Here is a 144,179-nt window from a genome sequence, read left to right on the forward strand (position 1 = left end):
CGAAACGTCACATCCATTCCCTCCAGATATGTTGCTTGGCCCGCTGAGCAAAATACAGATGAATTTTCATACCAGTTTTTATGGGCAATTAGGATGTGCTCCATTAGCTTGAAACTCTTAACTTTATTTTAATCCCGTTCTATATCTCACTATAATACTGGAACAAGCTCCTCGAGAAAGCACATGTTCTGCACTTTCAAGTGGATCAATTCAGACTTTGGCATTTGATGAACAGGAAACATCGGCACCCAACAATTCACCAGAAAATTAAAACTATGGAGTAAAGGTTACTCCATCAGACAATTCGAGTCCCCAAACCAACTGCTTCGGCAGCAGCTAAACTGTATCGTACGACAATTAAAGTATTTAAGCCTTTGAAACTTTCATCAAAATTACTGTTTAAAAGTACGATTATAAGACCAGAATACAAGTGAAACATGCAACGTAATAAATACAATCGATGCAGTGGGATGTAATATCAGAGTTCATTTTGGACATTAACTGTCTATTTCCTGACAAATCGCCACCACTTTGCCACCTCCCATTAGATTTCTACCTTGGGTTTGGAGAACAGTGTTAGTTTTTCCAGACATGCTCAGAGTATGAAAGTTATGAGCAAGCAGACAATTCTGCTGACACCTAGCAGTTCCTAACACGCCTCTTCTTTCACAAACGTTCAAAATATCACTGTTTTTTCCAAGGGCCAATAAGCCTAACATGTAACACAGTCACTTTTTTAATAATTGGTCACTCTCCCAGTCGCCGATATTGTGCCCTTAAAGCGACAGCTTCTAGCTGCCGGTAATTGGGATTTTTTTTGCTGCCAAATAAATAAAACACAAGTAAAAGATACCATCGTTGGACGTGTTAGCATACTGCACAGGCAATTTTTCTAAACCTTTTATAAATGTTTGATATATTGTCGGAATCATCGGCTGCCCGACCTCTGTTTGGTATGCAAACGCATTTAGGAGCCACATTCTTATGCCACAGTAGCCCTTATAATGAAGGCGATCATACAATGCTGGTGGGTCGGGAGTTAGCATACGACAAGCGTCGAATTTCCAAGAGAGGAATGGTGTTTGAATCGGGGGATTAACTGCGTGTCACGGATAGCAGGTCATATACCTACTATCCAGATCCATGCCATTGCAACAGTTTCACATTAAGTAGTCAATCTGAAAGAGCAACTGCAGTGCAGTACACACTACAGCCACTGTGCATTAAATCTCATGAAATAGACAATGGCAGAGTGTCAGATTTTAATAAAGGCAATTTTTATACATTTTGGTTTCACCATGCAGAAATTACAGCAGTGTTTATACATAGTCCCCCCCCCATTTCAGGGCACCATAATGTTTGGGACACAGCAATGTAATGCAAATGAAAGTAGTCATGTTTAGCATATCCTTTGCATGCAATGACTGCTTGAAGTCTGCGATTCATGGGCATCACCAGTTGCTGGGTGTCTTCTCTGGTGATGCTCTGCCAGGCCTGTATTGTAGCCAACTTTAGCTTATGCTTGTTTTGGGGGCTAGTCCCCTTCAGATTTCTCTTCAGTATATCAAAGGCATGCTCAATTGGGGGTTCAGTATTGATGTGGATAGAGAACTGGCTGGCAAACAGGAAGCAAAGAGTAGGAGTAAACGGGTCCTTATCACAATGGCAGGCAGTGACTAGTGGGGTACCGCAAGGCTCAGTGCTGGGACCCCTGCATTTACAATATATATTAATGATCTGGATGAGGGAATTTGCCTCAGCTGGGGGGCAGTGTACTCCACTTAAGGCTTTGGGAGTTTTTGTAATAGAGGAGGAAAAAAAGTCACATGTATGCTGTAAAGTGCATATGTGAGGTCAGATTTTAAAAACAGGAAAGCAGACTATTATCTAAATGGCCGATTGGGAAAGGGGGGAGATGCAGCGAGACCTGGGTGTCATGGTACACCAGTCATTGAAGGTAGGCATGCAGGTGCAGCAGGCAGTAAAGATAGCGAATGGTATGTTAGCTTTCATTGCAAAAGGATTTGAGTATAGGAACAGGGAGGTTATACTGCAGTTGTACAGGGTCTTGGTGAGACCACACCTGGAGTATTGCGTACAGTTTTGGTCCAAATCTGAGGAAGGACATTATTGCCATAGAGGGAGTGCAGAGACGGTTCACCAGACTGATTCCTGGGATGTCAGGATGTCTTATGAAGAAAGACTGGATAGACTTGGTTTATACTCTCTAGAATTTAGGAGATTGAGGGGATCTTATAGAAACTTACAAAATTCTTAAGGGGCTGGACAGGCTAGATGCAGGAAGATTGTTCCCGATGTTAGGGAGTCCAGGACCAGGTCCTGCTTAAGGATAGGGGGAAATCCTTTAAAACCGAGATGAGAAGAACTTTTTTTCACACAGAGAGTGGGAATCTCTACTCTCCACAGAGGGTAGTTGAGGCCAGTTCATTGGCTATATTTAAGAGGGAGTTAGATGTGGCCCTTGTGGCTAAGGGGATCAGGGGGTATGGAGAGAAGGCAGGTACGGGATACTGAGTTGGATGATCAGCCATGATCATATTGAATGGTCAAAGGGCCGAATGGCCTACTCCTGCACCTAATTTCTATGTTTCTATGTTTCAATTGTGTTCAGATTGGGTGATTGACTTGGCCACTCAATAATTTACAATTTTTTAGCTTTGAAAAACTCCTTTGTTGCTTTAGCAGTATGTTTGGGATCATTGTCTTGCTGTAGAATGAACCGCCGGCAAATGAGTTGAGGCATTCGTTTGAGCTTGAGCAGATTGGATGTGTCTATACACTTCAGAATTCATTATGCTACTACCAACAGCAGTTGTACCATCAATGAAGTTAGTGAGCCTGTTCCTTCAGCAGCCATACATGCCCAGGCCATAACACCCCACCACCATGTTTCAGAGATGAGGTGGTATGCTTTGGATCTTGGGCAATTCCTTCTCTCATCCATACTTTGATCTTGCCATCACTCTGTTATAAGTTAATCTTTGTCTCATCTGTCCACAAGATCTTTTTCCAGAACTGTGATTTTTGATTTGATTTGATTTCATTTATTGTCATTGTCTTCAATGAAGAGACAACAAAATTATATTTCCCTTACAGTCATACAAAAAAAATAAAATCAAAAAAACACAAAACACAGCAGTCCACAACACAAACATCCCCACAGCAGCACCAAAGTTCCCCCCTTGTGAGGGAACGAACCAAAATCCAGTCAACCACCTCGCCGATGTTCCCCAATGTTCACCCGTGGTTGGGGCCTCCTTAGCACCCCGTAGTCGCCGCTACGGGCGACGCGATGTTCAGGCCCTCTCGCCGGGAACCTCTCGTCAGCCACCTTCCACCGAAGTCCTCGACTCCTGATGTCCACAGGCCCCACTGGGCGGAGATTCGCGCTGGCAACCCCCGCCAAAGGGTCCCAGGACTCTGCGATATTAAAGACATCACCGCCCACGCTGCAAGCGCCGCACCCACAGCTGCGCGATGTTGGAGCAGCGGCCCAGCACTCCGGAGCTCCAAGCGGCGATCCCAGGAAGGCCTCGCCTGCTCCGCGATGTTGCCAGCGCCTCGCGGCCGCTGCTGGACCTCTGGTCCGGTCCCGACAAGAAAGGCAGTGCCAATCCAGTTCGAAGGCAAGCGGGGGGGGGGGGGGGGGGGGGGGGTGAGGACGTGACTCGGATAATAATAATATATTTTATTGTCATTGCACATAACTGCAGATGCTGGTATATACAAGGTAGACAAGAGACAATGTCAAGAAGGTTTACTGTCAGCGTGTCGACAGCATCTATGTAGCAAAGGAAATAGGCAACGTTTCGGGCCGAAACCCTTCTTCAGACCTTCGTATACCTTTGCATACTATATAGTGTACCTTCGATTTTCCAGCATCTGCAGTTCCTTCTTAAACATTAAAATTTAGATACCCAGAGAAACATGATTTATACAAAAGAACAGTAAAACAGTAAAATTGTCTAAATTGCAAATATATCAGTGCCGGGTCGAGGTGCGATGTGACCATCTGAGGGAGACAGTTCTTTGGGGTGGGGGCACTCAGCAGGGTCAGTTCTGAGCAGCTATAGGTCTGGGGATGAAGCTGTTCTTGAATTGAATTGAATCCTTTATTTGTCATTCAGACCTTTCGGTGTGAACGAAATGTTGTTGCCTGCAGCCATACATGTAATAATAACAACATACAATAAACACAAATTAACATCCACCACAGTGAGTTCACCAAGCACCTCCTCACTGTGATGGAGGCAAAAGTCTTAGAGTTACTGTCTCTTCCCTCCTCTTCTCCCTCTGTGCTGAGGCGATACCCCACCGGGCGATGGCAATTCAGTCCCGCGGTTCAAGCTCCGCGGCCCGGGGGTGGTCGAAGCTGCCGCCCTCCAGTCCAGCGGACGCAGCTGTTGCCACGGGAGCTCCAGAAAACAGGCACCAGCCTGTGACCTGCGAGCTCCCGACGATGTCGTCCACTGGCCCGCAACCGAGCCCCGGATTCAGGTCGCCACCGCCAGAACGCCGCCTCAGCCACCGGAGCACCGTCTCCGCCCCGCACCAGGCCGCCCACACAAGAGCGTCTCAGCCCCGCACCGCGCCGCCCACACGGGAGCGCATTCCAGCCGAGAGCCGGGCCGCCCACACGGGAGCGCCTTCCAGCCGGGACCCAGGCCACCCACACGGGAGCGCCTTCCAGCCGGTAGCCGGGCCGCCCACACAGGAGTGTCTCAGCCCCGCGCCGTCCGCCCTCACCGGAGCGCCGAGTCGTGCCGCTGCCCGAACGTTGCCGCAGCTCGAAGACGGCCAGCCTCGCGTTGGTAAGTCCTGGCTGGCTCTACCTCCGGAGCCTCGAGGTCGGTCGCAGGTTGGAGGCCGCCAGCTCCGCCATTAGGCCTCAGCTCAGGCGGGGGAAGAGAAGGGGGATACGACAAAAAAGTTGCATTCCCCCGAAGGGAGAGACAGAAAGCCCTGTTTCAGCCCCCCCCCCACACACACATAACACTACCTAATAACCAAAAGTTTAACTGAACTAGACAAAAAAAAAAACACAAAAAAAGTAAAAACAGACAGACTGCAGGCGAGCCGCAGCCGTTTCACAGCGCCACCACTTCCAGAGTCTGAGTCTGGTGGTGCAGGCGTAGAAGGCCTTGAAACGTCTGCCAGAAGGTAGGAGTTTGAACAGACTATTACAAGGGTGTGAGGAGTCTTTATGGATGCTGACGGCCTTCCTGCAGCACCGTGTATAGTAGATACTCTCTAAGGCTGGCAGCTGTGTCCCAATTATCTTCTGCGCTCTGTGGACGACGTGCTGAAGAGCTCTTCTCTCCGCCTCCGTGTAGCTGAGATACCACACAGAGATGCTATATGTTAGTATGATCTCTGTGGTGCAGTGGTAGAAGGTTGTCAGCAGCTGTTGGGGCAGACCAGTCTTTTTCAATGTTCTCAGGAAGAACAGTCGTTGCTGTGCCTTCTTGACCAGCACAGCGGTGAGGTCCTCTGAAATGTGTGTGCCCAGAAACCTAAAGCTGGCCACTCTCTCCACTGTCCCTGTTGATAGAGATTGGAGCGTATTCCCCATTATGTGTCCTCCTGAAGTTAATAATCAGCCCCTCGGTCTTGGAGGTGTTTAGGGACAAGTTGTTATGTGAGCACCATTCCGCCAGGTTCTGCACCTCCGCCAGGAAGCGTGAGAAGGACGGTTTCCCCCTTACCCTACCCGCTTCCCCCCCATATAAAATACAGAAAAAAACCTAAAAAAAACTATAAAAACATTCTAAACATAACAAAATTAAAAAAAGACAGCCAGACCGTGGGCGGAGGCAGCTAGCAACAGCGCCACCGGATGTCCAAGTGGTTGCTCCTTTAAGTACTTCTTGGAAAATTGTAACCCAGCCATCCTATTTTTGCGACTAATCAGTGGTTTACATCTTGCAGTGTATTTCTGTTCATGAAGTCTTCTGCGGACAGTGGTCATTGACAAATCCACACGTGACTCCTGAAGCGTGTTTCTGATCTGTGTGACAGGTGTTTGGGGATTTTTCTTTATTATACAGAGAATTCTTCTTTCATCAGCTGTGGAGGTCTTCCTTGGCCTTCAAATCCCTTTGCAATTAGTAAGCTGACTAGTGCTCTCTTTCTTATTAATGATGTTCCAAGCAGTTGATTTTGGTAAGCCTAAGGTTTGGCAGATGTCTCTAACATTTTTATTCTTGTTTCTCAGTCCCCTAATGGCTTCTTTGACTTTCATTGGCACAACTTTGGTCCTCATGTTGATAAACAGCAATAACAGTTTCCAAAGGCGATGGAAAGACTGGAGGAAAGACTCGGTGCTGCGAGCTCTCTTATACCTACATTAAGGAGGCATTTAAACACATCTGAACAATTACAAACACCTGTTAAGCCATGTGTCCCAAACTTTATGGTGCCCTGAAATTTGTGACTATGTACAAACAGCTGTAATTTCTACATGGTGAAAGCAAAATGTGTAAAAATACCCTTTAATAAAATCTGACATTGTGCACTTTAACCACATGTGATTTTTTTTTATTACAAATCTCAAATTGTGGTACAGAGGCAAATAAATAAATAATGGGTCTTTATCCCAAACATTATGGAGGGCACTGTACATCATAGAAGCGGGCCCTTTCACCAAACTCGTCTATGCTGACCAAGATGCCCATTTAAGGTCCCATTTGCTCTAAACCTTTCCTATTAATGTACCTGTCCAAAAGTGTTTTAAGTCTTGTTATTGTACCTGCCTCAACCACTTTCCCTGGCAGTTCGTTCAATATACGTATTATGTTCTGAGTGAAAAGGTTACCCCTCAGGTAAATCTTTCCCCTCTTACCATTCTTGATTTCCCAGCCATGGGAAAAAGACTGTGTCCCTATCTATTCTCCTCATGGTTTTATGTCTCAGAGGGTTAGCATTTTAGTGGGGCAGGAGTTCTGTATCTTGAGGTCATGTTAGGCAGTTGAAGAAAGTGGGTTCATTTAACCAAATCGTCTGGGAAAATCACAGCTTAGTTGTAGAGGACCAAGCTGGGCCTCACACATGCATTTCCCTGTACTGCAAAGTTCATTCGCACTGCTCAACTATACATGAATGTGGAACCTATGTTCATGAGTGCTTCCACCTTACCCCCACCCACCTCCCAGGGGGACAACCAAGAACTGGTAAATGCTCTGACAAGTTAGGGTCCAGGATGTCTCAAGCAAGGAACCATGATCGCTCATCAGGATCGTACTCTTCCCAGTCCACCGGTACTGGAGGCGACTCCACAAATGGAGCCGATCAGTATATGGCTTGACCACTGTAATGCTTCAGTGAAGGTAGCTGAGGCACAGTGCAGGGATGGGGAACAGAAACACTGGAGTCGAGTGTTGAATGGAAGTGGCAACTGATGTTGAATTCACCCGTGACTCATTCCGCTTGAAAGCTTCAATCAAAGACTGCAGAATGTCATGAAGAACTTGTTTATGCCTCCCAATCATGGATTCTAGATAGGTCAGAGCAGAATAGAAGTAGTTAATCTTTACTGAGTCCATGTTATGCTCAGCCTTGCTGTAACAATATCAAGGGAGGAGTAGACCCATGTGCAGAGAAGACACAGGGCACTGTTGACTTGTCCCGATAAAAGGCTCAACATTGAAGATGTCAACAAAGGGGAAAGACTGAGTGGCAAACATTGCACTTAAATGCTCAATAGGTAACACAAATCATTGGCACACAGGAATTCATCCAGGCTTGATGTGAAATTCCATCCAGCATATAGGGATGGGGCCACTTTCGGAGCGTTTACAACCTTGTAAAAGTGGTTCTGATTTCTGCCACTGTGATGTTTTGAAAAGAGCCAGTGGGGACCTGGGTTGGTGTGGGGTGCACCTTGATGGAGCTTTGTTTGCTTATTGACGGATGATGAAAGGGTAATAGGCAATGACGAAAGATGTTATTAGAGTACACATAGAAAATAGCAAGACTAAACGAGAACTTACCAGTTTGAAGTTTGTTCTTTATTTTATGAGTTACGATGAGGGATTACGTGAAGAAGGCCGTTCAGCCGCATGTGCGTCAATCTTCAAAGCAGCGGTGTGAAATCACAGATAATAATAGTGGCTGAAGTATGATAGCAAGATGAAAGAAGACTAGAACTACCAGATGACCTTAATGAGGGCTGGGAGCGGAGGGCACGTAATCCCTCAATGTAACTCCTCATAAAATAAAGATCAAACTTCAAACGGGTAAGTTCTCGTTTAATCTTACTATTTTACTTCGGAGTCACGTGAGTGACTACGTGAAGATTTCAAAGCTCTGTGATTTCATGCCGTGAGAAATCAAGTCTACACAACCACAACTGCCTCATTGACAAATGAGGGAAAACATTCATAATGCATACAGTCATGACATAGATTTAAACATGCTGATACTGATAAATAAGCAATAACAATAATCACATCGCTCATACAGATGGAACACATAACAGAACATAAAATAAATTGAGAAATACCCCTGGTCTAGCAACGGGTTAGTATAACATGTTTGAACATTTTTTGTTCGTTTGACTACGCTACAGCCGTTAGGATGTGGTCCAGCGGAACGTAATTAACCTTTGCTGCTGCTGTTATAGCAGCCCTGGTGGAGTGAGATCCGGATCAGTATCTACTCCTGCATAACTAAACTCAGTTTTAACACCTGGCAAGATCTGAGCAGATAAGTTCTTATAACGTCTTTTGTAACTAACAATCGTAGTTAGCTCAGAGTCTCAAATGCTCTTGGTGACCTTGACGTATTGTTGTAAATGTGTGTCCCCACATAACGAAAGGTCCCTGTGTATGTCTTGAACTATCTTGAGACCTGACACCCCTACTGCTCTGCTTAAATTAATTATAGCATATATTCTCAGATATACCATCCTCTCCTGTCACAATAATGTAATGAGTGACATGTTGCGCTAACCAGCGCCAGGAGGATAACCACCTAATGAGGTCCGATCAAAGCTAAGAATGTAGCTAAGAACCCCTTAGTGAAATAGTGTTAACACAATGTCAATCTCCCATACTGCATTGTACTTGTCCTAGGAACCTTGTGTAACAGATATCCTTTACTAACTCGATATCCGAGGTGAACCCAACAACTTGGACCTTGTTAGCTGCAGAAAGTCTGATGGAAAGCACCTTGGCACTGTTAATGATCCTATAACTCAATATTGTCAAAGACCATTTAAATGATCTGCAATAGCTCAGGATCTGTACAATTTTAAATGTAACATGAGCATTAAACAAACGCTTCCCATCTGAAACAGCAAAGTACCGCTTTTTTGGCACCATTCCAGCACTGTGAATACATACAAAAATAGGCGTGACAACCCAAGCCGTAAGCAGTCTATTGAGAAGCTGTAGAACATATATTAATTTTATCATGCAACAGCTGATCTCTCAAGCCACAGGCTGAACCAGCAAGTTACGTTTAAAATAGCCATATAATGTTGCATTATTATTATTCCCGACAAATCAGGGATCAAACTGCATAGGCCAAATCCACAGCTGGAACCTAAAGCGACTCTTGATGACTATTTCAAGACCCGACTCATAAAGCAAATTAGAGGAAGACATAAAAGACCATTCCTCATGCATGTAGCGAGAATGTATCTTTCGCCACTGTTATGCCACACATTTTTGCAACCTTTAATTAGCATGAAAACAATATCTATATCCGGTGTTGCATTAAATCAGAATTTCATAAATACTGCGTGGTCCAACACCCATTCTGTGTTGTCATTGATCTGTACTTAATGATACTCCAGTGGCAAATTAGATTATGTACCTTTTACAGGATCTTTTCCCTGATTGCACCCTTGTGCTTATCATATGCCAAATCTTAGTGCATCAACACGAAGTTGAGCATGCACCTATACATATTCACTCAATCACTCTTTAACCCATAAATGCACTTAGGGTCTATAGATAGTTGATACCAATACTGAAGAGTTAATAACTCATTGCAAATCTCCTGCACCTCCAACTAGAGATGACATTCGCATGTTCCCACCTTAAGCCATAGCATCTTTTTTGCAATATAATGACATATTTATTGATCAACTACTGGAGCAATGCTGAATAATGTTTCTCCATCATAGTGGCTTTATTAGCTTCAGCTGGCAATAGCAAGTTGTATTATTAATGACCTTCATGACCCTTAATGTTTGTCATTAAGCATGCTGTCAGTTTTCCCACTTGCACAGCTGCATCACATCTATTAGATTCAATTTTAATTGTCATTGTCAGTGTATAGTACAGAGATCTATTACATTGCCAGTTAGTCTAATGAATAGAAACTCCTCTATAACCACAAGGCTGTTCCAGGTTTCTATTGATTCCAATCTGTTGCCCAGGCAGAGTCACAGGCCAACTATCCATTTGATAACAACCTAATTTACTGGATAGGAGAGAACAATTCCTCAATTAGCTTGAGACCCAGAGCACCTAGAAGCCACTGACCACCCGTCAGCGACCATCTTCCACAACACCCGACAACCCAGCTATCCGCTCTTGGCAGCAAGAACCGGGGTTTCCCCACAGCCCATAGCTGCTTCCCTCGTCGGGCCTCGCGAATCCTCCGGCAGAAAGCCTCTGGAACAAGAGGTTCCTGCAGGGAAAAAAAACAGGTAAGAAACAAGCTTACCTTGAGTTTAAAACTTACCGCATTGGAGGAGCTCCTGCTCCCCAACGGTCACCTGCACCAATGCGTCTGACGTAATGACGCACGAGCGGCTGAACGGCCTTCTTCACGTAGTCACTCACGTGATTCCGAAGTAAAATTACTGCATCTTGCAGGTGAATTTACAAAGGTGATGCAACCAGGAGAGGTGAAGCGGCAGACTGGGGTTAGAACCTGTGATGATGCAAATTCCTGTGATGATGCAGAGACAGGAGAGAAACCTGTGACAGTGGCATGAAGTGATAGAGAGACTATGAAGGAGGTTGGACTGTATAGAATACTCTCGCTGAAGGTAAAGAGAAATAGTACACCTTCACCATTATGTCATTCAAAACCTGTTAGTACCATTTCAAAGGTGTAAGGGGGCTTGAAGATGGATAAGAGATTAAACACAATGAGCGAGGCTAGAAAGCAGAGCTGGGTGGCAATGTGAACTGTGAGGAGGATTCTGTGAGAATGCAAGGTGACTTGGACAGGTTGGGGGAGTGGGCAGATGCATGGCAGATGAAGTTTAATGTGGATAAATGTGAGGTTATCCACTTTGGTAGCAAAAACAGGAAGGCAGATTACTTGTTTGCTAAATGGCGTCAAGTTGGGAAAAGGGGAAGTACAACGGGATCTGGGGGTCCTTGTACATCAGTCAGTGAAAGTAAGCATGCAGGTACAGCAGGCAGTGAAGAAAGCGAATGGCATGTTGGACTTTATAGATTAGATTAGATATAATTTATTGCCACACAACCAGGGTCGGTGGAAATTTGGGTTGTCAGCAGCAGTATAATAATAAAGAACACATAACCACAATTAAACTGTAACACAAACATCCACCACAGCATTCGTCACTGTGGTGGAAGGCACAAAATTTGGCCAGCCCTCCTCCATTCCCCTCCCCCCCAGGACCAGAGTCCCCAGAGTCCCCCCAGGATCCCCCCCACACCGGCCCCCCCCCCCCCCCCCCCCCCCCCCCCCCCCCCCCCCCCCCCCCCCCCCCCCCCCACCCCCCCCCCCCCCCCCCCCCCCCCCCCCCCCCCACCCCCCCCCCCCCCCCCCCCCCCCACACCCCCAACCCCCCCCCCCGCCCTCTCCCCCCCCCCCCCCCCGTGGACAGGACCAGAGTCCAGAGTCAGTCCAGGATCGGCTCTTCCTCACCAGAGACCGCGGCTTTAAGTTGGTGTAGGCCGCAGGCCGGCGGTTGAGATTTAAAGTCTCCACCGCAGCCAGAAGCACCGTAGACTGCAGGGCCGGCGGTCGAAGCTCCCCTGATGGTGAGTCCAGGCTGGCCCCGCGGTAGAAGTTGGCCGCGGGCCGGCAGTGCTGGCTTCTTCTTAATGTTTGTCGGTAAGCATGCTGTCAGTTGGCCGCAGTTTTCCCACTTGCACAGCTGCATCACATCTATTACATTGCCAGTTCGTCTAATGGGTACAGCCGGGATCACGAGGGATCCCGGGCTGTAGACGCTGCGCCAGCTGGAACTCTGCAGACCGCGGCTTCAGGCTGCGACTTCAGGCTGCCAGCAGCCACGGGCCAGCGAAACGGAGCGCTCCCCTCCAGCAAGCCCCAGCGAGGGCTCACCCGCTCCACGCCGAGAGTCCACGCTGCGCCCGCCGCTGAAGCCCCCGGGCGTGTCTCCGGGAAAGGCCGCGCCGATCCTTGATGTTAGGCCACGGGGGAGGCGACCTGAAAAAACTCGCCTCTCCATGGAGGAGGCGACCGTAGCGGTTTCCCCCTTACCCCCACACACCACCCCCCACACAAAACACACGAAGGAACATTAAATACAAACTGTAAAACATACTAAAAAATAAAAAAAGTTGAAAAAACTGACGTGCTGCTGACATGGCTGCTGCCAGAGCAGCGCCCCCTACGTTAACAAGAGGAATCGAATATAGGAGCAAAGAGTTTCTTCTGCAGCTGTACAGAGCACTAGTGAGACCACACCTGGAGTATTGTGTGCAGTTTTGGTCCCCTAATTTGTGGAAGGACATTCTTGCTATTGAGGGAGTGCAGCGTAGCTTTACAAGGTTAATTCCCGGGATGGCGGGACTGTTGAATGGAGAGAATGGAGCAGCTGGGCTTGTACACTCTGGAGTTTAGAAGGATGAGAGGCAATCTCATTGAAACCGATAAGGTTGTTAAGGGCTTGGACACGCTAGAGGCAGGAAACATGTTCCTGATGTTGGGGGAGTCCAGAACCAGGTGCCACAGTTTAAGAATAAGGAGTAAGCCATTTAGAACAGAGACGAGGAAACACTTTTTCTCACAGAGAGTGGTAAGTCTGTGGAATTCTCTGCTCAGAGGGCAAAGGAGGCAGGTTCTCTGGATGCTTTCAAGAGAGCAGCTAGATAGGGCTCTAAAAAATAGCGGAGTCAGGGGATATGGGGAGAAGGCAGGAACAGGGTACTGATTGGGGATGATACATTGAATAGTGGCTCAAGCCAAATGGCCTACTCCTGCACCTATTGTCTATTGTCAGAGGCTGCATTACAATATGTTCATGGATTTTCAGGGAGACAAATTGCAATAAAGTTGTGCTTATGGCAGAATATCTTCCTTTAAAGCTGAGAATTATATTCTGCACTCTTTATCTTTCCCTTTGCTCTATCTATTGTACTTGAGATTGGCTTCATTGTATGTATATTATGTAATTTGATTGGATAGCATGCAAACCAGTGCTCACTGTACCCTATTACACGTGACAATATAACTAAACCTAAACCTTTTATTTTCAACAGGGAAGCAATACGTCCTCATATCCAATTTAATGAAATCAAATAATTGGGTTCAATGTAAATGGACTTCATGAAAGATGTTGACAAAGATGAATTATATTGGAAATATGTTTTCTGCTACAATTCGTGGAGCAGAATGTTATTAATTATGATTATTTCTGTAACTTATGGAGATATGGGGTGAGGAAAAACATGCAATCGTATTGCAACCCTAAGTTAAGGATGTTCATTTACCTTTGTACAGGTAAACATGTCAGCTGTCCAAACTGTCCACCAAAGGTAAATCCAGGCCAGGGAAATGCTGTGGGCTCATGAAGAGTATAAAAAATTATGTAGAAACAAGGAACTGCAAAGAAAGACTCGAGGAAAGACCAAAATACTGGAGTAACTAAGCGGGTCACGTAGCATCGCTGGAAATATGGATAAGTTGCATTGGACTCTTGCAATCGGTCTGTAGAAGGGTCTCGAACCAAAACGTCATCTATTCGTGTTTTCCAGGGATGCTGCCTTACCTGCTGAATTACTCCAGCATTATGTGTCTTCACAAGAAATGATAAGTTGGTCTGTGAGTTGAGGGGTGAGGAGGAAATGAATCCCTGATGCTGATTCTGTTGCTATCCACACAGGCTACACAACCTACTTCGATTCCAGCAAAATTAGTAATTCTCAGAAGATTAGAACATGTGATTCAATACATTTAGCAGGTCTGACCAAAGATTAATTTCTGGGTGGTGGTGTAATTGTGGATGTGATTTTTTCAACTACCATTAGATGGCACATAAGCACCACCATTTCTGGCTGAATGCGGCTAGTTGATAGCGTGTAAGTGAAATACGCCGCCCTGGCAGTACCTACAAGCAACCCGAAGTTACAGCCGCTTGAGAAATGGAAATTCACCCTGATAGAATTCATAAATCACTATTCGCAAGTTTGATATATGGAATAAAATACTCTCATGAAATTTATGTAGAAAAAGTATACACTTTTATTTCAGTTTGCAGTTCTTGTTGCATACATAGATGTCACAGCATTATCTTATGGAAAATCATGAAACAAAATGTTTTCTAGGAATGCATTCAAGGAATGCAACCTCCCCACCCCCACCAATATGCAGAGGATGCCTGCATATCCATTTCATGTATTATCATGTCATTCAATTTGTATGAAAGATAAAACACAATTGAACATCGGGCAGTTCATGGAACATTAAGACTTGTGTTCCAGATTTCTTCTCGATGTAACATAGAACAGGACAGCAGAGGAATAGGCTCTTTGGGCAATAATGTCTATTCCAAACATGATTCAAGTAAAACTCAACTCCTTGGTCACCATTTGATCCATATGTCTCCATACCCTGCATATCACCCGCCTTCCTAAAACCCTCTTTTATACCACTATTGTATCTGCCTCCATCACTATCTCTGGCAGTGCGATCCATGCACCCACCATTCTCTATTTAAAAAACATGCCCCGCACATCTCCTTTAAACTTTGCCTCTATCACCTTCAAGCTATGGCCTCCAGTCTTTGACATTTCCGCCCGGGGAAGAAGATTCCAACTGTCTACCCTATCTATGCCTCTCATAATTTTGGATACTTCTATCAGATCTCCCACTAACCTCTGATGTTGCTGAGAAACCAATCCAAGTTTATTCAAACTCTCCTAATGGATAATACCCTCTAATCCAGGCAGCATGCTGGTAAACACAAAACGAGATCCAGACAGGCATTGTGGCCAGTTTCACAATTTATTTTGCATTAGAGATTCACCCTAGCCAAAGGCTATTCCCAAAGTGTTTGTGAAACTGTTTTTGGAATAGTAGAATTGAGACTCGACTAAGTAGCGTTTATTTACCTATTCGGTAGCAATGTTACAAAATTTTGAGATTTTAAAAATCAAGTCTTTAATTTATCCCATCAGATAAAGCATAAGTTCTTGTTGCATACATAGATGTCACAGCATTATCTTATGGAAAATCATGAAACAAAATGTTTTCTAGGAATGCATTCAAGGAATGCGACCTCCCCACCCCCACCAATATGCAGAGGATGCCTGCATATCCATTCCATGTATTATCATGTCATTCAATTTGTATGAAAGATAAAACACAATTGAAACATCGGGCAGTTCATGGAACATTAAGACTTGTGTTCCAGATTTCTTCTCGATGTAACATAGAACAGGACAGCAGAGGAATAGGCTCTTTGGGCAATAATGTCTATTCCAAACATGATTCAAGTAAAACTCAACTCCTTGGTCACCATTTGATCCATATGTCTCCATACCCTGCATATCACCCGCCTTCCTAAAACCCTCTTTTATACCACTATTGTATCTGCCTCCATCACTATCTCTGGCAGTGCGATCCATGCACCCACCATTCTCTATTTAAAAAACATGCCCCGCACATCTCCTTTAAACTTTGCCTCTATCACCTTCAAGCTATGGCCTCCAGTCTTTGACATTTCCGCCCGGGGAAGAAGATTCCAACTGTCTACCCTATCTATGCCTCTCATAATTTTGGATACTTCTATCAGATCTCCCACTAACCTCTGATGTTGCTGAGAAACCAATCCAAGTTTATTCAAACTCTCCTAATGGATAATACCCTCTAATCCAGGCAGCATGCTGGTAAACACAAAACGAGATCCAGACAGGCATTGTGGCCAGTTTCACAATTTATTTTGCATTAGAGATTCACCCTAGCCAAAGGCTATTCCCAAAGTGTTTGTGAAACTGTTTTTGGAATAGTAGAATTGAGACTCGACTAAGTAGCGTTTATTTACCTATTCGGTAGCAATGTTACAAAATTTTGAGATTTTAAAAATCAAGTCTTTAATTTATCCCATCAGATAAAGCATAAAAAGAAGTTTAATTTTATTTCATATCTTCAGTATAAAAAAAAGTTATGGCCATTTTCATACTCGGAAATTGGCATCTTGTTCCCTATTGCTTTCTCATTGACAACGCAAAAGCTGTGATCGAGAACATTTAAAGGCCTATAACTTTCTCAAAAATTTAAGAGAACTGAAAGAAATTTTCAGTTATTATTGATTGAAGCATTCTGAAATAAATATGAAACAATCTTACTTGGATGACTTGAAATTAACGCATATAATTAGTTAGTTACCTAATTGTAGCTAATTACAAAATTCAATTACTAGATCTAAACATCTATCCATTTCTTAAGAATAGATTAATATTTTTATATAGCCTAAGTGTCCAAATAACATTCACACAAGAATTCAGAATATAACATAATTTTTAAATCTCATTGTCATGGGTTTATAGGCCAAATGGAAGGAATTTAATGTTTAATACCTGTAGATTAATGACCATTTAAATCAGTTTACGAGTGGGGTTTCCTGGAACGGGACCATTTAGAACGTTCAGGTTGCGGTGTTTTTAGTCCCCCATATCTGCAGCAAATACATTGCCGGTTCGTTCGGGGACTAAATCACCGTTTCGCAACTTAAAATGTGAATTAAATACATCTTAAGCAACACTTTTATACATTAAAATAAACTACTTTCTTTTAACTGGTCCTCCATAAAATTCGTCCCCATTGTCGGCATTGAAGGGTTCAGAAGCTGATTTCAAAATCATTCCAGCGATTAACTTGTTGGGTGAATTTTTTTTTAAAACACACAGAACGGCCGTAGGAATGATTCTTTAGCAATATCTTGCACTTCAACAAATATAATCCAGGACCAGGTCGGAAAAAAAAAAAACCCGTTTTAACCCCCCCCCCCCCCTCAAACGCGCCAAAATCGCGCACACGGCCAGTGGCAGAATTGCAGCACCGCTGAAGGTAAGTTTTGTAACATACCTATATTCGGTTTTCCTTCTTCCCAACCCCGCAGACCAGCTGCCTCTCAACCTCACTACCTTTGCCTAACCAATCTCCATATCTCGTGATCTCTCCTCACATTTCAGTAGTACATCTGCTGAACATTTGTTAGGAATTGTAGGTAGGTAAGACCAGACCTATACACAAACGTCTAGATGCCATCTCATCAGAGCCTTCGATGATTGCAGTGAAACATCTTTATTCTTGTACTCACTCAAATCCTCATATAATAAAAACCAGTATACCCTTTGCTTTCCTAATTGCCATATCTGCACATTAGTTTTCAGTGATTTTGTGCAGACATCCTGGTCCCACTCAAACCAAAACCTTTTAGTAATCCTCCATTTTTCTATTTTTTTTAAAGAGAATTACAGCATTTTATATTCCATCTGCCATGTCTTTGCCCATTCACTTATACCAACTGAAACAACTCTATAAACTCCTCATAATCACAATGACTAGTTAGCTTTGTAGAACCAACAAACTTGGATATATTACACAATTCCCTCAATGAATCATTTAGCTTGTGAGCAGCTGGGATCCCAACCCTGCTAGTCTCTACCTCCAAAGTGAAAGAGGCCCATTTATTCTCTCCTTTAATTAATCCTCAACCCACTTCAGAATATAACATGTGCTCCAAATTTGTTTCATAACCTTTTATGTGCCAAGTCTTTTGAAGGTTCAAAGTTAAGAAATCCACTGGTCCTCGTAATTTATTATGCTTTTACAATCTCAAAAAAACCAATCAGATTTATCCAACATGATTTCCCTTTGATAAATCCATATTGATTCTATCCTAATCTGTTTTGTTTTACAGGTGACCTATTTCTATTTCTGTTTTTTCCTTTCTCCTGATGTCAGGCTAACTGGTCTACTGTTCCCTGTTTTTCTCTGCCTCCTTGCTGATGTAGTGAAGTTAAATTTCATATCTTTCAACCTCCTGGAATCATTCAAAAACCAATGGAATTTTGGATTGATTGATTAATTGGAGCTGTACATAAATCTATGAATTAAATAGTAGAGGTTGGCAGGAGGGGTTTGGTGAAGGGGATGTTAGAAATAAAAAGAGAATGGACAAGGTCCCAGCCTAATTCAAGTCGAGGTAGTCCCAAAGGAAAAGCTTGCTCTTTCCCTGGTATTGTCTCCAGTCCACATGAAGACATTTATTTTTTTCAAACTTATCACTGAATTATGTATTCAATGTTCTAATTTTCTTACCCAATGACATTTTTATGTTCTTTAGATATTAACAAACATCTTTTTAAATTGGGCATTTATGCTCATGCACCTTCCTTGGACTGTTAGTAACGTTGATCTCTAACTGGATAACAAAAACTGAATCTTCCTCTCCCAATCTAAAGTCCTATCCCCTGACACCCCCCACCCAATAAACAGTTGAAGAATCTCAACCCAAAATGTCAACTGTCCATTTTCCTTCACAAATGCTACCTGGGGGGGGGGGAAGCAGCATTTCCTCTATTTGCTTGAGATCTCAGCATCTGCAGCCTCTTGCGTCTCTGGTGAATGACCATTGCTCTCAATGGATACTGTCTGACTTGCTGAGAATTTCATGCACCTTTGTTTTTATTTCAGATTTCCAGTATTTGATTTTCAATCGAATGGGAGGGGGCTGCACTAATGTGACCTTTTTGATTTATTGGTTTTACCTCATGGAACTGGGCCCTTCGGCTCACCGAGTCTACACAGACGTTGATCAACCGTTCAGACTAGTTCTATGTTATCCCAGTTTCACATCCACTCTACACATAAGGGGCATTTACAAAGGACAATTAGTTGGGAGACCTGGAGGAAAACTACTAGATTACAAAGAAACCATGTAAGCCCCACACAGCACCCAAAGTCAGGATTGAACCAGGGACCAGAGCCATTTTATGATAGACACAAAAACCTCGAGTAACTCAGCAGGTCGGACACCATCTTTGGAGAAAAGGAATAGGTGATGGTTCAGGTTGAGACCCTTCTTCAGACTGAGATTCGGGGGAGAGGGAAACAAGAGATATAGCCTGTGATATAGAGAGAAATATTACAATTGAATGAAAGATATGCATAGAAGTAACAATGATAAAGGAAACGGTCCATTGTTTAGCTATGGGCTAGGTGATAATGAGTTAAAATGAAACTCACCAGGACGACAATGAAACTAGTACAATGACTAAGGTGGTGGAGGAACTAAGAGAGAGGGGTTGCAAGGGTCACATGAAGTTAGAGAAGTCAATGTTCATACCGCTGGGGTGTAAGCTGTCTAGGCAAAATATGAGGTGCTGTTCCTCCAATTTGCGCTGGTACTCACTCTATCAATGTTGGAGGCCCAGGTCAGTGTGGGAATAGGGAGGGGTGGTAAAGTGTTTAATAGATAGGACACAAAATGTAGGTATGTTACAAAACTTACCTTCAGTGGTGATGTAATTCTGCCTCTGGCCATGTGTGCGATTTTGGCGGGGGGCGGGGTTAAAACGGTATTTTTTCCCGACCTGGTCCTGAATTATATTTGTTGGAGTGCAAAATTTTGCTAAAGAATCGTTCCTACGGCCATTCTGTGTGGTTTTTTTTAAAATGCACCCGACAAGTTAATCGCTGGAATGATTTTAAAAGCAGCTTCTGGAGCCCTCAATGCCGACAACTGGGATGGATTTTATACAGGACCAGGTAAAAGAAAGTAGTTTATTTTTAATGTATAAAAGTGTTTCTTAAGATGTATTTAATTTATATTTTAAGTTGCGAAAAGGTGCTTTTTCCCCCTGAACAACCGGCAGTGTTTTTGCTGCAGATATGGGGGAATAAAATCACCGCATCTGAACGTTCTAAATGGTCCCGTTCCAGTAAAACCCACTCGCAAGCTGATTTAAATGGCTATTAATCTACAGGTATTAAACATTAAATTCCTTCCATTTGGCCTATAAACCCATGACAATGAGATTTAAAAATTATGTTATATTCTGAATTCTTGTGTGAATGTTATTTGGACACTTGGGCTAGATAAAAATATTAATCTATTCTTAAGAAATGGATAGATGTTTAGATCTAGTAATTGAATTTTGTAATTAGCTACAATTAGGTAACTAACTAATTATATGCTTTAATTTCAAGTCATCTAAGTAAGATTGTTTCATATTTGTTTCAGAATGCTTCAATCTATAATAACTGAAAAGTTATTTCAGTTCTCTTAAATTTTTGAGAAAGTTATCGGCCTTTAAATGATCTCGATCACAGCATTTGCGTTAAGTCAATGAAAAAGCAATAGGGAACAAGATGCCAATTTCCGAGTGAAAATGGCCATAACTTTTTTAATACTGAAGATATGAAAGTGAATTAGGTGTCAAATTAAACTTATTTTTATGCTTTATCTGATGGGATAAATTAAAGACTTGATTTTTAAAATCTCTAAATTTTGTAACATTGCTACAAAATGCTGGAGTAACTCAGTAGGGCAGGCAGCATCTCTGGAGAGAAGGACTGGGCGACGTTTCGGGTCGACACCCTTCTTCAGACCGGCTGGGGATAAGGGAAACGAGGGATACAGACGATGATGAAGAGAGATAAAGAACAAGTGTTTAGCAGTCGGGAGCAAAGATCCTATAGCTAAAGGATCTTTGGTCGGGAGATCACACAGGCCTGGGGCGGAGGTGTTCAGCGACGATGTACAAGACTCATTCGGTTCCCGACACTGCTATGAGCGTAGCGCCATGCGGCAAATCTGAACGGCGGCACATTAAACATACAAAATAAATCACTTGTTTGTAATCTCCAAGCGTTTTTGGAGATGACCCGTTTAAATTTAAATGATAAAAGGTCCAGTGGTGCGTAGACCCGAGTGGGCGGAGTCGGGACGTCAGCCAATGGCGCGGCTCGGTGTTGCCGGGTGCGGACGCACTTTGTGTTGCTATTGACGCGAAGATGGAGGGTGATGATGGCGAGGGAGGTGAGTGAATGAATGAGTGATGATGATGAGTGAACAACGACATGGAGTAGAGGATGGGCAGCGCAGCTCAGGACTAGACTAGACTGGGCTGGACTAGACTGGGCCGGGCCGGGTGCGGACGCACTTTGTGTTGCCGTTGACGTGAAGATGGAGGGTGATGGTGGCGAGGGAGGTGAGTGAATGAGTGAGTGAATGAGTGAACAACGACATGGAGTAGAGGATGGGCAGCGCAGCTCAGGACTAGACTGGGCCGGGTGCGGACGCACTTTGTGTTGCCGTTGACGTGAAGATGGAGGCTGTTCTTGGTGAGGAAGGTGAATGAGTGAGCAACATGGAGAATCGAAGGTACACAAAAAAGCTGGAGAAACTCAGCGGGTGCAGCAGCATCTATGGAGCGAAGGAAATAGGCAACGTTTCGGGCCGAAACCCTTCTTCAGACTTCAAACTTCTTCTTGAGTTTCTCCAGCTTTTTTTGTGTACCTTCGATTCTCCAGCATCTGCAGTTCCTTCTTAAACATGGAGAGGGCTGGGCTGGGGCTCCTGGCCGATACCCCTCTCTCTCCCCTGCTGCTTGTCCATGGCTCTCTGGAATAGCTTTCAATCACTGTTCCAGGTTATTTTCCACCCACTTAAAAAAAGAAAGAAATCTTATTGAAAAGCGTGAGTTCCGTGTTTGAAAGTATTTATGCAACCGATAGCCGGGCTGATGTCGCATCCTCTCTGTCCATTCTTGCTGTATCGATCCATTTGGCGAGATTCACATAAAGCCTCTTTTGATCTGGTGCCAGGCCCACAGATACAAAATAAACATTGTTATATATGAAAGAGCAAACTTGAACCATCTGCAATTTACCAAATTACGCTGAGAAACAAATACCATTAGTTTAGCTTAGTTACCCGAGCACTACAGTTATAAAACCTTCATATGCATTTATCACGTCGGCGATCAATTAAGTAGTGTAAATGAAAAGTAATATTTGAAAAATATTGTCATTGTACATAGCGTTTACGTTGATGGGCGAGATACATGAAAGTTTAAAAAACAAAACAAATGTTCACAAATCTCGTTTTGCGAACGTTGATAAAAATGGAAGCCCTTTGTTGACGAAATTCTCCTGTCTGACTGGCGGTTGCCCTGATGAATACAGTCTATTGCATCCTATATTTATAGAAAGCTAACCTGAGAGGCCCATGGTGACCTTTCAATTTATCTATTGATGTATGTTGACAGATATTGTCTTGCATATCTACAATACTTGCTGCGTTTTAGCTCTGTTAACTGTGACATTATCTGTCACTGAGAGTTTTAAATAACCCATTGCTACAAACCTTGATGCCAATTAATATCTATTTGCTGCAACTTATATGGTTCTCCAGTCCAGATTTTCCACTGTCGTCATTCAGTTACTTGTAGTTAACCCCAACTTGTTACCTAATTGTGAGTCTCATAAAGGATTGTTCCATCAAGAAATCAAATTAATTGATCTGAGGATATGATATTTAAAAAAGAACGGCAGATGCTTGAAAAATCGAAGGTAGACAAAATGCTGGAGTAACTCAGCAGATAAGGAACGAAGGAATAGGTGACGTTTCGGATAGAGATCCTTCTTCAGACTGATGTGGGTGGGGCAGGAAGAAAAAAGGAAGAGGCGGAGACCTTTTCCTTCATTCCATAGATGCTGTCTCGCCTGCTGAGTTTCTCCAGTGTTTACTTCAGGCTGTGATATGTAAGTAGAGCTCTAGGTGCACCCTACATTAGATTTATAAACGATTCTCTAATTAGTGGCAAACTATGATTATTACTCCATTACAATTAACATTGTCACATGAATACTAGTTTTATTCGTATTATCTTCTATTTGACACGGATCAATCAGCATTCAGTTCTATCAGATAAGCCCTACTATGCCAGCCCTGGTGAAATGCATGTTGCATTATTTAAAATTAGATTGCAGTAGTAAATACATCACAGCACTATAATAAACATAAATCATGGTCCTTGTGCTATACTATTCACTTTATTGACTCACAAGATAGAGGGAGTTAAAATCAAGGTCATTGTGTCTCTAAGCACATTGTTTTTCTTTTACCCAATTCATCTCCACCATTTCAGATTATATCATAGATTGCTTTTCTCTGCCCGATAAAGCACTTTCTTAATGAATCCTATTCTAATTTTTAGTCAAATAACAAACGCTACAACCACATTGTTGCAGTTGATTTAGAAACAAAAACAAACTGTACATATGTCCATGTTGTATTTAATGGACTGGATTATCCTGGACCTGTTCATGCTCATAATTAGCAGCATGTCACCACCACAATCACATTAACTTTATGCAGACCTGGAGGTCTAATTAAATTCAAACCAATGTGGCTGTCCCCCAAGCAGTGACTGGACCTGAGATTTTGCATTTGGTAGCCTGATACTTCTCAATAATCATGAAACTCTAAAGACAGTTCAAGTATTATAAAATGAAAAAAAATATATATTTAAATATTTTATATTAGTTAAACCAATGGCCCAAATCAAATCACTTACTTCATTTACTTTTTTCATGTTAGGCCAAGACCTTGTTCAACTCTGAGAGATCCCAAATCAAACTCCCTGCAAGCCCTTACTTCAGTTTACTGGTGCCTCGTTTTTAGTTGTTGTGGCCATGAGACAGCTTGTTCACACTCTGGAGAGAGATTAACAATAATTCCAAGCCAATGAAGTATGAAATGGAGTTTCCAGATGGTCCCTGTCCAAGCCCTATAAATCATTTCACCTAGATAATATCTGATTGTAAAGCTACTGTTAATTTTGGATTTATTACAAAAGCTATCGTTGGATTACCTTTTATCCGAAGCCTTGGGACCCAATCAGAATTTGAGGTCTCCATGGAAATTTTTTATGTTTTGTCCTTGCTCATTCGTTTTTTCTTTCTTGCAGAATAATGCAGTGTCCAGAGATAAATGTTTGTATGAAACAGTAGGAGAGTAGACTGTGTGCAGAACTTTGGAAGTGACACTAAAAAGCCGCTGTGTCCCCCACTGGGATATAGTCAAACCGGAGGAATCCGTCCCCGATGGGCCGCTAACAATAATGCCCAAGCCCGAGCTGCGCCACCACAATTGTACAAGTCATGAAGTTGGGGCTCTGGAGTTGCTGCTGGCTGTTCACTGAGATCTCCGTGGTCACTGTGCTGTCCCGTTGTCCAAGACTGCAGCTGAGACTGGGAACTGTACCGCCCTTGCCCTTCCCTCTATTCCTGCAAGGCACAGTTCCCGGATAGCAGGTGGCCGGAGACGTACCCGCTCCCCGATGGGCCCCTTATCATTCACCTCCTCTGTAGTTGGAGCGGAGCTGGGCTGGGCTGCTGTTGGCTGTGGGTCTCTGGGTTCTCCGTGCTTCGGTGGGCTGGTGGTCGACGTCCAATCCTACGTCTCCGGTGACTGCACTTTGCCATTTATTACAGTACAAAGCCCCCGCGCTGCAATGAGCGGGGAGCTGGAGAGGGGGGGAAGGGGTCACACAGATGGCCGGGAAGCAGAGGGGTGTAGGTGGGGGTGAAACTGAAGGGAGCGACAATCTCCTGCTGCCTGCACGCTGAGTTAAAAAGTTCCCACGCAAGACTCACGATACACTGTGTATCGTGAGTCTACCGTGGGAACTTTTTAACTCAGCGGGCAGGTAGCAGCATATTGTCAATTATTAACCCTCCCGCGCAATATACCTTCACCTTATCTTTTATGAATGGGGATTTAGTTCCCCTTTCTTCGAGGACCGACCGGAGGTTCCGCTGTCACCTCTGCGGGCCGCCCTCGGTGAACGTTTTCAAGGACCTTTCTTCAAGGACCGAAAAAATGTCCGCTATTCGGAGGTTTTCGTTATTTGGATCTTCGGATAAAAGGTTGTGCACCTGTATCTAATTATGCTGCCTCCTTTGTGCAGCTCTCATGCAGTGCAACACTCTTGCACATGCATGTTCAATTTATTCTGCCAAATATATTTCATATTTATTCTGATGCTCTTCGCAAATTAAAAGAGAGAGATAGTAATGTTAAAACCCCTGTCTCACGATGCGAGTCCACCAACGTGATCCCGAGTTTAAAACAAATCAAACTCATGGTAATCACGTAGAATGAACGTAGCGGAAATGTCGGAACTCGTAACGCTAACGGCAGGTACTCGGGGAAACTTGTTAACTCGTGAAAATCTTTCAACATGATGAAAGATTTCCACGAGTAAAATTTACTTTTGAAGTAAAAATTTTAAACTTTTAAACTCGTTGTAAGAACGTAGTAGCCCGTGAGTTTACCGTAATGACTCGTAAGTCTACCGTGGGAAATTAGTGGAACAGGCGGAGAGAAGGAATGGGTGACGGGATGATGTTTCCAAAATTCTGCTGTGTCTTTGTGTTACTTCAGCACTGTGTGTTCACTTTTTGTCAACCAGCATCTGCCCTTTCTTGTGTATGACATTATTTGTATCCGTGGCAGTTGATTGTCGCTCCCTTCAGTTTCCCAGAGGGTCGGGACTGGGGGGGGGGGGAGATGCTGCCTAGTGACGATCTTATTTATCCAACGAGTTACGCTCTCTTTAAGGATTAATTTCTAAATAACCCGCCAATTTCTCTTCATTCGCTGTTATATACGAGAACTGCTCCAGACGAATTGGATTTGATTTTTTTTCCTCCCGGAGGTAAAAGAAAAAACAAAAAGGGGTAGAGGTGTACGACCAACGAACGCGGCGATATTATCCAGAATTAGTAAAATAAAACAAAAATTGGAGTACTGAATAATGGCACAGATTTGAGAGGTGCAGGAAGGAACTGCATATGCTGGTTTAAACCAAAGATAGGCTCAAAAAGCTCGGGTAATTCAGCGGGACAGGCAGCATCTCTGGAGAAAAGGAATGGGCGAGATTTCGGGTCGAGACCCTTCTTCAGACTACAGCCTGCAGTCGCCTTGTCCATTTCTCCAGAGATGCTGTCTGACCCGCTGAGTTACTCCAGCTTTTCGTGTCTCGCTATGGATTTGAGAGAGTGAGATTCACTGCCAGACATTGTCAGTATATTAAATGTACAAGAGTCGTTTCACATGACCGTAGTCAAGGAAACAGCAGCGCACCAATAGTCCGATTATTGTAGCGGTATAGCAAAGACATCACTGCTGTCTGTTTTTGGTGTTTCAGATATTTGTTCATCTCTCTCCCCCCCCCCCCCCCCCCTCCCCCCCCCCCCCCCCCCCCCCCCCCTTTCACTCCCAACTCCAGTCCTGTCCCGTCCCGACCCCCCTGGGAAACTGAAAGGAGCGACAATCAACTGCCACGGATACAAATAATGTCATACACAAGAAAGGGCAGATGCTGGTTGACAAAAAGTGAACACACAGTGCTGGAGTAACACAAAGACGCAGCAGAATTTTGGAAACGTCATCCCGTCACTCATTCCTTCTCTCCAGAGATGCTGCCTGTCCCGCTGAGTTAAAGAGTGCCCACGGTAGACTCACGAGTCACTACGGTAAACTCACAGGCTACTACGTTCTTACAACAAGTTTAACAGGTTAAAAAATTTTAATTCAAGAGTAAATTTGACTTGTGGAAATCTTTCATCATGTTGAAAGATTTTCACAAGTTAACAAGTTTCCTGAGTACCTGCCGTTAGTCGCGTACGTACGAGTTCCGACTTTCCCGCTATGTTAATTCTACGTGATTACCACGAGTTTGATTTGTTTTAAACTTGGGATCACTCGTGGGTGGACTCGCACCGTGAGACAGGGCCATAAGATGGGGCTAATCTTTAGTTACTATTTTCAAATTCCATCCAGTAGACTTCCTGGTTCTTTTATTTCAGTAGCAACTAAGTATCCCTCTCCCTGGCAACCACCTGAAAGGGAGTCTGTCTCTTTACAATCTATAAGGTTTTTGTGATCTCAAATTTATGTTTCGCATTCATATAATTATTCAGCACCCAGCTCCCTGCCAACACTCTGCTTTAGCTTGTGTTGATGAAAGCTCCATCTATTTCTTTGTAACCATTTTCATTGGTTTATTCACGAAGGCATGAGAGGATGGGCCTGACACTAAACATTTGCAAGATCAAGATTCTATACTACAATGCAGAAATGAAAGTTTTTAATGGGACTCTGGAAAATCTAGACCATTTCTCATATCTCGAACCTTCTCTTGATGAAGGCAGACACCGGTGATGAAACTCACTGCCTTTCATGAGGGAGTTTTGATCGATTGAGAGAAACATGGTATTTAAAGATCAAGACGCATGACAGTAAACTCATAATGTGGTAGTAGCTGCGATTCCTCACTTCCTATATACTTCTAAGGTCCTGGGCTACCTACAGCAAGCACCCGTGACACGGCAAAAATGTAATTGCTGCCTCCACAAAATCATCAAACTTTACTGAAAGGATGTGAACTAATATTCCCATCACTGAAGCCTCAGTAACTTTGTCAGCTCCAGTGGGCAGGCCATGTGGTTCACATGCCTGAATCAGACTCCAGAAGTAGATACTCTATTCCGCACTCTGCCTTGGAAGGTGTATCAGATGATCAGAGAGAAAGGTTCAGAATTGTGCCAAAAGGTTCTTGAAATGTGGATGAGTGGCATTAATGGCATTTATTTGAGAGCTGGCATTGACTCAATGGGCTTAAAGACCTCTAATATTGAAACATTGCAAGGAAATAAGAAAAGCAGCACCTCAACATGAGAGTGGTAGCAATCACCTTGATTCTGAGAGACTGCCTTAAAAAATAGTTTGGCTAGTATCCCAATTTTAACAGCCCTGTCTTTTCACATGGTGCACTGACATTTTGGGGATACCCATTTCAGTTTAGCATCAGGCCCATAAAAAAAACAGCATAGCTAATTGTTAGTTATTTCCTTTGGTGCTCTGGTGAAAGCCCAGACTTGCATGCTGAAATCTTTGGAGCAGGAGTTGAACCTGGAACTAGCAAACTCGGTACTACTGAATAACACACAGCTGGCAAGAGCTACAAACATCTTCCTTTGTGCTCTAACTCATTTCAGGCCGTGGTGAGTTTTCCTTCTCATTTTTATTAACATCATACTAGGGGTTTTTAATGACGAGGGCAATCACATGCGTCAGCTGGTGTGAGATTGAAAGCCCAGCATTATTAGTGATATTTGATTGCAGCGCAAACAACATCAGCCATCACATTGCTGGTAGATTTAGTTAATTGGATTTGTTTTGTTCTCTAGTAATAGAGAAAAGTGTTGTAATCTGTTACTAAGGAAGTACACTTGGAAAATTAGAGTTGGTGGAGTCAACGTTGATTTATTGAAAGGAAATTATGTTTAACAAGCCTTCGTTTTGATTTGAGGTAGTAACCAACAGAACAAATGAGAGAAAAATCAGAGAATGCAGTGTATTTGAACTTTCAGCATGTTTTTGATAAGGTCCAACACACAAGAATATGAAACAAGTTCTGTTGAAATCTGTGGCCGTAGATTGAAGACATTTGGCTAAAGGACAGTAAACAGGATAGGAATCAATGTGTCATATTTGGACAGCCTAAGTGCTTGTGGTAGAGCTGTAACTGTTTGCAAACGCTACCAGTAATTTGGTAATTTGGATGACCTCTGTAGTCATGAAGACACTCGTGCTGGCCAAGCTGAAAAATATCACAAACTCCCTGCTGGATCCTCTGCAGTTTGCATATCGGGCCAATAGATCTGAGGATGATGCAGTCAACCTGGGCCTGCACTTCATCCTACAGTCCCTCGACCACCAGGGGACCTATGCGAATATCCTGTTTGTTGATTTTAGCTCTGCATTCAACACCATTGTGCCAGAGCTACTACACTCCAAACTTTCCGAGTTGACTGTGCCTGAACCCCTCTCAGTGGGTCACCAACTTCCTGACACGTAACAGCATGTGAGGCTGGGAAAGCACATCTTGGACCCGCAAGCGCTCAGCATAGGAGCACTGCAAGGCTGCGTACTCTCTCCTCTACACCAACGACTGCACCTCCACAGACACCTCTGTCAAGCTTCTCAAGTTTGCGGACGACACAACCCTGATTGGACTGATCCAGGATGGGGAGGAATCTGCCTACAGACAGGAAGTGTCGCAGCTGGCGTCCTGGTGCCGTAACAACAACCTAGAGCTCAATGCTCTTAAGACAATGGAATTGATTGTAAACTTTAGGGGAGCTCCCCCTCCCCTCACCCCACTCACCATCAACAACACCACAGTCACATCTGTGGAGTCTTTTAAGTTCCTGGGAACCATCATCTCCAAGGACATTAAGTGGGGGGCGACCATCGACTCCACAGTCAAAAAGGCACAACAGAGGATGTACTTCCTACGGCAGCTGAGGAAGCACAATCTGCCACAGGCAATGATGGTCCAATTCTACACGGCCATCGTAGAGTCTGTTCTCACCTTCTCCATCATGGTCTGGTTTGGCTCGGCCACCAAGCACGGCACCTGGAGGTTGCAGCGAATCGTCCGATCAGCAGAGAAGGTTATTGGCTGCAACCTTCCCTCCATTGATGAACTGTACGCTGCAAGGACCAGGAAGCGAGCGGGCAAGATCATCTCTGACCCCTCTCACCCTGGCCACAAACTCTTTGAATCACTTCCCTCTGGATGGCGACTCCGGATTGTCAAAGCTGCCACAGCCAGACATAAAAACAGCTTTTATCCACGAGTAGTTGCTCTACTCAACAACCAAAAATCTGTAGCCTCCCTTTGATCTGGTATTTTGTTGGTTCACATACTTGATCAATGGTGTTTTATCATTAATGTTTTATTATTATTATTAATGTTTAGTGTTTTCTGAGTCATTCGTAACTGTCACTGTATGTCATGTTGTTACTTGGGTGCGGAACACCAAGGCAAATTCCTTGTATGTGAATAATTGGCCAATAATCTTTCTTACTTAAAAAGGAGCACACAATATATCCAAGCTTGCTGGTGACTGGCTTTTGAAGAAGATACAGAGGCTTCAGGAGACTACAAAGCAGCAGGGTTAATGACAAAGGACATGGAAAACATAATGTTACAAATATTACGTCATCTCAAGAGTGGGTCAAGAGTGTTTAATTGTCATATGTGCGGACAACAGAACAATGTTACTTCTTGTAACTTAACAAACTTGTAAAAACAATAGTACACATAATATGCAGTATTAAAAGATAAATTAATAATCAATAAACTAACTAACACTAAGTATTTTTTAAATTGTAGTTTAATGCTGGGTTTTTTCTGCATCTGAAGGTGGATCAGCTGACATTAATTTGTCACCTTGCCGAATTTGTGGGAGAACTTTTTTGACAGCAACACGGGTAAGTCATAATATCTCCCATATTCTTTCCTAACCTCTTTATTTTTTTGTGAGACGATTCAACTATTTCAGGACTCAGAATGTGATGCAGAAATTATATATGTTTTGAGGAAATATTTGACATTTGTTTTAGTTTTAAGTAAAAATTTAAGATGGTTCACTTATCTGTTATTGGGTTGTGGGCCGTGCATCGAAAATGTATCTAGAATTTGACTTTCGTGACCCATCTCTGGGAATTACTTGAAATTTGGAACAGCTTTAGATAAAATATAATTGAAAGGAAGTCATAACTTTCTCCCCCCCCCCCTCTCTCCACCCCCCTCCCCCCCCCCCCCCCCCCCCCCCTCTCCCTCCAACTCTCTCTCTCTGTCTCTGCCCCTCTCTCTCTCTGTCTTTGCCCCTCTCTCTCTCTGTCTTTGCCCCTCTCTCTCTCAATTGTCTTTGCCCCCCTCTCTCATGTGTGAGTGGATAGGGCGGGGATGGAGTAAAAGATGCGAATGAATAATATTAATATAATATCGAGGGGGGTGGTTAGTGTGTGTGTGACGGATGTGGATTTGTGTGTTTATTTGTTTGTGTGTGATTGCATCTTCTGAAAAAAACGACACACTAACGGTAAAAATGTTCCATATTCTGGTAGAGATTTTTCCCATCGAGTCCAAAATCACCTTTTCTGAAAATTTCATGCTTTATTTCTCGAGTTATTAATCGAAATGTTCAAAAACCTGAAAAAACTTTTAATTGAAACGAGGTGGTCTCGCTGATGATGTCACAACGGGTCTGCTTCGCGCAGCCTGCGCGGTGTTCCACACGCTGCAAGTGTCGTCACTCGTTCACCTCGGCCAGCTGCCCTTCAGCACCCGCATAGCGCCGGCTCCGTCAGGCCGCCTGCTCGCTCGCTGCAACACCGGCCGGCTGACAACCCGACCGATCCTTCACAGCACTCACCGGCCAACCGACAGCTCGATCGATCCTTCACAGCACTCACTGGCCGGCCGACAGTCCGACCGATCCTTCACAGTATGCACCGGCGGGCTGACAGCACGACCGATCCTTCACAGCACTCACCGGCTGTCCCACAGCCCGACCGATCCTTCTCAGTACTAACTGGCGGGCCGGCAGCCCGACCGATCCTTCACAGTACTCACCGCCGGCTGACAGCCCGATTGACCCTAATCGTAATCCTGACCCTAGTTCTACATTTTTATTTATCATTTTTATTTAACAGTTCACTTCATAACTTTACAAAGATAAATCAATTGTAAAACAAAATTATCAGCAAGGTTAGCATTACCTTTATTCCTTTGAAACCTTGCTATTGTTTTGATGTAATTAGGAGGCAGCCATGATCCCAGTGCTCGCTGCCTAGCTACCATGAAACAAAGTGCTTAATTGGTCAATTGGCATCTGACGCAATGTTAAACGTGCATTGATTACACAATTACTACTTGATAAATTGGAGGTATTTCTCATATTTTAAAAATATGTGAGGTTTTCTTCTTGACAAGTTTCAGGTATGATTAATAACATTTTTACGCAATATGTTAAAAATTTGGGTAGTTACGTGATTTGGGTCACTAACAAACAAAACAGCACCTTGGCCCACAGCCTATATAAAGCATTTGGGTGAATTTTATGCAATCAATTGATGCTCAATTAGTATGAAATGAGTGGATTTTATTGTGTGTGTCTTTTCGAGCTAATTCAGGCCACTGTTTCTTTATTTAATGTGTAGGGTGTAAAAAAAGAGGAGACTTCGCTACTGATTTTTATGTAAAATACTTCAATCCCTTTTTAACTTGGCCATTCTGGTTTCCAGATACCGATACAGATCAACAACATTTGAATGCCCAGCCTAGAATGCTAAAATGGAGAGTCAGAGCAAGGGTGTGCTAGTGAAACAGCTTTATATTAATTAACTGTACAATTGCTGGTATATTGTGACACAGAATATTAAAAAGGTTGCACTTGATTTTTTTTTTTTCAAATCGGACCTCCCAAAAGGTTTTACTCAATGGGCTGTTATAAGTAATCTGGACATGAGATTGTGATTTTGCAAATATATACCATTTGGATATTTTGTAGTAACATCACCTCCTGATTCTGGATTAGAATCCTGCTCCTGTTCATGTGAGAAATTCTGCTGGTTGTCCCTCAAGAATTGTGTTTAAGTTACCTTTATCTAAACCCACCCTTTTATCAATTTTTATTGGGTCCAGTTTAGTACCGTACTCTCATTTTTGTAAAGCTAGAAGTCGATGCTGGCAAGTTAAATGTTCGCACTGATACAGGTTTGAAAATGGGGTTGAGCCATTTTATTCAGAAGGAGAACGTTAAGGGGCTGTCCCACTTGGGCGACCTAATCCGCGAGTTCTGGTGAGTTTACCCTAGACTCATACTCGCAGCATGGTCGACACAAGGTCCTTAGGAGGTCTTTGTAACTCTCCTTTATACTCGAGAGTAGTCCCCGTGTACTCGAGGCCTCAGCTAGGTCGCGGCATATTTTTCAACATGTTGAAAAATGCCTGCGAATAAAAAAAGGTTGCCATGGAAAAAATCTATACTTTTTTTACTTGTAGGTTCAGTCGTAGTAGGTCGGCATGTTAGTCGTAGGTAATCGAGGGTAGTCGTAGGTAATCGAAGTCAAAGGTAGTCGTAGATAGTCTTCATCATAGTCGAAGGGAGGTCGAAGGAGATTGAAGGAGGTCGTCTTCACTCTCCACTATTCGGTGTCCAATTTTCCCGAAGTTAGTCGTCGAAGCTAGTCTTCAAAATAGTCGAAGGAGGTCGTCTACATAGTCGAAGGAGGTCTTCAACATGACATTTTTTCAAACTCTCCTAAACTCTTCTAAACTCGCTAATTAGGTCGCCCAAGTGGGACAGCCCCTTGATTTAAAAAAACTTGCACTGGATGGCAAGACACTTGCATGATTTTACCATCATTTGTTATGAACACATATATCTACTATAGAAGTTTGTAAATAGCCTTTTTCAGATTGTGTAATTAATGAATTTGAATAGTTAAAATGTATTACTTTTTTGAAGTGAATTGAATCCAAACTAATTCTCAAATTCATTTCCAGTATTTAAAAGAAAGCAAAACTGAAAAATAAGATAATCTCATTTCACGGCACATCTTTCAAATTGTGAAAATTAGTATGTTGTTTGTTAGTCCTCATTTGTGTATTTCGAGAACTTAATGTTTCCATTCAGATTTACAATTTTGATAGGTAATTAATTCTCGTCTTGCTTGAAAATGGAAAGATATTTGACTTTTTTGTATTACATGAATTTAAGATCAACATTGCAGATATCCAGAAAGGAGCTGCCATTTTTAGATACACTTGTACACAACAGAAAAATCATGAGAATAAGTCAGTCAATAGGGAAATCTGATTGCAGTTAGAAATACGGACCATGGAAGCCAGCTAGGATTTCCCCCATTCCCAATATTTCCCGTTTTCCGATTTACCGCCAGGTAGAAATTTACTTGGACTTTGTTAATACTGTGAAGTTCAATGATCTGCGATGAGTTTTTATGAATAATACTTACAAGATTGTACTAATTGTTTTAAAATTTTGCTTGCAGTTAAAGCATGAACCCGTCTGTCAAAAAAATGCAAACAAGAAAAGGAAGATCTTTAACTCCAGTAGACAGAGAGCCGAAGGAACTGATATTCCCAACTTAAAGCCTCTAAAGCCCAGGGTAGGTAAACTTAAAGCTTACAAAACTTTATAAAGTGTTATTTATTTCTGCCAAAAAAGTAAATATGTTTTAAAACTCGAATTGAATTAACAATTTTGCATGCTCATGAAGTGAAACGTTCAGACTGGATTTAATTCATTTCACTTGCACTTTATGTGCAATGTGATGAATAAACCCGTATTGTATTGTATTGTATTTGCATAATATATAATGGGATGCATATTCATTAAATGTATAGTTGAATTGGGGGAATATAGAGGCAATATCTATAACATAGAAGGCTTAGTATACATGTTGTATCATGAACCAATGTTTAATATCATGAAGTGGATATTAACGGGATGAATTGAAGTGAGAGTTGGCAAGTGAGAGTTATATAAATGTTCTGTTTAAATTGGTCATTGTATCCACATTAAATCAAATGAGTCCAATATCCTGTGACTGGCTATGTTTTGCGTAAAATAAAAAGTTTACTTCCCTCGTTTATTTCTGGAGCTTGATGATCAGGATGTGATTTCTGTTCTGACCCTCACCACTGGCGCGCCACAGGATTCTGCACTCAGTACTCTGCTCTACTCCCTGTACACCCTTGACGTTGTGGCTAAATACAATGCCAACCCAGTCTTTAAATTTACTGATGATACCACTGTAGTCAGCCAGATCAACAACAATGATGAACCGGAGTACAGGAAAGAAATAGGGAACCCAATGTCATGCAATCAGAACATCAAGCTCATAAGGTAGACAAAAACGCTGGAGAAACTCAGCGGGTCTTCAGCATCCGTGGAGCGAAGTTATGGGTGACATTTCGGGTCGAGACCCTTCATCAGACTGATGGGGGGGGGGATGGGGGGGGGGGGAAAGACGAAAGGAAGAAGCGGAGACAGTGGGCTGTGGCAGAGCTGGGAAGGGGAGGGGAAAGAGGGAGAAAGCAAGGACTACCTGAAATTGGAGAAGTCAATGTTCATACCGCTGGGGTGTAAACTACCCAAGTGAAATATGAGGTGCTGTTCTTCCAATGTACGGTGGGACTCACTCTGGCCATGGAGGATGCCCAGGACAGAAAGGTCGGATTCAGATTGGGAGGTGGAGTTGAAGTGCTGAGCCACCGGGAGATCAGGTTGGTTATTGCGAACTGAGCGAAGGTGTTGGGCGAATCGATCGCCAAGCCTACGCTTGGTCTCACCGATGTAGAGCAGCTGACACCTAGAGCAGCGGATGCAATAGATGAGGTTGGAGGAGGTGCAGGTGAACCTCTGCCGCACCTGGAAAGACTGCTTAGGTTCTTGGATGGAGTCAAGGGGGTGGTGGGTGGGGGTGGGGGGGGGGGGGGGGGGTAAAGCGACAAGTGTAGCATTTCCTGCAGTTGCAAGGGACAGTACGGGGGAGGGTGTGGTTTGGGTGGGAAGTGAAGAATTGACCAGGGAGCTACGGAGTTATAGAGAGACCGGTCTCCGTGGAAAGCCGACCGTGGAAGAGATGGGAAGATGTGGCCAGTGGTGGGATCCCGTTGGAGGTGGCGAAAATATCGGAGGATTATCTGTTGTATGTGGTGGCTGGTAGGGTGGAAGATGAGGACAAGGGGAACTCTGCCATGTCACGAGTGGGGGAAGGTGAGGACAAGGGGGACTCGAAGGTGAAGATACAGGAGTTTGGCAGCCCTGAATTTAGGCCTAAAAAGCAACTTCTGCTATCCAACCCCTGAACCAAATGCCCCTTCCACGACCCCATCCCAGAGGTACAGCCATGTACCTCTACTGTTATCTCCACCTAATTCGATTGTTTCATGGCTGCACTTCAGCAGTGTTTTCATTACTGTGATTTTACTTCGGAGTCACGTGAGTGACTACGTGAAGAAGGGCCGTCCGTCTGCGTGCGCGTCATTACGTCTGAACGCAACGCGCGACGGACTGGCAGAGGCGCTGTGTCCTCCCAGTCCGTCAGGATGGGCAGGTAAGGGAAGTTGAATTACTTACCTGCGTTCTTTCGGGCTTGAAGCTTTTTGTAGTTTCAGGGCCCAGATGTCGAGGAGACGGTCCGCGGGGAAGTCGGCTGCCGAAGACCGCAGCATTCCCAGTAGCGGGCGACGGTGTTTCCCGACATAGCGCCGGCAGAACCTGTCCAAAAGGAGACTTGTTGCAGGAGGAGGAGCTCCATTGGTGGTCCTGCAGTACGGGAAAAACCACCCGCAAGTCAAACAAACCCGTTGACTCAGATGAGTCCGGGGGGAAAAAGGGATACCCTCCCTCAACCGAGAGCGTCTGAGGACGACTCTCCCACATGGAGCAACTTTTTGGAGAAGTTGCTCCAACAATGACCTGCTCTAAAGGAGGGAGCTGTGTCAGCCCAGGGCCTACAGCAGGCAGTACCGGGAGCTTCACACATGGGGCAGCCCAATGTCTTCCCCATTGGAGGGGGAAGTACATATGGAAGAGGTGGCCTGCTGCTGCGGCCCGACCTCCGGAGATTTGGAGACTGCAACTGCGGGTCTGGCGGACGGCGGCACCGGGAGCCCGAGGGTCCCTGGAGGGAGACCGCTTTTCAGGGCTCTCGCAACAGCGACTTCTCCCGCCCGAGTTGCGGGGTCGAAGAGCTCCTGGAGCGGGGCCTACAGCACCGCCCCGCGCGGCTTGGAATGGCCGCGGGACTCTGCGAGCGCACGCCGGGGGCTCTAACATCAAGACCCGGTGTGCGACCTTGCACCACCCGGCGTGGCTTTAATGGCCGCGGGACAATCGCCCTCGCCAGCCGGGGGCTTTGACTTTGACTCTGACATCGGGGGGGGGGGGGGGGGGAGAGTGCAGTGGAGAGATAAGTTTTTTTGGCCTTCCATCACAGCGATGTGATGGATGTTTATGTAAATTATGTTGTGTCTTGGGTCTATTTGTTTGTAATGTATGGCTGCAGAAACGGCATTTCGTTCGGACCTCAAGGGGTCCAAATGACAAATAAATTGAATCTTGAATCTTGAAGAAACCACTCTGAATCAGAGTGCAAAAGCAGGGGGGGGGGCCTTCCCAGGGACAAGCAGAAGAAAGGAAGTAAGTAACTTTTACTTATATAGCACTGTTTAAGTTAACTTGCATTGACACCAAAGTGCTTTACAAAAAATAAATAATAAGCACAAAAGAAAAGAAATACTTCTGCAATCATCCAGGTTCCACTGGGTGCTTCCCTGGATAGAGATCTAGCTAATGTCTCCTGCTCTGAGGAGAGGAGCATTCATGGTCAGTTTCAGTCTGACCCAAAGCAAGAATCTCATTTAGGCCCGCTGGAGGGGCCATGTCAGCGCAGGTATCCTCGGGGGCCTGCGGCAGCTGCCTACAAATCTCACTCTCAGTGCAGGGGAGTGTGAGTGATCAGTAGATAACTGATCTCGAATTAAAGTATGAACATACTGAAGCACATGCACATGGCCTCAAGAGACAGCAGTTGGCAGAATATCTGCATAAATACTGGCAAGGGAACAGCGCTATCAGGGTGACTGGAGAAACCAGCCGCCGAATCCTCTCTTCAGGTAAGACCAGAAGAAGGAAGCAAAAGCTGTCGGACCAATCAAGTTACCAACGACAAGCAAAACTTCATCAGTAGGCGGCAACACACCCCACACCTCCATAGGTGGTAAGCGGTTCACTGAAGCCGGTGGTAGCTTGAAAGCTGGGCACGGAAATATGATCAGAGTCGTCTTTCAAGGCAGACTCAGAATTATGGCCAGAATTGTCCTACAAGGCAGGCTCAGTATGATGAGATTTTCAGACCAAGACCCAAGCAGAGGTCAGGAGAAACATGGAATCCAGTCTCCCTACCAGTCCTACTCCCAATTAAGGAGAGAAAAGGAGCCCGCATCAGGGGCCTTTGGGCTTACCACAAGACCACCGGTAGCCATGGAGGTAGGTGGGTCTGGGTTTACTGAAACAAGGGATTGTGGACCAGTTACATGTTGGTAATTTTACCCTTGTGTTTTTGTTCAAAATGACAATAACATGAATTTCAGATCTGGTTTTAAAAAACAGATAACATGTGATTATTTTTTACTGCGCAACATACATAGGTTCCAAGCAGACTTGGAACTTGGACCGGAGTTGTCTTCAAGGCAGGACCAGTATTTTGGGCAGGATTGCCTTCCAGGACAGGTGACTGAGGATGTCACTTCATCCAGGTTTAACTCATTTGTGCAGTACAGACTTTCAGAAACAGCAATTTTTTGTTACTGTTTTATCGGAGCGTCCTATAAAATGGTCACATGGCATGCATCGACCTTAAAGATGCATACTATTCGGTGTCTATTCACTAAGAACAGGAGATATTTGAAGTTTAACTGAATGGCATGGTTCTGCCAAATGGGTTGACATCAGCTCCTAGACTATGGACTAAACTACGGAAACAAATTCTGGGACTACAAAGGTCTCCAATCCACATAGTAATGGCATATTTGGAGGACATTTTCATTTTTGGAGTCACCAAGAATTGTCAGAAGCATCAGTCAAAGCAAACCAAAACCCTGTTTGAAAGAATTGGTTACCTCATCCATCCAGTTAAATTAAAATTGACACCTACAAGGGTAATTGATTACCTAGAATTTACTATCAAAATCAGTAAATATGTTGGTGACTTTACCTAGGGGCAAACGACAATATTAATGAAGCCTGCTATGATCTGATAGTCAAATGCTAGCCATCTATCAGGCAAACAGCGAGTGTAATTGGCAAATAGTAGCTGCATTCCCAGCAGTACGTCACGGGCCTTTGCATTACCAGAATTTACAGCAAGAAAAGGAACGAACACTCAGATTCCATGAAGGCCAAATTGGCAAACTATGGATAACTATGGTGGGTAACGAATGGGAGACAGCTCAAGGGAAATTTTGCTCGAAAGCCATTGGGGGTTCTTCAGACCTATGCAAGCGGCTAAGGATGGGGAGCCACCAACACAGTCTAGAGCTGTGGGGGCAGATGGAATGAGCAGGAGTCTGTAATTCCCCACCACATGGAATCAATTACCCAGAATTGTTGGGGGCACAATATGGACTCGAGGTTCTCTGTAACGATATGCAACTGGTGCTTGTTCAAATTCAGATTGATAACACCACTGCGGTGTCATATATCCATTAACAAGGGCGGTGTAAAATCTGTATCTTACGACAGATTGTCGAACCTCATTTGGCACTGGTGTATCGAGAGGAATATTTGGGAAATCTACGAGGTAGATATAACATGGTGACAGATGCTGGATCACGAATGTTTAATAACAACACGGTGTGGCGACTACAACAGAATGGATGTTGAATCAGACAGTATTTAACGAAATAACTACACGATTTGGCATACCAGATGTTGATCCGTTTGCATCTAGACTAAACCATTAGTTACGCAGATATGTGTCTTGTGAGCTGGATCCAGGTGCAAGGCAGTGGATGCTTTCTCCCTCAATTGGGGAGGAATGTTTATGTATGCTTTCCCCCAATTTGTCTCACAAACTGATGCTTGACAAAAATCAAGCAAGACTAAGCCACAGGCATATTGGTAATGCCAGATTGGCCTACTCAAGCCTGGTCCCCAAAAATTTTGGGAATTATAGTCCAGCCAGAATTGGCTGTACCCAAGAGCAGGGACCTCCTAGTGAATCCAGTTACAGGGAGCAATCATCCACTACATGAACGTATTAACTTGTTGGTCTGCAGATTCTGAGGAGGCCATTTCAAGGCATAGGACTGTCCGAACAAATACAACACAATTCGGATAATGGAAGTCTTGGAGTTCCTATCAACTCTGTACTATAACTATAAACAAAGTTATAGTGCAATCTATAGTGCCAGAGGCGCACTCTCCTCCTATCTGATGCCGGAAGCAGGGCACGGTTCGATAGGAACGCACCCCTTTACAACACAATTAATGAAGGGAATTTACAATTTAAGACCTCCAAGGCCAAGGTACACGGACACATGGGATGTGAGCGTGGTACTAACCCTACTTTGACAGGGGGGACCGCCCGTAACTAACCCTGAAGGTGGTATGCTGACAAAGAGTCCAGACACTGCAAAAGCTACGGTTGGACTACATGACCACCAATATGAACAACATAACTTTCCTAATCAGTAACCTGATAAAAACAGCACGCCAGGGATGGAGATCCGGTTCTTGGCATATCCAGATGACCAATGGTTCTGTGTGTGGTAACATACGAACACCACTATCTGAGAGTTACGGAGAACCTCAGAGGCTCAGAACAATTGGTCCTCATCAGCCATAAAAAACCACACCAAAAGGTGTCAACTCAAACCATCTCCAGATGGTCAAAAGAGGTAATGACGGTAGCAGGAGTAAACATTTATATGGTTAAATCTCACTCCACCAGGGCTGCATCTACGTCGGCAGCAAGCGCTATGGACGTGCCCCTTGACAACATCCTAGTGGCTGCAGGATGGACGAATGAAATAACGGTCCACTGGTTTTATAACAAACCCATAACCGGACTGGGGAGGCTTGCACGTACCATTTTAAGTTCTGTTCCTTAGTTTCCCCCCAAGTTGGGAGAGGTAACTATTTTTTTTAAACTTTTCTTTCATTTAAAGCATCAGTGTCTTTACTTAACTACGTGATGTCTGAATGCTTTAATGATTACATGGTCAATCCATTCAGTGTATGACGCCTGGATTCGTAACCGGCGTAAAAACACAGAGCTTTGAAATCTTCACGTAGTCACTCGCGTGACTCCGAAGTTAAATAGTAAGATTAAACGAGAACTTGCCAGTTTGAAGTTTGATCTTGATTTTATGAGGAGTTACGATGAGCGATTACGTGCCCACCACTCCCACACTCGTACTATCAAGGTCATATGGAGGTTCTAGTTTCTTCACAATCTTACTATTCTCAGGTCGTCTTTTTATCTGTGATTTAACACCGCTGCTTTGAAGATTGACGCGCACGCAGACAGACGGCCCTTCTTCACGTAATCGCTCATCGTAACTCCTCATAAAATCAAGATCAAACTTCAAACTGGTAAGTTCTCATTTAATCTTACTATTATACCACAATCTTTGCACCATTCTGCTGTTTTGCATTTGTCTTTGTATTTATTTTTGTATTTCTCATTATTGTTATAAACTTTGTACTCGTATGCTCATAAGTAGAGCCAGGATGTTTAGGCGCTAAAAAACTCTGAAATAGGCAGGCAAAATGGCACAATAAAATTACAAAACAGGCATAAAAAGGCATGTATTTCCACTACCAAAATATAGTTACAAATTATAATATAAAAATATACTGCATTATATGACCAAAGTTGCCTGGTTAGAAATAATTACTAGCATTTTTTTCCAAATTATCTGGTGTTAAACTATGCCGTCTGTCAGTCAGAATATGCTTCAGTTGTGAAAAACGTCTTTCTACCTCAGCTGGTGCATACCCGAAACAAGCTACAGACTATATTCATGTCGATATCTTGTGCATTACAACTACCTTTGAGAACTTTAGCTATGTTTTGCATTTTTTCAAGATCTTTGTTAGCTAAAATCACTCTCTCACATTTTTCTGGTATGTCTTTACCTACATCGCCAGGAACTTTACGAATATCGTCAGTTACTTTGTTGAAAACCTGCAAGTTAGTCACTAATGTTTTGCCACGTTTCTCAAGGGAAGTGATAGCTTCTCCCCTCACTACCCAGCTCCTCTCCCTCTACCCCCCCCCTCCTCCCCCACACTCTCTCCTCGCCTCCCCCAGTTTCACCTCATTCTCCCTCAATCCCTCTCTCTCCTCACCTCCCCAGGATCTCAATGTAAACCATCACCAGCAGGGTGGCGATAAAGTTGTACTTGAGGCGTGGGCTGGGGGGGGGGGGGGGGGGGGGGGGGGGGGCGAGCATCCTGGAGCCGAGGAGGGCTTGAGGCAGGGGCTGTCGGTGGGGGTGGGGGGGGCAAGCGTGTGGGGGGGCGTGTGGGAGGGGGAGGGCTTGAGGCGGGGGCTGTCGGGGGGGGGGGGGGGGTGGAGCATCCTGGAGCCGGGGAAAGGGGAGGGAGAGGCCGAGGGTACCCAGCGCTCTCCCGGGCCTCTCCCCGCACCCAGACCTGTGGGGTGTCCTTTGTGATGCCTGTAAAGGCACGCTGAGGACCCATGAGGTGTCCTTTGTGACGTCTATCAAGTAAAGTCGGCAGGCGGGGGCAGGGCAAGTGGGGGCGCTGTTTTATTTTTTAAATATTAAACGTCACTAACTTGTAAAATATACCATCAATCTGAATGAAACTTGTTTCATTTACATCACAGGACAATGTTGAGTAAGGTGGATCAAAAATTGTAGCGCTATCGTGTACCGTTTTCGTGCAAATACAAACCGGGCAGACAAACGGACAAACAAACGAGATGAGAGTTCTAATAATATAGAGATAGTTAAAAGAAAATGTGATAAAAATAAAAAGATTAAGATATTTTTTGAAACATAAACCTAAGAGGATAAAAAATTAGAAATAGCAGTAGGCTCTTTGTGCCTACTTTATTATTCAGATTCAGTTTAGTTTATTGTCTTGTTCACTAGGGTGTACTGATATTCTTTTTTCACATAAAGCTGCATTTGGAGTATTGTGAGCAGTTTTGGGCCCATATCTGAGGAAGGATGTGCTGACGTTGGATAGGGTCCAGAGGAGGTTTATGAGAATGAACCTGGAGATGACAAATGGAAGAATAGTACTTTAACCTCGTGACATGACAGAATATAATGAGTTTTCAGAGGAAATTTTGCTGAATGCAAAATGATTTTAGCCATATGCTCAGTTCAACATTTCTAGCTTCTGGCCAAAGACACAGTCAATGTGTACACAGTTGAGAATTTTGGATTGAGTGAAAAGCCACTAACAGGAAGTCAGTAACAAGCTAGGAAAGGTATTAGTTACAGAAAAAACAGAGGAATTGGGGCAGTAAAAGCAAGTATTCACCTAACTGGAATGTATTGCTTGACGTGCAGCGGAAGCAATTTCATATTGAACTTAAAGGGAATTGGATAATGATTGGTGGGAAGATTAGTATACTTATGGAAATGTAAAGTAAAAGATTAATGGGGTAGTCTATTCAGTTAAAGTTGAGCTAATTTGTTTTCTTTTGTGCAGTATTCCACGATTTACACAATACACAACACAATTTATTTGTCACTTGAACCTCATAGAGGCTCAAATGAAATGTTTCTGCAGTCATGCACACATGGAAAAAAAAGAACCAAGACACAACACAATTTACACAGACATCCATCACAGCGCATCTCCTCCTCGCTGTGATGGAAGGCAAAAATACTTATCTCCCCCTGCACTCCCCATTCCCCTCCCGATGTCGAAGTCAAAGCCCCCGGTGGGCGATAGCAATTGTCCCGCACCCATTAAAGCCACGCCGGGCGATGCAAGGCCACGCTCCGGGTCTTGTTGTTGGAGCCCCCGCAAGTCCCGCAGCCGTTGAAGCCACGCCGGGCGATGATGTAAGGCCCCGCTTCAGGTCATCCTCGACCCCGCTACTCGGGCGGGAGAAGTCAAATACAAAATGATTTGTATTCATTGCTGTTTCTGCACTTTCGTTTTTGGATATATTGTGAACAATTACAATTGGAGGAATTGATTTTGGTTATTAAAATAACATTGTCTTACAATCTTTTATTGACTTGACAAATGAAAACCTTAGTGCTTTAAAGAAGATCATGAAAAGAAAGTGGATTATAAATGTCCGTCATGTTGCGAACAACAACAGAATTTAAAATTCCTTCTCAGATTGATTAGTTCATTGGAAATTGTGGTCACTGTGTTTATCCATATTGAAATTTGACTTTTCATTTTGACATGTTGATAATTATTTTCTACTGAAGTATGAACAGGAAATAGAATGATGTATGGATTGCATGCAATATATAACATCTCATTCATTTTGATATCCTTTAGCCTGAACCTCCCAAAAAGCCCTCAAACTGGAGACAGAAACATGAAAGCTTTATTGCTACCATCAGAACAGCCAAAAAGATTACACAAATAATTAATGAAGGGGGTACTCCTCCACCTCCACCTCCACCGTTATATGATCCAGGTATGGCATTTACAGGAAGTGTTATGAGTGTAAAGATGGCTTTATTATTTAAATCTTTATATCTTTATTTGATGACAGTGCTAACAGTTTTGTTTACTTGTTCTAATTTTAATGAGGTAGGGGGAGAGGTGGAGGGGGATAGAGGGGAGGGTGGGGGCAGAGAGGGGGGTAATGATGGGGTTGGGGTGGTGGAGGGGAGAAAGTAGGGGGGAGAGAGGGGAGGGGGCAGAACTGGAATGGGGAGAGGTGGAGGGGAGCCGGGCAAGTGAGTGGGCTGCGAAAAGCGGAGAGAGCCCAGAGAGAGAGTACAGGGCCTGACTCTCTGCATCTCTCGGGAAACCCGCAGGAGGGGGCGGCGGAGGGGCGTGACTTCACTCGCTGCGCAGGCGTAGAGGGGAAATTTCTTCAAAAGCAAGCCGGAAAGCTCGTGAGTGCTCGTGAGCGCTGGTGACTTCCGGGGCGCTACGGCCGGCCGCACTCTGGTGCTTGTCGGCACCTCTCGGGTTGGCTGTTGGAGTGCGAGTTTTTTTTTGGGGGGGGGGGGGGGGCGGTAGCTCGTGGAATAGAGTGGCCAGTAGGCTGCGCCTTGAAAAATCTGTGCAGCTATCCGCGAGGAGTTGAGGCATTGTGACGTCATCAGCCGGTTAGCTTCAGCTTAAGTTACCTTTAGCTTCAGATTGGTGAAGAATTTGAAGAAATAACTAAAGAAATAATTAACCAAATTTTCAGATGAGGGTGGTTTTGAAATCGTGAGGTAAATCTCTATTTGAATTTGTAAAAATATAACTGTTACCGCATAGTGTTTCAGAAAAGATGTAAAGACACACACACACACACACACACACACACACACACACACACACCCACCCACACACACACACACACACACACACACACACACACACAATTGATATTATATTAATATTATTCATTCATTCCTGTTACCCCCATGCCCCACCCTATCCACTCGCGCATAGCTCCCAACTCGCAGGCTCGGCTGAAGAGGTAGGGGAATAGAGAGAGAGGGGCACGGAGAGGGGCATGGGCATGGAGGCATAGAGAGGGACACAGGCAGGGGAACTTGCTGCCTTTTGGAGCTGGAGTTTCCGATTAGCGGCATCTTTTGAGTGGGTGGCCCTACTGCTGCGAGCGGGCGGACAGTCAAAAGCAGTGGAGGGCCGGCCGATTGTGGCTTCCGCGACGGGAAAGCCCACCCACCTGCGTGACAGACGATCGGGTGAGGGAGACGGAGAGGAGGTCGTACCCCGTGACAGCCAGGTGGGATCGGGACTACCAGCAAGGAAAAGGCATCATGATTCCCCGTGTCACTGCGATCGCACGTCTCCATAGACGGCCTCTCCCAGAGGGAGTAATGGCCGCCAGGGTCACCTTTCCATCGCGCTGCCCCGCGTGACGATAAGACAGCCGCCATGTTCTAGAACCCAAGCTGAAGCACGAGTGTACTTCGTGTTCAGCAGCAGGGCTGTGGGCAGGGCTGCAGACGGACGGGCGAGTGCTAGTCGACAGCACAGCGAGTCGGGAGGCGACAAAATGACTGAGTCGGGGGGGGAGGGGGGGGGTTAATGTAACTTGTCAGCTGCTTTAATCCAGAGCAGGGGGGGGGGGCGGTCTGGACCACGAGCAAAGGCATTGTGACTTCATCAGCTCGCTTCAGCAGTTAGATTTGAAAAATATGTCAGATTGGTGAACAATTTTAGTAAAAAAACTCAGGAAATAATGAATCAAATTTACAGATGAGGGGATTTTTGAAATCATGAGCTAAATCTCTACCGGAATATGTAAGCATTTCACCGTTACCGCGTTGGGTTTTCGAGGAGATGTGAATCGCACACAAAATGATACACAAACACCCACACACAGAGTTTTATATTATACTAGACCAAGGGGGACCCGTTGGACAGGAGGGCTGGTCCCACTACGCAACATTCCACCTCTCCACCAATTCCAATATTAGTGGCCAGTGGAGGGGCTTTCTGGAGTGCTGGTATGGGTTCTTGGGGTGACAGCTCAGTCCCTCAAGCCTGATCTGCTGGCAGCTCACTCACGGCTGATGGGCTAGCAATTGACTCGTGGCTATTCCTTGAAATTCCATTTCAAGCAGGGTGCAAGGCCACCAAATACAAGTGCAGTTTCTTACCACATTGAGCAGGGTGCAAGGCCACCAAATTCAAGTGCAGTTTCATACCACTTCAAGCACTTGATTGACAGGAGAGAGATTCTCAACATATTTTAAACACTAATAACACTTTTATTTTTCATTGATGGGAAGAATTCTCTGCACCTGCTGAGCAAAGGGGGACTGAGTAAGATGGCCAAAAATCACAGCCGTAAGTGGTAGTGTTTTATCTAAAATCAATATGCAGTGCAAACAGGAAGTAAGTGCATTTGCAGTAGTGCCTTTCAACTTCAAGCCAAAGCACCCAAGCCGCCATTTGCAGTAAGTAGTGCCGTTCAACTTCAAGCCAAAGCACCCAAGCCGCCATTTGCAGTAAGTACAGGTGCACAACCTTTTATTCGAAGATCCAAATAACAAAAAGCTCCGAATAGTGGACATTTTTTCAGTCCTTGAAGAAAGGTCCTTGAAGACGTTTACCGAGGGCGGCCCGCAGAGGTGACAGCGGAACCTCCGGTCGGTCCTCGAAGAAAGGGGAACTAAATCCCCATTCATAAAAGAGGTGAGGGTATATTGCATGGGAGGGTTAATAATTGACAATCTGCTGCTGCCTGCCCGCTGAGTTAAAAAGTTCCCACGGTAGACTCACGATACACAGTGTATCGTGAGTCTTGCGTGGGAACGTTTTAACTCGGCTGGCAGGCAGCAGCAGATTGTCGCTCCCTTCAGTTTCACCCCACCTACACCCCTCTGCTTCCCGGCCATGTGTGTGACCCCTCCCCTCCCCTCTCCAGTTCCCCTGCCCATTGCACCGGCGCAGGGACTTTGCACTGTCTTCACGTCGGCGATGCCAGCATACAATGCCAGTCACCGGAGACGTCAGGACCAACGGGACACCGACCCCCAGGCCCACTGCTTGCATGGAGATCCCAGAGACCCACAGCCAGCAGCAGCCCAGCCCCGTTCCAACTCCAGAGGAACACGCTTCCCGTAGGGACAGAAGCTGATGGTGTGCAAGGTACGTCTTGTTCTTGGGATTGCAGATGAGGGGGCGCAGCTCGGGCTGTGATATCTCCGGCCACCCCCCTGTACAGGAGCTGAGACTGGGAACTGTACCGCCCTTGCAGGTGAGCAGGAGAGTGGGGTTGTTTGCAGTTGCAGAGGGAGGGGGCAAGGGCGGTACAGTTCAGTCTCAGCTCCTGTCCAGGGGGGTGGCCGGAGACGTCAGGACCAACGGGACACCGACTGCAAGCACGGAGATCCCAGAGACTCACAGCCAGCAACAACTCTAGCCCAGCCCCGTTCCAACTCCAGAGGAACCCGGGTTACGGATGAGGGGGCGCAGCTCGGGCTGTGGGCGAACTGCCACTTGTCGCTGTAGCGGCCCATCGGGAAGTGGGTTCCTGTTCGTCCTGACGTCTCCGGCCACCCCCCTGGACAGGAACTGAGACTGGGAACTGTATCGCCCTTGCCCCCTCCCTCTACAACTGCAAACAACCCCACTCTCCTGCTCACCTGCAAGGGCGGTACAGTTCCCAGTCTCAGCTCCTGTACAGGGGGGTGGTCGAAGACGTCAGGACCACCAGAAGCCGCTCCCCGATGGGCCGCTACGGCGACAAGTGGCAGTTCGCCCACAGCCCGAACTGCGCCCCCCTCATCGGGACACCGACCCCCAGGCCCACTGCAAGCACGGAGATCCCAGATCAGCAACTCCAGCCCAGCCCCGCTCCAACTCCAGAGGAACAGCTCCCCGTAGGGGCAGAAGCTGATGGTGTGCAAGGTACGTCTTGTTCTTGGGGTGGCGCAGCTCTGGCTGTGGGCGAACTGCCACTTGTCGCCATAGCGGCCCATCGGGGAGCGGATTCCTCTGGAGTTGGAGGGACAGGGAGACACAGCGGCTTTTGAGAATGGTGGGCAATCACTTCCAAAGTTCTGCCCACACAGTCAGTACACCTCTCCTATACTTATCTCCCGCACTAAGATTATCTCGCAGAGAATGATCCCAGCCTAACCCTCCGTATTCTCTCCTATTCTGCAAGAAAAAACTACATTGAAGACTGAAACTCTCGATCGAGTAACTGCCGGGATCGAGGCGCAAATTCGCGACCTTGCGGATATGAGCCGAGCACTCTACCACTGAGCCAGCCGTTAAAATCTACGCTAAAAATCTTCCAATCCGAAAGCCGAAAAATTCTGAATTACGAAAAGTGTCTGGTCCCAAGGCTTTCGGATAAAAGGTTGTGCACCTGTAGTGCCTTTCAACTTCAAGCCACAGCACCCAAGCCGCCATTTGCGGTAAATAGTGCCTTTCAACTTCCGATGCACCCAAGCCAAGCCAAAGCACCCAAGCCGCCATTTGCAGTAAGTAGTGCCTTTCAACTTCAAGCCAAAGCACCCAAGCCACCATTTGCAGTAAGTAGTGTCTTTCAACCAAGCCAAAGCAACCAAGCCACCATTTGCAGGCAGTGCCTTTTTACTTCAAACAAACCATATTTTCATTTTCAAACCACATTAAGGGGACTCACAGTTGAGTAGACATGTGTTCAGTGTTATTCAGAGCTCAGAGATGTGACCCTTTGGCTTCATCCATCTTGTAGAGACTGAGTGAGGCACAAAATTCTTCCTCGTCTCCTTTCTAAAGGCACATCTTTTTATTCTGAGGTTGTGCCCTCTTTGTACTAGACTTTCTCATTTATAGAAGCATCCTCTCCACATCCACTCTATCCAGGCCTTTCACTATTCAGTAAGTTTCAATGAGGTCCTCCCTCATCCTTCTAAACTCACATGAGAACAGGCCCAATGCCATCAAACAATCATCATATGTCAACCCAGTCATGCCTGGGATAATTCTCATAAATATCTCGTAAATATTTAAGTGTGTAGATCTAGCAACTGAGTTTAAATAGAGTTGAAGGGAAGTTGAATAGGAAAATACAATGATTAAAAAAAATTAGGGTTTTGGAGAAGAAAGAGACTGCTGGAATAAATCAGATACCCAACATAAAAGCAAATATTAATTGTTCAGAGCTAGTGACTGATGGAAGCTTCAAGCCTAATCAGTGAAACAAAGACACGTTATATGATTAAAAGATCCTATTCCGCAGTGGTAATAAAATTTAACTTGAGTTATAGTTAAGAAATTTAACCTCAGAGAGTGGTAGCTGTGTGGAATGAGCTTCCAGTGGAAGTGATGGAGGCAGGTTCGATTTTATAATTTAAAAATAAATTGGATAGGTATATGGACGGGAAAGGAATGGAAGATTATGGTCTGAGTGCAGGTAGATGGGACTAGGGGAAAATAAGTGTTCGGCACGGACTTAAGGGCCGAGATGGCCTGTTTTCCGTGCTGTAATTGTTATATGATTATCTCTGGTTGGAGCCACCTGCAATTATAACTGAGTATAGCAGCTAACTATTGATTTTTTCATATTCAAAATGTCTATGCTAAAAAGTTAAGTATTGATATATGTATTGTATTTTAACTCCTTTAGATGACAATTGTCCCAAGTCCGTTCTGGGTGAGAGTAATATGAACATTGAACTTGGCCTTATTTTGTTTGTGCCATATTTGTACTCCATGCCAACTTCCATCCCCCACTTTATGATGCAGAGAAATGTACTTGAAAGCGCCACAATATTTGCATTTAGTAAGAGCCTGTCTTTAGACCACTGGCACCACATGTTGCATCCATTGCTCATTTTCAGCCTGTATTTTGGCACTTACCATTTTCATTCTAAAGGAACAAGATTTATTCTATCATGCATTTGGGAATTATTGATTTATAGTGATTTACATTTGATCTCAAATATCACTGGAAATTTCAAAGGGTTTTGAATAATTATCCCATATATATTAATTAATTATTTCCAGTAAACTAGAGGTAATGTATGCAAACGTGATCAAGTTTTTTAATGCAATACATTTTGTTGTAAAGTTGTAATACGATTTAATCAAAAATGGGAGTTTGATCCAGTGTAATGTGAAAATTAGAAGACGGGAATCAGAAACATTGTAATAATTAGTGTTTAACAGCAAACCTGATGTTTGTGGAAAAAGTATGTTGGAAATGTGTTTATGCGCTTCAGTCTTCATTATAGGTAAGCACGTTGTTTTATTTTTGCAAGAGCTCTGCTGAACAATTTGTTTCATAAGCATCACACAAATTATGTTTTATAAATCAGCTCCACATACTTTTCATTGAAATTGCATTAAATTGGGGTATTTCAAATGAATCACACATTATAATTTATGTCAGTTTCTATCCATTTCAATTTTATTCTAGTATCATGTGCATTTTTTTCATATTTTAAACAGTAAATAAAGTGCATGCATCAATGAAAATTTGCATTCTTTGTATCGGAGAAAAACTGGAAGCTCTCCTGCTTAGTTTGATAGAGAGTAACACATACTTAAGCAAGTTCATATTTAAAACTTCTATAAACCTTTAATGCATCCACCTTTTAATGCATTAAAAGATCCTGCATCTTCCTAATTATTCCCAGAAATTCCTGCCATTCCAGCTTCACCGTCATTCCTACTCGGGAATAAAGAGGGATCTTAAGAATGGTTCCACCCGAAACATCATCTGTTTCTTTTCTCCAGAGATGCTGCCTGACCCGCTGAGTTCCTCCATCACTTTGTGTCTGACTTTGGCATCTGTAGTTCCTTCCTACACTGTGTTGCTAGGGTCCCTTTCCAATTAACTTTAGCCTGTTCCTCCCTCAATCTCTAGTCACCTTTACTCAACAGTAATACCGACATATCCGATTTAATCAAGGATTGTTCTATTCTCTGAAAAAATCCATTAAAGTCAGAATTTTTCCAAAAGAGGAATATAAAATATTTACTTTAAATACAGTCATCAATGTAAAAACATGAATTATGTACATTTAAACATCTTTTAATGGCAAGCATAGGACAAAGTGAATCAACTTATTCATATTGCAAACAGTAAAATTTTAGTATATTTTCAGTAATCAAATGTTTACTGCATTATTCAAACAAATGCTAACATTTGAGTATAAATACAATATATCCGTTCAATATAGAATTTACACACAAGGTAAAATATATTATTTGTAATACTGTTCACGTATTCAACATAGCAAATCTCTAATCCACAATTCAAGTTAAATGTAATTAATTTAATTACATTTAACCAGACCTATGTAAAATAATCTGGATCATTTGAATGCTGTTAGGGGATGTGCACTAATGTGCTTTTATTAATAAAAAGCAATTTTGCAAATACATACAAAATGGGCCCAGAGATCATTTTTTACAACAAATCAGATTTGAACAAATGTGGTTCACATTAGTGTATCTTTGGCTGAATATCCATAAAAATCACATAAATGGCTAAAGTGGTGTTTAGATTATCGTGAAAAAGTATTGGTTCAAATTAATAACAAGTTATATGCAATACAGGCTGTCAATACTCCATGGCCACTTTAGTTATTACCTGTCATCATTTATATTATTTTACAAGTAGAGAATACAAAGTTAAATTCAATCCTATTCCAAAGGGAAAAAAAAAATCAATGGATACATTTCTGGAAGTAGCCCGCGGTAGAGAGCCTCAGTTATGGACATCACAGCCACCTAGAACATCCTCCCTGTGTCTGCTCTGTCTAGTCCTGTTAGCATTATATTAGTTTCCAAGAGATCCCATCTCATTCTTCTGTTACCCAACCTAATCTGTCATCAAACATCAATGCTGCCATTCCAGAAATCAGCGTACCAAATCTTTATTTGCACTTTTCCCCTGGCAAGAACAATTCTTCAGAAAAAAAGATCTGAACCATGCACAATATTTCATATGGGATCTTACCAAGATCGCATACAGCTACAGAAAGACATCCTTGCTGCACTGTTGTATAATTATTACTCCGTTTAGTTTTAGTTTAGAGATATAGCATGGAAACAGGCCCTTCGGCCCACTCTGTCCTTGCCGACCCTGGAACAGAGTGCATATTCTACCTGTCAGCTTGTCTCCTCGTTGAATCTTCCAGCCAAAGAATCCCACATTAATGCAGGTCAAAGTTTTACGATTCCACTTAAAAAGCTATGGTGGAGAGATGTTTTTTTTTGATATACATATTATATAGATTGCATACTTGGTTTTGCCAGGCAGGGAATTTATATTATATTTACAGAATGTAATAAAAAGGAACTACAGATACTTGGACCAAAGACAGTCACACACGGTGAAGTAATTCAGCAGGTCAGGCAGCATCACTTGAGAAAATGAATAGCTGACGTTTCAGGTCAGGACACTTTCAGACATTATTTTTATATATTATATATCTAGAATCAAATACACAGGACTAGATGTTAAAAGTCCTGTGTATTTGATTCTAGATCCTTTAACAATCTCAGGTTGTCTTACTCTACCAGTCAGTTAATGTAACATTTAATCACTGGAGGAATTTAGACAAAAGTGGCAGCCAATTTGTGAATGCTTAGCTTGCAGAAGCAGCAATAAGGCAATGAAAGAACTGTCCTAATTGTCCTTGGATAGAGGCAGAGAAGAGTAGATGGCCAACATTAAGGGCAGATGAAGCCTCAAATGAATGTCTCTCCAGAAAACCTGATACCTGGTGAACTGTGGTATCGCAACACCTAAATGTCACAGCAAAGAGATTATACAAATACATTTGATTCAAACCTTCAATGCCATCATGCGACATAAACCCAAAGTTAACAAAATCACCAGAACTGATGTTTTTGTCGCAAAAGTATTCCCTCAATTAATACAAGCATTGGGGTTATAATAGATTCATCATAGTTTTGTTAACTTATACATTTTTGTCCAACATAAATATAAATCTAAAAGTTTTTCTTTTATTCTTACGAATTGCTTTTGTGGTGCTTTTGTCTTGCTCCTGGTTGAAGTCTTTGATTTCCTGTCATTTGTTCTGTGACGCTGCCAAAATGTGAACAGAGTTGAGACAGGAGATTTAAAAAAATCTTATTTTGATTATTATTAATCTTAGTTCAAAACATACATTTATAAGCATATATCATGTTAATGCATTCTTAAATGTACTTATATTCAGAACAAATTGTATATTCCCAGTTCAAATTCAACTTGGCCTCCCTGCCACAGAGGGCACTGGATGGATTTAAGAGAGTTAGATCGAGCTCTAGGGGCTAGTGGAGTCGAGGGATATGGGGATAAGGCAGGCACGGGTTATTGATAGGGGACGATCAGCCACGATCACAATGAATGGCGGTGCTGGCTCGAAGGGCCGAATGGCCTCCTCCTGCACCTGTTTTCTATGTAACAGATAATTAAACAGAGATTACAACGTGCTTATAAATAACATTTATTCATCTTTTTTTCCGGGTGTGTTAAACTAATTTAGGGAATTAATGTATCTGTACAAGCAAGTGGTATGGTTTAAGACAATAATTATTTTCCAGACCAGTAAATAATACGCATTAATAAAATTAGTGAAAACAAAATTTAAACAAAGAAGTGATGCTACAAACTAAGACTGCCAAAGTTATTATTTTAGCTATATAACTTCTCCAAAACAGTAGGCAGCGCAATGGTGCAGCTAGGAGAGCCGCTCCAGTCTCATTGCATCAGAGACCCTAGTTCAATCCTAGCACATGTGCTGTCTGTATGGAGTTTCTTCCTGTGACCACATGAGTTGCCTCCAGGTGCACCATCTTCCTTCCACACCCCAAAGATGTGTGGGTTGTTAGTTAATTGTGTGGGAGAGTGGTAGAATCTGAGGAAAGTTGATGAAAATGTGAGGAGAATTAAAAAAAAAAAAAAATCCTATTTGTAGATATTGGTGGTTGGCCTGGATTCATTGGGCTGAATGACCTCTTTCTGTGCTGTAACTTATTAACTTATACATTTTGGTCCAACATAAATCTATCTATCTATATCTTCTATCTATCTTCTATATATCTATAAAATCTATATCTGTGCCTGATGACTGGCTGCCTTTCTGCCTTTTGATTCGTGCCCAATACTCGCAGATGTCCAATCGGAACGGCCGATGCTCGCAGATGTCCAATTGGAATGGCCGATGCTCGCAGATGTCCAATCGGAATGGATCCTTTTACTTTCTCCCTTTGATTCACTGCCACTCCATTTTGGTGGATATTTCGCTTTTCTTTCTAAGTATCCGCTCCTCGTTACATTTTGTCGCCTTTAAGTACACGTTTTTTAATCAAATCCTTCTCTCCCCCCCAATAACTCATTTTGGCACCTCCTGCTGGCCAGCGACCATAACGGCTGCTGGCGCCCGCATTTCAACCTCAAGAGACGCCATTTAATTCGGCCTTTCAAGAACGGCTTCAGTTCAAGGGCCACGTCTCCCATGGGGGCTGCGGGTAGGGGACGCGTTGGGGGAGCAGACCCAACGGGTCTGCCATTGGTCTAGTATAAATCTAAAAGTTTTTGTTTTATTCTTACGAATTGCTTTTGTGGTGCTTTTGTCTTGCTCCTGGTTGAAGTCTTTGATTTCCTGTTATTTGTTCTGTGACGCTGCCAAAATGTGAACAGAGATGAGACAGGAGATTAAAAAAAATCTTAAACACAGCACTTTAGACAAAGACCATTCAGAAATGTGTCAAAATAGGCTGCAAGGTCCGGAAAGGAATGAAACCCTGAAATGATTATTTTCTTCTGCACATTGGTCCTCTTCAAAAAGGAAGCAATGTTTTCCTATTGTCCGAGGATCCGGGTCATTCGACCAAGTCTCCATTGAAAGTTTAACTGAAAGGTCAGGATCTGATGGTATCTCCATATCTGGGCTATGCTCCTAGCATTTCCAATGCATATTCACAGGTCATGCGATGTGGATGTATGTTGCATGGCATTTAATACATAGGATAATAGGAAAGGGATTTGGAAGTAAATAGACCTGAACAGACAATTTTTTGAGCAATACCGCAAATGGCTTGATTTCTGCAATTATACTTGAACATAAGCAATGCTGAAAAGAATTCTGAAGTACAAGCTTAAACATAAAAACATGACACAGTTGTCATAACTTGATTATATGCCAAGGTGTGATAACAATTTTGCAATAATCAGCTGCCATAAGTACAATTTATGATGTAGAAACATGGTTTCAGTCAGCAACCCAGAAGAAAGTGAGTAGTGATCATGTGCATATTTTGATTGGTTCTATCCCTCGACATCGAGGCTCCAAATTAAGGGATCGAGCAATTCATTGCAGGGGTATAAATAGGCAAACACTTCTTCAAAAGTAGGGTTTTACAAGCCAACTTGTATGGTATGAAAAACTACACATGGGCTAGAGATGGCAGACTAAAGTGCTCTTATGAAACAAGCGTGTTGACCAGCAATTTCATGCTCTCCTCTTCAAATTATCCGAATTCTCCCTTTACTGCTTTGCAATTTGAACTTGGAGTGCGAGTGCAAAACTAATGATCAGCACAGAATGAACCAAAAGGAGGTTATACTTTTTAAGTAAGTAACACAATGTACTGATATGGAGATAAATCTTATACTGTAGTTATCATCATTATAATCAGATGTAATACATGGCTTCAATATCAAATAGACATAAGTAGTTTCAGTACTGAAGTACAAAACACAACATTATGTATTAATAGTGCAGAGAGCACTGGGCATTCATTGTCATGTAATTATAGGAGGGAATTAATTTATTCATCAAAACTATTAACAGGGCTCTGAATATTTAGATTAAAATTTTTAAGAATAGCTTTTCTTTGGAAAAATAAAAATAAATCAGATATCAGTCATGCTTGTAGTTTCAAGATTATGAAGATAATCCATCAAACCATTGAGAGCAAGGAATCCATAACATGTCTGCAAAACAGATGTTAAAATTAAGAAGAATCTTCCTCATAAAAGTAATAAGAATAAAGAGAAATAGTGAGATAAAAAGAAACTGGAATAAAGAAAAAACTGGAATAAAAAGAATCGTCATGCTTGCATTTCTCCAGAATAGTGTATATGATTTACAGTTTAAGTACCCCCAAATTGTTTGTATGCGAATAGTTGACCAATAAATTTCTTCATTCATTCATATGCACACCCAAGAACTTAAAGTTGTTGACTCTCCACCACTGACCCATCGATGAAGACAGGTTTGTGGATCCTCATGGCACTGTCTTCCTTTGTCCACATGGGTTTTGAGAACATAACTTCGTAGTTCATAAGTTCTAAGAGCAGAATTAGGCCATTCAGCCCATCAAGTCTACACCGCCATTCAATTATGGCTGATCTATCCTTCCCGTCCATCTCACCCCCATTCGTCCCATAACCCCCGACACCCTTACTAATCAATCAATCTAGATGACCAACTACACCATCAGGTCCAGACGCTTTGAGGGTTTGCCCTCCAGAAGGACCTACTGATGTTGACCTTGGCAACTGAGTTTACAATTCCATCAAGGACTACGTGGGCCCAGGAAGGCAAAGTGTTCTACCTGTCAAGGTGTGTGTAGAATGCACTGTGCTTGTTGGGGAGTAATACCTTGCCATCGTTTGAGCTGTCCCTTGGTATCACCTTGTAGGAAATGATGGCATGCAAGCCCTGCCACAGCTGCCGAAAGAATCCTCGATTCATTCTTTGGATGAGTCAAATTATCTACTCTTTTAATGTCTTTCTATTACTTAATTAATACTATCAGCAGTAGAAATACTTGCTGTTTCTCTTCAAATAATGTAATTACCCTTTAAAACAACTGAACATTCAAATGGAAGCTTGATCGAGAGAGATACGTTCTGCATTAGGTTGACATCCAAGGATATCTAGTTTCACAACCTTAGGAACATTAATCACAAGGATCTTTCAGAAAATTGGGTAAGGAGGGCATTAGATTATCTAGCAGCTATTTGTCAGGAGAACAAAGAGATCCTAAAGTTAGCGTGTTATGTAATCTGGTCCTCCACTGGGATTTGAGCTCTCAGATTTCCAATTCAGAAATCATAGTAATTGGTCATACAATTGGATATACTTTCTTAGAGACCTAGCTGGTAGATGTATTACAAAGAAGATTGGTTGCATTAAATGGTCACTAAAAAACAACCAAGAACAAACAAACTGCTGGAGTAACTCAGTCAGGCAGCACATGGAGAGGGGGTGTTTTGGGTCAGGACTTCAGACATTGGGGGGGGGGGGGGGGGGGGCAGGGCAGGGAAGGGAAGGAAAACAAAGCTGATAGAGAAACAAGACAAAGCCCAGCAGATAATAGGTGGATACGGGGGGGGGGGGGGGGTTGATAAGCAGATGGTTGGACATCTAATATCATACATACATATAAAATCATGGTATATCATTTATAAAAACATCATAATTTATATATTTTTTTAAAAACACAATACTTAAGTTAAAACTCCAGATTAAAAGATGATCAATGTCCTACAACGAGACAACGATACCAGTGTCTCCACAGCTGGGATTCGTAGCGTGTAGTGCTAACCCTTATGTTTGTCAAGGCCACAATAAGCACATTTTTAGAGTCATTTATCCTGCAAATGAATTTATACATGTCGTGTCTTAGGATAGCTTCTAAAGTACTGACTCCTACAGCCACAAACATATTACTGGCACTACACCATCTAGGTTGCCTTAGCAGTGTTCTCATGGCATTGTTATATGCCACCTTTAGTCTCTGCATACTTGTCTTTAAATAGTTCGACCACAGGTGCGCAGTGTAGAGTGGTGTGTAGTATGCTCTAAATAGCGACATCTTCACCACATCTGCACACGCACCAAATTTACGCAAGAGGATATTCACCTGTACATACAGCATGCATCATTGCCTATAAATATCCTCGTCATCTGTAATTTGTTCTGTAATAATATGCCCTAGATATTTTATCTTATTACATACACTAAGATTGTTGTCAGACAATTTAAAATCAGGATATTTTAGGCATTTATCCTCTTTGATTCTACAGACCATAACAGCACTCTTACTAGCATTATATTTAATGTCAAGTTCCACACCATACACAGAACATATAGTAAGGAGCTGCTGGAGACCAGCGGTAGATGGACTAAAGACCACAAGATCATCTGCATACATAATATGGTTCACTAAAATATTACCAATCACACACCCAGTGTTACAGGCTGTCAATTGTTTAGACAGATCATCAATATATAGATTAAAAAGGACTGGGCACAAAATTCCCCCTTGTCTAACACCATTGCTAACCCCAAATGGGGCTGAGACCCTATTGCCCCATTTTATTTGCATAGTCTGGTGGGCATACCAGTAGGCCAGAATTCTAACAATGTATTCAGGCACCCCTCTTTGACTCATTTTACCAAACAGCTTTCTGTGATTAACACGGTCAAAGGCTTTGGAAGCATCAATAAAGCACATAAGGATTGAAGAGTTTTTGCCTCTATATTTGTTTACAATCTCCTTTAGGGCATATATGCATAAGTCAGTGCCATGTTTAGCTTTAAAGCCAAACTGGTTATCTGTGGAGTTAACAAACTCATTTATTCTATCCAGCAGAACTCTTTCTAAAACTTTTGACAATATGCTGGCTAAAGCTATGGGCCTGTAATTATTTAGGCTGCCTACTTTACCAGCTTTGTCCTTAATGACCGGCATTAACAAGACAGCCAACATTGAGTTTGGTAACAAAGTGTGAGACAAAAGGATTATGAAGCAGGAGTAAAAGGAAAATAATGTTGGTGGAAATGAAGTTGTGAAATCAATGAGAGCCCAGATTTGGCACACAGTGTGGGGGTGGGAGAGGGAGAGAAAAAAGTGGCGGTTGTTACCAAAAACTGGAGAATTCAAAATTTAAATGATCGGATTGTAATCTGCCCAAACAGTTTGTGTGTGGGCCCCTCTCTGGCAATGGAGGGAGCCCAGGAAAGAAAGGTCTGTACAGGAATGTGATGAAGAGTTAAAATGGTTGCAAAATATCTATATTCAAATCTTAAATGTAGATATTTACAAAATATCTATATTAAAAAGTAACGTTTTATAATTTATAATGATGCTAGAGTACAAACAATAATATTTTCACACAACCAAATCTTACCAACATACCTTTTGATTTCTGCAACGACATTTTAATGCACTTTCAGTTTTCCTGGATAATGCCATTATTTCCTGAGCAAACTCAAAATTAACTTGCTTCGTAATATAAACGATAGAGCACGTCAAATGATGAACTGAATTAACTTCCTGGAATGAAAAACAATATTTTTAGAATACCGATTACTTATTCATACTATTTACATATGTTACATAACTGTTGAGTGCTGTAAAAATCAGTGTGTGTCAGGGATTATTATATAGCTGAGAGTACTGGGATTATAGGGTATTACAAATACAATGGTTCCTTGGTCCATTATGAACTCAATCTTCCAGAAATTGACTTGATTGTATCCCATTTCTGAAGTAAACTCAGGAGGTCTATTCTCAATTCCAATGAACTGCAGTAGGAATCCACAGAAATTGGATCCTGGCACTTGCCTTTCAAAAAAAATGTTACATTATCATGTTATTTATTTTGATTCTACAATGTTCACTTGGATAGATATTGATTCTGCAATATCTATCCAGAAAAGGTCCAGTGCCGAAACAGAGAGCCAAAAGTTAGTTATTCTTGGATCTCCCATTTCTCTCATAATTTAGAAAACTGGCCATTTGACTCTTTGAGCCTCCTTTGTCATTCATCAAAATCATGGCAGATCATCCAGCTCAGTTGCATTTTGCTACACTGTCCCCATTTCCTACAATTTTCTTATTAGCCAAAATTTTGAATTACCTCAATAACCACTCTTCCACAGCCCTTGAGGGTGGAGAATTCGATACGATAGAACTTTATTCATCCCCAGAGGGGTATTCCAAAGATACATCACCATTTGAGTGAAGAAATGTCAGTTCACCTCATTCCCAATTTCAGTTCATTTTAACCCCAAAGCATCAACTCCTTTTCTCTGGTTCAGAATTCAACAAGCATCAAAATCTTCTTCCCTGCATTTGGCATTTACTACAGGCATTGATAATACCCAAATAATCAATAAATATGCCACCCATTTTAAATCCAATGTGCAATATACTGAACTAACTGTGTTTTGTTTTAACTTAACTATGATCAACATGTCCTGAAAAATGTCCTTAATAAGGCGTTGGCAGTCTGCTTCTTTATACCCAAATGCTATTTTCTAGAAACCTTGTACCAAAAGTTTCAAGTCCAAATCCTAAGCAAGTTGTGTTTAATTAATGATGAGAACATGAGCATGTGCATGTAAATGAAAGCAGTCATGTTTAGCATTTTGTTGCATATCCTTTGCATGCAATGATTGTTTGAAGTCTGCGATTCATGGACATCACTAGTTGCTGGGTGTCTTCTCTGATGCTCTGCCAGGCGTGTATTGCAGCCATCTTTAGCTTATGCTTGTTTTGGGGGCTAGTCCTCTTCAGTTTTCTCTTCAGCATATAAAAAGCATGCTCAATTCGATTCAGATTGGGTGATTGACAGCCACTCAAGAATTGACCATTTTTTAGCTTTGAAAAAACATTGCTTTAGCAGTATGTTTAGGATCATTGCCTTGCTGCAGAATGAACCGCTGGCCAATGAGTTTTGAGGAATATTTTGAACTTGAGCAGATAGGATGTGTCTATATACTTCAGAATTCATTATGCTACTACCATCAGCAGTTGTATCATCAATGAAGATAAGTCAGCCAGTCCCTTCAGCAGCAATACATGCCCAGGCCATAACACCCCCACTACCATATTGCACAGATGAATTGGTATGCTTTGGATCTTGGGCAGTTCCTTCTCTCCTCCATACTTTGCTCTTGCCGTAACTGATATGTTAATCTTCGTCTCATCTGTCTACAAGACCTTTTTCCAGAACTGTGGTTGCACTTTTAAGTACTTCTTGGCAAACTGTAACCCGGCCATCCTATTTTTGCGGCTAACCAGTGGTTTGCATCTTGCAGTGTAGCCTCTGTATTTCTGTTCATGAAGTCTTCTGCGGACAGTGGTCATTGACAAATCCACACCTGACTCCCGAAGAGTGTTTCTGATCTGTCGGACTGGTGTTTGGGTATTTTTCTTTATTATAGAGAGAATTCTTCTGTCATCAGCTGTGGAGGTCTTCCTTGGCCTGCCAGTCCCTTTGCGATTAGTAAGCTCACCAGTGCTCTCTTTCTTCTTAATGATGTTCCAAACAGTTGATTTTGGTAAACCTAAAATTTTGCTGATGTCTCTAACAGTTTTATTCTTGTTTCTCAGTCTCATAATGGCTTCTTTGACTTTCATTGGCAAAACTTTGGTCCTCGTGTTGATAAGGAGCAATAAAGGTTTCCAAAGGTATTGGAAAGACTGGGGGTGCCGAGAGCTCTCTTTGCCTGCATTAAGGAGACAATTAAACACACCTGAGCAATTACAAACGCTTGTGAAGCCATGTGTCCCAAACATTGTGGTGCCCTGAAATGGGGGGACTATGTATAAACACAGTTGTAATTTCTACATGATGAAACCAAAATGTATAAAAATGGCCTTTATTAACCACATGTGATTTTTTTTGTCTATTACAAATCTCAAATTGTGGAGTACGGAGGAAAATAAATAAATGATGGGTCTTTGTCCTAAACATTGAGGGCACTGTATGCAAACATTTTAAAAACAGGGACTCAAATAATCAGATTCTCAATCATTGTTACAGTATTTCCAACCAGTATCTCATTACATTATTTTAATGGAGCACCTGCAATACAGGCTGGAAGAAGGAAGTGTGGAAACAGAGTATTTATTCCATGATGTAATATCCACAATATATGGACCCCAGTATTTACAAGGCAGTTGAAGGTGGTGAAGCACTGATGCCACCTGAAGAGTAATTCAGGATGGGGAATAAATGTTGGCCTTGCCAGCAAAGTCAAAACCCGAAAAATAAAATAGATGGGATGCAATATTCTGTGACTTCCTCAAAGGGTATCAGAAGACAATTAAATAGTAATATATTCTGTTTGTGTCATCACACCCAGTTGCAGAAGATTGAGGAGATTTGATACGTCGACAAATACATGATTGAACTTCTACAGGTGTATGGTAGACAACACACAACTGGTTGCATCACAACCTGAGCACCCTGGAATGAAGGAGACGACAGAGAGTGCAACATGAGAACTGCTGTAGATTTGGGAGGAACAACAGCAGCAGCACATTAGCAAGAGATACGACTGATTGGCTCTAGCCCAAGTGGGAAGAGAGAAGCGAGTCAGAGGGGTGAAAACAATTGAAAACTGAGGAATTTGCTTTGTAAATTGGTAAATCAGGCAATTTATCAGTCAATTTAAGCAGGGCAGCTCTTAGCGAGCGGCCTAGTGAGCGAAGTGCCCTGTGAGAAAAGTGTGAGTCTTTGGCTCGAGAGTCAAGTGCCCTGTGAGAAAAGTGTGAGTCTTTGGCTCGAGAGTCTTCAGCGAGGAGGCTGAGGAGAGGAGACCACGCAATACGCTTGAGAGGTAGAGACAAAAGAAGGAGATGTCAGGCAAGCTGATTCAGTGTGATGCTTGCAGTATGTGGGAGGTCAAGGACACCGCTGGTGCCTCTGGCTGCTACAAATGCGAAAAATGCATCCAGGTAGAGCTCCTGAAGGGCCGTGTTGGGGAACTGGAGAAGCAAGTGGATGACCTCCGGTTCGTACGAGAAACTGAGTCGTTCCTCGACAAGTCCTACAGTACGATTGTTACACCTAAGGTACTGGAAGAGAGAAGGTGGGAGACAGTGAGAAAGGGAGGGAAGCATGGAATGCCAACGTCCCCGGGTGGTGTACCTCTTGTAAACAGGTTCATCCGCTTAGAAGCTGTTGGGACAGAAGACATGAGCGGCGGACTGGCTTGCGATGCGAATAGCGCTGTTGAGCCAAAACCAAAAAGGCCTAAGGCAGGCAAGGCCATTGTAGTGGGAGACTCCATTGTGAGAGGTACGGACAGGGGTTTCTGCGGCAACAGACGGGATGCGAGGATGGTGTGCTGCCTTCCCGGTGCCAGGATCCAGGATGTCATGGACAGAGTGCAGAAAATCCTCAAGGGCGAAGGTGAACATCCGGAAGTGGTAGTGCATGTCGGCACAAACGATGTCGGAAAAAAGGGGATGAATATTCTGCAGCGTGACTTTAGAGAGCTCGGAAAAATGTTGAAAAGCAGGACCTCCAGGGTTGTTATCTACGGATTGCTTCCAGTTCCCCGTGCTAGCGAGAGCAGGAACAGGGAAATACGGGACCTGAACGTGTGACTGAGGAACTGGTGCACGGGGCAGGGATTTAGATTCTTAGATCACTGGGATCTGTTTTGGGGTAAGTGGGAACTGTACAAAAGGGACGGATTGCATCTTAACAGGTGTGGGACCAGCATTCTGGCAGGCAGGTTTGCCACTGCTACACGTGTAGCTTTAAACTGAATAAGGGGGGTGGGGTGTTGAATGGGATAGTGGAGGATGGAGTCAAAGGGAAAGGATTTCTTAAATGTGTGAGCGTAGAAACCGAGGGGTGTAAAATGAGGGTAGAAGAAATAGGTAGCAAGGTGAAAAAGTAAAAGTGGCAGGCAGACAAAACCAGGGCAAAAATCAAAAAGGGCCACTTTTCAACATAATTGTATAAGGGGTAAGAGTGTTGTAAAAACAAGCCTGAAGGCTTTGTGTCTCAATGCAAGGAGCATTCGTAATAAGGTGGATGAGTTGAATGTGCAGATAGCTATTAATGTCTATGATATAGTTGGGATCACGGAGACATGGCTCCAGGGTGACCGAGGCTGGGAGCTGAACATCCAGGGATATTCAATATTCAGGAGGGATAGACAGAAAGGAAAAGGAGGTGGGGTAGCGTTACTGATTAGAGAGGGGATTAATGCAATGGAAAGGAAGGACATTAGTTTGGAGGATGTGGAATCGGTATGGGTAGAGCTGTGAAGCACTAAGGGGCAGAAAACGCTGGTGGGTGTTGTGTACAGGCCACCTAACAGTAGTAGTGAAGTTGGAGATGGTATCAAACAGGAAATTAGAAATGCGTGCAAAGGCAAAACGGTTATAATGGGTGACTTCAATCTACATATAGATTGGGTGAATCAAATTGGCAGGGGTGCTGAGGAAGAGGATTTCTTGGAATGTATGCGGGATAGTTATCTAAATCAACATGTAGAGGAACCAACGAGAGAGCAGGCTATTTTAGACTGGGTATTGAGTAATGAGGAAGGGTTAGTTAGCAATCTTGTTGTACGTGCACCCTTGGGCAAGAGTGACCATAATATGGTTGAGTTCTTCATTAGGATGGAGAGTGACATTGTTAATTCAGAAACAATGGTTCTGAACTTAAAGAAAGGTAACTTTGAGGGTATGAGACGTGAATTGGCCAAGATTGACTGGCAATTAATTCTAAAAGGGTTGACGGTGGATATGCAATGGAAGACATTTAAAGGCTGCATGGATGAACTACAAAAATTGTTCATACCAGTTTGGCAAAAGAATAAATCAGGGAAGGTAGTACATCCATGGATAACAAGGGAAATCAGGGATAATATCAAAGCGAAGGATGATGCGTACAAATTAGCCAGAAAAAGCAGCAACCCGGAGGACTGGGAGAAATTCAAAGACCAGCAGAGGAGGACAAAGGGCTTAATTAGGAAAGGAAAAATAGATTATGAAAGAAAACTGGCAGGGAACAAAAAAACTGACTGCAAAAGTTTTTATAGATATGTGAAAAGAAAGAGATTAGTTAAAACAAATGTAGGTCCCTTGCAGTCAGAAACAGGCGAGTTGATCATGGGGAACAAGGATATGGCGGACCAATTGAATAACTACTTTGGTTCCGTCTTCACTAAGGAAGACATAAATAATTTGCCAGAAATAGCAGGGGACCGCGGGTCAAAGGAGTTGGAGGAATTGAGCGAAATCCAGGTTAGCCGGGAAGTGGTGTTGGGTAAATTGAATGGATTAAAGGCCGATAAATCCCCAGGGCCAGATAGGCTGCATCCCAGAGTACTTAAGGAAGTAGCTCCAGAAATAGTGGATGCATTAGTAATAATCTTTCAAAACTCTTTAGATTCTGGAGTAGTTCCTGAGGATTGGCGGGTAGCAAATGTAACCCCACTTTTTAAGAAGGGAGGGAGAGAGAAAATGGGGAATTACAGACCAGTTAATCTAACATCAGTAGTAGGGAAACTGCTAGAGTCAGTTATTAAAGATTGGATAGCAGCACATTAGGAAAGTGATGAATTCATTGGACAAAGTCAGCATGGATTTACGAAAGGTAAATCATGTCTGACGAATCTTATAGAATTTTTCGAGGATGTAACTAGTAGCGTGGATAGGGGAGAACCAGTGGACGTGGTGTATCTGGACTTCCAGAAGGCTTTCGACAAGGTCCCACATAAGAGATTAGTATACAAACTTAAAGCACAAGGCATTGGGGGTTCAGTATTGATGTGGATAGAGAACTGGCTGGCAAACAGGAAGCAAAGAGTAGGAGTAAACGCGTCCTTTTCACAATGGCAGGCAGTGACTAGTGGGGTACCGCAAGGCTCAGTGCTGGGACCCCAGCTATTTACAATATATATTAATGATCTGGATGAGGGAATTGAAGGCAATATCTCCAAGTTTGCGGATGATACTAAGCTGGGGGGCAGTGTTAGCTGTGAGGAGGATGCTAGGAGACTGCAAGGTGACTTGGATAGGCTGGGTGAGTGGGCAAATGTTTGGCAGATGCAGTATAATGTGGATAAATGTGAGGTTATCCATTTTGGTGGCAAAAACGGGAAAGCAGACTATTATCTAAATGGTGGCCGATTGGGAAAGGGGGAGATGCAGCGAGACCTGGGTGTCATGGTACACCAGTCATTGAAGGTAGGCATGCAGGTGCAGCAGGCAGTAAAGAAAGCGAATGGTATGTTAGCTTTCATTGCAAAAGGATTTGAGTATAGGAGCAGGGAGGTTCTACTGCAGTTGTACAGGGTCTTGGTGAGACCACACCTGGAGTATTGCGTACAGTTTTGGTCTCCAAATCTGAGGAAGGAAATTATTGCCATAGAGGGAGTGCAGAGACGGTTCACCAGACTGATTCCTGGGATGTCAGGACTGTCTTATGAAGAAAGACTGGATAGACTTGGTTTATACTCTCTAGAAATTAGGAGATTGAGAGGGGATCTTATAGAAACTTACAAAATTCTTAAGGGGTTGGACAGGCTAGATGCAGGAAGATTGTTCCCGATGTTAGGGAAGTCCAGGACAAGGGGTCACAGCTTAAGGATAAGGGGGAAATCCTTTAAAACCGAGATGAGAAGAACTTTTTTCACACAGAGAGTGGTGAATCTCTGGAACTCTCTGCCACAGAGGGTAGTTGAGGCCAGTTCATTGGCTATATTTAAGAGGGAGTTAGATGTGGCCCTTGTGGCTAAGGGGATCAGGGGGTATGGAGAGAAGGCAGGTATAGGGAAGGGAGAATAGGGAAGATTCAAACAAAAGGACATGACTTCAGAATTAAGGGACAGAAGTTTAGGGGTAATAGGAGGGGGAACTTCTTTACGCAGAGAGTGGTGGCGGTGTGGAATGAGCTCCCAGTGGAAGTGGTGGAGGCAGGTTCATTCGTATCATTTAAAAATAAATTGGATAGGCATATGGATGAGAAGGGAATGGAGGGTTATGGTACGAGTGCAAGCAGGTGGGACTAAGGGGAAAAAAATTTGTTCGGCATGGACTTGTAGGGCCGAGATGGCCTGTTTCCGTGCTGTAATTGTTATATGGTTATAGGTACAGGATACTGAGTTGGATGATCAGCCATGATCATATTCAATGGCGGTGCAGGCTCGAAGGGCCGAATGGCCTACTCCTGCACCTAATTTCTATGTTTCTATGTTGACCTCCCCACCATTAAAGTGATCGATACGAGGTGCTGCCTCATTTTTCTACTATCATCAGGAAGGCGGTGCAGGAGCCTGTAAACAGTAACCACCAGGTTCAAGAACAGTTTCTTCTCAGCAAGCAGCAGGTTCTTGAATACTACACAAACACTAACCTCAGCAATTATGATCTTATTTGTGCTGTGTCTTTGGTTGCACTATGGATTCCAGTTGTTGCACCATTATGGTTACCTTGTAATATGGTAATGTATTTATTTATTGGATTTAGATTATTGTATATTATTTGCATACAATTAAAGTGCAGCAAGAAATAGTTTCATTGATCTGTCATTAGTACAAGTTTCATTTAAACACTTGCCTCCTATTAATCTACCTCCACAACATCCAATTTTTTCTATCAAACCCCATCACGTCTTTCCATTCCTGCTGAATACTACAAATGCTGATAATTTTCATGGATAACTATAACCATATAACTATATAACAATTACAGCACGGAAACAGGCCATCTCGACCCTTCTAGTCCGTGCCAAACACCTATTCTCCCCTAGTCCCATAACTGGCCTTGTATTATTACCTAAACATTATTAACAAAAGTCACTAATCCCCCTTCACACTGCTTCTTCCCAGTATTTCATTGCAATTCCTGTCAATGTTTTTCTTTAGTTCATAGCAACATTAAACAACTAACCAACAGCTGGTGAAGGCACCCCACCCCAAAGCTTCCCTGCAGGAAGTGCCACAGAAATAAAAGCACACCAAAATGTTTTCACGGGGTGTGGACATCAGAGTGAATGTTATTCATTGTCTCTCCCCCATTTTGTGTTGCATTCAGAGGCATTTTCTGGGTCTGGAGTTAAACAAAAGCAAGACCAGTTAAGGCAGGCATATTTTTATCCCTGAAGGCACAGTGAGCCACAGAGTATGTTTTTTAAATAATGCCAATCATTAGTTTCCATTACCATTTACCACTGAGAAGACTGGAATTAATTATTTGAATTTATTTAGCAGGATTCAAACCCATGCCTCCTTATTGGTGCCACAAACTCTAGTTGCTGATACCAGATCTTTGCTATACTACTGTACCCTGATACAGGATATTGGTGAGACAGTGCAGATTACTAAACATTTCCATGGAGCATGAAGTCAACTCATTTAAATATTTAATGTTTAATGATCGATTAAATATTTAATTAATTTGTGATATCAAATATCCAGGGATATTTAGAAACATTAGAAAATGTGGAGAAAATTAAAAGGGCCCAAATGCCACCAATGCCTTTTTCAATGATTTCGCCAGGATAAAGCCCTTTTCATGATTGAGTGCCTAAATCAACCTTTTTTTGCCATTTTGCAAAAAGGTTGGGCTATTTTCTCTAGTTGTACTGTGATTACAATGATGTTTTTTTTATGTTAACACGTTAATATTAATGTTATTATTAACATGTTAACATAGTATAACTTACAAGAAAACTTCCACCACCAGGGCAAAACCAGGGGAAGCACCATCGGTCATTCATTCATTCGTGCCACTGCCCGCTGGTTCAGTCTTCTCCAAGATCTATTTAAGAAAGAACTGCAGATGCTTAAAAAATCGAAGGTAAACAAAAAATGCTTGAGAAACTCAGTGAGTGAGGCAGCATCTATGGAGAGAAGGTATAGGCGTTGTTTCAGGTCGACACCCTTCTTCAGACTGATGTGTGGGGGGAGGGGGGTATGCGGGAAAAAGAAAGGAACAGGCGGAGACAGTAGGACTAGGAGAGCTGAGGAGGGGGAGGGGGAGGAGGGAGAAGACAATGGCTATCTAAAATTAGAGAAGTCAATGTTGATACCACTGGGTTGTAGACTATCCAAGCGATATACCCAAGCTTGTCTCCTCACTACATTTACTGCTGGCTCCAGTCGCATATCTGAGTTTGAGTGATCTGTGCAAGGCATTAATTCATGCTGGAATTCCACTGTGGAAATTGGAAAACAAACCTTTATGAGAAATGTACAGAGGAACATAGACCAAGCGAATCATCATTACATAAAAATTATGTTGACAGCAACTTCAACATTGTTCTGCAGGAAATTAGAGATGGAGTTGCTGTAACAAAATATGGATCTCAATGGACGAGACAGCCGATGCTCAAGATTGACGAGAGTTTATTGTCATGTGTCCCAGATAGCACAATGAAATTCTTGCTTTGCTTCAGCACAACAGAATATAGTAGGCATGAATACAAAACAGATCAGTGTGTCCATATACCATTATGTTATGTTGCCAATGTTGTCATTGGTACACTGGAGGCAGGTTAACCATCAAAGGAGTATTTGTTGACATCGGAAGTATTGGAGAAGTCAAACAGCTCAACTATTGCTCAGTTGTTTACATCTTCACTTGCTGTACTTTGGCCAGAAGGTATAAAACACGAGAATGGTCTTCTGTTTGTGACTTAAAGTTTTATTCCCCAAAATGTTGCATTTGACATGCTTAGCTCAAGGACTTCATAGAATTGCCAAGCACATACATAGCTTGTTTCCTAATGTCGATCGCCTAGTTTCCAATGTCAAGAAAATCTTCCTCAAAGCACCTTCACGTGTGCAGTTGTTCAAGGAAATAGCACCTGAGATTCCGCTACCTTCTCCGCCCGTTTTGACTAGGTGGGGTACATGACTCTCTGCTGTACTCTACTATGCTGCAAATTTTGAAAGATAAAATAAATTGTCATCTGTTTTGAAGAAGAATAATCTGCTGCACTCAGGATCGTCATTGAAATCATGCAGAAAAAGTCTCTTCGCCGCGATCTTGTGTTTATTGCTTCCAATTTTGCAAACTTCCCACAAGCTATCACTTCCCTTGAGAAACGTGGCGAAACATTAGTCAATAACTTACAGGTTTTCAACAAAGTAACTGACAATATTCGTAAAGTTCCTGGCCTTAAAAGGGGCCTTAATCGTAGAAGTGAATAAATGGTATCTTGCAGGACATGTATTCAGAAAAACTTCTGCTCGTGAATGATCTTGGATTGGTAGTGATGACGTGCTAATGAGAAAAATAGTCTAGAATAAAATTTGAATACATTCCTGTTCTACAAGCCACTTGTGTCCTTTCATTTGTGGATACAATGGTTCGTTATTTTATTAATCACAAATATTGAAAAGTAAGTCAGGAAAGAAAATTCCATTCACTTTGCCCATTTCTATGGCAGGCAAACCGCAGCATTGATATTGCGATGTTAATGGACATTAGCTAAATGAACATAGGGTAGAAATTGAACCTGGGGCTCTCGCAGCCTTGTGACAGCTTTTTATTTTTTAAAACATAAACTCAAGGCAAGATAATAACAAGAAGTTTAGTAACATCAACAAATAGAAAAAAACTTTAATATAATGACATAATCATTAATTTTTGATTAGTACAGGTGTCAGAGGTTATGGGGAGAAGGCAGGCGATTGGGGTTAGGAGCGAGGGATAGATCAGACATAATTGAAAGGCGGAGTGAACTTGATGGCCGAATGGCCTAATTCTACGACAATCTAATTGCACATGACGATGACCATATAGCAGCAGCCACCATTTTTTTTTAAATTGTATGTAGATTTATTATTGAACATTTTTGAAAATATTCATAATATTAAGGATTCTGCCAGCATTGGTCCATATTGTATCCAACTCATACCAGTTAGACTATCTTTCTTGCTATTTCAAATTGTAGAGACCAAGGGCACAAACAAAAGCCATGGAGGTGTTTATTTCTGTGAAGAACCATTATGAAACAGATTTAACAATCACACAGCAGAAACAGGACTTGAAATCGTCTTACCATCCCATTAGGGCAGAGAGAATGTTTCGACTTCTGTGGATTTCTGCCACTGCTATTATAACCCTTGGAATCCAAACATGTAAACTAAAGACAAGACAAACATTCAGTGCACAATGTTCTAACATTTTCAACATCTTTAATATATTAATTGCATTTCTTTATTCCTTACCAAATGCTCAAAATCGTAAAATATGATGTTCTGGAAATCTCTCATTACTTCTGCCATATTTAAGTTTTTGTCCTTACAAGAGAGTGCAATATTTGGAAACAGAAGAATCATCAGGGAAGTTCGACCAAGGACACACCTAAAGAAAACTGAATTACAGTAAACAGAACTCAAAATGTGAACTGAATTATTACCCCTATAAAAGATCAGGACCTTAATGATTGAAAACATTTCACTGTGCTGATGCTAGTTATTACACTAAATGAAATGACACCATAACAATGACAACAATATTATGAAGATTAAAGAAATTGTCTTTCCAGATCTAGCATATCCAGTTTATAATAACTTTTGTGGAGAAGTAGAACAGTTAGTCTGTAAATAATCCTTAATCTGTGAAGATAATGGCTTGACCACATTTCCTTTTCATTCTGTCTGATTATGCCCTACACTTATGCGATGATAGTGTCATCTGCCTCATAGATTAATGATTATTAATTAACTTGCATAGTGGCAAAACAAGAGTTAAACTACTTTAAACTCGATAATCCCCAGAGAACAGAATAACAGCCTACTTCCATCACTAGAATAGCATACATCTTCAGAGGAACCATATTCCTATGGAATGTCAGATATATCAATGAATTAATTTTATTACCCACGGAGATCAAATATGTCCATCACGTGATGCAGATTTTGCAGGTAAATGACAGTGGTTACCATTAATGTATCAATTTAAATGACAGCGTCTAAGTGTGTGATTGTCATCAAAAGCCATAGTCTTGAAATTCCCCCAAATGAAACTGGGTACTTATTGATCAAGAGGCAGCGCAATTTAATCGGGTTCAAAAGCAGAGATTAATTTTGCCGAGACCACCTGGGATTTATTCAAAGGAAGAGAAAAATAATTGACATATCTTGTGTTGTCTAGTTTCAGTGGGGATCCAAGACTGTGAAGGACAATTTTATTTTTTAATTACATTCAAAACAAAATATTTCAAAGGTAGACACAAAAAACTGGAGTAACCCAATGGAATGTGATGGCTTGGGTTGAGACCTCTTTTCAGACTCTGAAGAAGCGTCTCAACCCAAAACATCACCTATTCATTTTCTCCAGAGACGCTGTACTGTTCTACCTATTTGGAATTCAGCAAGGCATTTTCAAGGTCCCTCATGGTAGGCCAATTCAGAAGATTAGAATGCATGGTATCCATAGTGACATGGCCTTCTTGATTTAGAACTGGTTTACTCACAGGCAGAGGGTTGTGGTGGAAGGGTGTTCTTCTGACTGGCAGTGTGTGACCCAATATGTGCGGCAGGGATCAGTGCTAAGAGACACCTCTTATTTCTTATGTACATGTGGGTTGTTAACTAAGTTTGCACATGACACAAAAACAGGTGGTATTGTGGATTGTGAAAAAGGCTGTCAAGTAATATAGATCAGCAACTGGCATGTACAGCAAAACACAGATAGAGATTAATCCAGACAAGTGTGAGATGTTGCGCTTTGGAAATGGATACAATTACATTTCCCAATGACAAGCTCCCCAATAAAAACAATATTGGAAAATAACATCTAAAATGAGCTTGTGCATCAGAAAATGATCTGTATGTAGCAATAACAAATGCGAGAAGAATGAGAGAAGAAGAGAACATAAAGCAAACCATACAGAAAAGGTCATGGTCTACAGGGCATATTCTGGCTCTTTCAATTAATCAACTCCTGTCACCAGGGCGTGGATTTTCTTGTCCCAGTAGATTTTCAATTCCACATAGAAAGCTACAACTATAGTCTGCTTCAATCGACTATTTCATGAAATGCTTTCTCATTTGTATAAAAACAAATGTGAGGTTATCCATTTTGGTGGAAATAACAGGAAAGCAGACTATTATCTTAATGGTGGCCGATTGGGAAAGGGGGAGATGCAGCGAGACCTGGGTGTCATGGTACACCAGTCATTGAAGGTAGGCATGCAGGTGCAGCAGGCAGTAAAGAAAGCGAATGGTATGTTAGCTTTCATTGCAAAAGGATTTGAGTATAGGAACAGAGAGGTTCTACTGCAGTTGTACAGGGTCTTGGCGAGACCACACCTGGAGTATTGCGTACAGTTTTGGTCTCCAAATCTGAGGAAGGACATTATTGCCATAGAGGGAGTGCAGAGACGGTTCACCAGACTGATTCCTGGGATGTCAGGACTGTCTTATGAAGAAAGACTGGATAGACTTGGTTTATACTCTCTAGAATTTAGAAGATTGAGAGGGGATCTTATAGAAACTTACAAAATTCTTAAGGGGTTGGACAGGCTAGATGCAGGAAGATTGTTCCCGATGTTAGGGAAGTCCAGGACAAGGGGTCACAGCTTAAGGATAAAGGGGAAATCCTTTAAAACCGAGATGAGAAGAACTTTTTTTTCACACAGAGAGTGGTGAATCTCTGGAACTCTCTGCCACAGAGGGTAGTTGAGGCCAGTTCATTGGCTATATTTAAGAGGGAGTTAGATGTGGCCCTTGTGGCTAAGGGGATCAGGGGGTATGGAGAGAAGGCAGGTACGGGATACTGAGTTGGATGATCAGCCATGATCAAATTGAATGGCGGTGCAGGCTCGAAGGGCCGAATGGCCTACTCCTGCACCTAATTTCTATGTTTCTAAACCATGCCGCCACCTCCCACAAAATACACGTTTCCGGCAAAATGGAAAAACCATACAAAAAACCTACAACTTACAATTTTGCAGCGACATAATACCTAAACGGAGATGCTAGTTATTTATTTGCAAGTGAAACTTGAAATAATCTATCACTCGTGTCATCCGCACTTCATGGTTTCAGTGTTATTATTTTTTGGTTAAGGAAATCTCAAACGGGCAATTTCTTATTTTTCCTCTTTCACATTCAACACGTGTATTTCAATCTAGAAATTAACGTAATTTATAAATTAACCCAACTACCCTCGCATTGTGTTTTACAGCCAAATTGGAAGTGCTCACCTCCCTATTTTCACTTAATTGGCTTCAGATCCAGGAACAAGTTGAGTAAATATAATATTTCTGGTAAATAGTCAACTAACAAGTTATTAATGTAGCAGAACTGGTGTGTCGTTCCAAATTAACAGCTCAGGCCATACTTCAGTCGCGGAACGGATTTCATTTCTGCTGCTTCTATCTATTGTGGGCTGGTGTCAGCCAATTAAGAAGCTTTGTCCTTCTCTGAATTTCCACAGGGAAAGGACACTCCTTTCCCTGGGGAAATTCAGAGAAGGACGGAGCTTCCTAATTGGATTCCACTTTCCATAAATCCCGGTGCCATCCGAAGACTCAGCCTGTGAGGTGTGTACAAGGTGTGTATGTGGGTCACTCAGACGAAGCCGGCCTCCCACATGGAGTTAGACAGCGGCTGCCGCGCCCTCCAGCCGAGTAACTTAAGCCAGGTGCCTTTAAACATGGACCCGGAATTCCGTGCGACCAAAGATACTAGAGCAAGATCTTTACCTGCGACTGCGAGTGACCCGGGGCTGTGCAATCCCACGGTGGCAACCCTTCTAACTCCTGTAGAAGCTGACTGCCCCACATGTGAAGCCAGGTGCTTGCCGCAGCTCCCGCCCCCTGTCTGCCGGTCGCTGCCTTCCTTCCCTGTGGCGAAGTAGTTCTTTACTTGCAATTAAACTTCGGCTGTCGCGCTCGTCTTACAGCACGCGTCCACTTACCATTTGTCATCTTATTCGGGGTAGTCTGCAAAGCGGCGGAAAGCGCTCATGGCGAGCGACTTGGAACCGCTTCCCCGGGAATCCGAGTTACAGAGCCTTGCCTGCCCGCCCGCCCTCTGGGATTTCGCTTTCAGCTCTCGGGCGGCTCGGCGGCGCGCAGTGCACTCTCACAGTGCGCGTACACGTCCACACGCAACATCTCCATAGTACAAGCCCTTCGGTCCACAATGCCTAATATGATGCCCAACCCTTATCTGCCTGCACATAACGCACATTCCTCCATTCCCTGCATATTCATGTGCCTATCCAAAGTCCCTTAAATGCCTCCACCAATGCCTCCACCAACAATCCCGGCACAGTGTCTAGGCACTCACCACCCTCCGAGTAAAAAAAACGTTTTTCCACTCATCTTTAAACGTTGCCCCACTTACCTTAAAGCTACGCTTTCTAGTACTCGATATTTACATCCTGGGAAAAAGGTTCTGACTATTCTATCCTATCTTTGCCTCTCGTCGTTTTATATACTGTTATCATGTCTCCCCTCAACCTCAGGCGCTCCAGAGAAATTAATCCAAGTCGGGACAACCTCTTGTAGCTAATAACCCTAATCTTGACATCAAAAGGCAAACTTTTTGAAAGCTTCCACATCCTTCCTGTATTGTAACGGCCAAAGTTACATGCACTATTCCAAACACAACTGTCTATGTCTTATACTCAGTCCCCTGACCGATGAAGGGATTATATCATATTCCTTCTTCACCACTCGATCTACTTGTGGTGCCACTTCCATGGAGTTATGGACTTGGACACCAAGATGCCTCTGTACATCAATGTTGTTATGGGTCTTGCTGTTAATTGTATATCTGACCCTTACATTTGACCTCCCAAAGTGCAACAACTCACACTTACTTGGATTAAACTTCATCTGTATTTCCCTGCCCATTTCTGTAGCTGATCTTTATCACTCTGTATACTTGACAGCCTTCCTCACAGTCCACAACCCCAGCAATCTTGATGTCATCTGCAAACTAATTTATATCTCCTAAACAACAGAGGTCCCAGCACAGATCCTTGCAGAAGTCGGCTGGTCTTTGTCCTTCCACCACTACCCGTTTCCATCTGTAAACCAGTTTAAAATTCATATGAGCAAATCATTGTTAGAGATACGAAGCAGAAACAGGCCCTTTGGCCCACCGAGTCCACGCCGACCAGCAATCACCACACATTAACACCACCCTGCACACACTAGGGACAATTTACACATACACCAACCCTACAAACCAGCCCGAAACGTCGCCTATTTTCTTTGCTCCATAGATGCTGCTGCACCCGCTGAGTTTCTCCAGCAATTTTGTGTACCTTCAACCTTCCAGCATCTGCAGTTCCTTCTTGAATACCCTACAAACCTGTATGTCTTTGGAGTGTGGGAGGAAACCGAAGATCTCGGAGAAAAACCACGTGGGCATGGGGAGAACGTACAAACTACGTACAGACAAGCACCCAAAATTGGGATCGAACCCTGCTGTAAGGCAGTAACTTTACTGCTGTGCCACCCAATACATCTTTATTCCCATGCACATTGTGGCTCACCCTACCATAGGGTTGCCAACTTTCTCACTCCCAAATAAGGGATGAATGGTCAAAATATGGGACAAATTCCCGACGGCAATTCGTTGAACAACTCGGCTGTGGCTGGGTGAATGATGAGTTGGCCCGGGTGCTGGACTGCACACAAAGCCCAGTCGGCGGGCCAGCTGAGGAGTTTTGGCCTGCACGACGTCAGTCTGGTACCCCATCCAACACATGAACCGATGATCAGCCATGAGAAGGAGGGGTGGCGGTGTCGGCGGTAAACAAAGGTCCAAAGGTTGGACAGCTGGCCAGGGTGCCACGGGCGAGGCGCTGCTGCCGCACTCCATGGGCTGAACTATGTCGTGACAGGTGAGGCGGGGCCGGACGCGACTTTTCGACCCAACAGTCCCCTCGACCCAAATAGTAGCAGTCAAATGCGGGACAAGAGCGGTCACGTATGGGACAAACCAATTTAGCCCAAAAACGGGATGTCCCAGCTAATACGGGACAGTTGGCCACCCTGATTGATACAAATACATCTATTGATGCTCCTGAACACATCATCAGTGATGTAACCTGGGGTCATTGCGTGTTTTGGGTCTTTCAACATCAGACAACCTCGCCCAGGCGACCCAGGCGTGGTTGATAAGACCACGACTTGTGTTCAGGAGGCATTCGCTTCTCCCCATGGACCTCCTCTCCTGATCCAGAGCCATCTCAAGGCCTTCTCCGCTGCCTCTGTGGTGTTCTTGATGGCTCTTCTCCTCGCCACTCCAGTGCACTCAAGGCTTTGTAGAGCGATTGCCCTGCAAAACCTCTGCAGCCAACCTCGATGGGCATACCCACCTTGCCTTCCAGCCCTGCTTACGTAAGTCTAAGACCAGCTCTTCATACTTGGCCATCTTCCTCTCATGGGCCTCCTCCAGATGGTCCTCCCACGGCACAGTCAGTTCCAACAAGACAATGTTTTTGGTCGCCTCTGAGACCAGGAGGATATCTGGCCTCAGGGTGGTCGTGGCAATGTGCTGTGGGAACTTCAGCTATTTCACCAGGTCTACAAAAAGCTGCCAGTCCTGTGCAGTCGCCAGGATTCCTGACTGATTCCTGGCTGCTGTGGTTCTTGGCAGCTGCACTCCAGCCTTCACGAAGGTGATCATCTGGGTGGTGGAGCGTGCTCATCTGCAGCTGCTGATTCCCATGCTGATGGCTTCTGCAATGGGTTTAAGAACCTGGTCGTGACGCCAGGTGTACCGGCCCTGCCCAGGAGCCTTTGGGCAACAGCTCAGGATGTGCTCCAGCGTCCCCTTGCCTGAGCATTGCGGGCAATCTGGAGATTCCACTTTGCCCCAGATGAAGAGGTTCGATGAGCTGGGCAGGACATCATACACTGCCTGGACCAGGAACTTGATGCGCTGTGGTTCAGCCTGCCAGACCTCAGTCCATGTGACTTTTCAGTCCATGGCCTGTTCCCACCTTGTCCAGGCTCTCTGCTGCCTCAATCCAACTACTCTGGTACACTTCTCCTCCTCCACTACTGCCCTCACTTCCTCCTGGACCAGCCTGTGCCTCTCCTTCCCCTTGGCCTTGTCAAACTGGGGAGTTGGGAAGATTCCCAGGCCAGCTCTTCCCCGAGTCACTGCTCCCACCAGGGCTCTGTGGCATATCGAAGACTCCGCTTGCAGCACGGCTTCGCCGACCCTCCACTTCCTCCCAGTTTTCACCTCCACCCCTGCCTGAGCCACCTTGGTGTTGCTGGAGTTCCTGTACAGCATCACCTCTCTGGCCCGGGTCACCTTAAACTCCTCCTCCAGGAACTTCAGGGGCAGCTGGAGCTTGGTGTTATTTCAGTACAGGGCGATGCTGCTAAGGCTCCTGGGCAGTACCAGCCACCTCCTGAGAAAGCTGCTGAGGTTTGGCCCACGCGACGTCGGTCTGGCATCCCATCCAACTCATGAACCGATGATCACCCATGAGAAGGAGGGGTGGTGGTGTCGGCGGTAAACGAAGGTCCAAAGGTTGGACAGCTGGCCGGGCTGCCGACCAATGGGGCCACGGGCGAGGCGCTGCTGCTGCACTCCATGGGCTGAACTACGTCGGGACGGGTGAGGCGGGGCCGGACACGGCATTTCGACCCGACAGTCCCCTCGACTCGAGTAGTAGCAGTCAAATGCGGGACAAGGGTGGTCACGTACGGGACAAACCAATTTAGCCCAAAAACGGGATGTCCCGGCTAATACGGGACAGTTGGCAACCCTAACCATACCATACCTTACTTACACACTATTGTTTTATGACCGCTTTTCCTTTCTGATACATATTTATAGAGTTTGCAAAAAATAATTTTGAACTTAAGTAGTGTTGATTACGTTAACCTGTGGCTAAGTTAATGCATAAATCGACTTTTTAAAATTCTGGAATAAATGTAATAAAAAAAAACTAACATTGTAATTTCACCAGGATAAATAAAATTATAGTAGATTTTCTATGAAATGTGTAGCGATGACATAGATACTGTTCAGGGACTGACATGTCGCAAGTGGGGATTTCTGAATTTGCAGTGTCTTCTAAGTCCTAGCTGTTTGCTGCCTTACAGTTATGTAATATTGTACAATACAATACAGTTATATTGCTGCATTGAATACATTGATCATTGGCCTGACTTTAATTAATATCTTGTGGCATCTTCAGTAAGAACCTAATCATTCTCAATTCCATTGGGGGCTTCAAAGGGTTGATTAGGGACAGTTAATGGCCATTGAAAAAGAGCATGTGTATTTATTTTACTTAACTTACATTAAGCACTTGTTTTTGCTTCATCTCAGTATTGCAGGCTGTTACCTTGCAAACATGCACTCATTTCTTTTCCCTGGAGTTCACTGTACGCTCTAAAATTGTAATACATAATCTACTTTGGAGTTGGAGTTGGAATTTTTTAAGACTAATCAGATGCCATTTTCTGGTATAAAGTTCAAGAGATCCCAGGCCCTCTGTCCACCTAGGCACTTCGCTTTTGAGTAGATATTGAAAGTGTCTTACAACTTCTTGGTCTGGAAGTTACTCATTGTCTAAACATTGGACTTGGCAGGAAGAATTGTTCATTGTTGTAGATTCATGGTTAATAATCAACGTTAGCGTAGATTAGGGTTGCCAACTTCCTCACTCCCAAATAAGGTCAAAATAAAGGACTAATTCCCGACGGCAATTCGTTGACTGACTCGGCCATGGCTGGATGAATGATGAGTTGGCCCGGGTGCTAGATTGCACACAAAGCCCAGCCGGTAGGCCAGCAGAGGAGTTTTGGCCCGCACGACATCACACACGAAGTCCCATCCAACTCATGAACCGATGATCGGTCATGGGTGGTGGTGTCGGCAGTAAGTGAAGATCCAAAGGTTGGACAGCTGGCCGGGCTGCTGACCGACGGGGCCACGGGCGAGGCACTGCTGCTGCACTCCATGGGCTATGTCGGGACGGATGAGGCGGGGCCGGATGCTGCGCTCCGACCGAGCATTCCCCCCCGACCCGAGTAGTAGCAGTCAAATACGGGACAAACCAATTTAGCCCAAAATACGGAACAGTTGGCAACCCTACCCTACCATGAAACACAGTATCAAATGCATTACAGGAAGGAATGGACAGATGATGCTTCAGTTCAGAAGCCTTCTTCAGACCAAAACATCATCTGTCTATTCCCTCCACAGATGCTGTCTGACCTGTTGTGATCCACCAGCCCTTTGTGTTTTTCTCAAGGGAGAAAAGACAAAATGATGCAAATAGTGTAATCTGATAAGAAAGGAATGTGGGGAGTGAAATGTAGAACCAGAAGGTGGGTGGGTGGAAGTGAGAGAGAAAAAAAATTGGGGATCTGGAATAGGGAAGGGTTGGGATTGAAGAAGGTGGTGAGGGGAAAAGAACTGGGTGACAAGAGTGAGAAAGAAAGATGTGCACAAGGGTTGCCATGTAGTAGGTTTGCTCCTAGATCTTTATTAGGGGCATCTCCTTTTAAGATGATAAGTTTTATCCTGTTGTAATTTAAGAGACTTACCTCAGGGCTCGCCACTCCTTTAAATCTAGTAAAACTTGTGTTTGGCATTGTCTTTGATGATTTTTCATATGTTCTAAACACGTGAGGGATGAAAATATTCATATAATTGTAAGTTATTGGGGCAAATCCTCCAAAATTATGGAAGAACTCGGATAAGGACATGGATATTTTAAAAGGACAGATTTGCTGGCTGCAATGGAAAAAAACCCCAACCCACAGAAAGTAGCAGTTTCAAGTTTCAAACCTGTCTGGCCTGTGGATTGGGCATCACACAACTGTGCGAATGATGTGGACAGGAAAGGCTGAGACGGAGATAACGAGATTATCTTGAATACACAAAGGAAGGAACCAAGCCTCAGCAGACGGTGGTAAACAGGCCAGCACAAGCACAATCACCATCTTGGATGACCCATCCATCAAGACAATAGGAGCCCACCCAGGCGATGGGTTAACGATCAGGCTGAGGGATCATGACATCAGCAAACCCCTTATCATTGGAAGCCTATTGTTCATGCCAGATCGAAACTGGGAATCATCAAAAGAACCCTTTTATCCAGAGGACCACCTGGGGGTTTCAAAGGAAGCTCAGGTATAAAAACAGGAGTCAAGCCAGAACTTTCTCTCTTTCTGCTCTGCTGGACAGCTCGAGGGCCTGTATCGACCTAGCTGTGAGTATCCCGGTGACCTGGTGAAATTCCCGAAATAGGATAGAGGTTGAGAAGATAAAGGGAAAGGGGGGTAAAATTGTGTAAAGTAAGTTTTACGACGTGCCCGATAGTTTTCCGTCCATAGTCTTAGTTTAAAGCATAAGTTTAGCCACGTATTATGTAGTGTTGGTGAGATTTGATTTCTCATTGTTTAATAAAGCCTGTAAAGTTTAGACTTTCTTTGAGTCCATCTTGGTTTCTGTTTTCTCTCATCAGCACACTCTGGTCAATTCAACCTTTTTATCATATCCCACCATAATTCCGAGGTCTAGAACCTAGGGGAATCCCTTTTGTTGTATTCTCTCTCTTGGAAACCGCTCGAGTGGAGTGGTGGCCGTTTGACCCTCTGACAAGGGAGAGAATAACTCGGGCAGTTGGGCCCGAAGTGGAGTAAAGGGAAACGCAAAACCCCTACATAATGTAGGTGAGTAGTTACATGTGGGGAAATTTGATTTGAATATAGGGAAGTTTTTTTTAATGTCGCCAACATTTCTTCCAGAATTGGAATTGAGTAGTGGCCTTTCAGTTCTATGTACATCCTTAACCATGCATTAGGTGTCTCTCTTACCAGAGAGGAGTTCTCACAATTGGTGGGCTTAGAGATTTTGAACTTTGATTATGATGCCATACTGTCACTTGGAGTTAAAGTTTTCTTTCTGTTCAAGTTGAGTGGTATTTTAAATTTGGGTGAGAGGATGGGTGGGCATGGATTACGGATTTCACCTCGTGAGGTGAGGGGGAGGGAGAGGGAGAGGTCAGTAATAATATGGTGTTGAAAAACCTCAAAGCATCCAACCTTATTATCAAAAGGTTCTGAGTACAAATGCAGCAGGTCTCCTTTGCTTTTTGGTGTGTGCTTGATTAGCATGTTATTTTCAATTCTTGATATAGTCTGTTCCTATTTCTCAGAATAGATGGCAATTCCTGTGACATGAAGAAGACAGGTAACTTATTTTCCTGAATGATAGTGCAATTCCAATTTTTATGTTCTTCACTTGCTCCCTTTGCCAAGCGCCTGCATCACCAAGGCACATTTTAACTGGGTGCACTATGAGCCTCGCCCAAGGGCGTTACACTTGGCGGCATAACCAAGTTCACAGACAGCTGGCATCAATCCTGGAACAGAGGCGAACGATCACAAATGCTTCCCCACAAACATCGACAGGAAATGTCCACTTCACAACATTTGTACTAGCAGGCCAACCTCCAGGGCACCAGATAACATCAAGGATGCAAGCATTTTGCAGCCTGCTTGGTATTGGAAAATGGAAATGGACATGGAAAAAATGCTAGTGTTTCCCCCAGACATTGTGGCTACAACACTCCGGTCAGACATGGTCCTGTGGTCCACAACAGCCAAGTTGGCATACATTGTGGAATTGACAGTTCCATGGGAAGATGGTGTTGAAGAAGCTTATGAGAGTAAAAATACCAAGTACTCTGAACTGGCATCTGAAGCTTCCCTGAATGGCTGGAAGACCAAGATTGTCCCTGTAGAAGTGGGATGCAGGGATTTGTTGCTACACCTATGAGCAGGTTATTAAAGAAAATGGGGTGAAGGGTTGCTCCCTCCAACAAGCAAGCACGTAATTATCAAATTCTGCAGAAAAAAAGCAGCAATTGGCTTTGGATCAAAAGAAAAGACAACAACTGGGCTGCAAGATGAAGACAGGAGGGTATGGGACTGGAATCCCAGGTATCACTGTTGAGCCCTCTGGAGACGTCAATGAAATGTCAAAGAAGGAGGGTTCCCACCTGATGATCCCGACGACGTAACTACCCTACCTTTCACCACTCCAATCCCACTGCAAATATCAAGAGTGCCAATTTACTACAGGGATTGAAACATCAAGTCCTATTAACTCTACTGCAAAGCTGATTCCATTGTAGGTGTTTCAATTGAAAAGCTTTGTCATTCATGTAGCCTTTCTGAAAGAACACCACATGATCATGATACTAAGGGTTCCTATTTTAACAGACATAAAGCCATTTATTTTAAACTAGTTACACCTCTTGATAAGGTGAAGTTTCATCTGAGCCAGTTACAGAACATTGATTCCCCCCTCCCCTCCCACTTTTGGCTTTGGATCTGTTGTTTAATAACCATAGAGCTATAAGTGCTACTTTATCAAACTTTAAAGCAATTAATTATCTCTCTTGAATGATCTGAGGTTCAATTATTTAACTGCACTATGATGGCTGATCTCAGCCAGCTGTTTAGCAGAACCTTAAGCAACAGAAAACCATCTTACATTGATACCTCTGATTATTATCTTGTTGATACTAATTGTGGGATCACAGATGAAGAAAGTCCATCTGGTCACGTCACCAGAACCTGCAGGACCAGCAGTATTAAGACTTCAATTCAAATTCCAACCTGAAATAAAGGATGTGGTTTAAATTTGTCAGCATCCACTGGAACAAAGTCCACTCTTTCTGCCATGACGCAGTTCAGAGGGCTTAATCTTTACGTAGACTCTTTTTATTCTTTCAAGTAACTGAAGATGATATTTTTCATATAATAATGATTGTCAGAAGTCACTTAATTCAAAAATTGGTCAATACCTTTACCTTGATGTAGTGTTCATATTATTGGGAGTTATTTATGTAGGTTGTAAGTCACAATGTTTTGCCCCATTTTTAGTCATTAAGTAATTAAAATGAGCCATGCACATTGTTGGTGTCGCTATCAGTACAAAATACCATGGAAAAATGAAACTTGCATTTGGGTGAATGGAAACAGGAAATGCCCAGGCTAATATCCTGATGGGAGTGACTAATCATAAATACTTCTAAACAGCACAAAATGCTTTTTACGTGTGACTTACATATAAAAAAACAGGTGCAAATTTCTTAACAGAGATGTAAATAAACTATAGCGCCCAATAGTTTGATATTGTGCAATAAGGATATACATTTAAAAAATGCTGGAAAACCTCAACAAGTCAGGCAGTACATGTAGAAAGAGAAGTATTGTTTCACCCACATTCACACTCTCGCAACTAATTTATCTCTTTCTGAAGTCTGATTAAGCGTAACTCATATGAAAAGTATTGCTATAGGTATATGGTGAAGGGGGAAAGATTTAATAGGAATCTGAGGGGTAACTTTGTCACACAAAGGGTGGTGGGTGTATGGAACAAGATGCCAGAGGAAGTAGTTTAGGCGGGGACTATCCCAACATTTAAGAAACAGTTAGACAAGAACATGGATAGGACAGGTTTGGAGGGTTTTGGACAAACGCAGGCAGGTGGGACTAGTGTAGCTGGGACATTTTGGCTGGTGTGGGCATGTTGTGCCAAAGGGCCTGTTTCCACACTGTATCACTCAATGACTCTTTGACTAACTGCTTCTCTTTCCACAACCTCTGTCTGACTTGTTTAGTTTATCTAGATTTTCAATTTTCTTTGTTTTTGTTCATTATTATCCTACTTGCATGGAACTAGCTGACAGACAAGTCCTATCATGAACAGCTCATTGCACAGGCCTATTAACTTAATGTGCACTTAATTGGCACCACTGAGCCATTTTGTCTTTTCTTATCAGAGACACTCCCTTTTTTTTTGTTTAGTTTTGATATACAGCGCAGAAATAGGCCTTTTGGCCCACGGAGTCTGCATGAAACCAGCGATCCCCGCACATTAACACTACCCCACACACACTAGGGACAATTTACACATATACCAAACCAATTTACCTGCAAACCTGTACATCTTTGGAGTGTGGGAGGAAACCGAAGATCTCAGAGAAAATCAACCTGAGAACGGGGAGAAGTACAAACTCCGTACAGAGAGCATCAGTAGTCGGGATCGAACCCGGGTTTCCGGCGCTGCAAGCGCAGTAAAGGGCCTGTCCCACTTTCACGAGGTAATTCACGAATTCTCCTGAGTTTTCCCCTGATTCAAACTCGCAGAATGTTCGTAACGAGTCCGTAGGAGGTCATAGGAGTTCGTAGATATATCGTAGCCGCTCTTTATGCTAGCCGTAGGTACTCGTGGCATCGGGTAATTCGGGACGTTTTATCCAGCCCGATAAAAAATGTCCACGAGGGAAAAAATGGTCGTGAAAGTGGGACAGGCCCTTTAGGCAGCAACTCTGCCGCTGCACCACTGTGCTGCCATGTACATTCCATCCCCACGAACGCTCCTACATACCCTCCAAAATATACTTGCATCTTTCTATTTCCCAATTCCAACAAGAGGTCACAGATCCAAAGCAGTGAACTTTTCTCTTTCCACAGGCACTGCCTGACCTGCTGAGCTTTCCAGCCTTTTATGTTTATTGGTTTCAGGTTTTCAGTATCTCTTTCGATTTTTACATTTAACCAAAGAGATAGTGGGTCCTCAATGAGTATTTCTCATCTGTTTTCAAATGTGGAGAAAGATAGGAGGATGGGGCATCTTGAGAGAGTCACTGGAAGTGTCTTGAGAGCAGTCAGTATTATGGTCGAAGTGGTGTTGAGCATCCTGACACATATGAAGGTAGACTAATCTTCCAGGCCTGATCAGATATATCCGAGGACACTGTGCAAAGCTAGAGAAGAAATTGCAGGAGTTCTCGCAGAGATTTTTAAGTCGTCAGTAAATACAGGCGAGCCACCGGAAGACTGGAGGGAGGCAAATGTTTTGCCTCTATTCAAGAAGGCCTACAGGGAAAAGGCTGGGAGCTACAGGCCAATGAGCTTAGCATCTGTGGTCGGAAAGTTACTGGAGAGTATTCTGAGGGATAGGAAATACTTGCACTAAGATGGACAAAGGCTGATTAGGGGTAGTCATCATGGTTTGTCTCACGAATCGTGTCTCACGAATCTGATTGAGTGTTTTGAGGATATGACTAAAAAGGTCGATGAAGGCAGAGCTGTAGATGTTGTATGCATGGATTTTAGTAAGGCGTTTGATATGGTTCCGCATGGTAGGCTGCACAGGAAAGTTAGATCCCATGGGATTCAAGAAGAGATAGCTGAATGGTTAGAAAATTGGCTTCATGGATGGAAGCAGAGGGTGACGGTGGAAGGTTACTTTTCGGACTGTTGGCCTATGGACAATGGTGTGCCTCAGGGTTCAGTGCTGGGTCAATTGCTGTTTGTCATCTATATTAATGATTTGGATAAGAACGGATCCAAGTGAGAGGAATAGATCGGGTAGATGCACAGAGTCTCTTGCCCAGAGTAGGGAAATCAAGAATCACAGGACATAGGTTTGGGGTGAGGGGGGAAAGATTTAGTAGGAACCAGAGGGGTCTTTTCAGAAATAGTGGTAGGTGTATAAATGAATCAAGTTGATGCAAGTACTATTGAATGTTTTAGAAACAATGTAGAGGGGGGGAAAATTTAGGGGGAAAGGTTTAGCAGGATGGACAGATGGGGCCGTAGTTGCCTATGGACAATGGTGTGCCTCAGGGTTCAGTGCTGGGTCAATTGCTGTTTGTCATCTATATTAATGATTTGGATAAGAACGGATCCAAGTGAGAGGAATAGATCGGGTAGATGCACAGAGTCTCTTGCCCAGAGTAGGGAAATCAAGAATCACAGGACATAGGTTTGGGGTGAGGGGGGAAAGATTTAGTAGGAACCAGAGGGGTAGCTTTTCACGCAAATAGTGGTAGGTGTATAAATGAGCTGCTGGAGGACGTAGTTGATGCAAGTACTATTGCAATGTTTAAGAAACATTTAGGATAGGTTTAGAGGGATATGGGCCAAATGCAGGAAGATGGGACTAGTGTCAATGGGACATGTTGGCCGGTGTGGACAAGTTAGGGCAACTTGGGCCGAAGGGCATGTTTCAACGTAAGACTCTATGACTATGACTCCATAACTAATATTCTTGCATCTATAACAATATAGATCCTTATTTATTCTGACAATAATATAACAGTCCATGTAAAAGGTCCATCACACAAACCATCACACATACGAATTGTCTATAGTATAGCAACATATCCAATAAGCAATCATAAATACGCACAGGCACATGCATGCATGTATTTTGACACAGCAGATGCAGGATTTTGGTGGCATAGGGTGGTGGTTCAAATGGAGAAAAACTTTGCAGGGGTCGGCAACCTACGGCCTCTGGGCCGAATGCGGCCCTTAACCCGAAATCATTCGGCCCGCAGGCGGATTTTTCCCCCCGTAAATTATCCGGCCCGCCGAACGCCCCGAGCAGCGGCCGGGCGCCCAGAGCAGCGACCAAATGTCAAACTCTGGCTTTACCGCATCCTGCGCAAAGCCGCCAGCATGGCCGCACACCTTCTGTGAACACGTTTAAGAAAGAACTGCAGATGCTGGAAAAATCGAAGGTAAACAAAAATGCTGGAGAAACGCAATGGGTGAGGCATGCAAGGATTGCATGAGGCTACCTCATCCGCTGTGTTTATCCAGCATTTTTGTCTACCTTCTGTGAATACGTGATTTGATGCCTGCCATCCGGGGCAGAATGGGGGCAGGATCCATGTGTACACGTGATAGATGTGGCCCTCCATTCGCTCACAGACATGCGTCCTGGCCCCTTTGTAGAACAAGGTTGCCGACCCCTGGTTTAAACCATGAAAGAGTGTGGTGGAAGGGAGGGCAAAGGAAATTATGTGAATTTAGATACAGGAGACTATGGAGAATTACCAGCTTATCTGTGTCATTTGACACTGACAGCGCACGACCTCTGTGACAGGAACAGATATTGGAAATTTCTGTGTAACATGGTTTTGGGAATGGGTGTGGTGTAATGTTGGGTGGGGGCAGTAGTGTGAAATCAATTAGAAATGCAGAAGATTAAAAAATGACTTCAGCAAAGAGCAAAAAAAACCCCAAGAAGGCAAATCTTACCATGCAAGATCATCTGTATCAGTGACATTGGTCAGGGGATAAATGTGAGCAACCGGGTGTGGAGAATTTACCTGCCATTTGTTTAGAGCTTTACAGCGGGGAATCAAGCCATTAAGCCCAACTTCAAACACTTCTTATCCATGTCGCTGCCCAAGAGTCTTTTAAATGTTGTAATTGTACCCATGTCTGCCACTTCCTCTGAAAGCTCATTCCATTTAGGAAAGACCTTTGTGTGATAGAGTTGTCTCAATGGTCTCTTTGAAATCCTTCCCTTCTAGTTTTAGACAGAGAGTCGTGAGTCTGCGGAATTCTCTGCCTCAGAGGGCGGTGGAGGCCGGTTCTCTGGATAGTTTCAAGAGAGAGCTAGATAGGGCTCTTAAAGATAGCGGAGTCAGGGGATATGGGGAGAAGCCAGGAACGGAGTACTGTTTGGGGATGATCAGCCATGATCACATTGAATGACGGTGCTGGCTTGAAGGGACGAATGGCCTACTCCTGCACCTATTGTCTATTGTCTATTGCCCCTACGTTAATGAAAAGATTGTGGCAAGTTATTTCAACTGTCCCTCAAAATTTTTAAAACCTCTATAAGGTTACCGATCTGCCTCCTACACCCCATAGGAAAAAAATCCGAGTCTACCCAGTCTCTCCTTGTACCCCAAGCCCTCTAGACCCAGTAACATCCTTGTAAATATTTTTGCACCCATTCCAGTTTAATGACATCATCCTAAAGTGGTGTGATGAGAACTGTACTTAGGCAGTGGGCTGAGCCCCAAAAATGTGTCTAGAAATCAACTTTTGTGACCCATGTCTCAGAACTACATGACATTTTGCACAGATTTAGATAAAATATAATTGAGAAGGAAGTCATAACTCGTCAGTGCCAAATGTTACACATTAATTAATTAAACTAATTAGAAAATGAGATAAAAAAAATAAGAGCCATCTAGTGTCCAATGTCCATATTACACTATGGGGAACCTATGTTCGTGTTGCAGTCTATTTAAACTATTTATTATTATATATATATATATATATATATATATGATTTGTGAATATGACTGTAATCATATAAATTATGTATAATTATATTATATAAAAATAATATAATGAATATAGTTGTGAGTGTGTTTTTTGAATGAGACTGCCGCAGAGGTCCAGCTCCTGAACAACTCGGCCAGCATGCCCTTCTATTCTGGATCATCGTGGTGAGGATGGTGGGGAGCAGCACTGCCCTGCACGCCGCACGGGCCGCCTTCAGCACCCCCATAGCGGCAGCTCTGTCAGACCGCCTGCATGCTCGTTGCAACACCGGCCTACCAACAGCCCGACTGACCACTCACAACACCCACCGGCCGTCCAACCACTCGCAGTACCCACCAGCGGACTGACCAGCGGACTGACCACTTGCAGCACCCACCGACGGACCGACCACACTCACCACCCACCGGCGGCCCGGCCCAACTCTCATCCCCCACTGGCGGCCCGACTGCCCGACAACCCGACCGATCCTTCACAGCATCCATCGGCCTACCGACAGGGCCAACTGACAGACTGACCGATCGACCGACTGACCGACTGACCGACCGACTGAATAACCAACTGAATAACTGACTGAATACCCAACTGACCCTAACCCTAATCCTAACCCTAGCTCTACATTTGTTATTAATCATTTTTATTTAACAGTCCACATCTTAACTTTATAAAGATAAATCAATTGAAAAACAAAATGATCAGCAAAGTTAGCATTACCTTTATTCCTTTGAAACCTTGTTATTATTTTGATGTAATGAGGAGGCAGCCATGATACCAGGGTCCTCGCTGCCTAACGACCATAAAACATAGCGTAGGATTGGCCAACTTGCGTCCGACCTGAATGTCAAACATGCATTGATTGGACAATTAATATTCGGAAAATTGGAAGTTTTTCTCATATTTTTAAAAAATGAGCAGGTTTTGGTCTTGACGAGTTTCAGGTATGATTTATATAATATTTTTACACAATATGTTAAAAATTCAGGTATTTCCATGAGTTGGGTCACGAACTTGAACGAAAAAGTTCCTCGGCCCAAAGCCTGTACACAGTACAGACACTCGTATTTTACATGATCAATTTATACGTTTTTGAAATAATGCGCTCGATTCTTTAACACCAAAGCTTGATTTTTGTCTTGGGTTTCTTGGAATAATATGCTCAATTTTGTGTATATGTTTAATTTATGTGTTTTTGAATCACGGAATTGCATGCTGTTTTTCATGCACATAATCCCCGAATGCTTGTACTCCAAATCTGGTTTTATCAATGTCTTGTACAGCTGTGACATGATATTCCACCTATTGTATTCCATATCGTGACGGATGAAGTAAGTGCGCCAAACAACTTTGGCACCCTGTCTATCTGTGTCACACTGTCAAGGAACGATGTACCTGCACCCCTATGTCTCTCAGTATTACAACACTCATTAGGATGTTGTGATTTACTGAGTAAGTCCTGCTTTGGCTTGTCTAGCCAAAGTGTAAAACCTTGCAATGATACGAATTAAAATCTATCTGCCATTTCTTGGCCCATTGGCCCAGATGATCGAAATCCCATTGTAATCATCGATAGCTTTCTTCACTATCCACTGTACCACAAATTTTAGTTTCCTCTGCAAAGTTATAGTATCATCATTGATGAACAATTGAGGACCCATCACCGATTCCTGGAGCATACCAGTTTATACAGTCCTCCAGTGAATAAAATAACCCTTTTCATTTACCCTCTGTCTCACATATTCCATACAATTTTGTATCCAATTGGCTAGCTCTCCGTAGATTCTATGTGATCTAATCTCCCAGACCAGCCTACATGCAGTATCTCCTTAAAGGACTTGATAAAGTCCACGTAGGCAATGTCCTCCGCACTGTCCTCAGCAATCTAGCTTGTCTTCACGGCATCCCCGGGCGCGTGCTCAGGGCCTGTGCTGCACAGCTGACAGACGTCTGGACTGACATCTTCAACCTGTCACTTGCCCAAGCAGTTGTCCCCACTTGCCTTAAAACCACCTCCATCGTGCCAGTGCCAAAAACACCTCCACTGCGGCAAGCCTCAACGACTTCCGCCCAGTTGCACTTACCCCCATCATCACCAAGTGCTTCGAGAGGCTGGTCCTGGCACACCTCAAAAGCTGCCTACCCCCCACACTGGATCCCTATCAGTTTGCCTACCGCAAGAACAGGAGTACGGAGGATGCCATCTCAACGGCACTTCACTCCGCCCTCTCCCACCTCGACAACAGAGACAAATATGTAAGAATGCTGTTCATCGATTACAGCTCAGCATTCAACACCATTATACCATCAAAACTGATCACCAAACTCGGTAACCTGGGCATCGACCCCTCCCTCTGCAGCTGGATGCTGGACTTTCTGGCCAACGGACCCCAGTCTGTGGGGTTGGACGGGCGCACCTCTTCAACCCTCACCCTGAACACTGGCGTTCCTCAGGGCTGTGTGCTGAGCCCCCTCCTCTGCTCCCTCTTCACCTATGACTGCACACCTGTGCATGGTACTAACACCGTCATCAAGTGTGCAGATGATGCAGCGGTGATTGGCCTCATCAGCAACAGCGATGAGCTGGTCTACGGGGAGGAGGTCCAGCACTTGGCGGCGTGGTGCGCTGACAACGGCCTGGCCCTTGGCTCCAAGGGGACCAAGGAGCTCATTGTGGACTTCGGGAAGTCCAGAGGCGGCACACACACCCCCATCCACATTAACGGGACGGAGGTGGAACGTGTTTCTAGCTTCAGGTTCCTGGGAGTCAACATCTCCGATGACCTCTCTTGGACCCACAATACCTCTACTCTGATCAAGAAGGCTCATCAGCGTCTCTTCTTCCTGAGGAGACTGAAGAAAGTCCATCTGTCTCCTCAGATCGTGGTGAACTTCTACCGCTGCACCATCGAGAGCATCCTTACCAACTGCATCACGGTATGGTATGGCAACTGCTCTGTCTCCGACCGGAAGGCATTGCAGAGGGTGGTGAAAATTGCCCAACGCATCACCGGTTCCTCACTCCCCTCCATTGAGTCTGTCCAAAGCCAGCGCTGTCTGCGGAGGGCGCTCAGCATCGCCAAGGACTGCTCTCACCCCAACCATGGACTGTTTACCCTCCTACCATCCGGGAGGCGCTACAGGTCTCTCCGTTGCCGAACCAGCAGGTCGAGGAACAGCTTCTTTCCGGCGGCTGTCACTCTACTCAACAACGTACCTCGATGACTGCCAATCACCACCCCCCACCCCCCCGGACACTTATTATTATTATTATTTATTCAAATCGTTTGCTATGTCGCTCTTCCAGGGAGATGCTAAATGCAATTTGTTGTCTCTGTACTGTTCACTGACAATGACAAATTAAAATTGAATCTGAATCTGAATCTGAATCTTCTTAAACTGAAACAAATTTATAAATTATGATTTCCCATGCACAAAGCCACACTGACTATCCCTAATCCCTAATCAGTTCTTATCTTTCCAAATGCAGATGGATCATGTACCTTAGATTCACCTCCAATAATTTACCAGCACATTTGTGTGCAGTTGCCAAGATTTTCCTTACAGCCTTTCTTAAATAAAGGCACAACATTACCCACCCTCCAGTTTTCTGGCACCCCACCAGTGGCTATTGATAACATAAATATTGCTACCAGAAGCTCTGCAAATTCTCCCCAAGCTTTCCACAATGTCCTAGGATACACTGATCAGGTCCTGGAAATGTATCCACCTTCATTTGTCATAAGATTTTGGGAATAGTGATTACAACTCCATAAGTTTTAAGATTGTTTTGAATAAGGATAATTCTGGACATTGCAGGAAGGTACTAAATTGGAGTAAGGGAAATTATGACATTATTAGTCAGTATTTCGAGATGGCACACTGGTAGTTGTTATTAGTTCGGTCCATAGCTGACGTGGGGGAGTCGTTTAAAAGCCAATTGATTCAAATTCATGATCGGCATATTCCAGTCAGGAGGAAGGATAAAACTGGCTAAGGAAAGGAACCTAAGGTTGTAAACATAGTCAAAAAGAAAAAGGAAGTGCATGCAAGGTTTAAGAGGCTGAAATCAGACAGGCGCTTTAAGTAATATAAGATAACTCAAATTGCCAATTAGAAGGGACAAAAGTGGCCTCAAGATGTCATTGGCATGTTGGATTAAAGAAAATCCCAAAGAAAATACTTACATTAAAACAAGATGGTAACCAGGGAGAAGGTAGGATTGCTCGGTGACTGTACCTCGGTGACTGCCAATCACCACCCCCCCCGGACACTTATTATTATTTATTCAAATCGTTGCTATGTCGCTCTTCCAGGGAGATGCTAAATGCATTTAGTTGTCTCTGTACTGTACACTGACAATGACAATTAAAATTGAATCTGAATCTGAATCTGAATCTGAATCTGAATCTGAATCTGAATCTCAAGGATAAAAGAAAAATTTGTGCTTGGAATTTGGGGATGCTGGCGAGGTACTAATCAAGCACTTTGTGCTGGTTTTCACTAAGGGGAGGGACACGGAGGACAGTGAGATAAGTGTGGAGAAAACTAATTCAAAGGCAGTTTGAGATTAAGAAGGAGTTGTTGGGGATCTTGAAAAGCATTAACGTGGATGAATCCCCAGGACGTGATGGGATCTATCCCAGATTATTGGGAGAGGCAAGAGAGGAGATTGTGGGAGTCATAATGAAGATCTTTGCATTTTCTGTAGTCACAAACGAGGTCCCGAAGGACTGGAAAGTAGTTAATGGTGTTCCTTTATTTAAGAAGGGAAGTAGAGAGAATCCAGTGAATTTTATGCCAGTAATCTGTATGTAAACAGTACGGAAGCTTTTGGAGAGAATTTCTCAAGATAGGATTTACTCTCATTTCAAAGAGAATGGGTTAGTAAGGAACAGTCAGCAGGTCATGTCTTACTAACTTGATCACACTTTTTGAGGAGGCACAAAAGCGATCGATGAGGGTCGGGCAGTGGATGTTGGCTACATGGATGTGAGGCACTTGAGAAACTACCCCATGGTAGGCTGATCCAGAAGATTAAGGTGCACGGGATTGGCAGTGAGTGACTTGGTTGTATGGATTCCTAAGGGATCTGTGCTGGGAAAGTTGCTGTTTGAGATTTGGATGTAAAAGACTTGATGGTAAATGTAGATGGGTTGGTTAGTAAATTTGCAGATGGCACCAACATTGATAGGGTTGTGGACTGTGAGGAAGGCAGTCAAAGTTTTCAGCAGGATATAGATCAGCTGCAGAAATGGCTGGAGAAATGGCATATGGAGTTTGATCTGAGCAAGTGTGAGGTGTTGCATTTTGCGAGTGCAAATGTAATTAATGGCAAGACCCTTAACAGCATTGATTTGCAGAGGGATCTTGGGGTCCCAGTCCACAACTCCCTGAAAATTGAAATACAAGTAGATGGTAAAGAAGGCATATGGTATACCTGCCTTCAATGGCAAGGAGTTATTGGAGGAGAATGTGTGAATTTCTATCAGGGCATTGAGCATAAGAGTCCAGAAGTCATGGTGCAGTTTTCTAGGACTTTGGTTAGGTTTTATTTGGAGTATTGCATGCAGTTCTGGACACCCTAATACAGGAAGGATCTGGCGGCTTTGGAAAGGGTGCAGAGCAGATTTACCAGAATGATGCATTGATTAGGAGGTATTTGTTACATGGAGAGTTTGGACAGACTTGGATCATTTTCTCTGCAATGCCAGAGATTGAGAAGAGACCTGATGGAAGTATATAAAATTATGGGAGGCACAGATGGGGTACATAGTGAGAACGCTTTTCCCAGGATGGAAATATCAAACACTAGAGGGCGTTGCTCTAAGGCAAGAGCAGCTAAGTTTAAAGGTCACTTGCCCTGCAAGTTTTTTTTACACAGAGGACGGCGAGTGCCAGGAACACCCTGCTGGTAAGGGTGTGAAGGCAGATATGACAGTGGCATTTAAATGCTAAAATGTTTTTTCACTCCACTACACTCTACTCTTCAGTCACCTGGTCTGCCATATTTCCTAGGATGAGGTCCTTCATTGATAGGGTCACCTAATATTGATTGAGAAACTTTTCCTGAACAGTTAACAAATTCCACCTCATCCAAGCCATAGTACCATGGCAGTCCCAGTCAATGCTTGGACAGTTAATATTACCCACTATCACATCCCTATTATTCCTACAGCCTACATCCCTATTTATGATCTCCTTCCATATTTCCTCCTCTTGTTTCTGTTGACTGTTGGAGGAGGGTGGCCTATGCTACAGTCCCATCAATGTGATCAACCCCTTCTCATTTGTTAGTTCCACCTGTACAGCTTCACTGGACAATTTGTCCCAGCAATATCCTCTCTAATACCACTGTGACATTCTCCCTAAACAGGAACACAACTCCCTCCTCCTCTCCCACTGCCACCTCTATCCTTCCTGTTATATCTGTACCCTGGAATATTGAGCTACCAGTCTTCACAGTACTGCATGGAGATCTTTTACATCATGTGAAAAGGCTGATTGACCCTCCATCATCCAATTATCTAAAGACAGTGCAACATGAAGCAATGCATTGTTGCCTCCATACTGTGCAGGACTAACAACCTGGAATAAAGCACTAAATCCACACTATGGGGCTTGAGCTTTTAAATCAGAGGTAGAAATGAATCATCAGTGATCCATGACTGATGCTGTAGTGCCTCCGGGTTTCCATCGTATACTGCAGATTTGTTGCAAGACAGCCTTTTGATCCATTGCCATGGAGTTTCTTCCAAGTATTCCTTGCACGGTAGATTTTGTTGTTACTTGGTGCACGCAACACCCACACCATCCCTGTTCTCAACTTGGTTTCAATCATGCAGTGAACATTCCATTGAACCTGCCAAAGGTTTCCAGAAACTGATGGAATGACAGCCAAAGTCAGACTCTGCACTTGCGCCTCCAGGAATCTGATGTAGACCCAATGTGGACCAGAGAATGCATGATCACAACTGTGCAGGCAGAAAGCTAGGATCAGGGCATTTATAATTTCTCGGTAAGCCGCCCTTCTGCTATTTGTAAGGGGGCTTGTAAAATTATATTTATAGTTTGATTTTCCTTATAGTTGATTGATTATACTGTTGTGTAAAACAAATAGAAGATTAATTCCACCAAAATCAAGTGTCAACTAACTGTCTAGTCTCTGTCTAGGCAGATCCTTATTTTTTTTCTCTCTCAATCTGGCCACAAAATATGTTGTAACCTGTTTTTAGGCATATATTGAATATTATGTTTCTGTTTTCAAGTTGTGGTCATAGAAACGTCTGATGTTGCCAAAGTTTGCTAAACATTTGCTTGCATTTGAGTAATGAATTTAATAGGAAATCCCCGTTTTCTTAGCCAAAAGTACAAATGAAGGTACAGAATAATCACGTAAATATAAACCACAGCATGAGAGTTCTCTTTGGCTTTTCCTCTCTAAATCCCTTCATTTTGGTTTATTTTGGTTTCTCATGTTTTTGTGAAGCCACTTTGAAGTGTTTCTTTTTTTAATTTTTGAAACATTGTTATTGTTTGTAAAGATTAAGAGTTCCTTCATTCTATTTATTTGCAATGCTTCTCCCCTGTATGTTTCTATGTTACTGATAGTATAATACAATACAATACAATACCATTTTATTTGAGGTTCAAATGAAATGTTGTTTCTGCAGTCATACACACAAGAAAAAGACCCAAGACACAACACAATTTACACAGACATCCATCACAGCGCATCTCCTCCTCGCTGTGATGGAAGGCAAAAACGTATCCCTCCCCTGTACTCCCAAATTCCCCTCTCGATGTCAGAGTCAAAGCCCCCGGCGGGGGATGGTAATTGTCCCGCGGCCATTAACGCCGCGTTGGGTGATGCAAGGCCGCGCTCCGGGTCTTGTTGTTGGAGCCCCCGGCGTGCGCTAGCAAAGTCCCGCAGCCATTCCAAGCCGTGCGGGGCGGTGATGTAAGGCCCCGCTCCAGGTACTCTTCGACCCCGCAACTTGAGCGGGAGAAGTCGCCGTTGCGGGAGCCCTGAAAAGCGGTCTCCCAGCAGGGACCCGCGGGCTCCCGGTATTACTGTCCACCAGACCTGCGGTAAGCCTCCGAATCTCCGGGGTCAGGTCGCAGCAGCGCGCCACCACCGCTCCTCCCGCTCCGAACTCAGCCAGCTCTACGATGGTGAGTAGGTCCGCAGCTCCACGACTGGAGCCCTAGGTCGTTCCTGTTGGAGGCCGCTCCACTTTGCTCAGCCCCAACGACAACGGAGACCCGACAAGGAAAAGGTCGGGTTCTCCATGCAGGGGAAATATTTTAAAAGTTTCCCTACCCCCCCCCCCCCACACACACACAAACCCCGTCAAATAAAAACAAAAAAAAAACTACATTGAAACAAGACAAAAAATAATAAAAAGACAGACAGACTGCAGAGGCCGCTGCGACGTGAGTCGCGCCACCCACCCGAACTACAAACACCACAGTAACCTATTGAACTTCTTTCCATGTTGAATCTAGGTGATAAAAATGATACCAGTAGCTGCCAGCCCCAACCCGGTGGGATTGGACTTGCTTCTGCAACTAATTTTTTCTCAGTCATTCAAAAGGATCCCCAGGTTTGCATTAGGGAAACAGAGGGCAGCTCTTCAATGCCAGATGCTTATTTAGTACCTGAAATGTGCCCCTCAGATTAGAAACATTAACTTCTGCACTGAATTAACAAATCAATTGTAGTCTATCTTTGATTAAACTGTGCTTGATCAAACTCCTTTCATTGTGAGATTCTTCTGTAATGGCATTTGTTCTTTAAAACCAGAATACTTCAAAGGAGGATCTTACGCTCCTGCTATCAAGCTGATGGGAAAGCTCAGTCATTTATACCATATTTTGAAGGTTTTCCTGTATCTCCCTTCTCCTCCACTAAATTCTGCCCATCCATAAAACATGGACCATTACAGCATTGGAACAGGCCATGGGTCCAGAACGCATGTGCCAACTACATTGCTGTTAAACTTCTCTCCCCTGCCTAACATGACCCAGGGTTCATTGCATATTTATGCACCTATTTAAGTTCCTCTTCCAAGTGCCTCTATAATATCTACCTCCACCACCACCACACTTGACAGAGCCTGCCAGGCACCCACCGTATTGTGTAAAAAGAACATGGCCCTTACATCTTCTCTACATTTTTCCCCTTGATCTTAAAGATATATCCTCTAGTCATTGATATTTCCACCCTAGGGGGAAAGGTTCTGATTGTTTATCCAGTCTATGCTTCTCATAATTTTACATACTTCATAAGGTCTTCCCTCAACCCAGAAAAACAATCCACGTTTATTCAACCTCTCCTTACAGCTAATACCCTCGAATCCTTTCAGCACCTTGATATTCCTCTTTGGCCTACTCTCAAAAACCTCCATATGCATCCAATAATGGGACGACCAGAACAGCACACAATACTCCACATGTGATATAACCAAAATGTTATAAAGCTGCAAAGTGACTTCCTTATTCTTATACTCAATGCCCCGACCAATGAAGGCAAGCATACCATACACCTTCTTTACCATTCTATTTATGTTGCCATTTTCAAGGAACAATGGACTTGGATGCCACATCTGCCTGTACATCAATGCCATTAAATGTGTATCTTCCCCTCACATTTAACCTCCTAAAGTGTAACATCACTTTTTCTCCACCCATATCTATATCAGATTTATATCCAACGCATTGCATGTCAATTATTATCACTATATCATCTATAGAAACCAAGGTGTAACCACTATCTGCTCTTGAAGTTAAATTAGAAGCAAAGAAGGTGCTGCATGAAATAGAAGCAAAACCAAGCTAAGAAGACTTGTTTGTCTTCCTTTGGTGTCCTTTGGCTTTAAGATAGATTTCATTGGAAAAGAACGAATAAGGATCTCGACCAACAACATCACCTATTCCTTCGCTCCATAGATGCTGCCTCACCCGCTGAGTTTCTCCAGCATTTTTGTCTACCATTGGAAAAGAATGTCATAATCGCACAGTCAAACCTAATCACACTCCCTATTAAAGTGGCAACACCCATTAAAATAATAGTGTGGTTATAAAATATGTTTGAAATTTCCATCATACCAAAATTAGAATGATGCAGAAATATGCCTTTCAAACTGAACAAAAACAATTTATTTCTCCCCCAAACACCCTCACTCTGTCTGAAGAAGGGTCCCATCCGAAACGTTGTCTTTCCATTCCCTCCACAGATGCTTTGTCTTTCCATTCCCTTCCATTCTTGCCATAGAGGGAGTACAGAGTACCAGACTGATTACTGGGATGGCAGGACTTTCATATGAAGAAAGACTGGAGAGACTCGGCTTGTACTCGCTAGAATTTAGAAGATAGAGGGGGGATTTTATAGAAACTTAAGGGGTAGGCTGGATGCAGGAAGATTGTTCCCGATGTTGGGAAAGTCCCGAACAAGGGGGTCACAGTTTAAGGATAAGGGGGAAATCTTTTAGGACCGAGATGAGAAAAACATTTTTCACACAGAGAGTGGTGAATCTCTGGAATTCTCTGCCACAGAGGGTAGTTGAGGCCAGTTCATTGGCTATATTTAAGAGGGAGTTAGATGTGGCCTTGTGGCTAAAGGTATCAGGGGGTATGGAGAGAAGGCAGGTACAGGATACTGATTTGGATGATCAGCCATGATCATAATGAATGGCGGTGCAGGCTCGAAGGGCCGAATGGCCTACTCCTGCACCTATGTTCTATTTTCTATGTTTCCATGTTTCTATGAGCCCTGGGACTAGCTGTAGCGCCCAGGTTGCCTGCCCCTGGACTGGCTGTAGCGCCCAGGTCACTTGTTTGCCGCGGTACCAGCTGCAGTTCCCAGGTGGCCTGCCTGCCCCGGGACTAGCTGCAGTTCCCAGGTCACCTGCAAGCCTCGGGACTGGCTGTAGCGCCCAGATCGTCTGCGAGCCCTAGGTCCAACTACAGTTCCCATGTTGCCTGCGAGTCCCAGGACTGGCTGCAGTTCACAGGTAGCAAAAACTAATTTGAAAAAAAATGCCTGTGGGCCGGACGATTTCACGTTATGGGCTGGATTCGGCCTGTGGGCCATAGGTTGCCGACCGCTGTCCTAGAGAGACTTTGGTTCAGGCTCCTGCCAGCCATGGCCAGGTTGCTGCTCACAGACTATGCTGCCTCGTGAACTTGTTGCAACACTGAGGCAGATTGAAGATTAGTAGCTGCAACGGTTCAAAACGTCGGTGTGATTTTTAGGCATTTTGCAAGATTCGACTGGTTTCTACAGCTATGTTAATAGCAAAAGGATAACAAGGGATAAAATTGGTCCATTAGAGAATTAGAGTGGACAGCTATCTGCAGAGCCAAAAGAGATGGGGGAGATATAAACAATTTATTTTCTTTGGTATTCACCAAGGAGAAGGATATTGAATTATGTGAGGTAAGGGAAACAAGTATAGTAGCTATGGAAACTATGAGGATCAAAGAAGAGGAAGTACTGACACTTTTGAAAAATATAAAAGTGGATAAGTCTCCAGGTCCGGGCAGGATATTCCCTAGGACATTGAGGGAAGTTAGTGTAGAAATAATAGAGGCTATGACAGAAATATTTCAAATGTCATTAGAAATGGGAATGGTGCCGGAGGATTGGCGTACTGCGCATGTTGTTCCATTGTTTAAAAAGGGTTCTAAAAGTATACCTAGCAATTATAGACCTGTTAGTTTGACGTCAGTGGTGGGCAAGTTAATGGAAACGATACTTAGAGATAAGATATATAATCATCTGGATAAACAGGGTCTGATTAGGAACAGTCAACATGGATTTTTGCCTGGAAGGTCATGTTTGATTCAACTTCGTGAATTTTTTGAAGAGGTTACTAGGGAAATTGATGAAGGTAAAGCAGCAGAAGTTATCTATATGGACTTCAGTAAGGCCTTTGACAAGGTTCCACTTGGAAGGTTGGTTAAGAAGGTTCAATTGTTGGGTATTAATAGTGGAGTAGCAAGATGGATTCAACTCTTGCTGAATGGGAGATGCCAGAGAATAATGGTGGATAACTGTTTGTCAGGTTGGAGGCCGGTGACTAGTGGGGCACCCAGGGATCTGTGTTGGGTCCACTGTTGTTTGTCATATACATCAATGATCTGGATGATGGTGTGGTAAATTGGATTAGTAAGTATGCAGATGATACTAAGGTAGGTGGTGTTGTGGATAATTAAGTAGATTTTCAAAGTCTACAGAGAGATTTAGGCCATTTGGAAGAGTGGTCTGAAAGATGGCAGATGGAGTTTAATGCTGATAAGTGTGAGGTGCTACATCTTGGCAGGACAAATCAAAATAGGACGCACATGGTAAATGGTAGGGAATTGAAGAATGCAGTTGAACAGAGGGATCTGGGAATAACTGTGCACAGTTCCCTGAAAGTGGAAGCTCATGTAGACAGGGTGGTAAAGAAAGCTTTTGGTGTGTTGGCCTTTATAAATCAGAGCATTGAGTATAAAAGTTGGGATGTAATGTTAAAATTGTACAATGCATTGATGAGGCCAATTCTGGAGTATGGTGTACTCCACAATAGAGAGAGCACAGAGGAAAGTTACTAGAATGTTGCCTGGGTTTCAGCACCTAAGTTACAGAGAAAGGTTGACCAAGATAGGTCTTTATTCTTTGGAGCACAGAAGGTTAAGGGGGGACTTGATAGAGGTCTTTAAAATTATGAGAGGGATAGACAGAGTTGATGTGGATAAGCTTTTTCCATTGAGAGTAGGGAAGATTCAAACAAGAGGACATGATTTGAGAATTAAGGGACAAGAGTTTAGGGTAACATGAGGGGGAACTTATTTACTCAGAGAGTGATAGCTGTGTGGAATGAGCTTCCAGTGGAAGTGGTGGAGGCAGGTTCGATTTTATCATTTAAAAATAAATCATATATCAACAATTACAACATCTTGTCAGCAACTAAATGCTCACGTCCTTTCTGTCTGTCATACCAGCATCTGCAGTTCCTTCCTAACATTCCCTTGTACTTATTGATTTAGAATGATTTCTGCCATTTAAAATTTAGGTCCAAAATTCCAGTCTTGTATTTGATAATATTGGCCAAATAAATATGTCACAAAATGGAGAATCTCTGCATTTGCAAAGCCTGCTTGTTCTCTTTCTGTGAAAAGCTGCAAAGCCAGGAGTCTCATGGCTCCAGGGTGTCTGGACCGTGGGTGGAAGTGAGTACAAGGTGATGTCCAGATGTCCTCTTTATTGTTAGTATGTATGTGGGTTTTGCAGAAAGAGCTTAGCAGGATTGCAAATGCATGATCAGGATTGGTTATAGGATGGGATATTGTAAAGTATTGTTAATTATGTTGCAGAGTCTTTGTGCTGTTATCTTGTGATTGGTCAAAGTATGGAGCCTTGTTCAAATTGTTTATACTACCTGGGGAAATGTTTCTTTACTTTGGTGAACTGTCTTCCAACTAGAACCTTCTGTGGAAACAATGTAATGAGGTACTGTGTGATTGGGTTAATAAACTATCAATAAATGCATTATATGAGCACATGCATTATATGATATTTATTTGTGATTGGCTTGTAGGGAAAAAGAACACACAAAAACACAATAAAAATTTAACACAAACATCCACCACAGCATTCATCACTTTGGTGGAAGGAACAAGCTTTGGCCAGTCCTCCTCCATTTTCCTCCGTGGTCGGGACCTCAACCCTCCGCAGCCGCCGCTTCGGGCGTCCAGATGGGTGAAAGTCAAGGTAAGTCCTGAAACGGTGCCTCCCCAACCGGAAACCGCGACTTCAGGATGGTGTAGGCTGCAGGCTGGCACTCGAAGATTTAAAGTTCCCGCCGCGCCGCAGCCAGAAGCACCGCAGACCACAGGGCCGGCGGTCGAAGCTCCCCTCCAGGGGTCCCCGGTGAGGGACCCCGCTCCTGATGGCAAGTCCCCGCCGTGCCCGCGGTAGAAGTAGGCCGTGGGCTGGCGGTGGGAGCTTCTTCTTCTCCCGGGTCCCCAATGAGGGATCCCAGGCCCGCTCCACACCGAGAATCCACGCTGCGCCCGCCGCTGTAGCCCCGGGCACGTCTCCGGGAAAGGCCGCACTGATCCTCGATGTTAGGCCACAGGGGGGGCGATATGAAAAGGTTGCCTCTCCATGGAGTAGGCGACCAAAGTGGTTTCCCCTTTACCCCCCCACACCATCCCCCACACAAAACAAACAGAGGAACATTAAAAACAGACAATTAAACACTAAAAAATAAATAAAGTTTGCAGTGCCCCCACCGACCGCAACATAATGCTAGTGTAATGCTAGGATTAAAGAGGAAATCAGAAAAAAAGTGGTGATGACCTTTACTGTGTTTTGATTGGCTGCCAGGTTTGCCTCCAGAGAGATAGGACGCGCACTGTAAAATAATAAGTGTCTTTGGGAAATTCTAATGCCATGGAATTCCAGCATGCAAATGCCAATTCTCCCTTTTCATTTTCTTCTATTTTCATTAAATCTGTACCGTCTCTGGGGTATCTGAGGGAGAGGCTGAGAGGGCCTCTTCCTTGGCCCTCTCAGCCTCTCCCTCTTGGCCTCTTCTCGATCTCCCGATCTCTCCAGCCCTCTCTTTATCTTCTCTATCACTGTATCTCTCTGCCTCCTATTTCTCGCTATATACCTCTCTCTCTGTCTCTCCCTTTCCCTCTCCCTCTCTCGCTCCCTCTCTCTCTCCCTCTCTCTCCCCCTCCCACTCCCTCACCCCCCCTCTCTCTTATAGTGTGCCTGACAGTGTGAACTTGGAAACTGAGTGAAGTCATCAAAATATTTTGCCAGCATTTAATTATTTTCTTTAACAAATCGGAACAGTCCCAAATATTGATTGTGGAGAAGGAGGAGCATACCCTCAGGGATTTGGGAAGGAAGAAACTTGAGGGTAGGGTGGGCTTAATGTGAGCTAGGATGCAGAGTAGGCATGAAGTGCCAGGAAGTTGGGATTGGACAGAGGAAGATGGAGTATGTGTTTGGCAAGTCTGTGACCTGTAAATCAGGGAAGATCATAGGACCTGGAGATAAAGGACAGGGGAGAACGGCAGAGCTGGACTAAACAATGTGTTAGATGACACTTTCAGGTTGAAGCGAGGGAGGTGAAGAATAGCGATGTTGAAGTATGAGGTTTGTTGTGCCTGAGGCAAACATCCTCCACTTTCAGATATTTGGCCCTTTTTTCTCAAATGCATAGGAAGTAATGGGTAATGTTTTGTGAAGCTCCTTAGCCAGTAAAGAGAAACCAGTCTAGAGTGAGCCCCCAGTTAGAAAAAGGAGCAGACTTCCAGTCCAAACATTTAAGAGCCTGTCCCAGGCGATTTTTTTGGGGCGACTGAGACAGTCGTAGCGGGTCACCGAAAAAGCAGCGACTGAACCCCCCCCCCCCACCTACCCCCACGACAATGTCTATGACAAGCTACAACCTACCACCTAGTCGATGTCAAGCTACGGCAAGCTACCGACAACCAGTGACCCATTAGGACATCCACCTACGATCACACATACGATCACACAGATGACAACCTACGACAACCAAAGTCAAACTACGTCCACCCACGACAAGCTACGACAAGCAACGACCCTGTCGGTGACAACTGAAGACGACTGAAGACAATTCAGTCACTGGTACCTGTCACCAGTTGACGTAGGTAGATACCAATGGAATTCACCGAAGTCAGCACCGGCAACAACCAACGTCACCTGGCGACACCCTGCGTCATCCTGGTGACAACTTACGACAGCACCTACGTGACAACCTGCGTCATCTTGGCGACAACCTACGACAGCGCCTACGACAGGAGAAGACAAGCTACGTTAAGCCCCCAATCGCCAAAAAGGTTGGAACATTTCAAAATCCAGCAGCGACCAGAAAAACGTTACGACTCTTTAGGCGACTTGAGGAGACTATTCCTGACCATACAGGCGTCATCCCGCCACCATGTGATGATAGCCTAGTCGCCTGTAGTCACTGAAAAAATGGCCTAAGTGGGCCAGGCCCTTTTGGTTTTGGAAAGCTGTCAAAGTGCTTGGAAAATATCTGCTGCATGGTTCAACCTAATCCTCAGCAATCTTGCTCTGACCCTCCTTTTTATTTGACAGACAACTAGCAATTAAGATAATATCCTAATTGCTATTTTCTATTGCAATTATTTTCCAATTTTAGGATAGAAGTCACAGTGTTGTGTTTGCCTTTAGCAAAACAAACAAAACCAAATTTAGATCTGATACCAGCTGATGATGAAATAATTACAGAGTATGCAGCTATTTACTAAAGTACTGAACTTCTGAGTGTTCCAAAATATCTCACTACTTGAATGTGCTTTATTTCCTCACATGTACTTTATTTCCTCACATGTACTGTATGTCTGTTGTATCCCTGTATATTTTCAGCTTAGACTATTAAGTGATATTAATTCTATCTGTAACAGAGAGTTTGGTATTGCCCTCCCCAAAAAAGTACCGTTTCCTTTCAGTCTCTTTATATATTAACTAATATTGTTTATATCCTCGTCAAACTTTTTCCGTGTCGTATCTCCGTCGGTACTGCAGCCCAACATTGTGGAGCTGGCGACCTCTTGTTTGGAACGTCTAGAACTCCGACCGTGGGAGCCTGCAGACTTTATCATCTTGGAGCTGGCGATCCCTTTACCAAGAGTCGAGCTTTGGTCCTCCAACCTGCGGGAGCTGCGGGCTTTAACATCGAGAAGCTCGCGGTCCCCGGTTAGGGACCAATTTCGGGAACTCCAAGCCGCAGGTCACCAGAGGTTGCTGTGTAGGTCCCCAAAGTGGGACAGGGGCTTAAGACGTGAGAGCTCGATCGCTAGCTGTGGATGGTTCGACTCCCCTGACCGCGGGAAGAAAGGAGGAAAGAAGATAAGACTTTATTGCCTTCCATCACAGTGGGGAATGTGGAAGAGCCGGTGTGGTGGATGTTTATGTCAATTTTTTATGTAGTTGTGTGGCTTGTTGCTTTTTTGGTAAGATTTTATGGCAAACCAAATTCTTCGTATGTTGCAAAACATGGCTAATAAATTACGATTACGATTATGATTATGTGGTTAACCTGCTACAAAATTATACTTTGATTGTGAAGAGCATGGAATTCAGAATGCATGTCACGTTAACATTTCAAGAGGACAAATAGCATGACAGAAAAAAAAGAGCAGACAAATAATTCACAGGCCAGACAGTGGGAGTTCAGGTACTGCATGTGAATAAGGCTGCTGAATGATTTCACCAGAATTTATGCATTTGTAGACCCAATGTTAAAATCATCAGGCCTGTGCAATATCACAATCAATGTCAGCTATTTTCTGGGTTTTTTTAATCATTGATATACTATAACAAGCAAGTTTTAAATAAATGTATAGTGATTGAATTCTTAATAATAAGGCTTAATATTCTGTAATATGTAATATTCTGAAATAAGACATTCGCAGTTTAGTTGCCGTCCTTACCTCATATTTTGTGGAATTATTATTTATACATACTAAATAAATAAATATATGTTGCTGCAAAATACTTGTTCAATCAGAAAATGCTAAACGTGATGCTGATGGGGCAAAAATCGTTGACAAATAAAATTGCACATTCTTTATTTCTGCTTCTACAGTGGCATAACTGGTAGAGCTGCTGCTTCATGCCAGAGACCCAGGTTTGATCCTTACCTCGGGTGCTGGTTGTGCAGAGTTTGCACGTTCTCCATGTGACTGCTATGGTTCCATCCCACATCGCAATGACGTGTTGGATTATAGGTTAATTGGCCTCTGTAAATCACCCCTCGTGTATGGAGTGGATGAGAGTGGGAAAACATAGAACTAATGTGAAACGATGGTCGACATGTTTCCATGCTCTCTAAACTACACTAAACTAAACTGAAAATGTAGATAAGCCTAACATAACCAGCATTATGCTTAATGGTAATTATATATTTTATCAAGGAAATGAATTCAGAATTTTTTGAATCCATGATATATTTTTGGTAATTTGCATTATAACATTCATATTCTTTTTAGTTATAATACCAATTCCGCCTCTTTTCGATCTGAGCTACCTTCTGGGCCATGGTATGTAGAATGCTCCCTGTTTTTAAGTTCCTGTTAAAAATGTGAAACAATGACTCTCCTGATTTTCAATGGCACTCCAAAATCTCATAATTTCCTGTGCACACGACCAAAGTAATATGGTTTGCAGTCATCATCTTTATTCTGGCAGTCCAGTTTAAAATAATATCCTTTAAATCATTAAACCAAAACCAGTGAACCATATCCTTTGTCTGCAAACCTCTCTGTGCTTTTGCTCTTGTTCCAATTTAACACTGCTATTTCTTCTACTATTTCCCCAGTTCTAATGAATTGTTCCTTTGGCAATGAATATGTTCCTTTGGCAATAATTATTTACACTGTAGGGTCCTTAAACCACTTAATACTACACCTAATAATAAATGTAAGATAGACTCAAAATGCTGGAGTACTCAGCAGGACAGGCAGTATCTCTGGAGATTCAATAAATCTCTTTCAATTTCTGCGCATGTTTTTCTTTACCCTTCATGTGATGACCTTGGTATTTTTCATGCAATTAATGGCATATTTAAAAATGCAGTTTTTGGCATTAGCAGAGAGGTGAACAAACTAATCCAACATCAAAGCAGCGTTTTTATTGTGGTCCTAACCTATTTCTATTATGTCAAGAGAAGTTAAGGGTGGAACCCACCAATTGACTATTTCGGGAGTCTCTGGAAAAGTATACAGAACCTTAATTAAATAGGTCAGTTCAATGCCATGAACATAGAAACAGTTTGATCAGTGTCTTTGCCTGCAACGGTACCTACTACACTATCAACATCAGTACAGTGTGGCAGTGTTAGCAATGATCTACAACACATTCTGCAGCAACGTATCACATTTACTTCAACTGCATCTCTCTTGCCTGTGACCTCAGCCATTAAGAAGTGCAGGAATTTTGTCAGAAAATTATAATTCCTTAGATCCACGGCAGGTTGCCAGTCATCCTGATTGGGACACACAAGGTCATACCTTCATTATTATTGAGTTAATGTCCTGGAATCACCTTCAACACACCGGCATCAAAACATCTTCACTACAATGACTGTCACATAGGAAGCACATTTAGTCAGGCAATTTTCTTCCTTTCATCTCAAACATGTCCCCAAAATTATCTTTGCACAAAATCTGTGAAAGCAACCAGTATCTGGCTGTAACTATCAGGCTAAATTTTCAGGTGGGAGTAAAGTTAAAATGTAATGAGAATTCTCACCTCAACTTGACTTTTCTTTTGCATGATACAAGGAACTGCAGATGCTAATTTACAAAAAAACCACAAAGAGTGCTGGAGTACCTTAACGAGTCAAGCAGCATCTCTGGAGGACATGGATAGATGACGTTTTGAGTCAGGCCCCTTTTTCAGATTATTTGTGGTGGGCTGGGGGAGAAAGTTGAAGGAGAGGAGGGGCAAGACCAAGCTTCATGAGTGATAGGTGGATACAGGCGAGGGGTGTTTTTGATGAAAAGACAAAAAGTGTGAGATTGGGGGTGACAGCCTACCCGGGGGTAGTGGCAGCTCTCGGGCCTCCAGCACCGAGACCGGCCCGGTTGCTCCAAAAGGTAGGGAAAAAAAGAGGGCAATAGTAATTGGGGACTCTATTGTTAGGGGGTCGGATTCTGTGGACGCAGTCGGGAGACCAGGATGGTGGTCTGCCTCCCTGGTGCCAAGGTCTCGGACGTGTCTCAACGCATCCAAGATATCCTTAAATCAGAGGGAGAGGAGCCTGAGGTTGTGGTACATATAGGTACCAATGACATATGTAAAAAAAGGGAAGAGGTCCTGAAGGGAGGATTTAGGGAGTTGGGAGGAGAGTTAAGAAAAAGGACCAAAAAGGTAACAATCTCAGATTACTGCCTGTGCCACGCGACAGTGAGAGTAGGAATGGAGCGAGGTGGAGGATAAATGCGTGGCTGAAAGACTGGTGCAGAGGGTAGGGATTCAAGTTTCTGGATCATTGGGACTTCTTTTGGGGAAGGTGGGACCTGTACAGAAAGGATGGGTTGCACTTGAACCCGAGGGGGACCAATATCCTAGCGGGGAAATTTGCAAAGGCTGCTGGGGAGACTTTAAACTAGAATGGTTGGGGCGAGGGACTCAAATAGCGAAAGCTAGTAGACAGAATGGGAGGCAGGAAGCAGAAAAGGGAAGCACTTGGACACAAGAGGAGAAAGAAAAAAAAGGAAATAAACAAGAGAATAAGAGATGGGGGTTTCTTAAATGTGCATATTTTAATGCTAGGAGCATTGTAAGAAAAGAGCTTAGAGTCTGGATAGACACCTGGAAGTATGATGTTGTGGCGATCAGTGAAACGTGGTTGCAGGAGGGCTGTGATTGGAAACTAAATATTCCAGGATTTTGTTGCTTCAGGTGTGATAGAATTGGAGGGGCAAGAGGTGGAGGTGTTGCATTGCTAGTCAGCAAAGATATTACAGCAGTGCTTTGGCAGGATAGATTGGAGGGCTCATCTAGGGAGGCTATTTGGGTGGAATTGAGAAGTGGGAAAGGTGTAGCAACACTTATAGGGGTGTATTATAGACCGCCAAACGGGGAACGAGAATTGGAAGAGCAAATATATAAGGAGATAGCAGATATTAGTAGTAAGCACAAGGTAGTGATTGTGGGAGATTTCAACTTTCCACACATAGACTGGGAAACACATCCTGTAAATGGGCTGGATGGGTTGGAGTTTGTAAAATGTGTGCAGGATAGTTTTTTGCAGCAATACATAGAGGTACCTACTAGAGGAGGGGCAGTGCTGGACCTCCTGTTAGGAAATGAGATGGGACAGGTGGCGGAGGTATGCGTTGGGGAGCACTTCGGGTCCAGTGATCACAATACCATTAGTTTCAATATAATTATGGAGAGGGTCAGAACTGGACCTAGGGTTGAGATTTTTGATTGGAGAAAGGCTAACTTTGATGAGATGCGAGATGATTTAAAAGGAGTCAACTGGGACATTTTGTTTTATGGGAAAGATGTAGAAGAAAAATGGAGGACATTTAAAGGGGAAATTATAAGAGTACAGAATCTTTATGTTCCTGTTCGGTTGAAAGGAAACAGTAAAAATTGGAAAGAGCCCTGGTTTTCAAGGGAAATTGGACATCTTGTTCGGAAAAAGAGGGAGATCTACAATAATTATAGGCAGCATGAAGTAAATGAGGTGCTTGAGGAGTATAAGGAATGTAAAAAGAATCTTAAGAAAGAAATTAGAAAAGCTAAAAGAAGATATGAGGTTGCTTTGGCAAGTAAGGTGAAAGTAAATCCAAAGGGTTTCTACAGCTATAACAATAGCAAAAGTATAACAAGGGATAAAATTGGTCCATTGGAGAGACAGAGTGGACAGTTATCTGCAGAGCCAAAAGAGATGGGGGAAATATTGAATCATTTTTTTTCTTCGGTATTCACCAAGGAGAAGGATATTGAATTATGTGAGGTAAGGGAAACTAGTAGAGTAGCTATGGATACTATGAGGTGCCAAGTAAAAGAAGTACTGACACTTTTGAAAAATATAAAAGTGGATAAGTCTCCAGCTCCAGGATATTCCCTAGGACATTGAGGGAAGTTAGTGTAGAAATAGCCGGGGTTATGACAGAAATATTTCAAATGTCATTAGAAACGGGAATAGTCCCCGAGGATTGGCGTACTGCGCATGTTGTTCCATTGTTTAAAAAGGGTTCTAAGAGTAAACCATGGAAGGTTGGTTAAGAAGGTTCAACTGTTGGGTATAAATGCAGGAGCAAGATGGATTCAACAGTGGCTGAATGGGAGAAGCCAGAGGGTAATGGTGGATGGCTGTTTATCGGGTTGGAGGCAGGTGACTAGTGGGGTGCCTCAGGGATCTGTGTTGGGTCCTTTGTTGTTTGTCATGTACATCAATGATCTTGATGAAGGTGTGGTAAATTGGATTCGTACCAAGATAGGGGGTGTTGTGGATAATGAAGAGGATTTCAGATTCAGATTCAGATTCAGATTCAATTTTAATTGTCATTGTCAGTGTACAGTACAGAGACAACGAAATGCATTTAGCATCTCCCTTGAAGAGCGACATAGCAAACGATTTGAATAAAAAAAATAATAAGTGTCCGGGGGTGGGGGTGTGGTGATTCGCAGTCACCGAGGTACGTTGTTTAGTAGAGTGACAGCCGCCGGAAAGAAGCTGTTCCTCGACCTGCTGGTTCGGCAACGGAGAGACCTGTAGCGCCTCCCGGATGGTAGGAGGCTAAACAGTCCATGGTTGGGGTGAGAGCAGTCCTTGGCGATGCTGAGCGCCCTCCGCAGACAGCGCTTGCTTTGGACAGACTCAATGGAGGGGAGCGTGGAACCGGTGATGCATTGAAAGTCTACAGAGTGATTTAGGCCATTTGAAAAAATGGGCTGAAAGATGGCGGATGGAGTTTAATGCTGATAAATATGAGGTGCTACACCTTGGCAGGACAAATCAAAATAGGACGTACATGGTAAATAGTAGGGAATTGAAGAATACAGTTGAACAGAGGGATCTGGGTATAACTGTGTATAGTTCCTTGAAGGTGGAATCTCATATAGATAGGGTGGTAAAGAAAGCTTTTGGTATGCTAGCCTTTATAAATCAGAGCATTGAGTATAGAAGCTGGGATGTAATGTTAAAATTGTACAAGGCATTGGTGAGACCAAATCTGGAGTATGGTGTACAATTTTGGTCGCCCAATTATAGGAAGGATGTCAACAAAATAGAGAGAGTACAGAGGAGATTTACTAGAATGTTGCCTGGGTTTCAACAACTAAGTTACAGAGATAGGTTGAATAAGTTAGGTCTTTATTCTCTGGAGCGCAGAAGGTTGAGGGGGGACTTGATAGAGGTCTTTAAAATGATGAGAGGGATAGACAGAGTTGATGTGGACAAGCTTTTCCCTTTGAGAATAGGGAGGATTCAAACAAGAGGACATGACTTCAGAATTAAGGGACAGAAGTTTAGGGGTAATATGAGGGGGAACTTCTTTACTCAGAGAGTGGTAGCGGTGTGGAATGAGCTTCCAGTGGAAGTGGTGGAGGCAGGTTCATTGGTATCATATAAAAATAAATTGGATAGGCATATGGATGAGAAGGGAATGGAGGGTTATGGTATGAGTGCAGGCAGGTGGGACCAAGGGGAAAAAAAGCTAGATAAAAAAATATGGATGGAAAGGAAGAAATGGATGGAAGTCTAGGTGGGGCACACTGAAGCGGGTGGAGGGAGAAGAAAGAAAAAAAACATTGACTGTAGATTTGTTATCTAAAATTGGAGAGTTTCATGTTCATACCATTACGTTATAAGCTACCCGGGTGGAATATGAGATGCTGTTCCTCCAATTTGAATGTGGCTTCAATCTGACAATGGAGGAAGCCCAGGACAAAAAGGCCAGTTTGGGAATGGGAAGAGGAGTTAAAATGGTTAGCAAATGAGAGATCTGGTAGGCCTTGCTGGGCTGAGGGCTAGTATTTGGCAAAACAATCTAGCCTAGGTCTCGCCGATGTAAAGGATGCCACATCGAGAACATGAAATGCAGTAGAAGAGGTTAGAAGAGGTGTGCCTAAGCCTCTGTGTCACCTGGCAGGAGTGCTGGCTCCCTGGATGGATATGAGGGAGGAGGTATAGGGACATCTCCTGCAGTTGCATGGGAAAATACAGGGGAGAGGATAGTTTGGTTGGGAAGGGATGAGTGAACCACACAGTTGCAGAGGGAGTGGTCTCAGTGGAAGGCAGAATTGGATGGGAAGATTTGACTAGTGGTGGGATCTCGTTGGAGGTGATGGAGATGTCAGAAGATGTTGAATGTGGAGGCTGGTGGGGTGAAAGGTGAGGACCCGGAGAACTCTATCCTTCTGTTCTGTTTGTGGAGAGGAGAGTCAATGTGCCTGGAGCAGGCTGCCAGGGATAATGGTGGAGCCAGATACAATAGTAGCATTTAAGACATTGTGGATCAAATGTCCTGTGCTTTACTGTTCTATTTTTAGACTGCGAAAATTGCTACATTTGCCACAAGGCTTCTGAAATCACAGACAATGATAAGAGCCAAATAAAATACTCAATTTCTGAACCAAAGAGTGAAGCACTCTTTAATTCAAGTCCAAGAAGTCCAATTAATGGCCCAATGTGTCCTGGGATCAGTGAATTGACTGCGTCTGCTGTTTAGTTTCCTACCTGGTCCACATTTAGCTAGAGCACATCTACCTGTGGTAACCTCCTGGATAAGTTCATCCTCACACCTTGTACAGGTGATGCCTTGTGCAGCAAAAGGCATTCACATTGCAAATCCACAGAAGTGTTCTGATAGCCAGTGAAGCCATGGTCCACAGGGTGGGGTGGTGGCAAAATGGGGAATCATCTTGAATGTTTATTATTGGGGTGGATCTTCTGTAGCCTTGACTTGCATTATCTCATCTGCACCCTGGGAAACACCTATTGCTTCCAATATGGTTTTAGACGCAGTCTTCTGTCAAGAGGCTTGTTCCCAGCCCATCAGTATGGCCCAGAGCAGTGTACAACCTCTCAAAGCTCAGTGACCAGAACTGCCTCAACAGAAGAACTTCAGGAATCAGTGAGGGCTTGTCAATGTAGATCACGGCACTGAGAGTTTCCACTGTTATGCTTGTAATCGCCATTTAAAATCGGTCAGGGAAAGTTTAAAAAAATGTTTTTAGTGAATAGTTAGAAATAATAAATGTAAAGTATTTAAAAATGATTATGCTTGAATCCAACAGGAAACTTTACATCCTTCCATCAGGTTGATATGGGCTCAGTAGACAGACTGCGAGCTGGGAGATTTACTGTCATTCTCGCTGCCCAAGGAATCCACCACCATGACCCAGGACACCTTTGAATGGGAAGCTGAGCGAAACCTCAACTTGGGAATAGTCCAGTTATGGACATATCTGCCAGCAGATCGATACCGATCACAGTGGATGATCACCCCCACCGTCCCAATGTTGCTGCTATTGACATACACTCACAAAGCACTAAAATGTACATATAAATTAGATCTTCTGTATAAAATCTTCAAATATTTTGAAAAATGGCACGTGTAAAATGCATAAGCACCAGGAAATATATATATATAAATGTAACAATCTATTGACAATAGACAATGGGCGCAGGAGTAGGCCATTCGGCCCTTTGAGCCAGCACCGCCATTCATTGTGATTATGGCTGATCATCCACAATCAGTACCCCGTTCCTGCCTTCTCCCCATATCCCTTGACTCCGCTATCTTTAAGAGCTCTATCTATCTTGAAAGCATTCAGAGAATTGGCCTCCACTGCCTTCTGAGGCAGAGAATTCCACAGATTCACAACTCTCTGGGTGAAAAAGATTTTCCTCGACTCCGTTCTAAATGGCTAACCCTTATTCTTAAACTGTGGCCCCTGGTTCTGGACTCCCCCAACGTCAAGAACATGTTTCTTGCCTCTAGCGTGTCCAATCCCTTAATAATCTTATATGTTTCAATAAGATTCCCTCTCATCCTAAATTCCAGAATATATGTGCCCAGCCGCTCCATTCTCTCAGCATATGACAGTTCCGCCATCCCGGGATTTAACCTTGTAAACCTATGCTGCACTCCCTTAATAGCAAGAATGTCCTTCCTCAGATGTGGAGACCAAAACTGCATACAATACTCCAGGTGTGGTCTCACTAGGGTTGTGTACAACTGCAGAAGGACCTCTTTGCTCCTATACTCCTCCTTCAAATCCCTTCAAATACATGTAAATTGACACACCTTGTTGCTCTCTCCCTCCCTCCCTCCCACTCCCCCCTTTCTCCCCTCCCCTCCCTCTCTCCCTCCCTCTCTCTCTCTCCCTCCCTCTTTCTCTCTCTCTCCCTCCCTCTCTCTCTCTCTCTCTCCCACCCTCCCTCCCTCACTCTCTCCCTCCCTCACTCTCTCTCCATTCCATTCCATTCCATAAATATCATTAGGTGCAGGAGTCCATACACACATACACACGGACACACACACACACACACACGTAAATGACCCTGCACTGTCATTGCTATTCCAATAAATAAATAGTTACTGAATGTGTGCCATATCAAGCCTCTCACTGGTTTAACCAGAGCATAACTCTGAGGTTGGCATTCTGCCGAGTACATTGGAAGGCAATCAGAATAACATTGGAATAAGACTTCTCAAGAAATCTGGAATGTTTCACATTCTCATTTGCTCATGCTGTGGGGGAAAATGCAGACAATTCCTTCCACACAGAACTGATGTTGTTTCTCAAGTAAAGCCCACCAGAGGGCAGTGGAGAACAAAATACTGCTGCTTATTGTTCAGTATTTCAAGCTACAATGTGAGGTTAATCTGGGTAACTAACTATACAATTTGGGTTCAATAGTTTAGCACTTGGAATTGAAGCACATTGTGTACTGCAGTCTAAATATTGAACACGCTGATGCAAACTTGTACAAATAGGTCCTGACTTTTCAGCTGCGGATTTCGTTCATGGTTTATGAGACATGTAGTTGCAAATAGCATTTAACTAGACAGCTGACTAATTACTTACACCTAGTTTTCTAAACATTGTTGAGTTGTTGAATTAATTGCAAGCTTTATATAATGAAAATAATGATATTATATATTATTATAGCATTATATAGCATTTATATATATATATATAATTGATCCGTGTATTTCCTGGTGCTTAATAATAATAATAATAATAATAATAATAATAATAATAATACACTTTATTGTCGTTGTAAATACATACAACATTTCAGGCGCACTGCCCGGGCGGAGCTCCAACATAACAGATAAATAATAACGACAATGGAAACAACAAAAACAGCAAGAAAAACGTCAAGTCAAGTCAGAATGTGCAATATTTCACAGTATAGTGTTGTGGCAGTACAAAATATTGGCTATGGGGGCTGTGTGTTCAGTGCAAAGTGGTGATGGCCTTGGGGTAGAAACTGTTTGTTAATCTTATGGTATGTGATTTGATCGACCTGTAAAGCTTTCCTGAGGGACAAGAGGAAAACAAGTGTTGTGCGGGATGAGATGAGTCCTTTAGAGTGCGTGATGCCTTTCACAGGCAACAAGAGCTTTAGATCTCTTCCAAGGCAGGCAGGTGTGTGTTGGTGATCTTCTGGGCTGTATTGATGACTCTCTGCAGAGCCTTCTTTTCATCTGCAGAACTGTTATCATGCCAGACCAGGATGCCATGTGTCAGGACACTCTCTATCATGTTACATGTTATGTGACATCAATGCAGGTTAGTGAATAAGAAGTACAAGAACAAACTTTGATTGTCCTAAGATAATATTGAGCCATCAGTGTTATTCATCCAGAGTCTGACCATTTTTATACTGATCCTTTCTTCCTCAGTTTCAGACACACTTGAAAGATCAATGTTGGGGATGCCAGGGAATTGCTGGATATTTTCATGTCCAGCATAGAGAATGTCAACTGAATTAATCCATCTGAAATATCCATTAAGCCAAAGAAGATTCTAGTTTAGGTGAAGAGGTGATGGAAAAGAGCTCAGTGGCATGACGGGCTCAGAACTCGTGGGCACATAGGCACAAAGCTAAGGCCCCTACCGAGGCCTGACTGTTCTGCATTGGAGAAGGGGGAGGTTGGGGGGGATTCTAGTTTAAAAAGGAATCTAGCAGTAACACGTTTTGCAAAAGGATCATCACAAAATAAAGCTCTCTAACTCATTCCTATACTCCATGTCATCATTTGAGACCTGGCCCTTTGTGGTGGTGTCATCACCAAACTAGTGGAATAGCAGAATTTGACTGCACAGCCGTGAGCGTATAGGGAGTACAGTAAAGGGCTGAGACTGGATCCATGCAGGGAACTGATGTTGAGAATCACTGTGGATGGTGTTTTGTTGCTTATTCTTGCTGATTGTAGTTTAAGTTGAGGTTCCAGTTGCAGAGGTGTGCACTCACTCCTTGGTACAGAAGTTTATAGGTGAAATATGGAAGCAAATTATGGCATAATGCACAGATACCATAGTGGGCAGAACAAAGCGTTCAATCACTGTTATGGAGACATAGAGTCATACAGTGATACAGTGTGGAAACAGGCCCTTCGGCCCGACTCGCCCACACCAGCCAACAAGTCCCAGCTACACTAGTCCCAACTGCCTGCGCTTGGTCCATATCCCTCCAAATCTGTCCTATCCATGTACCTGTTTAACTGTTTCTTAAACGATGGGATAGTCCCAGCCTCAACTACCACCTTTGGCAGCTTGGCCCATACACCCACCACCCTTTGTGTGAAAAGGTTAAGGGCCTGTCCCACGAGCATGCGACCTACATGCGGCAAGCGCGAGCTAAAGGGCCGGTCCCACGAGCATGCGACCTACATGCGGCAAGCGCGAGCTAAAGGACCGGTCCCACGAGCATGCGACCTACATGCGGCAAGCACGAGCTAAAGGGCCGGTCCCACCAGCATGCGCCTGCATGCGGCAAGCGCGACTAAACCAAAAGCGGGAGCCGCGCGGAATTTTTAAACACGGTCAGTTTTTCGTTGCCCCGCGCAATGTCGGGACCAGCTCCGCACAACTCCATATGGCTCCGTCGATCGAAGTGGGACCGGCCCCGCAAGGCCGTACACCTCAAGTGACCACATTAGGTCACACTTGCCGCATGCAGGCGCATGCTGGTTGGACCGGCCCTTGAGGTCGCGCTTGCCGCATGGAGTCACATGCTCGTGGGACAGGCCCTTTACCCCTCAGATTCCTATTAAATCTTTTCCCCTTCACCATGAACCAATAGACAATAGATAATTATTCAATAGGTGCAGGAGTAGGCCATTCGGCCCTTCGAGCCAGCACCGCAATTCAATGTGATCATGCCTGACCATCCCCAATCAGTACCCCTTTCCTGCCTTCTCCCCATACCCCCTGTCTCCGTTATTTTTAAGGGCCCTATCTAGCTCTCTCTTGAAAGCATCCAGAGAACCTGCCTCCACTGCCCTCTGAGGCAGAGAATTCCACAGACTCACCACTCTCTGTGAGAAAAAGTGTTTCCTCGTCTCCAATCTAAATGGCTTACACCTTATACTTAAACCGTGGCCCCTGGTTCTGTACACCCCCAAAATCGGGAACATATTTCCTGCCTCTAACGTGTCCAAGCCCTTAACAGTCTTATATGTCTCAATGAGATCCCCTCTCATCCTTCTAAACTCCAGAGTGTACAAGCCCAGCTGCTCCATTCTCTCAGCATATGACAGTCCCGCCATCTCGGGAATTAACCTTGTAAACCTATGCTGTACTCCTCAATAGCAAGAATGTCCTTCCTCAAATTAGGGGACCAAAACTGCACACATAATACTCCAGTTGTCCTCTGGTCCTTGATTCTTCTATTCTGGGCAAGAGGTTCTGTGCATCTACCGGATCTATTCCTCTCATGATTTTATACACTCAATAGGATCACCCCTTGTTCTCCTGTGCTCAAAAAGGAATAGAGCCCCAACCTGCTCAACCTCTGCCTATAGCTCACACCCTCTAGTCCTGGTAACACCCTCGTAAATCTTCTCTGAACCCTTTCGAGCTTGACAATATCTTTCCTATAACATGGTGCCCAGAACTCAACGCAACATTCTAAATGCGGTCTCACCAACGTCTTATACGACTGCAACATGACCTCCCAACTTCTAAACTCAATACTCTGACTGATGAAGGCCAATGTGCCAAAAGCCTTTTTGACCACCTTATCTACCTGCGACTCGACCTTCAAGGAATTATGCACCTGCACTCCTAGATCCCTCTGCTCTACAACATTCCCCAGAGGCCAACCATTCATTGTATAGGTCCTGCCCTTGTTCGACGTCCCAAAATGCAACACCTCACACTTCCCTGTATGTGATCTGCGCTGCTTTCAAAAGCAGATTCTGTAAGTGGATGATGTGTCTCAGCCTCTGAAAGGCATTGAAATTATTTGATACGCATTTTATTTAGAGAATACATTTATGTTTGGAGACGTTGGTTTTGGAAACTTAGCAAAGCATTGCAATTCTGGGCATTAAGTGACTAAATAGATAATGAAGGCATTGCTAATTTATTTATCATCATGTGTGTGTGCGCAGAGAAATGGCAGATGGAGTTTAAACCAAACAAGTGTGATGTGTTACACTATGGGAGAATAAGTGTTGAGGTAAAATATACATTTAATGATGACCCTTAACAGCATCGATGTTCAGCGGTGTCTTGGGATCCTAAGACAATGACTTCCTGAAAGTGGCAACACAAATAAACAGAGTGGTGAAGAAGCCATCTGGTATACCTACCTGCTTTCATAGGTTGGGCAAATGAGTATAAGAGTCAGGAAGTCATGATTCAGTTTTATAGGACTTTGATGAGGCTGCATGGGAGTAGTGTGTGCAGTTTTGGTCCAAGCATTACAGGAAGCATGAAGAGGAGTGCTTGTGTATGTGTGGTTTAGGGGATGTTAGATATACAGAAAGGTTGGACAAACCTGGACTTTTTTCTCTGGACTGACGGACTTTGCGGAGAAACCTGATGGATGTATATATATATAAAATTATGAGAGGGATAAATAGGGTAGACAGTCAGAATATTTTTCCCAGGATGAAAAAAATCAAATACTAGAGGGTATAGTTTCAAGGTGAGAGGGGCAACGTTTAAAGGAGATGTGAGGGGCAAGTTTTTCACACAGTGGGTGGTGAGTGTCTGGAACATGCTGCTGGGTTGGTAGATACATTAGTGGCATTGAAAAGAAGTTTGATAGGCATATGGAAATGCAAGAGATTGATGGATATGGGTTATGTGCAGGTAGATATGTGATGGGCTTGGCATCATGTTTCTGACACAGGCATTGTGTGTAGGGTCTGTTCTTGTGTTCTATGTTATGTTCTATGTTTACAGAGATACAGCGAAAAGCTTGTTCTGCATGCTAGCCAGTCAAATCCAGTCAAATCATATCACACATGAGTACATTTATATCCTATACTGGGGCAGCATGCTTAATGTCCTCACATTCCAGCAACATCTTGCAACTTCATAGTCTCTGAAAAGTCCTATTTCAGCCTGAGGAGATGTGCAATTTCTCATTTTCTCACTTTAAGGCCACTATCCATGTGTCTCCTCATCCTGGATCAATGAAGAAGATGTTGGTCTGGCCCAGTGTGATGTTGTCGGTTCCTTCCACCACTGCTTGCTGCAGCTGCCGCTCAACCTGTTTGTTCACCCGGCTGCTATCGGGCCACCCACTGCTATCTCCGCCAACATGTCGACGTGCCAGCCACTGTAATCGTGCATGCAGCCGCGTCTCCATGCACCCAGGTTGCCGTGCACCACCTCCCGAGACAAATACAGAACTTTAGGGCACTTTCCGAGGGTGTGGGAGATAAGTTCACAGCCGCCGATTTTCCAGTTCACCTTCCACTTTAGTTTGGTTCCGTTTTTTTAGAGACAGCGTGGAAACAGGCCCTGCGGTCCACCGAGTCCACGCCGACCAACGATCCCCACATATTAACACTACCCTACCCTACACACACTAGGGAAAATTTACACATACACCAAGCCAATTAACCTACAAACCTGTACGTCTATGGAGTGTGGGAGGAAACTGGAGCTCCTGAAGGTAACGCACGCAGGTCACAGGGAGAACGTACAAACTCCGTACAGAGAGTACCCATAGTCAGGATCAAACCTGTGTCTCTGGCACAGTAAGGCAGCAACTCTACCGCTGCGCCACAACGCTGCCATCTTATGGGAAGCTGCAACTTGCTCTGAGCTGGGGGGTCAAACCCCTGGATCTCCCGGGGTCAGAGACTGCCATTAATTGGACCTCATGCCTGTTCTCTTGCTCTCAGAACCCGGGCCTCAGAGCAGTTGATCACCAGAACCCTGGGTATAGCGACAGCCCCTCCTAACACCTCGCCATCCAGGCAGTGAGGCTGGCGTTTCTGGTGCTAGAACCGAGAACCGGACCTCGGTGGACACTGACTGCCCTCTGATCATTTAACCAACGTCAGGCAACTTGAGCAGAGACACAGTCCCTGGTAGTAAATACCCTACTATTTAGTCTATATCTTAAGCGTATGGATTTCTGGCTTTTTACTGCTTTTATTTGTTTTACAGTTAAGTAAGATTCACTGTTTTTTAATTCTTTAATGCAAAGTAAGTTTGTTTCACCAATCTCATTTATCCACCCAGAATGAAATAAGACTCATAAAATGTAACAGTCAACACCAACCAACAGGACAACAAATTCCATTCTAATCAGAGTCATCAATTCCACTGTTTGAAATGAAAAGGCCATGTAACAAGCATTCTGGCTGACTAACTCTCTTGTTATTCCTTGGTAAACATGTCCAATAAGTGTTCCCATGCTAGGTATAACACACATAACAAGAATGGACAGAAATGTCAGAGGAATTGTCCAAGAATGAATTTCATGTTAAAACCGTGGCTTTGCCTTGACTGCTGTCTTGAGTTTTGTACTGTTTTGGTCGCATGTTACCGTTTTTGGTCGCATACTACCGTTCTTTGTTCAGAGCAGAAGGCAAGGTGTCATAGAGCTCTGCTAATGACAATCTTCAACAGGCATAAGATGGAGAGTCCCTGCAATCTACAGTTTCCCCCCTGATTTACCAAACCCTGGATGAGGGTTTGGTAAATGAGACCAGCTGCCTGCTCACATCAATGCAAGCGATGTTGTGGACTGAGTTGAGTGGAACATGGAATAAACCTACATTGCTTCAGCCTTGTGTTGTTGCATGTTTCTTCTCAAACAATTGTGACACTGTTTCCCATCCATGATCATAAGCTGTAAAACTTTGAATATATCATGTATTAATAATTCTGACATGGCAGTGAATGTATTTAGCTTTGACCTTCACCGAAAACATGGAAGGCTGTTCATCCATTGTTAGTACAACAGCATTACTGCAGCCATTTGATGCAAACTCAGCATATACGTTCCACAGACGGTGAAAATTACAACTTTGATCAAAATAGGCACCGCCAATTAATATTCTGCATAAGTATGTCCGTGACATTACTGAGATAAATTTCCTTTTGTAATGATATGGTTAACTGAACTCAAACTAGTCTGAGATTACTTTACCCCAAACCAACCTTATGAAATAAGACACAAAGTGCCGGAGTAACTCAGTGGGTCGGACAGCATCCTGGGAGAACATGGATAGGCAAAGTTTTGGGTTGGGACCTTACCTCAGAAGATGCAAATTGAGATTGATTGTGCAATCTGGAGCACAACTTGTAATGGGAGTCATAGTTTAATATTGTGCAGAATCGGGTGTATAAAGTTATGTTGTTGATTAGACAGCTAATTATTGCCTTTCATCCACTTCTATTCATTCATTTCTACAGAGAGCCTTGTTTATTCCTTACCGTGGAGATCTGATGAGCACTGTATACAAAGCTGTCTAGTTCACCCCCAGATGGTAGCTCTAACTATCATTTACTTTACCAGCAAATTTGCTTTCAACCACATTTTTCTAATTTGCTTTCCTTGACATAAATAAAATCTACTATCAGGACAACTGCTCGTGTTATATTAATGACCTAGAATTGGGAATACAGCGCATAATTTCAAGCTGGTATTAAACTTGGAAGTGTTCAAATCAATTAGGGGACATGATAGATACGATACGATATGACAGAACTTTATTTATCCCACGAGGGAAATTGTCCTGCCAACTTCCCGATGTTGGGGGAGTCCAGGACCAGGGGCCACAGTTTAAGAATTAGGGGCAAGCCATTTAGAACGGAGATGAGGAAACACATTTTCACATAGAGAGTTGTTATTCTGGTCAAGGCCGGTTCGCTGGATGCTTTCAAGAGAGAGCTAGATAGTGGATTCAGGGGATATGGGGAGAAGGCAGGAATGGGGTACTGATTGGGGATGATCAGCCATGATCACATTCGAAGGTCCGAATGGCCTACGCCTGCACCTATTGTCTATAACTGTCATAAAAACACAAGACACAAAATTAAAGTGATGAGTGGAAAGGATTGGTGATGTGCAAAGATTGGTGGGGGGGCCGGGAGTCAGTCTCAGTCTACCCCACGACAGAAGGGGGAGGAGTTGTACAGTTAGATAGCCACAGGGAAGAAGGAGAAGGGGAGCAGAAAGACATCAGAGAAATTTGGGCTAAGTAATGAAATAGGGAATAAGGCAGTCATGATTTAACATAGACAAGTATGATATTTCCGTTTTGGTCGGAAGAATGAAAGGAAGTAAAATTTAAAGGGAATTAGCAAATGAGAAAGGGCACTAGCGATGAGACGTGGAGAAGTGAATAAATCATGCTTCAAAGGAGCTGGAATAGGTTAAGGTGGTTTCTCTTTAAAGTGTTTGGATCTTTATAGGGCGAGGCGGGGTGGGAGATTGTAACCTTCACGTGGTCCGCCCTGTTTCAACGAATGCACAATCAAATAAGATCAAATAGAACAAGTGGTCCTACCTGCATGCCATATGCAAGAAGAAGATAGGGAGATGCGTGAAGCTTAAAAGCAAAACAATCCCTCCTCAATGTACAAATATTAGATCCTGGCTGCACACTGAGTCTACTCAGAAAAGCTTAGGAAGAATATTAAGCCTTGATGTTTTTCTGCAACTGCATGAGGTGGAAGAGTTGTTTGGAAAGACTGGAGAAAATTGAGTTGTTCTCCGCCAAGCAGAGCAGAGCAGATTGGAAAGAGATTAAGTGGCGGTAACCAAGGTTAATGGAGAGCTTTGGCAGAGTACATGTGAGATGCTGTTTCTCATGGCTGAAGTGTCAGGATCAGAAGTTACAATGCCCGACTGATTGGCAGATATCTCCAAGGCCGAAAGGAGTTAACACAATGGTCACATTCAGAGTCTTAACTTGATGTAGGCATAGTTGACCAAAAGGAACAGAAGGCTTTGGAACTAAAACTTTTTAGAGAGCTGGGCTTGGAAATGAGAGATCATTATGAGAATATTGGAGATGAAAGGGAGTTGAGTAAACTACTTAGGTGAGGGGAGGTTCCTTGAAAAAAAGGCCAATCATAGCAATTTAGAAAAAGGAGTAACAATGCTTGGAATTAAATATCCCCAAATTTAGCAGAGCCTGGACAAATGTTACTCCATTTAAACCGACGTTTAAAGGGAGAGGTAGGTCACTGCCAGGCTAAGGGCTTGAAAATTGAACTAATTGCTCAAGATCAAAGGGAGCCATTAACCATATGAGAAAAATAAGAGCTAAGAGGGGTAGCTAAGCGATCAGCAGATACGTATGCAAAAAAAAGCAGAATAATTTATCTTTCCTCTTTATACCGATAGAACTGGTGCTCCTTACTAACGCTCACTTTCTTTTATTTCAGTTAAGCTAGAGTGCATCAGAAATGTATTTAATATACGACATTTCTGTTTCAGCTGAATACACTGTCTGGCCTCATAAGTATTAGCTGCTTGATTTGAATTAATTTTATCATGGTCATCAAATATTTATCCTGATAAAATTCACTGAAGTCACTCCTTAAAATATTTCCTAAAATATTTTTAAATGGTCGGGACGGTAGAAGTCCTCGGCATATTCATTAGGATTAGTGGGAAAAATTTTACGAACAATGGGGAACACATGTGTGCCGACACCATTTCAAGGTTTCAGCTGCTCAGGGCTGGCCAGGGCAGCTGTGGTACTTAATTTATGAGGATCACGTGCTTCATAAATGTATCGATTGAGGCGGAACCGAGCTGATTGCAACCACAGATGCCAGCTGCATAAGAAAGCAAGGAGCGGCAGCAGGCTCCGAGGCAGGAGAGAAAAATGCAGAGGTGGAAGGGAAAAGATTGAGACCATCAATCTGAAAGGAAAAGCAGTGCAGAGACGGGAGAAGGAGGGGAAGGAGGCAGTCTCTACCCTTGTGTGAGCCCAGGATGATCAGGGAGATTGCACGCCCTGTGCGTTACAGTTTATTGCCTTGCGTCCCATGTAAATTTTCCCTCCTGCCACTGACCCTTTGAAGTGTGTCATGGGAGCCATGATGTTAATATGGAAACAATTAGAGCAGAACGGCAGTGACATTCAATATTCTTCCCAGAAGTGTCATTATTCAAATGAGAACATCACCTGTCAATATTAAAGCCTGGTTCAGACAGCTACAATGCACCATTCAGACATAATAGAACATTATCCCTGCAAATTAAATGAAGTATGATGGGGAGAAGGGAAGAATTCAAAAATATAAAGGAGGTGATGGATAAAGGTTCAGCATGCAGCTGGTTTACTGGCACTTAAGCAGATTCAGGCCGCATTTTATCTTATGAGGGGGCTAATAAATTGAATCAGGTTTAAAATGACAGATAATTTGTAATGTAAAAATATGTGTGGGTAATTAATTACACAAAATGAACATTTGCCTTTAGAAATGCTTTAGTCACGAGAGCCAACACCAACATGAAGTTAACAAATTGAGAAGACAACTTGTCAAGCACAGCTCTTGAGTATCAAAGTCAGGAGACTGGGGAATGAACAAGCAAGATATGTGACCTTTAGATAAGGTTATGTAACAAGAGTGGGAAACAAAGAGAATCAATACCAATGAACAGATCTTCTGTGCAGTTTGAATGTTAAGACCACCAACACCAGTCTGATGCATGGCAAAAAACACATTGCTCTCAACATTCTTCCCCTTAGGGCAGCAAACAGGAGCAACATGTCCACAATGCACTACTCCTGTTCAGGTTTAAAAACCCTGAATTTGGTGCCTGCATGTCTTTACCCCTGGCAGGGAAGATGGGGATGGGGGGAGGGTGTCACAAAGAACTCACAAGTGAACTGGAGCACAATGTCCAATCTACCATTTCCATAGGCAGCAATAACCAATTAACACCAACCACCAAGAGGTGTCCCAGGAGGGAATGTCTAAAACAAGAGGGCGTAGGTTAAAGATGGGAAAGATATGAAAGGGATAAGTTTTCCACATATGGTGGTGAGTGTGTGGAATGAGCGGCTAGAGGAAGTGATAGAGGCAAGTACAATTACAAGGTTTAAATTACATTTGTACAGGTACATGGACAGGAAAGGGTTAGAGAGACATGGACCAAATGCAATCAAACGGGACTTGATCAGCATGGATGAGATGGGCCTAAAGGTCTGTTTCTATGGTATAATTCTATAACTCCGTGACAAGCTGAGGATGGAAATGTGGATCTACTGCAATACTCTTTGAAACTATTTATTAATCAAAAATGCTGATGCTGACATTATGATGCTACTTACATCATCATGGATCTTGCTCATTATGTTTGTGCTATGTAATTGTGATTGTTCCTGATTGTAGCCACGAGTCATATTTTGAGGAAATAATTCTTGATGCCCATTAGTCTCCCTGCAATTTAATAATCAGGTTACAATAAAAATATTAAGAGGGACTATTAAAAGATGTTTTTAATGTCATAATAATTGCTGGGATAGTGAACACAGACCTGTAAAACCAACACCAACTTGATGGAATGGAACCTATTTCAATTGATGGAGATGCTAGCTTAGCGGTGACAATATCCAAGGTATGGTATTCGTGGAACCTGCCAGGCATACAAAATCTAGTCCTCTTCCATGCTGCTCTCCTCTGCCCATCTGCAGACTGAAATGTTACTGAGGTCACCTGCTGCATGCAGAGAGCAATATATATCATGATGGCTGGCTCCCGCTGTGATTCAGACAGCTACTGCAATGCTGTCCTCACACTAGTGCTGCACTGGAGTTATGACTGCTTCAGCTGTCAGAGCTCAGTCATAGTTGCCTTGGTGAGGCGAAGGTGCCTCTTAACAATGCTTCTGAGGCAGGAGAGTTCCCCCAGAATATCATCCATGACTTTGTCCTCTTGTGCATTTCTTTTCTCCTGCATCTTATAGGAGCTTCTTTTGTGGTATACATTTGTGGTGTACATTTTCCATTCTTTACCTTTTCTATTTCCAGCCCTAAGGGCAGATTCTTCTGCAGTCTTGTTATGTGCGTTGTTCTGAAAAATTAGTTATGGTGATGTCTACATTGATCAGGTGGTGACTGTGCTGGCATGTGCTTCTGCTACTGGCACCATTCCTTTGCTAACACCGTGAGTGACATATACAAAGGATTTGATAAACTTGGTTGTGCTTGAAAAACGATATCGCATCACCGTATGTCTGTAAGTGTAAACTCTCTATTACATAAATAATTGGCCGGCACATTGGCGCGACGGTAGAGCTGCTGCCTCACAGCGCCGGTGACCCGGGTTTGATCCTGTCCTCGGGTGCTGCCTGTGTGGTGTTTGCAGGATCTCCCGATGACATGCATGTTTATAGGTTAGTTGGCCTCTGTAAATTACCCTGTATGTATTGGGAGTGGATGGGAAAGTGGGATAACAAGAACTAATCGATGGTCGGCATGGACTCTGTGGACCGAGGGACCTGTTTCCATGTTGTATCTCTAAACGCTACATGAAGCCAGAAATGCATTCACAAACAGACACTTGTATTTTTACATAGATACATAGACAATAGATGCAGGAGTAGGCCATTCAGCCCTTCGAGCCAGCACCGCCATTCAATGTGACCATGGCTACATGCAATTTAAAGTCAAAGTCAAAGTAGCCTTTATTGTCATTCAGACCTCGCGGTCTGAACAAAATTTCGTTGCCTTGCAGTCCTACATCTGGTAAAAATGACAAAAACACACAAATTAATATCCACCACAGTGAGTTCACCAGGCACCTCCTCACTGTGATGGAAGGCAAAAATCTTAAGTCCTTGTCTCTTCCCTTCTTATTCTCCCTCTGTGCCGAGGTAATCCAGGCTTCGGATGTTGTGACCCCGCCGGGTGATGGTCAGTAATGTCAGTCCCGCGGCTGAATCCAAGCTCCACAAACGGGCCGGTTCAACTCCATGGCCCGGGGTGGTCGAAGCTGCCGAAGCTGCGGCCCTCCAGTCCAGCGGACGCAGCTGTTGTTGCGGGAGCTCCGGAGAACAGGTCACCAACTTGTGACCTGCGAGCTCCCGACGATGTCGTCCACTGGGCCCGCGGTCGAGTCCACCGGGCCCGCGGCCGATCCTCCGAGGTTGGGTCGCCGCAGCCACTGCCCCAGCTCCGAGATTGGGTCGCCGCTGCCGCTGCCCCAGCTCCGAGGTCGGGTCACCGCTGCCGCTGGAACACCACAGCTCCAGAGTCGGACCGCTTCCGCTGGAACACTGCCCCAGCTCCAAGGCCACCAGCTCCGCTATTAGGCCTCGGCGCAAGCGGAGACGGAGACGGGGGATACGATAAGAGAAATCGACTCCCCCCAAAGGAAGTGACCAAAAACATGTTTCTCCCCCCCACCCACACACATACTGGCCATTGTTGCCATCTTTGATAATATAGTGGGGCAGCAATGCACTTCAAATGCAGAGTGCATGAAATCAAAGTATTTTAATTGACTTTAAACACAGTGGCTCCTAACTTAATATTCACTACGTGTAAGAAGCAGTAATTTGTTTATAGACTCCAGACCCTTAATGTTATCCTTCAATCCAGAAGTGTATAATAATATTGTATCATCAATATACAATTAATTTTTATCTGTATGTATTATCTTAACAGTTGTCCTTAAATATTTTGCGACACTAATTGCTGCTAATAATATAATGCTCTAGGCATTGCTGGAATAATAGAATGGGGAATACATGATGCTGCTGCTGCCATTATTACTCCAATAATTTAACAGCCTGCAATGCTGTGAAATCCACCTCCACATTAACTGGATTAGTACCTCCACATAAACTGGAATCCATTAACTGGATTCAGTTTAAAGATATAGCATGGAAACAGGTCCTTCGCCCCAATGAGTCGACACTGGCCATCGATCACCGGTTCACACTAGTTCTGTTATTCCACTTTCATATCCGCTCCCTACACATTAAGGGGAGTTTACAGAGACCAAGCAACCCACAAATCTGCACGCCTTTTGGGATGTTGGAGACAGCGCCTGAGGTCAGGATTGAACCCGGGTTTCTGTCGCTGTGAGACAGCAGCTCTACCAAATGCGCCACTACTGCCTCATTCTGCCCTTGGCTTTGCCAAAGAAAGTATTCCTTGCATCTTCACCTTGAGATTCTCCAAACGGATCTGAAATCTCCTGAAATTCCTGGATTGACAATGATTCCTCAACTCAGATTCCCATCTCCTTAGCCTCAGTAGACCCTCAAAATTGAGCGCTATGTGCTCCAATTACTTGGAAAGATCAGTTGAGTCTTCCTTGGGCTTACAGCCATCACCTTAATTCACTTCTGATGAAAGGTCATCGACCTGAAACCTAAAACCTGCAACGAGCCTGACTAATAAGCATTTTCTATATTATTCCATCCTGTGAAAGTTGTATTGGAGAAATGGCCCCGAGGGCAGGCATATCCGTAGTAATGGAACCACTTGCCCTGCACTTTCCCTCACCATTAGTCAAGCATGATTTCCCCTTCGTAAATCCATGCTGACTTGGACTGATCGTCTCATACCCAAATGTGCCGCTATTTCATCTTTTATGATTGACTACAGCATCTTTCCCACCACCGATGTCAGGCTAACTGGTCTATAATTCCCTGTTTTCTCTCTCCCGCCTTTCTTAAAAAGTGGGATAACATTTGAGGAAGGACATTCTTGCTATTGAGGGAGTGCAGCGTAGGTTTACCAGGTTAATTCCTGGGATGGCCGGACTGTCATATGCTGAGAGAATGGAACGGCTGGGCTTGTAACCTCTGGGGGTTTGAGGAAGGAAGGCTATGAGCAGGGGTTTACCTTATTCCTGGGATGGCCGGACTGTCATATGCTGAGAGAATGGAACGGCTGGGCTTGTACACTCTGGGGTTTAGAAGGATGAGAGGGGATCTTATTGAAACATATAAGATTGTTAAGGGTTTGGACACGCTAGAGGCAGGAAACATGTTCCCAATGTTGGGGGAGTCCAGAACCAGGGGCTACAGTTTAAGAATAAGGGGAAAGCCATTTAGAACGGAGATGAGGAAACATTTATTCTCACAGAGAGTTGTGAGTCTGTGGAATTCTCTGCCTCAGAGGGCGGTGGAGGCCGGTTCTCTGGATACTTTCAAGAGAGAGCTAGATAGGGCTCTTAAAGATAGCGAAGTCAGGGGATATGGGGAGAAGGCAGGAACGGGGTACTGATAGGGGATAATCAGCCATGATCACATTGAATGGCGATGCTGGCTCAAAGGGCTGAATGGCCTACTCCTGCACCTATTGTCTATTAGCTACCCTCCAATCCATAGGAACTGATCCCGAATCTATAGAACATTGGAAAATTATCACCAATGCGTCCACAATTTCTAGAGCCACTTCCTTAAGTACCCTGGGATGCAGACCATCAGGCCCTGGGGATTTATCAGCCTTCAGTCCCATCAGTCTAATCAACACCATTTCCTGCCTAATATGGATTTCCTTCAGTTATCATGAATCGCAGAGTTCAAGCAGTCATTGCATGCAAAGGATATGCAACAAAATACTAAACATGACTACTTTCATTTACATGACATTGCTGTGTCCCAAACATTATGGTGCCCAGAAATGGGGGGAACTATGTATAAATACTGCTGTAATTTCTACATGGTGAAACCAAAATGTATAAATATGGCCTTTATTAAAATCTGACAATGTGCACTTTAACCACGTGATTTTTTTTTTTACAAATCACAAATTGTGAAGTACAGAGGCAAATAAATAAATGATGGGTCTTTGTCCTAAACATTATGGAGGGGACTGTACATGCTTATCCAAAAGTTCCTTACATACAACTATCGTGTCTTTCTCAACCACCAGCCCCAGCAGCGCATTCCAAGCATTCATCGCCCACTGTGTAATAACCTTTTCCTGCACATTTCCTTTATATTTTTCCCCTGTCCTCTTAAAGCTATGCCCTCTAATATTTCATTTTTTCATCCTGGGAAAATGTTTTGACTCTCCATCCTATCTCAAGTCAAGTCAAGTCAAGTCAAGTTTATTTGTCACATACACATATGAGATGTGCAGTGAAATGAAAGTGGCAATGCTCGCGGACCTTTGTGCAAAAGACAAACAACCAAACAACCAAACAAACTATAAACACAATCATAACACACATATTCTTTTACATAATAAATACGGAAATACAAGGAAAAACGTTCAGTAGAGTTAGTCCCTGGTGAGATATGCATTTACAGTCCGAATGGCCTCTGGGAAGAAACTCCTTCTCAACCTCTCCATTCTCACCGCGTGGCAACGGAGGTGTTTGCCTGACCGTAGCAGCTGGAACAGTCCGTTGAAGGGGTGGAAGGGGTCTCTCATGATATTGTTGGCTCTGGAGTTGCACCTCCTGATGTATAGTTCCTGCAGGGGGGCAAGTGAAGTTCCCATAGTGCGTTCGGCTGAACGCACTACTCTCTGCAGAGCCTTCTTGTCCTTGGCAGAGCAATTCCCAAACCAGATGGTAATGTTCCCGGACAAGATGCTTTCCACCGCTGCTGAGTAGAAGCACTGGAGGAGCCTCGGAGACACTCTGAATTTCCTCAATTGCCTGAGGTGGTAAAGGCGCTGCCTTGCCTTACTCACGAGTGCTGAGGCGTGTGATGCCCATGTCATATCCTCGGAGATGTGGACTCCCAGATATTTAAAACAGTTCACCCTATCCACAGGATCCCCATTTATCCTCAATGGAGTGTACGTCCTCGGATGATGTGCCCTCCTAAAGTCCATGATCAGCTCCTTTGTTTTTTTGATGTTCAAGAGGAGGCTGTTATCCTAGCACCAGAGTGCTAGACCAGCCACCTCCTCCCGGTAGGCCTTCTCGTCATTGTCTGAGATCAGGCCCATCACCACAGTGTCATCAGCAAACTTAATTAATGAGTTGGAGCTGAACCTAGCCACACAGTCATGTGTGTACAGGGAGTACAATAGGGGGCTGAGGACGCAACCCTGGGGCGATCCTGTGCTCAGGGTGAGGGACTTCGATGTATTCCCTCTCATCTTGACTACCTGTGGCCTGGCGGTGAGAAAGTCCAGGACCCAGGCACACAGGGAGGTGTTGAGCCCTAATTCCATTTACTTCCCATGCCAGTCTGGTGGGGACTATCGTGTTGATGGCTGAACTGTAGTCTATGAACAGCATCCTCACGTAGCCCCCCTTCTGGCTGTCCAGATGGGAGAGAGCGGTGTGCAAGACCTGGGAGACCGCATCGTCCGTGGATCTGTTCGGACGTTATGCGAACTGCAACGGATCCATGTTCCGAGGGAGGAAGGTGCAGATGTGATTCTTCACCAGCCTCTCAAAGCATTTCATGACTACCGAGGTAAGGGCCACCGGACGGTAGTCATTCAGACAGGCTGGGGAGGCATTTTTTGGTACCGGTACAATGATGGATTTTTTGAAGCAGGCAGGGCCCACGGACTTGTCCAGGGAGAGGTTGAATAATGTAGTGAGCACCGGAGCTAGCTGCGTAGCACAGGACTTGAGTACTCGCCCCGAGATGCCATCGGGGCCTGCAGCTTTTCTCGTGTTCACCCGTGTTAGAGCCCTCCTCACGTCATGCTCGGACAGCGAGAATGTGTGCACATTCCTCCCTTTAGCTTCGGTAGCCAGCCCGCTGGCTGGATTGTCGATAGTCGGCAGACCTGGAGTGGTGTTGCCCCTCTCAAATCGAGCGTAAAACGAGTTCAGGTCATCAGCTAGGGAGGTGCCGGCACATGCGGATGAGGGAGGGGTGCTCCGGTAGTTGGTTACAATCCGTAACCCCTGCCACAGGCTTCTGGTGTCCTGCTGCTTCATCTGTAACTCCATCTTGTCTCTGTACCTCCTCGTTGCGTCCTTCACTGCCCTTCGCAGTCGGTAGGACTCTGCCTTGTAGACGTCCATGTTTCCTGATGCCAGGCCCGAGTTGTAGGCAGCAGTGCGAGCATTCAGGGCCACACGAACAGACCTGTCTACCCAGGGTTTTTGGTTCGGAAAGGTGCTTACCCTTACCGTGGGGACGATGTTGTCGGTTACTGTTGCGATGAAGTCCGTGACTGCTTCCGCGAACTCACTGACGTCACTGGAACTTGCTTCGAACATATTCCAGTCGACATCACTCAGTGCATCTTGCAGCATGGCCTCTGACTGGTCGGACCACCGCTTTATGTCCCTCGTCTCTACCGCTTCCCGAACTATCCTCTGTTTATACTCCGGCAACAGGAAAATGGCAGTGTGGTCAGATTTTCCTAGGGGAGGGAGTGAAACGGCCTTGTAGCCTTTCCTGAACGGTGTGTAGCAGTGGTCCAAAGTTCTCTCCCCCCTGGTGGCACACGTGATGTGTTGGTAGAAGTTCTGTGCCTCTCATAATTTTATAAACTTCTATCAGGTCTCTCCGCAACCTCCAGCATTTCAGAGAAAACAATCCAAGTCTGTCTAACCTCTCCCTGTATCTAAAACCCCCTCATCCAGGCAGCATTCTGGTCAACCTCATCTGCACCCTTTCCAAAGCCTCCGCGTCCTGCACCTGCTTAAGATCTATCCATGTAACTGCATCCACCCTCTCCACTCTCTTTATCAAAAATTTCAATCAGGTTAGTCAAACGTGAAACGATCTTAATGTATTCATGCTGGATCTTCTTTATTTGTCTTTGTTTGTCCAAGTAATTGTTCCATTTCTGTGAAATGATTGACCTTACAATCCATTTTAACATCCGTGTCGCACTGACTGGCATGTACGTGACACTCTTTTAAACGAGGATACAACATTTGAAATCCTAGTCTCTCTTAAAAAAGGGTTGGAAATTGTGGTCAATACCAGCTTAACTTTTATCTTTGCTTCCATCTGTCATCCAGGGTCTATCACATTAACCAGTATATTAACCATTTGAAAACTTAGCTTTTGTTGCATTTCCTCCCTACTTAACCAGTATCCCAGCAACGACCTTGTTCACCATGGCATAGACTGAACCACCTTCCTCAGTAAACACCGCTGGAAGTACTGATTTAGTATCTTATTAATGCCTTTGTCCTCCCCCGACAGATCTTTATTTTGGTCTCCAATCTGTTCCATCATAATTTGACAACTCTTCATTTGTCGTAGTGCTTATAGCTGATATTTAGATTCATTTTATCCCTGCCACCAATCTTTATATCTCTTCTGTTATATTTTGCAGTGATGCACTGTACTTTTTAAATTTACCCTGATTTTCGCTTGATTTTTCAGGTCACCATTGGACAGAAACTCCTTCTTTCTCTGCTTCATTGCACTCTGAATTGTTCATCATCCAAGAATCTGAGATTGGTATAGATAGGGTAGACAGTTAGAGCCTTTTTCCCAGGGTGAAAATGTCCAACACTAGAGGGCATAGCTGTAAGGTGAGCACAAGAAATGTTAATGGCGATACACGGGCAAGTTTATTTACACAGAGGGCCTGTAACGCATTGCAGGTTGTGGTGGTGGTGGAGGCAGATATGATAGTGCCGTTTAAGTGTGGCACAGTGGCACAGAGGATGGCATGGTGGCATAGCGGTAGAGTTGCTGCCTTACAGTGCCAGAGCCCTGGGTCCCAGGTACGATCCCGACAACGGGTGCTGTCTGTGCGAAGTTTGTACGTTCTCCCCTTGACCTGCGTGGGATTTCTCCAAGATCTTCGGTTTCCTCACACACTTCAAAGACGTACAGGTTTGTAGGTTAATTGGCTTTGTATAAATGTAAATTGTCCCTAGTGTGTGTAGGATAGTGTTAATGTATGGGGATCACTGGTATGTGCGGACTCGGTGGGCCGAAGGGCCCTGCGCTGTATTTCTAAACTAAACTAAAGTGGCTTTTAGATAGGCACATGCAAGTGCAGGGAATAGAAAGATATGGGTCATCTACGGGCAGATGAGATTAGTTTAACTAGGCATCACGTTCGGCACAAATAGTGTATGCCAAAGGACCCATTCTTGTGATGTACTGTTCAAGCTTTCCCACATTCCACTTTCTACAGAGGCACAAATAATCCCACACTTTAAAGTAGCCCTTTGCTCCACTTCATCTCTGTCTACCAATCTTTCATTCCAATTTTCTCAGGCTGGACCTCCACTCTCATACTCTCAAATTATTTAGTCTCCAGTTTGTTATTTTTATTCTAGATTTCTTCTTGTCTTTTTCAAACATTAAACCAAACTAAGCCATACGTTGGTGACTATTGCTAAGTTACCGGCCTCAATTACTTCCTCTGGCAACTCATTCCAGATACCCACCGTCTTTTGTGTGAAAACGTTGTCCCTCCAGTCACTATTAAATCTTTCCCCTATCACCTTAAAAGCTATGCCCTCCCATTCTTGATTCCCCTGCCCTGGGAAAAATACTCTGTGCATTGACTCCATCGACTCACCTCATGACTTTATACACCTCTATAAGATCAGCCTCAACCTCCTGTGCTCCAAATAACAAAGTCCTGGAGTGCCCAATCTCTCCCTATAGCTCAGACTCTTGAGTTCTGACAAACTCCTCATAAACCTTCTCTGCACCTTTTCCCACTTAATGGCATCTTTCTTATAGCAAAATGACCAAAACTAAACAGAACACTCAAAGTGCATCCTCGCCAACATCTTGTTTAACTGTAACATAATGTCCAACTTCTCTGGAAACACAGTGATGTTGTCATCTTACGTAGAACACAAAATTTCATAGTAACTCAATGGGTCAGGAAGCGTCTCTGGAGGACATGGATAGGTTACGATTCGGGTCGGGACCATCCTTCGTTGCAACTTCTATACACATTTCTCTGACTGATGAAGGCCAATGTCCCAAAAGCCTTCTGCACCACCCGATATACCTGTGACACCACTTTCAGGGAACTATGTGTTTACACTTCTGTACTCATCTGTTCTACAACACTCCCTACGGCCCTGTAAATATCCTGCCATGGTTTCATTTCTAAAAATGCAACATCACACACTTTTCTAAATTAAACTCCACGAGCCATTCCTTGGGCCATCTGATCAAGATCCCATTGTAATTCCTGACAACCATCCTCACTGTCCATGATACCACCTATTTTAGTGTCATCTTCAAATTTTCTAATCAGTCCACCAACATTCCTATCCAAACCATTGATATCTATAGCTAACAACAGGGGATCCAGCACTAATGGCCCTGCATACCACTGGTCGCAGGCCTCCATTCCAATAAACAACCAACCAAAAGGATGTTTCCACTGGTGGGAGAGTCTAGGACCAGAGGTCATAGCCTCAGAATTAAAGGGCCCTCTTTTAGAAAGGAGGGGAGGAGAAACTTCTTTAGTCAGAGAATAGTTAATCTGTGGAAGGGATTGCCACTGAGGGCTGTGGAGGCCAAGTCATTGGATATTTTTAAGGCAAAGATAGACAAATTCTTGATTAGACCAGGTGTCAAGGGGTATGGGAAGAAAGCAGGAAAAGAGGATTACGAGGCAGAGATCAACCCTGATGGAATGGCGGAGTGCACTCGATGGGCCGGCCTAATTCTACTCCTTTAACTTGTGAACACTTCCACTCTCTGTCTCCAGCAAGAGAATTTTGTATCCTATTGGCTAGCTCACCCTGGATCCTAGCGATGTAAACCTCTGGACCAGCTTTTCATGTGGGGCCTTGTCAAAGCTTTGTTTTCAATCTTTCTCTGGGAATGGAGCACATACATATCAGCCATTTCACAACTCCTGCAGTCTTTTAGGCACAAGAATCTGCAGATGCTGGTTTACCAAAAAAGTGCTGGAGTAACTCAGCGAATCAGTCAGCTCCTCTGGAGAACATGGATCTTGGAGTGTAGGTTCTCCAGAGATACTGCCTGACACACTGAGTTATTCCATCACTTTATCTCTGACATTCTTTAGCCTGTCCTCTCCCTCTAAAGGGCCTGTCCCACTTTGCGATTTTTTTCGGCAACTATGAACGTCAGTAACTGACGCCCGAAAAACTGTCAAGTTGTACGACACTCCGCGTCACCGTCACGTCAAGCTATGACACTCCGCGTCACCCGCCTTCACAACACAAGAAGGTTACACTGAAGTATAATAAACACTAGAGGCCGGAAAAATGTTCCCGATGTTGGGGGAGTCCAGAACCAGGGGCCACAGTTTAAGAATAAGGAGTAAGCCATTTAGAATGGAGACGAGGAAACACTTTTTCTCACAGAGAGTTGTGAGTCTGTGGAATTCTCTACCTCAGAGGGTAGTGGAGGCAGGTTCTCTGGATGCTTTCAAGAGAGAGCTAGATAGGGCTCTTAAAAATAGCGGATTCAGGGGATATGGGGAGAAGGCAGGAACGGGGTACTGATTGTGGATGATCAGCCATGATCACATTAAATGGCGGTGCTGGCTCGAAGGGCCAAATGGCCTACTCCTGCACCTATTGTCTATTGTCTATTGTCTATAATAATCACAATGGAAATGAACTTATCTACAATAAATCTAAGGTCCAATAACTTTTTTATGGATAAGTCGGCGCTTTTTATACCCGTGTTACCGGCCGCCACCCACAGGACACCATATACGTCAGCGTGTGAAAGGGCACATGACATGATAAGACACCCAGATGTCACCTGAAGATTTTGAACATTCCAAAATCCAGGGGCGACAGGGAGACGCCTTGCGTCACCACATCACGCCGCGTCACGCCCTGACCACGCCGCGACAACCTCTTCTCAGGCTGTTGCCGAAAATGTCGCCCAAGTGGGACAGGCCCTTAACTCCCCTCTTCTATGTCCATTAGCAGATTCTTTGTGTCATTCTCAGAACTTTGCCGAATGCCAATTCTGTGTAAGGGACTACGAACCACCCTCCCGCCTCCCTCCCAACCATTCTACTGGCCAATATGCAGTCCCTAGAAAATAAGGTTAAGGGAAAGGCAACTTTACCTTCAGTAAATGAGGGAATGCTGTGTGAGAAATGCTTCCCATTTTGCAGACATCTTAAACTTCTCATTACTGAGATTTGAGGTTCAACCTGCTTTAAAAGGGCACAGAAACATAGAAAATAGGTGTAGGAGTAGGCCATTCGGCCCTTCAAGCTAGCACCGCCATTCAATATGATCATCGCTGATCATCCAAATTCCTGCTTTTTCCCCATTTCCCATGATTCCTTTAGCCCTAAGAACTAAATCTAACTCTCTTGTAAACATTCAATGAATTGGCCTCCACTGCCTTCTGTGGCAGATAATTCCACATTCACTATTCTCTGGGTGAAATTTTCTTTCCTCATCTCTGTCCAAAATGGCCTATCCCTTATTCTTAATCAATAAGGTCAGCGCACAAGAAGAGTAATGTGACGTGCCTCATTGACTACCAACTGATGGCTTTAACGTCTATGGTGATAAAAATGCTTTGAGAGGTTGGTTAGGTGCATGTCAACTCCTACCTTAGCAGGAATATGAACCCACTACAATTTGCCTCCACGACAATAGATTAAGGGGGGGATGCAACCTCATCGGCTCCTCTCTCTGCACTGGACCACCTGGACAATATAAAAACATATATGCCAGGCTATTGTTCATCGACTACAGCTTGCCATTCAACACCATCACCCCCTCCAACCTTGATGCAACCTTAGGGAATTAGGTTGGTGTGCTTCCATTGGCAAATGGATCCTCAACTTCCTAATTAACAGACCACAATCAGTAAAATTAGCAACTACACTTCCTCATCGATAACCATCAAAACAGGGGCATCTCAAAGCTTCCTACTCTACTCACTCCATACCCATAACTGTGAGGCCAGACACAGTTCCAAATCCATCTTTAAATTTGCTGACAACACCACCATTGTTGGACAAATTACAGATAATGATGAGTCAGAGTATAGGATGGTGATGGATTAACTGATTGAATGGTGACAGACCAACAATGTCTCTCTCAACCTCAATCATTCGCGTGTGTGTCAGACGACACATAACTCGCTGTTGGCTTCTGTCGTCGTCCAACATGTTGACAGAATTGGTCTCCCGACGCGTCACAGAGTGCATCATATCATCTTTTCCGGGGATGGCCACGAGGAGGCTTCTGTCATGATCCCCTCAACCTCAGTAAGACCAAGAAACTGGTTGTTAACTTTACACGAGGAAGGCCAAGAATCCACAAATCTGTGGAGAGAGTCAACAAATTCAAGTTCTTGGGCATGCATGTTCTGAAGATCTATAATGGACCCAGCACAATAATGCAATCATAAAGACAACCCACCAACGTCTCCACTATGAAGACCACAACATTGCCTTTATAGTACTTGGCTCCGACATTTTGATTAACTTTTCATTAAATGCATTATTGTTGGTAGGTTTGGCTACAGTAATTGATTATACAATTAATTTATTTACTTGGCTTGTTTAAGTTTAGGTGTATTATTACATGTGTATTATTACATGTGTATTGAGGTACAGTGAAAAGCTTTGTTTTGCCTGCTTTTTAAACAGATCAGATATATCACATAAATGCAATCAAGTCAAACTCAAGTACATGTATAATCTTTGCTTTGGATAGCACGCATGCAGAAGATTTTCACTGTACCTCGGTACATGTGACAATAATAAACTGTAAACTAAAACTAGTAGAGGGGGAGATACGGTGTGCAGAATATTGACTAAGAGGCATCAGAAAGCCTTGCAATCAATATTTGGAAGAGTGATCTAATAATCTTAAGCAGGGTCACATTGAAGCAAAACATATTTAAAGATTGTCTGTGAGCTATTGGGAAAAATAATATATATTCCAGAATGAAACATGGTGCAGTAAGAAGGTTTGTGCTAAATGTAACGTCTCCTGCAGTGATGTGCTGGTATTCTCCTGCAGTGGCATTATGAATTCCATCTATAGCATTTTGCTGATTGGAAAACGCTACTCACATTCATCTTAATATTTCAGAGTGATTTTTCTCCATCCACAATACATAGCGTTTTTTATTTGAAAAGGGTAAAAAAGAGACATATCAGCAAACACTATAAACTTAAAATGTGATAAGCCTGTGTTGCAAACGTCAATCTTGTGCTATCTTGTTCTATTTAATGTTTTATACCAACGATATCACGAATTGGCCAAGAAGCAATTCTGTTCGTTAATAGTAAATAAATCATTTAAATAGGAATATAGTATTAATCCCAAGGACTGCATGAGGAATTTGGAGCACAGGAAGGCAGGATTTGTTGTTTCTCTGCTTGAAGCAGATATTGGAGTGTCTAATGCAGAACAAATTCATTATTTATGCTCCAGCTAACCATCCATTCTCCTGACAAGAAGAAATCTCCAGCACACACTAGAAGACAATAGAGATGATGAACAAAGTTTTATACCACTGCGGGAGGTAGTGAGATACTAGGGAAGTGATGTCTGGCCCTGGGGTAACTACTGATATTAGCTGATGTTATCTGCTTGCACCAAATGGGGAAATTAATAGGAAGTAAAGAAAGAATATAGTTAAATAGCTTTGAAAGGAAATTATAATACATGAATTGTAATGTACAAAAATTACAAATAAAAATTAATGCCTTTTTTGCTCAGCAAGATCTGATCTACAACGTTAAAGACCATGAAGTATGCCTAGATTGCTAATGTACTGATCCCTTTCACTTTTCATTTTCAGTTGGCCTGGGAGTAAGAATAGAACAATCATAAGAAAATGACTGTATCAATTAATATTTTTTCTCAACCTTGCTCAACCATATAATATTGTTTGATCCAGCTTTCTATACGCTCATCGAATCGGTAGTATGGAAGGCAAATGCAATGCTAGTATTTATTTTGATGACTACAATATAAAAACAGGGATGTAATGCTGATGCTTTATAAGACACTGGTCAGACCACATTTGGAGTAATGTGAGAACTTTTGGGTCCCATATCTGAGAAGGATGTGCTGGTGTTGGAGAGGGCCCAGAGGAGGTATTGTAATTGTAATTGTAATTGTAATTGTAATTGTAATTCAAATTTATTGTCATTGTCTCAATTTGAGACAACGAAATGAATTTCCCTTACAGGCAGTATCATTAAAAAAATCACAAAGAAATAATAAAAATAAATAATAAATAAATAATAAAACATATTAAAAATAAATTTGAAATTGAATTAAAATTTAAAAAAAAGCACAAACACAGAAAGTCCACGACACAACATAACATATATGGCACCAAGGTGAGGAAGGCACCATAGTCCAGCCAGCCTCCCCTCCGTGTTCATCCGTGGTTGGGGCCTTCCGAGCACCCGCAGTCGCCGCCCCGGGTGGCCCGATGTTCAGGCCCTCACGCCGGGCTGGTGGAACGCCGACGCCGAACCCCGACGGTGAGCATCTTCCTCCTCAGCGGCCCGGACCTCCTGATCAGCCGTCTCCCGCTGCCGGAGTCTGCAGCTCCTGAGTCCGCAGGCCGAGCCGGGCAGAGTCACAGGACCCCGCGTTGTTAGTCAGCGCCGCCCGCGTTGGGAGCTCCGCAAACCGCAGCTCCATGATGTTGGTGCAGCAGGTCCAGCACTCCGGGCTCCAGACGGCGACCCCCGGTAAGGCATCGCCAGCCCCGCGATGTTTCAGCGCTGTCCCGCCGCTGCTGGAGCTCCGGTCGATCCCGGCAGGAAAGGCCGCGCCAATCCAGGTAGGTAGGCCGCTGTGGGGGGAGGGGGGGGGGGCGAGGACGCGACTCGAATAATAGTCGCGTCCTCACCAGGAAGCGGCTGAAGTACGGTATCCCCCGCACCGTGCCCTCTTCCCCCACATAAAAACACCAAAAAAACACAAAAAAATACACTTTTACATAACTAAATAAACAAAAAAACAAAAAGATACCGGGCTGTAGGTGGAGGCTGCTGGCACCAGCGCCACCGGAAGTACAGTAGAAAGGAGATGAGGAGGAACTTCTTTAATCAGAAGGTGGTGAGTCTGTAGAATTTTACTTCGGAGTCACGTGAGTGATTCCGTGAAGATCCCAGCGCAGTGCGCATGTGCGACATAATCGCACAGCTGTGCAGAACGCGGCCAGCGGGAGTCGGCAGCTCCTGCATCCAAGGAACGTGAGGTAAGTACTTACCTTAATCGGGCCTTGTGGTTTTTGCTCCAGGGGGAGCAAAGTAGAGAGGCAGCGGCCCCCGTTTCGACTCCAGCGAAGGAGCCGACAGTGGAGGGGGAAAGGCGCCAACGGGACTGCACAGACTGCGGACCGCTGACAGGGAGCTGCGCTGATGCCAGAACAGCTGTTTGGTGAACAGCAGCGGACCGGCGGGAAGTTTAAAAACCCGACCGGCAGCCCTGCAGACTCCTGACAAGGAGAATCGCCGCCCGGGAACCGCTACAATGCCGCCTGAAAAACGGCAGGCAGCCTCTACATACAGGTAAGACAAAAATCTTCCCAATTTAACAGGTTCTACAGGAGCCAACTTCCTCCAAAACTGGAACAGGTTGGAGACAGCAAAAATAAGTATGTCTGTCTCCCCAAGCCAGAGGAGGTCATGGAGTTCACCTCCAGGGAGAAAGGGGCACTGGCTGAATGCCAAGGGAGCTGACACTCCTACCCCAGTGCTATTGCACTAGCCATCTCCCTTGACGAGGGATTGATGCAACAACGGAGTTTGAGCTATGCCTCCTCCAATTTATAGCACACCTTTTTGCTCCCTCTTTTGAGGCTAGCTAAGGAGGCCAGGGCTGGGCTGGCTTAAACGCTGGGCAGGCGGACGAGAACAGCAGTATGCCAGGGGAGCAGGATCAGGAAGAGCTACTGGGTGTCGTGGGCCACTACATGGCTCCTCCACGCGACCATCTTCCCAACAAAGCCCTGCAGGAGCAGGCCTTTCTAGAGGCAAATCCGCAGGCAGCTGGGTCAGCAGACTCGCAGACAAGCAGCGAATTCTGAAGCTCCTAACAGAAGGGTCAAGATGTTACCGCCTTTGCTCGTTTTTCCACGGATCATACTCACATGGCAGGCGAGACGCCATGATCACCAAGGTGGTTCTCCCAGGATGAGACTATCCCGTTGCACTACCAGGGTGCTGACGCCTAAGATGTTCCCAAATTTGGGATACTCGACTGAACAATGGTGCATATAGACCTGCCCGCAACCCCAAATATACGGGGCTATGCAAACCGCTGCTGCGGGAAGAGAGGCAGCTAAACCTGTGCGCCTCATGAGGGCAGGCCATGGAACGAGCAGGACATCGCATCCAACACCCAGCTGGCAGCACCCCTCGGCATCCACCAGCAATATCAAACAAGGACTGGTGAAAGCCTGGCGACCGCTTCACATTACCCCCAAAGTTCTTTTAGACAGGGGCCCAGAGCGGAGCCGTGGGAAAATGCGCCGCCCCACCGACAGCACCAGCATACCAGCAAACTAGGCCTTCATGAAAAAACAATAAACATGGAGGTAGGTAGTCTGGTTCCTCCCAGTTTACACTAAATAAGGGTGTTCTACTAACTGCGGGGGGGGGGGGGGGGGGCATTTACACTTGTTGATAAAGCATGGGATGCTGTCACAAATAACTAAAATATACTCAACAGTATTAGAGGATAAAAACGAATTCAAATTGGGCATATTACCGCCAGTTCAGCAATGCGCCCAAAAGGCATTTTTTCCCTCTAAGAAAAGAGAAGTGAGAAGGTCAAGCTGAACTAGAAAGGCTCATTACTAAACGGATCATGGGAGTAAACATGAACCATTGGAATTTGTATCGAATATATTCACCAAAACTACAAAAGATGGTGAATGTAGCATCATCATTGATCTAATATCACTAAATAAATCTGTTGAGTATATACACTTTAAGATGGAGACGGGGTTTTGTCACTGTCAGACATCTGATCTCCCAAGGATACCTATGGGGAGCATTGATATGGAAGATGCTAACAATCTTATACCAATACACTAGGATCATTATAGATACCTAAAAAAAAAAAAATAAAAAAAAATGGATAATGGATATCCCGGTTAGGGCAACCATGGGAGCATAGAGCATTCCCTATGGTCTAACCTCAGCCCTAAACTATTATAAATATTAAAAA

The 144,179-nt window shown here is 43.8% G+C and overlaps 1 protein-coding gene across 1 annotated transcript; it reads left to right on the forward strand.

The window, feature by feature from the left end:
- The first annotated feature begins 21,164 nt into the window (after positions 1-21,164).
- LOC129696058 (zinc finger C2HC domain-containing protein 1A-like) lies at positions 21,165-45,075 on the forward strand. The gene is made up of 5 exons (XM_055633465.1): positions 21,165-21,247; positions 30,495-30,562; positions 34,151-34,267; positions 44,176-44,317; positions 45,047-45,075. The coding sequence occupies exons 1-5, from the start codon at positions 21,223-21,225 to the stop codon at positions 45,073-45,075; spliced, it is 381 nt and encodes a 126-aa protein (XP_055489440.1). The 5' UTR covers positions 21,165-21,222.
- The last annotated feature ends 99,104 nt before the right edge of the window (positions 45,076-144,179 follow it).

The sequence above is a fragment of the Leucoraja erinacea genome, chromosome 4 (assembly GCF_028641065.1).
Source record: "Leucoraja erinacea ecotype New England chromosome 4, Leri_hhj_1, whole genome shotgun sequence".
NCBI lineage: Eukaryota > Metazoa > Chordata > Chondrichthyes > Rajiformes > Rajidae > Leucoraja > Leucoraja erinaceus.

What these genes read in the sequence shown, in the direction of transcription:
- LOC129696058 (XM_055633465.1), top strand. Translation starts at nt 21,223, where the DNA reads ATGGAGGGTGATGATGGCGAGGGAG. An exon ending in GGGTGATGATGGCGAGGGAG is followed by an intron (nt 21,248 to 30,494) that starts GTGAGTGAATGA and finishes CTGCATCTGAAG; the next exon opens with GTGGATCAGCTGACATTAAT. An exon ending in TCCACCGTTATATGATCCAG is followed by an intron (nt 44,318 to 45,046) that starts GTATGGCATTTA and finishes CCAAATTTTCAG; the next exon opens with ATGAGGGTGGTTTTGAAATC.